The sequence below is a fragment of the Harpia harpyja genome, chromosome 11 (genome assembly GCF_026419915.1).
Source record: "Harpia harpyja isolate bHarHar1 chromosome 11, bHarHar1 primary haplotype, whole genome shotgun sequence".
NCBI classification, from domain to species: domain Eukaryota; kingdom Metazoa; phylum Chordata; class Aves; order Accipitriformes; family Accipitridae; genus Harpia; species Harpia harpyja.
In genome coordinates this window covers 36967430-37087487 of record NC_068950.1, presented here as the reverse complement: position 1 = coordinate 37087487, position 120058 = coordinate 36967430, and the positions used below count along the sequence as shown (strand labels likewise).

At 43.0% G+C, this 120058-nt stretch overlaps 2 protein-coding genes across 5 annotated transcripts; one reads left to right on the top strand and one right to left on the bottom strand.

Annotated features, from left to right (window-relative positions):
• Positions 1–23131: 23131 nt before the first annotated feature.
• On the top strand, positions 23132–69173 carry SPATA6 (spermatogenesis associated 6). 4 transcript variants are annotated; one of them, XM_052801312.1, is made up of 13 exons: positions 23133–23388; positions 29098–29235; positions 30780–30828; positions 31707–31748; positions 33124–33245; positions 37814–37894; positions 40518–40796; positions 42441–42528; positions 44269–44309; positions 45978–46153; positions 55409–55508; positions 59191–59279; positions 63096–69173. In XM_052801312.1, exons 1-13 carry the CDS (start codon positions 23341–23343, stop codon positions 63274–63276), a joined length of 1434 nt encoding a protein of 477 aa, XP_052657272.1. In that variant the 5' UTR covers positions 23133–23340; the 3' UTR covers positions 63277–69173. The 4 variants fall into 4 exon arrangements, with proteins under 4 accessions (XP_052657274.1, XP_052657272.1, XP_052657273.1 ...); XM_052801311.1 differs by having other exon boundaries at positions 23134–23388; positions 33121–33245; XM_052801314.1 differs by lacking the exon at positions 37814–37894 and having other exon boundaries at positions 23132–23388; positions 33121–33245.
• An 8976-nt stretch (positions 69174–78149) lies between these two features.
• SLC5A9 (solute carrier family 5 member 9) lies at positions 78150–102375 on the bottom strand. The gene is made up of 14 exons (XM_052801269.1): positions 102232–102375; positions 100742–100813; positions 98166–98270; positions 96165–96329; positions 93457–93562; positions 92803–92883; positions 91820–92025; positions 90889–91024; positions 89877–89984; positions 89538–89688; positions 88158–88326; positions 87346–87561; positions 80956–81103; positions 78150–78953 (listed from the first exon to the last, which is right to left on the bottom strand). Exons 1-14 carry the CDS (start codon positions 102358–102360, stop codon positions 78745–78747), a joined length of 2001 nt encoding a protein of 666 aa, XP_052657229.1. The 5' UTR covers positions 102361–102375; the 3' UTR covers positions 78150–78744.
• Between the last annotated feature and the right edge of the window lie 17683 nt (positions 102376–120058).

Below are 120058 nucleotides of genomic sequence, written 5' to 3'. Positions count from 1 at the left end.
TGCTGAGATATCCCAAGCTTTTAGTTGGATAGAAAGGACAGATTGGAGACAGTTACCCATATGGGAAATGATGACATCCCATTTGTCAACTCCTATGCTGGTAACCTTCTTCCCATCCTCTCCACCTGCCTAGCAATACCATAGCATCCAAACATAAGGTTATCTGCCAAGAGCATCTGCCTTGCTCCTCAGTTGGGCAGCACGCCTGTTCTGGAGCCCACCCTCCCCATTCTTGTTCCAGCTCGTGATGTTCAGACTCTTTGCTCTTGCCTCCCATTTCACTCCTGTCTCAGTTTGTCTCTGGCACCTTCTGATCCAGCCATAGTTGCCCCTACCCATTTTTTCCACCCTGAGATCCCGATCATGTCTCCTCTGAACCCTACAGGCAGAGTTGACTCCATAGTGCTTTCTTCAGAGACCCACCCCTGCTAGCGGGGTTCACCAATAAACCATGTTTCTTGAAAGCTCTCCCTGACGAGCTGGGGATGGGAGCCTGAGCCTTTCACTGTGGGGTCTTCACTAGCCTGCATGATGAGGGCTTACAGTTTGGTGTGGCAGAGCGTGCATCATGTGCACACGCCATTTTACAAATTCTTGGGGAGACTATCATGGTAGCTGAAAATATGAGACCTTTTGCTCCCAGTCTCTAGCTCACTTTCCTCTCGCATGAGTGCCGAAGTTCTTCTCCTCCACCTGAGCAGGCAGATCCTGCTTCAGAGCCTACTTCTGGCCTGCCATGAGCCTCTTCTTCCTGGTGAAGATAAGCTATGTCTCAGACGTCAGGAATGTACGTTGTACACGCAGCAGTAATTCTTTACTAGTCTCCTGTGTCAGGTCCAAGGTAAGGTAATGCCAGGGATTTTGAAAGGTTCGGAAGCCAATATGGGTCCAAAACTGGGCACGTGTTTATCTGAGCACAAGTGGAGGGTTCTTCTTGTGGGGAGACCTGAGCCCCATTGCATTGCCCTGCCTCTTTCCACTCTCTGCTTGGGCACCTGGAGGGCCCTGCCTTGGAGCAGTAGCAACTTATTTACCTCCCTTTGTACAGGACTGGGTGATGAATATTAAAATGCCGAAATTAACTTGTTTTCTGTGCATTCTGCTCTCCTGACAAGAAAATCCCACTACAAACCCCTGCACAGGCAGTCTAACTGTGCTGAATTGGACCCTCACTGTGAGGGGATTATATATTCTGATTGGGGCTGCGTTTGCAATTATTTTCTCTGCCACACCAAAGACCTTTACTGCAGAGCTGCAAACCAGTTATAGGAACATGAAATGCTTTGACTTCTTCACTAGGGAAACATTAATCCAATCACAGGTTATGTCCATTACAGACTATGGCAATATTGTATACAGGAATTCCCAGGAGAAGGTTCTACAAAAATTGGAATCTCTCTATAACCATGTTATGAGATTTACTGGTGTGGATAAAATGGGCAGAGTTAAAATTACCAGCCTGGCTATCTCTAAAAGACAGGTGAAGTCTGCTGGCTATCATTGCTTCATAATATTACAAATGGAAAAGCCCTGAAGTAATTGAATAACACATCTGCTGAAAAAACCTTGTGAACTGCTATAACCTAAAGATAGACTGCAAGGAAACAATGTATGTACAGCACTCAGTTAAAAGGAAAAAGATGCTTTCCTTACCTGGTGCAGGAAGATATCGCAAATGCAGATACAGATTCTGTCTTTGCCTCCTAGATTATATGTGTGTGTGTTTGTGTCTATCTATCTACCTCTTTTCATATAAAAATAAGTTAAACCAGTTTCCTCAGCAGCTGCAGGCATGCTGCTGGATGGTAACGATTCATAAGCAGAGCTCACTGCGTTTCCTTTTGTACTGGAGGTTGCTAAAAACATTTGACATGGCTTGCAAAGGAGCTGATTTCTGTCCCCTTAAAGTCTCTCTCTCCTTGTGCAGAAAAAAGATTTCAAAGCCCTCTGCAAGAGCTGATTAAGGTTTTCCCTGTGCTTAGTATTAGTATTTAGTGGTCCATAGCCACGGGTTAATAGCAGAGAGCAACTTCACTGGGTCGCTGCAAGCCCAGGGCTACAAGGAAGATGTGTAGTGATGTAGCTGCTGCAGCCACGGCCAGGAGCGGTCTGTCCGTGTAAGTAAGCGCACCCTGCACGCACCGTTCAGAGGGGGAGGATGGCCCACAGCTTGTCGACTGCCTCGGTATCGCCCTGTAATGCAACCAGGTCACCTCCAGGCATGGAAGAGCCAGGCTTCCTGGAGCCACACGCTCCAGACCCTGCAGAGCTGACCAACCATCACCTCATCCATTTTCTGGAGGTAAGCGCACTACGGATTGGACTTTTTGTGGTGCATGAGAGGAGATTTCAGATCAGATCAGACACAATACCTCCTGCTATGGTTCTGCCTGGGCATGGAGGAGCACCTCTCATTACTCATGTTCTTCCCCATCTGGTAGCGCTGAGCAGAGATCCAAGGGCACCTGACACGAACTGCATTGCAGCAGCATGGCTGTCAGGGGTTGTCATAGCTAGTCAATACAGGGAGGTGTGATTTATTTCACGTTTCATGCACCTCTCTGTGGCAGACTAGCACACGTGGAAGGAAGATATGCTTTCGAGAGAGCAAGTCTGGAGGAGTTTGCATCCTCCTGTGGAAGGAACATGGGAGGCTGAGAGCATCAGTACTGATGGGCACGGTATGTAAAAGAACTTTGAAATCAGAGTCTTTTTTTTTTTTCATGAATTTGTTCATTAAAGAAGTTCTTCATCATTGAAAATGTTTAAAAAAATCCAAGTTTATGAAATACGAAAATGCTGCTTTTCCAGTAAGGCTTGAAATTTACTGTCCGGAAGCAGTGGGAGCAGAAACTATCCAACTCTAACTTAAGCTGCAGTATCAATAGCCTGAGTATACAAAAGAAGATTTTTCTTACCAGCTAGTGTTTGGAAGAAAAAAGTACTAGAGCAAGTTATGCCATTGGGGATGAAGTCTTTCTCACAGTCATAAGGGAACCAATATCCTCCTGTGATCCCCCATTACATACACAAAATTATACTGAGTATAAAGAGTCCCCTGTTCATTTTGCACATTTAGGGCTGTTACCCCTGGTACTTTCAGCCAAAGCAGCCTGAACAAATGCTGAGGACTTGTACATTTCCCTTTGATGCTAGGTGAAGGTGGGGGATTTGGGGGGTTTTGCTCCCTGTGTGTACCACTAAGACTGTTCTGTAGCATTTATGTCCTATTTTAAAGCTGGATGAAGACATTTCCAGAGGTGTAACTTCTTTAGGTCCTAAATGTTACCCATGTTGTGCGATGCAGTTGCAAGATGCGCCTTTACAGAGCCGTGCTGCCATAAATGAGGAGGCCGCTTGCTGGTGTTTACAGTGCTGAATGCAGAGCGTAGTCCTGCAGGGAGACGGTGTGCTCTTGGCTGGGAAGTTGTTTTCTGGCAAATCCATGTTGTACTTAGCACTTCCATTTCTTTCTTCCCCAAGGCAGATTCCTTTTCCCTCTTGGTCCGTCACAGCCCTGTCACGCTCCCAAAGAGTTTGAGCAGCTGATCCTTAGCCACCAAGTGGAAAATACCTAGCATGCATGCAGAGGCTTGACTAAGAAGTAGGAGGAAGAGGGGAGAAAGAAAGATGGAGAAGCACGATTTAACTTTAGCTCAGGAAGCTGGTTAGAGCATAGAGATGCTCTTTAGCATGGGAGTGGCTCTTGCAGAGCTTGTGGTTCAGCACTGAGGGCTGGGTGAAACCTTTGGTCCTTTTAGGTGAAGAAGACTTTTGCTATTCTTCTAAATAAAGCCAGGACTTCACCCTGGAAATCTTGAGTGCAACTCTCAGCTCTTCTATGGATCGGATGTTGCAAGATTTAGGATAAGGTGAGGAATATTTATTTCTGTGATTCATCTCTACCATCCAAAACCCCATGATACTTCTACCTCACAGTAATTTTGCTTTATATACCTTTTTTCCATGTGAGGCAACGCTGATTTCTCACATGGTGGCCCAAGACTTAGGCAGCTGAAGTGAGCTGAAGCAGGAGAGAAGTGGGTCACAGAGCCAGCGAGGGAAGTGAATGAGACTCCATGGCTGAGCCACGGCAGCCAGCTGAGTGATGGCAGTGGGTCCTTGGCTAAATCATCACAGATGCTCCCAAGGCAGTGTTGGCAGAGAGTAAACAGTAATTAATAATGGCTGTTAAATGCAGATATTTCACACCTCTCAACCTTGAAAAAATGGGGAGAAGGATTTTTGCAAAATACTTCCTTTTCTGTCACTCTCACACTATGTGTTCGGTACACTCTCTTCCTGAACTGAGCTGTCGTTCAGCCATCCTGAGACTTCCCAAACCATTCATCTGGGGATTTCTGACTGAAACGGCTGTAAACATCACAGTCCTCAGGTTATTAGTTAGTTTCATGCCCATGATACGACTAGGGGATCTCTGAGATGACAGAGGTTGTGTGGAAAGCCACACAGAGAAGAACCCCAGAGACCCCCATGCCACTTGCTATAATCAGTGTAGGTGCCACCTTTTGGGGTTAATCTTGTTTGCCCAGGACAACCTCCAAATGTTTTTGATGACAAATCAAGATTTCCTAAGCTTCCTTGCTCAACTTCATCATAATTTCACACTTACTACATCCATGTAGCCCATAAACAAAAAGCTAAAAAAAGGTACTTCATTTAGGCATTGCAGATGATAGGTACAGACATGGTTAGCTGGAGTAGTCCTGCCATGAATGCCAACAGTTCTGCCTTCTGATACAGTGGGGGTGCAAGACATAGTAGGGACAGTATGATAGTGCAAAAAAAATGGTCACAGCCAAGTTTTCCCTTCAACCTGAGGCATGTGGCATTTGAATGAAACTGTTCCCTGGTGCCAATGCCATTTTTAAACAATTTAAACTATTAATTTCAAATCTGTAACTGATTTTAGAGCAGCCTGTGTATGGGTTGAAAAAAAAATTCTCTAATTTTCATTGATTTAGAAAAATGGTGGCAGTTTGCACAGCGTGCGGCCAGAGGTGGAAACCCAAGCCCTGTTTTGAGCTAGGGTGCCATGTAGCGTGGAACATGCCAGGTTAAAAAGAGGGCACATTCTGGGAAGGGGAACCTGTATTTGGAAATCGTCAAGGGCCATCAGAGCAACTACTGCTGTCCAGGGTAAATTTGCCTGAATTTTGCTCCAACCTCCTCACTATTTCAGTATCCAAATGCCTGCAGTTGGTATAAAAACATGTTTGTACTCCAGGCTGTAGGTTCAAAACATTGGACTTGACTGAAGGCACAACTGAGAGGGACAAAGAGATGCACATTGCTGCTTCTTTGACATGAGTTTATCAGCACGTTTGTGGTCAGTGTCCTGTCTGCATGTTTCCGTGATATGGAGGGTGTGCCTAAGGGTAGCAACAAGCCTCAGACATTTTTTTAATCCCTTACCCTTAAATGCGTGTTGGCCAAAGTCCTTTGTTATTGTCAGTCCTCTGGGTGAACAGCTATAGGTGAGTTAGTTAATACAAACAATAATAATGGTCACAAGCATATGTATCAGCAGTAGTACAGACTAGCCTTGTGTTTCTGTACTTGAGAAGGAGAAGCACATCCAACGTATTCAGTCCTTGGCTGCCCCAAAGCATTTTCTTGTGCTGTTGGGAAGATAGGAGTGCTGTGTGTTTCTGGAGAGGGGATTTACCAGTGGAGCTAAACACCACTAACCCCTTGTTACTGCCCACCACAAACCTAACCAAACCTAACAGAAAGAAGGAAGTGGTTCCCGGTGTAACCATGGATGGCAGTCTGGCATAACCCGCACGGACCACGCACCCAGGCAGGGACAGGGATGCTCACCATGAATCGGGTGCATCCCAATCCCATCTGGGCCAGTTTTGGCATCAGAAAAGCAGCTCAGTCCCAAACCAAGCCACGAGGCTAATCATTCATCAGCACAACTGCACCGATGCCAGTGCAGAATAGCAGGAAAGACTCTATCCCCATGTACTTTTAAATCATCAAGCTAATAAGTACCCTGGATGATAAGATGTAATCTTTTAAATGCAGTATGGATTTCTTCCCTGAATTATACATGATAACATCTTTAGGCATGAGCTTTATTTTTTTTGTACTGAAAGAGCTGTCTTTTGGTCATGGTGGCGGTAATCACTGTGTTTTACAATTCAGCAGGCTGGTCCAGGGAAGGCTCCCTATTGCTAGACAATCTCTGCTAACTTCCTAGGAGTGTTGGGCCCTAGGATGGTGCCAGAGCATCTCCAGGAGATGTGAGGCTGTTAACCCATTGGCTCAACAAGCTGATACTGGTCTCCAAGCAAAAGTAGCCAAATCTCACATTGAGAGAGATCAACAGGGGGAAAGGGAATGAATACTAGGATTTCAAAGGTGACCGAACAAATTCAGATCAAATCTGGTCACATGCAGTCCCCACCTGGGGCTCGCTGGTTGCTCAGGGGTGTATGGGTACCACACGTGGCACAAGAGGCAATGGAAACAAATACGTGAAATTCCATCTGAATACAAGAAAACACTTTTTAATTGTGAGGGTGGTCAAACAATGGAACAGGGTGCCCGGAGAGGCTGCGGAGTCTCCATCCCTGCAGATATTCAAAACCCAGCCGGACATAGCCCTGGGCAACCTGCTCTAGCTGACCCGGCCTGAGCAGAGGGGATGGACGAGGTGATCTCAAGATCCTTTCCAACATCATCCATCCTGTGATCCTGTCTCCTGTTTCTCCTACCCATTTCTGACAATTTTACTGGTCATTTTGCAGCAAGCAGTGTAATAATATAAAAATTTAGCTCTTTTGCAGCACTTTCTACTCCTTGGTCTGCAGTGCCTTTAATGAGGTTTGTAGTTCATCATCCCTTTTTAACAGCTGGGGGAACTGGGGCAGTCAGAAAACAAGTGATTTGCTTAAAGACAGTCAGGAAGATAGGGGCAGATGGACCAAATTTCCTGAGTGTCACCTCCTGTTCCTGGACCAGCACTGCAACTGCAACGCCTGTGCAAGTGGTATTTCAAGAGAGATGCCTGGTGTATCTAGCACCCGGTGACAGAAGAGGCCGAAGGCGCTGGATGCAGCACTCTATCCACAGATGCAGCCCTTGGACTGTAAATCACAGCAAAGGAGAAATGCTTCTGTGCTTTGCCAGGGAGACAATGGCACAGGCAGCTCTGCTCCGGTGAGCTCAGCTGAACCACAAACAGGCAAGCTGGTGCTTTAATGAAGGCGTATTCACAACTGGTAAAAACAGTCTTTACCCACCAGTGCTTCAAACTACAGGTCTAGTTCCTGTATATCACATGCTATTTATATTTTTCCAGTGCTTCTACTGCAGGTCTCAGATTTGGCCAAGTTGCAACGCATAACAACAGAAACATTCTTTCTTAATAGTACTACTATTACCAATCCTTAGAGATTGATGTTCGTAATACCATAAAAATTCCTTAACTAAAGCTCACACTGGTGTGATTTTGCATCTCAATGTATTTTGATCTATTGACAAGTACACCTTTATAAAAAAAAAATAACATTCTGATTTTTCTCATGAATATTGAAAATCAGACAGAAGAGCAGATGTGCGTGCATGTCTACAGACACACAACCACAAAGCCCCCCCTTTAAGTACTTGCTTAAATCCCAGATCCTGACAAGTAGGAATGATCTGCTCGTTACTCTTTTGGTGAGCTGAATAAATACGTGGACTGTGTTTGTATGGAATAGAGGAAGCAAGCAATGGCCATTTATGGACGATTAATCACAGCCATGTATTCTTTATTTCCTATTTATGGGTGATACAGTGGGCTGAATTTTAATCAGCTCTCACTATCGTGGGTTTTCATGTTTCTGCTTTCAGCAGTTAACACTTTCGAGATATCAGAAAATGAAATGAGTAGAATGGCTATGGATTGGGATCGCACTCTGGTTTTAGCGATGACTTTGCTTACCGCCTTCAGAGAAGGAAAAAAATAATGTCTCGTGAGTGTGGGCTTCTGAGAAGGCAACTTGGAAATGGGTGCAGTTAATGATAACATCACATAACGGTCAGTAGAACAGTGAGTCAAGTTCAAGTAAAACCAGCTCTGAACCGAGACTTCCGCTGTCTCTACCTAATACAGTTATTAGAACTAATGCAAAACAGGGAACAAAATGCTACCACTGGCACGCAGGGAACATTCCTATTTGGAGGTGCTTTACAGCTGTTCAAGTGGGATAGTTGTACGCAAGCGGAAAAGGGGGGCTCCAGCCTTGTGCCCCACTGAGTCAGTGATTCCTCCAACAGCAGGAATGTCTACAAATGAACGTGGGGCTTTAATGTTTCCTGAACTTGTTACTCAGTAGACGAAGCTGGCTTTTCTTAATGGTCAGAACTGGGAGCTACCGCTGCCTGGAGGGAGAAGGCTGCCCTCCCTGGCCTCTGACGCTGGTATAGTTGTAGCTCAAAAGATTGGCAGAGCAAGTGCTGTAAGATTTCAGGAAGAGCTCAGCAGCAAGGCTCATTTAAGGATTATTGCAGGAATGGCTCCTTCATTCTTTGTTTTTTAACTTAAATATGCAGTAAGGCAGAATGCTCTTCAGCAGAGACACAATCTTCATCCCTTTGTTCAAGGAGTGGAGAGAAGAATAATTAACAGAGCCCTTACCTCTTCTGCTTGGATGATGCTCCGTTTGACCTTTACAGTACTAAAGCAGTATTAAGATGAGAATCATGTACTGTATCCTGACCTCAGTTACACCATGGTACATCTGAATTTGGAGTCAGACCACTAAAGTAATTAGAATTGACTGGGACTAAGACTGGTGCACGTGGTATTTGATATTTCTGGCATTTATATTCAAGGCAGTCAGTGGGATCCATTACATCACCCCACACCTGCCCTATGCATGCCGCACACAATGTGTTTATTACGCATGGTACTAATCGCACAGCAGGCAATTAAAGTGGAGAGCATTTTAAAAGTCAAATTGGCCTTTTACATCACATAATTTGGGATGGGGGCCAGATTGCTCTGGATGATTTAGATACCTAACTCAATCAATGAGTATGAGACATTGAAATGCCGTTGGAAAAAACCCTGCAGTCCCTAATCTTTAAATTTCATCTTTAATTTTGGAGTGAAATTGGTGCTTAGAAAATATAGCTCAGGGAGGGCTGGGAAAGAAAAGTCCAGTGAGCAAAACTGAAATCTCGCTGAGCCAGGGACTGTTGTCAACTGAAGAGGAGATGGGAAATTAGCACACAGCTCAGGCTGGCTCGCTCGCAGGAATACATTGACAAAATCGATACAGGGAGATGACGCCATCCAGCCCCTAAAAACCTACAGTCCCTTAAAATGAGGGCCCTGGGTGACAGATACTTTTCCAGGCATTAAGACTCTGGCAGCCCAACCAAAGTACAAGATCAAGAAAGTAAATTTGAAGGAGTTACTTTATTACAGATAACACTGCCTTTTCCAGATAGCCACGCTTCAGTTAAACCCACTGAACCAAATGCCACGTTGCAATTCAGTCGGGAAAAGCAGCTTGCCCTAAGATATGATACAGGACAAGCAAAATTAATAATTTTGAGATGTATCATCATATGAGGAATGTGAGGAATTTTTTTTCTTCTTTTTATTGGGACTCTTGAGATTCTCCTCCTGGGCTACTATTTAAAGCCCAACTTTGTTTGTGCTGCTTGGATCCAGTTTTCATACCCCAGCATAAAAACGGACCTCTGGAAAGAAAGCAGCATTATATTCTGCCATACACAGTAGGCCAAGTGGAGAAGAGCCACTTCACCAATGGGTTTTACTCAGTGAAGGGAAGAATTTAAGTGATTTTCATGAAATGAGGATTTAGCCCACAAAGGGGCTTGGGGACATGGAGACTTTAGAGATTTGGAGGCAAAATGATAGAGCTTTGCTTTGAAGTCAGCCTGAGACTGCAGAAAACCACTCTGAAATCACCCGCTGGCTTCAGGTTATCCTCTGTGTTGGGAAGGGGATGCTTTTGCTGTCTTTTGTGGGGCTACTGAAAGATCTCAGTCTTCAGAGCTGCCAATATTCCAGCACTGGAGGTGTGCGTAAGTTGTGATAAATAAGACGGGATTTACAGAGAAAGAAGTGCTGTGCAAGTACAGTGATGGAGGTAATAGTTTGCTCCTGGACGCACAAACGCTTTTGAGGTTTCTCAGGGTCTTACTAGCCCAGTTTGAGAAGAAAAGAACGTTGCCCGTTTGGGCGCATATGTCTGAGTGTTCATGCAAGAGCACACATGTGTGTCCATGGGCAGTCTGGGGTTAACAACAGACTTCTGTGAATTCCCGAGCACGAACAGTTTGTCCTCTGCTACACCTAGAAAGTGTGAACAGCACGGAAATGAAGATCTACTCCTCATGAGTAATAATTTAGCTCTTTTATGGAACATGCTGTAATGAAGATTATTAAAGCTGCCTTCACAATTTCCAAGTCCAATTCTTTTTTATTTCATTAGGAATTAAACTTTCAGATCCCACATGTGGCTTTGAAAAATCTCAGTTTGCAGATCAGAAACACCACAGAGATTTTAACAACTTACTCCTTGCCATAGGCTTTGTCCCCAAACAGACACAGATCGATGGAGTGGGACTCAAACGATGGATGCAGGCCAATGACCAACACTTTGTACCTTCCAAGTCCTGGGACCACAATACAATGCATGTGGGAACCACAGCAGAGGATCCAGCTGGCAGAACATGCACAGGCCAGTCTTACTGCATGAAAACTTCATCCAGTTGCTCGTTACCCCCTGGCTTCATGGAATACAATGTTAGAGCAGTGATTTGATCTTCAAGGGTTGGACCATGCAAGATGCAAAGCAAGCCAGCACAATTCCTCTTCAACGCTTCAAGCTAATGAATATTAAATTCAGGTGTGTGTTTGATTGCCCAACATGGGGGGCAGAGGGCTCAGCAATGGGGGATGTTGGAGACAGCCATTACAGCATCAGCCTGGGTTGTGAGGATCCTTATACTAACTTCTTTCCCTGACCTCTAAAGTAAATCTTTTTTTTTTCTTTTTTTCAGTTTCCATCTAGATCAACATTCAAAGACACCAAAACTAATGAAGAATAGACTAAAATTTGAACTAGAGTCCGAGCCAACAGGTCAATGAAGACAGAGTTTAAGACGGCAGCATCATTCAGTCACCTGTGCCTACATGTCAGCTGAAAAGGAGTCAGAGAAGGATTGTGCCTTCAGTCTGCTGGTTTTTGTCCTCCATCAGGCCTTTGCAAGTCACGGCAGTAAGAGTGGTCCCCAAACCCCAGCAGTTTAGAAGAGAAAGCTATTCCCAGGGTGTCTTTTTGGAAACAGCAAAGTTGCAGCTTTAGATTGATGTTCATTTTTATTTTGTGATCATAGCTAATTAAAAGAAATTAATAGAAACATAGCCAGATCCAAAAGTTTATTAGAAAAGAAGCATTGTAGTTTAATTATGCCACTATGTTGTGTATGACACAAAGCCCACTGAAATCTGAATACTTGATGATCTCTGGAATTTGACTAAGAGCTCTTCGGCCTTAGGGAGAAACTTGACAATTACTAATCTACATATGCTGACAATCTCTACATATCAGGGGCCCCATGAGGGTCTTTAATTGCTCTGTAAACTTCAAACTGGAGTGTTCTTCAGTAGGAAAAAACAAGACGCTGCATTCAAGCTAAAGAAGAGTGGTAGTTGACATGTTTATTAAATACCCCCAGGCCCCAACGGACTGCAGGGTGGAAGGTTCTCTGGGTAGAAGAAGTTATAAATGCAGCATCAGATTTATTCAAGTCAGAACAATTATGCATGAACGCTCAGGTGCAACTACACCACGATGGATCCAGGAAAACTTTCTGCAAAAGCATTTCCGCAATTCCAAACCGCGTTTCTATTCTCTGTCCCTTTTTGCCACATTTGCTTGAGCTTTATGACTGCGCACACAAAATGTCTGCACGATTTGAATGGAAGTGGGCAGCAGATTTTACAAAGTGCTGACCTGAGCTTTTTCAAAAGCAAAATATGTGACATTTGCCTTACTGTTGCATAATTGTAGGCAGTGAGTTTTGTCCATGTATCTGGCAGGGGAGGGACTTCTATCCTCCAAGACACCTTCAATACAGGACCTGAATTTATGCCAGAAATTTTAGTAGGTCTGGCTCAAAATGTAGCTGCAGGAAAACTGATCATTTCATAGGAGAACTGATAGCTTCATATTCCTTCCCTTTAATTTACAGTTTGACACAAGCCCACACTTTGATGATTAAGGTTATTCGTGTGTTACGCAGAAGGTTATTCTGGCTCATTCTCCTGTTGCTGTATTGGCTTGATGATGTCGGGCTTTGATGTTTACCTTGTACGTTGTCAACATAATCACCAAGCAAATTCCGATTGCTTCATTTCTCGTTTTATTTCTTTGTATTTCAGGAATATCTAGTTATCCTCCTGCTGCCACGAGGCTTCACTACCCCTACTGAACTGGCCACAGTGCACGGAGAAAGAAATAACACTAACCCCTCCAGAAGCCATCCGACACAGCAGCATCGGTCTGGGCAGGGGGTTTTACAAAGTGCTTTATCATTTCTGGGGAGCAGAAGGAATAGACAGAGCTTGGACTGCACCCCAATGGGTTGTGCAGCACTCACCACTAGGGGAACACCTTGCCTTGCAATGAAGTTGATCAGGAAATAATTGGAATAAATCTGGAAACTCCCAGTGCCACCTTCGTTCTGGGCTCTAATGACATAATCCAAACCTTTGCATTTGAGGAGGGAGAGCGTTATCAACGCAACACGTTAAACAACCTTAACTCCAGTGAGCAATGGCACCACTATAACACTTGTTTATTAGCAAAATGCATCTGATCTCAAAGGCCTGCATGACAAGTTCATTACATATCAATTTAATTAGCTGATTTACATTTAATTTACATTTCAATTAATGTCTTTAGCAACAAAACGTTGCCTTAATAGGGTAATTGCCTGTTAGGCAATATGTAAAAGAATAAATAGTCACATTCTGAGGAAGAATTCCTATTTTCAATTTTTTATTACCATAAATAACCTAAATAATTATTGCTCTTAAGGGGCCACGTCCCAGTTCCCTTCTGGGCCTAATTATAAAGACTTAGTACCTCATTACGCAAAATGGTTTCAGAGTCACAGAAAAGCATTACTCTAATCGTGACTCATTAGTTTCAACAAAAGAGGGGAAAACTGCAAAAGTCGGCACATTTCACCATATTATTCTTGTGGTTCATAAGCAGCAGCACATTTGAGAAGTGGCTGTTACAGCTGTGTAGGCGTTTCTGTCACGAAGCCCTGTTTTCAGAGGGGGGGGTGCGCTGTGTAACTTTGGTCATTAAAAGAGAGTCGCATCCGACTGGAAAAGCTGGCACGTGCACCCCTGGCACGGAGCAAGAAGCTTGAGCAAACTTTTGGTTTTCTGTTCCCTGAGAGCTCATCTCTTCCCCATGCGGCCACACGCATGGTGGCTTGGTTTGAGGCTGTAATGTAGGATCCATCTTCTTCTACCATGCCAGAACGGTTGCTTTCATCACCATAATATATCCCAGTGCATAGAAAACAGACATGTCTTTTAGGATTTGTTTGAATTCAGTGACGCTTTATCACAGTGCTCCTTCCTTGTAACTAGAGAGCAAAAATTGACTGCAGGCTTGTGTGTGACCAGACTGCGACTTTAAGGCTCTTAGTGTTGGATCCAGACTACTGTGGCAATGTGATGTAAAACATTGATCTCATATACACTCACTCTGCTGGTTTAAATTTGTTCAAAAAACTGTGGAAGGTTTGGCATGGTGCTGGCAGGTTTTATGCTACATTAGGCATTGACTCTCTGTGCTAGTCTAACATTAGACTGGATCCAGCATCGTCTGTCCTTTGGCAGGCAGTGCAAAGCCAATGTTAAAGCATTAAGCTGGCACAAACTCTGTGTCAGGAGCTCTGGCTGATTCGATGTACATGTCTGCACTTTGTTTGGATGAAGTTTGTTCTGCTGGTGATCCAGTGGTGCAGAGATCTGGAACTGATGTCTGGAACTAAGGCATTGATTGCATTTGCTTAAAATGATGTCATGTAAGGAAATAAAAAGGGACTGATTAAGATTCTGTTTAGCAAATAATAAATCCATAATATTCTAGGAATATATAGAGCTTTTAAAAAGAAAGTGTTTAACTAATGAGAAAACAAGCTTTTCATATAGTGTTAGTTTCCTCATTAACCTTTAATGATGATTCATTTGTAAAAGAAACCCAAACTTAAACACCATGCTATACTTTCTTACATTGCAGATAAAGCCAAAGCTAGAAATAGTATTTTTTAATGACAGTATTGTGCAGCTTCTAAGAACAGATAATTGGTGGGGGTTTATCTTTTTTTTTTTCCCCTGGTTTTTTTTTCTCTTTTTTTAATCTTTTTTCTCCCCCCCCCCCCCCCCTTCTTTTAGTGACTAAGTGTTACTCTCCGCATTTCACAGGTAGTTAAATTGGCAGCATAGAAATGTTAAGTGACGTTTCATATCTCAGACCTGTAAGGAGAACCCCTACCCTCACACAGTCCAGCCATCCTGCTCTAATGTCTACTGAAGTCAACAACGGCTTTCGTGGATTTTGGAACTCATCTTCAATGCCAAGGTCTGCGGACAACTCAAGACTGTGACACAAACACTGCCCCATAATGTGCTAGATTCTTACCTGGTGTAACTCACCCAAGTCCAGAGGCAATTCATCTGGACTATGTGCCTGGGCAAATTTACTGCCAGAGGCTGGGCAAGTTCTAGTTCCTTAGTGCTTAATTTTCCTGTAACAGGGTGCTGTATGTATATACCATTAGGACAGTGAAAAAGCAATCAGGTGGGAGTCACTTTCTTCTAATACGAAATGCACCCTTTCACTGGGATAAGGAAAACCGTGCTGTCTTTGAAGAGAAAGAAAGAGAGAGAGAGAAGCTTCCACTTCCAAAAAAATGTCTTATTACCTTCAGAAGTTAATTGCTTCAGACTCAGATGTATCTCTTGGTATTCTGCATTTTATTTTTGCTCCTATACTTGATGGATCTGGAATTCTCTTCCAAGCTGCTAACTCAATTTTTGCTTTTTAAAGCTCATTTAAAACCTTTCCTACTTTCCTGTGTCTGTGATTAACACTAATCCACTCTACCCTTTCTTTTCCTATGGCTTCTTATATTCACTCCTTGCTGCAGCCTGCAAGAACTCTAATTGACATCTGCTTTTCTTTTTGGGTTTCCATTTTTTTCTTTCTTCCTGCTCCATTTTCTCTCTGTTGCTATCTGGGCTGCTCTATGCCATCCTGTTATACTTTCTAGCCCAGATCTGCCTAGTGCTGTGAAGGATTTGATGATTTTCTTTAGGAAGGATTCTAATAATAGCCACAATCCTGCCCATTTACAAATCTTCCTTACAATGAAAAAAAAAAAAAAAGTTCTGCCTTCCAGAGTGAATTCCACTGAAAACCAAAAGTTCTTGTTAAAAAAAAAAAAAAAAATCCCTCTCTGTTCCTGATGGATTGGAGAAATTTTAAAGGAGCAATGTTATAATTTATGGGGAATTTGAGCATAGATCTCAGAGCTCCCTATTAGACAGGGTAACTTCAGCTATTATTTAAAGAAAGTGTTTCAGTCTTCTTCTGTAATACAACAACAAGCTACAATTTATAACAGGAAAACAAGCCAGCCAGAAAGTCCTTGAGGTTGTCTAGTGACTTCGCTGTTGTCAATCAAATTAACATGGAAGATGCTCAAACACTGCTACTTCAATGGGCAGAGGGATAAAGCCCTTGACACACTGCAGAGACGCTTTTGAAAAACAAGCGACTAGATGCCATCTGAGCTGGATGAGGCTAACAGAAGCCGGAGCCTAGGACTATAATGGGATATGATGGACTTCAAGCTTTAACTGCCATTTCAGGTAGCCTACGCCAAAACCGTGATTTCTCAGCCCCCTATTCAGCTGCTGCCTCAGCCCGGCTGCCCAGAGGTGAAGTTTTCCCCCTGAAGACTGGTGTCTGACGCTCGCTTCCCGGCCATGCTCAGAAGTAGCTCAGTTAAGACAACTCTGACAAGCTTGGAGCCAGGTTTTGCCTGTGCCCTCAGGGCCTCAGAAGCCAGCGCTCCCTGCCACCCTCCCAGCATCTCCTTTGGCAATGCAGGTGCTGCAATGCATGAGCTCCAAAGCAAATTGTTCAGAGCCCTCTCCTCTGTTCTCTGCTCAGTAAGCAGTACTTTAGCATTTACTTTTTTAACATGCTTTACAGAGTCACAATGTTTACAGACAGAACATACCGTTAGACTGTTAGGGTAGCCTCCTGTACATCATGGACCATTAAATACTGTTGTCACTCTTCTTTTTGCTTGACTAAAATATGTTTTGTTTTGACAAAAGCATTTCTTTAGTCAGCTCCTCATTTTCCTTTGGCATTGTCAGAAAGTGAATTCACTTTCCCTTTGATAGCTTGTTCCAGTGGTTACTCACTTTCTCTGTTACGCTATAATGCCCAATACCTAATTCAAATTTTTCTAGCTTCAGCTTCTAGCAACTGCCTCTTGCTATGCTGTTCCCAGTTATATTAAAGATCCCTACAGTATCCTGCATTTTTCAACACAAAGGTAGCTTTTGGCTTTCTGCTCAGGCCACTGTGCTATCGCTGCTGCAGCTAGAGCCATGTGGTGGGTTGACCCTGGCTGGATGCCAGGTGCCCACCAAAGCTGTTCTATCACTCCCCCTCCTCAGCTGGACGGGGGAGAGAAAATATAACAAAGGGCTTGTGGGTCGAGATAAGGACAGGAGAGATCACTCACCAATTACCGTCATGGGCAAAACAGACTCAGCTTGGGGAAAATTAACTCAATTTATTACAAATCAACCAGAGTAGGGTAATGAGAAATAAAACCAAATCTCAGAACACCTTCCCTCCACCCCTCCCTTCTTCCCGGGCACAACTTCACTCCCAAATTCTCTACCAAGCCCCCCCAGCGGCACAGGGGAACGGGGATGGGGTTTACGGTCAGTTCATCACATGTTATTTTCTGCCGCTTCATCCTCCTCAGGGGGAGGACTCATCACACTCTCCCCCTGCTCCAGCGTGGGGTCCCTCCCACAGGAGACAGTCCTCCACGAACTTCTCCAACGTGGGTCCTTCCCATGGGCTGCAGTCCTTCAGGAGCACACTGCTCCAGTGTGGGTCCCCCGCGGGGTCACAAGTCCTGCCAGAAAACCTGCTCCAGCGTGGGTTCCTCTCTCCACAGATCCACAGGTCCTGCCAGCAGCCTGCTCCAGCACAGACTTCCCATGGGGTCACAGCCTCCTTCGGGAACCCACCTGCTCCGGCGTGGGGTCCTCCACAGGCTGCAGGTGGATATCTGCTCCACCGTGGACCTCCCTGGGCTGCAGGGGGACAGCCTGCCTCACCAGGGTCTTCCCCACGGGCCGCAGGGGAATCTCTGCTCCGGTGCCTGGAGCACCTCCTGCCCCTCCTTCTTCACTGACCTTGGTGTCCGCAGGGTTGTTTCTCTTACATGTTCTCACTCCTCTCTCCGGCTGCCGTTTCTGTCTGTCCCAACTTTTTTTTTCCTTCTTAAAAATGTTATCACAGAGGCATTACCACTATCGCTGATGGGCTCGGCCTTGGCCGGCGGCAGGTCCATCTCAGAGCCGGCTGGTATTGGCTCTGTCGGACACAGGGGAAGCTTCCAGCAGCTTCTTACAGAAGCCACCCCTGTAACCCCCCCTGCTACCAAAACCTTGCCACACAAAGCCAATACAAGCCATCACGGCTAATTTTCTGTGAGCAGTGGTTCTTCAATGCAGAATACAGGTGCCCTTTTGTACACTTCCAAGCCAACTGCTCTGAGTTACTGCAGGACCAGAGTCGTCGTCTCTGGCATAGCGGAAGAATGGACAAGAATAGGTGGTAATTTCTGCTTCCTCCATGACCATTGTCTTCAGTTGCTTTGCCAACCCAACAATGTTCTTTTCTTTGCTTTTTAAATACAAAGCTGTACATACATAAGGAATAAAAAGCTCTAATATATTCTGCAAAAGTGTTCATCAAGTGAGAGAAAGGACTCTGGGAAAAGATTAAGAGCTTACATTTTTCATTTGACTTATTTCACATAAAATTTCATAGAGGATAAAATGATGGGAGGCAAAGAAGCAATGATATTTCTGTTTTATCTCTGTCTAAGGACCATAAATCTTTCTGAAGTATCATTAATTACAGCAGCGCCATTCACAATGCTATTGTTAAGGGTCTATCAGCAGTCCCATTATAAACCCCTATATTCAGGGGTTTATAACTTGGTTAGAAGAATTTTGTTTCAAGCAAAAACTTCACTGGGGCAATATCTCCATCTAACACAATTTTTTTAAAAAATGTAAAACACTAAGGAAAGTGTTACCTCTTTGGAACTGAGTAAGGGAGAGCCCAGGAACTTTCTAGGGGTACAAAGCTAATGCTGTCTTGGCTGATGGTATCGGTACCGCTTGTGAATTCATAAGACTGTATTCATAGAAGTTATCTCTTAGATGAATTTAGATCATTCCTTTACAATGCAAGTTTCCAATTACTACAACTGAATTCAAGATCTGGAATATTCCTCTAGTGGCTGTAATGAAAACAGATTTGATTTCTTCTTTAGCCGCAGCCAGTTGAGAAAGATTTTAGCAGACCTGGAAAAGAGCCTACATGTTAAGAAAACTTCAGTGTCTTTAGGTAACTTGCCTTTTTTTTTTTGTGTGTTGCAGGCATGACATACATCAAGAATCAGTGAAGTTAATGGTCACATTCACCAAAGCAAGTATTGGCTTAGCAGCAACACAGAGGAATTGCTCTGTCATGGCTGAGCCACGGTGAAATGTTAGAGAGGCGTTGAGTTTCTCCAGGTGTGTAGTGAAAAATGCTCTTCAATAGGCTCTAGTGAGACTGGGAGGGCACAGGGAAGAAAGGTTGCTGCTTTGCCTACATAACAACACGACCAGGTAACCTTTTGCCTGTAGCAACTCGTAGGTTCATCAAGGAAGCCTGAGAGCTCTGCCCATTTGTGTTCTTGCACGTTAGAAAAGAGCAAGACGCTCAATAAGACAGGATCGACAAAATCATTGTGGCCTTTTTCTAAAGCAATAGATATTAATGAATGCTAACTTCTGGGCAACTTTTTTTCCTGCTTTAAAGTAGGAAGATTAGATGAAAATGTATTTTGCGAAGAGTGTGCTGACACCCTCAGGTAATCTCCATCCTCTGTCCTCATCAATAATCTAACACTCTACCTTCCCCGTTACATTACTGTCTGCAGTAATGCAATTCACTTTGGTCCCCTTAGATCCTATTAGAATTTCTCACATTACAAAATTCTTCCAGCTCTGCTCTATAGCGTGCTGGGATTGTTTAGTCTTAACTTCTGCTGGCTGTGCTCCTCAACTACAATTCTTTGCACAGGAATTGACTTTCGTGAACTGCACATTTAACCTAGCAGTAAGCGAGAAGATCAAAATAAGTAATGCATGTGGGTATTGTCCTATGGGGTCCCTAAAGAGCTCTGATTCTGCTTTGAACACTGTTGAATGTATCTTGTGATAATGAGTTCCACTATCTAAAGTATTTTCTTCTATCAGTTTTGATTGTGTTGTCTTTTAATTTCATTGCATGTGTCCTTTGAAAGGATAAATAGGCATGGGTAAATAGAAGCACACATTTCTACATATTATTCAATCCCTTATGTACCTCTTTTGTATTACATCTTATTTTTCTCCTCTCCAAAGTAAAACAGTCTTGTTTGTTTGCCTTTTCTAATATGGAAATCTTTCCGTATCTCATAATTTGTTGCTGTTATTTGAGCACGTCTTCCTGGAATTCTCCACAGTTATTAATGACGAGACAATCGTACTTGGTGATGATATCTAAATAAAGGGCTTGATGTGCAGTAAGACAGACGTCTCTTCTGGCTGCGCTGTCAACATCAGGGACTTAAAGTAGGCAGAAATGGCTGTCTGACGACACTCATAAGAACTGCAGTAGAGGGTGGAAAAATGTGGAAAGCTCCTTTATTTCCTTCGTTCTTATTGCCAGAATGACTGTGCAATGCCACTTTGCACACAGCATAATACTTCCTAAGTTTAAGGAGAAAGCCATTCTTGGCTTCTTAGCTGAAAGTGAATCTCTGACAAACTCAGTGATGTTAGATTTGCACTCTGATCTCCAGTCTTATCTGATCTAATTCTATCTAATCCACTGAACTTTAGAATATCCACTGTTTGCAAACCTGACTCTTCCCATTTTTTCCCACTTTACCTATTTTGTAGCATGTTTCAACACATTGAAACTCCCGAGGCCTGACCGTCATGAGCATTGCAACAATATGGTATAAATCTTATGATTAATTATCTTAAACCAGTGCAACCTCACTCTTTTGACAGTTACTCCTGGTTTGCAATGATAGAAATAAGAGCAGAATTGAATATTTTGATGACATCAGGGTTCTTTCATAGCAGGCACATCGGAGGGCCTGGAAGACAGAAAAAGATGAGGCTTTTAAATGGAGGAGGTTGCAAAAACCTTAACATAATGCAGAGCTGTCATCCAGGCTCTTTTATTACATGGAACTAAGTATAAGTAGCGTTTTAAGATGATTTACTTTTGTAAAAGCAAAGGAATTCATGTGCTTTCACAGCAGGGAAACTTTACAGCAGTTAAGACCTCGGGTCTATTAAAGTAGCATGCATTTGTGGTTTTTGCTTATCAGTTTTGCTTATTAGCAAATGCATTTGTGCTGAAAGTCAGGGTTTCCCCTTGTTGTCCCCCAAATTCCTGCATCATTGTTCCTGCAGTGCAAATGTAAGACTAAATCATGCATTTCACCATAATGAGAAGGTCCAGGTAGATCTCACACTGCTGCAGAAAGGGCTGGACAGGAAAAACACTGCAGCAGCAGCAGCCTTTCTTTCCAAGGCCCAGCAGGGCAAAGTGGCAGAAACTCTGCAGACCAGAGGGATGGAGAAGCATCTCTGTGCAGAGCGCACATCCCTCCAGTCTACCCCAGATTTTCCCTGGTTTACCAGGGGAAAAAACACTGAAATTCATTTTTGCCTTATCGCTTCGGAGAAGCTTTCTGTCCTGCCTTGTGCTCCTTTTTCAAGGGTTATAAAGTACTTCTGTTCCAGGGCACTGCACATGGATATTAAATTTTCATCACAAACATGATGCCGTTTTTGATTTCAGCATTTATCTATCTTCTGTTCTTATATGGCCACACTTACCATAATATCTCATACTTCACAATCTTTAACACATTATTTATCCCTTCAAAAAGCATGTATATGAAAGATACCTGAAAATAAGCAATAAACCATTTTAATACTGTTGCCTTCTGAGGTTATGGATCTTTGAGAATTTTCTTCTCATTAACTCTGGAATGCTATTCATAATCTTGAGACTGATAATACACAGAAAATGGTTTTATCCAAGTGTCAACCCCTCCTTAATATATGTATTAGAGGTCTGCAATTCAAAAATGAGTCTTTTCCAGGCCCTAAATACAGATTCCTGTCCTTTGCTCAGACAAAAAAAAAAAAAAAAAGACGTAGAGCTGTTACAGAAGTCACATTAATGAAAATAATGCCTGCATTTCCAGTCATTTATTTATTTTAAAAGATTGGTATCAAGTATTAGTAGTGATATTTAATCCAGCTACAGATTTCACTTTTGTCTGCAGTGACATATTATGTTCTTTGCACAGTTTCCTTTTAAACAAACAAACAAATACTTGGAGAATGCTATTTCTTTCCAGATCACTTAGCACTAGCTTGCTAGATCACTCAGCATGATTTTTCTTTGAAGTTGTAAAATTAAAATAAAGCAAGCCATGGGATGCATTTGAGCCACTGCTCTCTTTTGGAGGCAATTAAAATTGTCCACTGAGCTTCCTCCTCTCTCTACAGCTATACTTGTGAACTTGGAAACAATATTTAAAGGCTTAAACCTCCTCAGTCTGAATCGGCTGAAACAAATTGCAGTTGCCAAAACTGAAAGTCAGACTATTTTGGTGTTGTACATGACTGTAAATATGCTGAGAACAACTTAGCAGCAAAGACATTGGAGAATACCCTTGATGTGTTCATAATGGTGATGAAGATCAGTGGTGTGAATTTGAATGTCTAGTAATGAAAGCAGAAAGGTAGGCCTGAAAAGACAGTTTCAGATATGAGTGTGGAGACGAGTCCCTGAAGATGGGACCAGACCGAATATGCCACATCCACTCTGTGTCTCACTCACAGAGATCCTGAAGAGTCCTAAACCAGGATTCTGAAGAGTCAAAAGGGCCCAGGTGCCTAAAACAGGAAGTAGGTAAAATTCCAGTATGCATTGAAAGTAAAAAAAACCCCACCAAGTATGGAAAGTCACCACTTTTTAGCTATTCAGCGCTGGAGCTGTGTCAAACTTGGTTGGTGTCCCCCTCTTCTGAAGGGAAGGCTTTCTTGGCACCTTTCCACAGGAGGCCCAAGAAGCCAGAGGGATACAAACGTACCCGGAGCTTTGCGCTCCTTTCGGATGCCCTACAGCAGCGCTCCGCTCACGTGCGGCCTGCCTCGTTCCCTGCCCTGTGCTGGACGCTTTAGCTTTTGCACCAGCAATCCATCCCTCAACACAGCAGCCATAATTGGGACTGTCCATCCTGTGGGACGCCGAGGGGTTGGAAATCATTCCACTTCTCACACACGCCGGCAGCTCCCCCTCAGCACCAGAGGCGCCTGAGGGAAGGGCCAGCACAAGCCAGCCTGTGAGGCGCAGGAAGGGGGCGCCCGGGCAGGCTGTGTGGGAGAAGAAGGACGAGGACAGGGGGCCCTGCGGAGAGCAGAGCGAGGGCTGAGGGGCCGCAGAGGCGGGCCCGGGCAGCTGCCGGCGGGGCGGGGAAGGGCCGCAGGCAACCGCCCGCCATGGCGGGAGCGGGCAGCGGCCGTTGGCGCAGGGCACTGTGGGAAGGGCAGGCGCGGCAGCGCAGGGCGTTCCGGGAGCGACGGTGACCGTCAGCCCGCCGGAGAGCGCAGGGCGTTGTGGGAAGGAGGCGGAGCGGCGCCGGAGGCGGGAGCTGGCGCCGCCGGGGCAGTGCGGGGCGGCAGCCCCCGGGAGGCGAGCCCGGACCGGCCCCGCCGCGGCCCGCCCGCCCGGGATGGTGCGCATGCGCAGCGCGGCGGGGGCCGCAAGCGCCCCGGTTGCCGTGACGACGGCGTCGGCCCCGCGGCGCGGCTGAGCCGGAGCGGGCCGGCAGCCGCCGGGCCCCCGCCGCGGCCCGGCCCGGCCCATGCCGCGGAAAGCGCTGCTCTGCGTGCTGCAGCTGGACGTCCGCTCGGTGAGTGCCCGGGCCGCGGACCCCGCCGTCCTCAGCCGGGGCGCGGCGGGCCGCAGGCTGGAGGAGAAGCCGCGGTTTGCCCTTCCGGCGCCGCTTCCCGCCCCGCTTCCTTCTCTCAGCCGCCGCCCCGCTCTCCCGGCCCCGGGCGTCCTTCTGGGACGCTGGCCCGGGCCCTGTTTCCGAGCGGGGAGCCGCCCTCCGTCTGGAAGTGCGGCTCAGCTCTGGCTCTTGGGCAACCTCTGCCCCTTCTGTGTGCGCATCCTCCAGCAGCCGGTCCCTGTGCCCCCCCCCCGCCCCGTGGGTCTTAGCAGCAGCCGTGCTGCTTCACAGTTCTCGCTTTCCTGTGGAAAAGGTCGTTTTTAAGAGACACCGATTCTTAGGAAGCTTTGTGGTGTGGGAAAAGCACTCTTGGAAAAAAACAGAGCAAAAGAAATCCCAGGAGACAGCAGCTCGTACGTGGCGTATGCACCCCTGTGAGCGATGAGGTCCCTGTGAGGGGCAGGATGCGGCACTGGGCGGCTCTGAAGTACCGGGGTGGTGCGTGGCCGGCGCGGGGGTGAGGTCAATAGCTGTGGAAGGGCAAAGTTTTTACGTTAATCATGTCAAGACCGTTCCTGGTGCACTTCGCAAGGTTTTCTGCTTATATACAAGGTGGGAGTAAAGTGAGGGTCTGTATCATTCTCCTGATAGCTTTCAAGAAGTAGTTGGGTTAGATAGTGCTCTGTTACTCTGGAGTTGTTGGCTTCATATGCCCCGGTCGCTGTAATCCAGGGGTTAGGGGCCTCCTCACGGTGCAAGTGCTGCCAGAAAGGAAAACCTGAGGCGCCATCCAAAAAATTCCAGTGCAGATCCAGAAAGTATATACTGGGAAATGGACCCAGTATTCCTGACCGCTTAGCCACTTTTGTTCCCAAACTTCTGTGGCTGCCCTAAAACAGAGCTGTGAATTTCTTCACGTAGATGGTGAGGGTATCACCCTAATGGTGTTGCTCTGATGTCTCAACAGCTAGTGTTTGTCTTCATAATGCAAAGGCCTGCTTGGTTCCAGGAAAGGAGTGGATGTGCTTTTCTTTTCTGTTCCTACTGCTGTGAGCTATTCGTGTTTCAGGAGAGAGTACAGGGAAGGCATTCCTCCAGGGTCATGCTTCTTCAGTTGTGGGGTATTTGTTATTCACCCTGCTCTTAAGACTACAAATAATAGTGGAAAGGGGCAGAACAGGAAATCTACAACACAGATATGAGTGCCCCTTTCAGCACATGTGGGTCATTCAGTTATATCCCTGCTATGCTATATAATTTCCCTCAGATAACCCTTTTAATAAGTGTATTTACTCTGGTTTTGAACACTCAGTTTGCCTTTTTTCCCCACTAGAGCCTACTTCAGCATTTCAGTCTTGTGGTGGTTTGAAAACTTTCCAGCATAAATTTCCTTCTGGCTAGTTGATGCCCTGCTCTTACACAAATGTCAGCATGGGCCTTTCACTTAAATATTTTTTTTCCTTGCTTGGTGTTTGCTCTCTTGATGTATTTTTGGGGCAGCAATTCTGTCATTTCACAATTGATCCTTGTCAGCTAAAGAGACCTGGCTCTTTTGGTAGTATTTTGTGTGATAGGCTCACCAGTCTTCTGATCATCTTAGGGATGGGTGCTACTTTTCCACTTTGAATTTGCATTGATCAGGATTGGAATTGATTTCAGCATCCCAGATGGAGTCTCACTGTTGCCTTAGGTGATGTCAGGGAAAAAAAGTCTAACATTCATCCTATATGTCTTAATATTAGTCTCTTCACAGCTGCACTGCAGTTATGCTGTCATTTATTAACACACTCATCATCTTCCTCTCAGCCAGCTTTGAAGGTTAGCCCCTCCAGTGAAAGCAAAAACTGTTGTTAATACACAGTAGGTGCATCTCATCTCTATTACTGTGGTCCCGCAAACAGGGTTTTTTTATATCTTTTTGTTGATCTCTGATGATTTCTGAATTTTAGTTGGAAAAATTTCATGAAAACACTCTGACTTCTTGTGTCAGGCTCATTAAAAATATTAAAAGGCATGGATCCCAGGATACAGAGAGGAATGGTTTTAATAGTAACCCTCAGCTTGATGCCTCCCAGTTTTACACGTTATTGATGCTGTCCTTTGGCTACTTCTGTACCACCTTAGGACTTTCATACTAACTCCCATCTTCTGCATCATAAGTAATAATTTCTCATGTGGCACCATATGATATCCTTTGTCCAGACAACAGGTTTTCAAGAAAATGTCATGTTTTGCTTGATTGATCTATTTTTATGAAACGTGCTGCTGGGCTTTTTTCTAGTCATGTTTTCCTCCATATCTTTACTCTTTACTTTTGTGTATCTAAATATTCTGATTGATGGGGTTATAATTTTTCATATCTCTTTTTCAGCCTCACATAGGCCTTGCATTTGTTATTTTTCAGCAGATGGTTCTATCCTTGTTTTCATAACATGGGTTTTAATTATGTGTAAGTCCAGCAAGAAATATCACATTCTTTTAGAACCTGGGCTGAATATGATTCAGCCTCCCTGTGGCTCCTTGGTCCGGGCCTAGTGCATACTGGGTAACTTTTGTTTCCATCATTTCATTCTTTAAGTTGTTTTTTTGCTCCTGTATTAAGTATCATTAAAACCAAGGCAAAATATTCATTTGTGTTTGGGGCGTAGATGTGCTGCTTTTCACATCTCGGTTGATGTATGCTTGTGTCCACTTGTTTTCTCCTTGATTGTTTTGTGACTAAAGTCTTGTCCAAATTTCTGATTCCTTTTCCTGTTCTTTTACAATGCTCTGCGTATTTCTCAACCCTTGTTGAAACCTACCCCCTTGTGTCAGAAGTTCTGTCCTCTTTGTTTTTCCCATGCTTCAGGATACAGATGGGTTTTGCTCCTTTTGACTTAATGAAATTCTAAGATCTTTTCCGATCTGAATCCACCAGCTCTTTGGTTTATCTCACTGCTAGTTTTCTTCATTTCTGAAAGGCTGCTCTTCTAAAATGGAAGACTTTAGTTAAAGACCTTACTTGGTTTATCCTGCCATTAATTGAAATGGAATAATTCATGATTGCTCAGACTGAGATTTCATTGTTACTTGGTTTTTTGAGACTAATTTTGGTGCCTACCTCTGCTGCTGGCATTTAGATTGCTCATGTAGCAACAGAATGAAATTCACATTATTCTTCATGTCATTGCTACATGGAGAATTCACAAATGCAAATGCAGCAGTGAAGGTAGGTAAAGCTTTAAGCACTAAGGTGAATTAATAGCATTGTGGATTACTGCTAGGTAAGGAGACTAAAATGGCATCTCTTCACATTGAGAAGATTATTTTTGCAACTCTAAGTCCAAAATGCTATTCTATCTGGAAGCTTGCGCTCAGCAGAAGTTAATACTGTCCATTGCTCTTCATAGGGAACTCGTTTTGATGGTAATGGACAATTAAAGGGATTTTTCAAGGCCTGCCTTTTTCACTGGTTACCTATGCAGCTACAGTTATAGGACTGTGTGTACCAAATGCCATTGGGGGTTGTGGATCAGTAGAGTTCTGTTCCTTCCCATGAGATTAATTCAGTGATTTCTTTATGGCTATTTGTGATGTCCCAGCAACGGGGCTGGTACACATTTTCCATCCTCCTGGGAATTGCCGCAGAGAAGTCCAGGGTAACACTGTCCTAGATGTTTATCATAGTTCTCCTGATTGGTTGTAAGATCAGTTAATTGCAGCATTGCTATCCCTCTGCCTTAGCTGATCCATAGATAATACTATTACAGTTTATAAAATGGTCCCTCATCCTGCCTGAACAGTTTGCAGTCAGATACGAGCTTCAGTTTGTCTCCTCAGTGTTACACAGCTCCATGCATCACATATTACAACACAGATTTCATGAACTGCGGATATACATGTGTGATTCATTTTTTGAGCTGGTTTAAAAAGTTACATGAACATGCAGAATTGGTGTTCCAGCCCAGGCAATGAGTTGTGCAGTTTATCTTAAGGGTAGTAGAAGCACAAGTTTCCACATGTGCTGTCTTGCCCCACATGCTGATTTGTAAGAATTTATTTTCTTTTACAGGTTAGCCAGAATAAATAGCACCTGTTGTTTGCAGTTTTGCCCTCTCTGATGTCTTCAAAACTCTCACATTTCATCTCAATCAATAGGCAAATATTCGTTGCCTTCTCTAAGGTAAAAGGCACGAAACCCCAGCTAAAAATTACTGTAAATTCTACAAAAATGTCAAGAAGAAAAGCAAGAACTAAGCTAATATGACTTGTATGTAGTTTGGGGAATCTTGCCTTGTATGAATGAAAACTGTCTCTTTCACTCACTCCTATTCACACTTGCAACTGCATGAGTGTCATCCAAGCTGTTTAATGTTTGACAGTCTGTTTCAATTGGGATATCTATTATTCTGGCACTTTTCTTGCAGATTTGAAGGCCTTGTTTACATGGAGAAGAACCCCCTTTTTTTTTTTCCTCCTCAGATATTTATGAATAGAAGCACTTTTTTTTTAGCTTACACTGTATCTATAATAATCTATTACACATTGGTTTCTGTTATTTCTTTCACCTGAGGCTGTTTTTCTGCTGTTTATATAGTTTTCTTTTAAATCCAGTTAGGATTTCTCAAGTAAAACATTCATTTGGGAGTAGGAGACTGTAACCAAACCACTTATTTTAATTCCTGTCACTCTCCTTTGTCTTTCTACCTGGCAATTGAAAGTCTGAACGCTTTCTCCAGCAACCTTATGTTGGAAGAGACAACCTCATATTTATTATACTGCGATAAAAAGTGAGCAGTAGAACTGAAGTGAAAGGTGACTATTCTCTGGCTGGGTAATAGAATAAAACCATGTGGCTTGGAGAAAATAGCAAATAGTTTTGCAATGAGTTGTGTACATCCTTGCAGTGAAAACGCAAGTAAGAATGTCTGATGTTCATCAGAGCTTTAAAAACATACCAACTTCTTCTTACTTAAAGAATAAGAATTGTCCAGAGAAGGTTGAGAGATTAGCGGCCATATCTGGCAGGCTAATGAGGAGCCTTCCCTGCCTTGAGTACCCTCCGAGGTGGCCAAACTTCTCAGATAAAACTTTGTGTGCTGTGTGCCTGACAGTAACGGAACAACAGTTGCTTTTTCGCATTTACATATTAGAAGGCAAAGTTAATATAATATTTGTAAATAAACTTGCCCTTTTTGGTGGCTGGACAGACTATGGGTGTCTAAGCATGTACATTTCCCAGCTTCATTCTCTCTGTAGCTAGGCTAAAATTTGGATGGGTTTTTGTGTCTTGGCATCACGTAGACTTCATTCTACATGACTCTCTTCATATAGAACCTGATGTGACCTGTGATGATTAACTTATATAGTCAATGCATGCCTTTTAACTGTATTAACCTGGGATTGGGATACCAGGGTTCAGTTTTAGTTGAAGGCAATACAGTATCTTTACTTACAGTAAGAAGAATTTGGTCCTGATTATTTTAAAATAGTGACTATTTTTCCTGGTCAGTCTGTACCAACAGAATTGCTTTAGAAAAGAATTTTTTTCACTCTATCTAGTCTGTTACAATCTGACTCTCAGAAATCAACCATTTCAGCCTTGACCATTTCACTTTTATCTTGAAACCAGACATTACTTCTATAACTGAAGTTGAGTTTGTTTAATGAATGTGTTTGTTACTCTTACAGATAACTTGCCCCGGAGTGCTGCTGAAAGACAAAGAGGAACTTTATCTCAGTGTGTCTGTACTTGGGCAGTACAAAAAAACTCAATGCGTCCCTGCAGCATTTCCACTCTTCTTTCAAGAAAAACTAGTGTTTGAAAAGGTAAGATAATGTCAAGAGCTAATACGAGCCAAATAAAACCCATCCCAAACTCCACAAAAACTCACTGCAAAGCCCCTGAGCACAAGTAATCACACTAAGGATGGCATAGTATTATAACTCCTGCTTCTCTTCAGCACAGAGGAGGTGTGTGCCTATATTATCCACACGATGACTCAAGAATTATGCGTACTGAAGATTATAATGTATGATGAGACTTTTTAGGTGTTTGTTCATTCTTTTGTGAACTGTCCTTTTTCTGTGTCTGTTTTCCTGGCTTGGAAGGAACGGAATGTTGTTGTTCTAAGAATTATGGCAAGGTGAAGAACAAAGACTGTGCGATATAGGAGAGTCAACTTAATTTAGTAGAAAGATAGAATAGCAGCTCAAGCCTTTTTGGTGACATCTTTTTCCCTTTGAGATGCTTTTTTCATGGTTTGTCACCAGAATTCCCGGGTTGGTACTCTGGCCTTATAATTTATGGTTGTTTATCACATATTCTGAGTCCCTACTAGCTTCATTATTAGTACCACAGGGATAATGAAACACAGTATCTTACAGATATGATCTGGCTTCTTGACTACCTATGAATAATAATACTTTGCCCTTTCTAGTTCTTTTCCTTTAAGCATCCCCCAGCACTTTGAAAACCAGACTGAGTAAACATCAGTGATGCTCTGGTGATGTGAGTAAGATACAAACAGTGATAATTTCACCAGCTACTGAAGAGTAAAAAAGACTATAGTTCTTTAAAGGCAAACGTACCACAAACTACGTAAGGGAAATGTACTGAATACTGTTTTCATTGTAATTTAGGGGAACTCCAAGACACCAGGATCTATCTGCTTACAAAAGAGGTGAACAAGAAAGCTGAGAATAATATCTGTCTTCTTACAAATAGCTATTGAATAGGTGTAGATATTTGTGGAGCACCAGTATTTGGTGGTTTTTAGTGTTTGGTACCTTGAACAGTGAAGTGATCTATACCACTCTCCTGAGACTTTTGTATAGAGTTAGGGGGAAGCCTATTAGCCTCTGAATATCCACTGCAACATCCTCCCCTATTCCTTGCCATTTATTCACATGGGATTCAGGTTAAAAAAAACGCTGAACAGTACTCTGTACATGAATAGTCACTTCCATGAAAATGAAGCTTAAAGCATTACTAATATGTTGAAGAACATATTCTTCATCTATCAGAATTCTAGTATATTCAGCAATTTATCTTTGTCTCTTGAAACTTTCTCAGACAATACTTACCTCTACGTGTTCAACTCTTCACAATACCTCCTAATTTAAATATGGAGAGGTAACCCTGAATGGCTAGAAAGCATATGGCAAGAACTGCTAGCTTTCAATGAATTTGATCATGCGCCAAATGATAATTTCAGTTACCTTTATTTTTCCAGTAGGAATAGGACTCTTGGCAACCATCTGAAGCAAGGAAGAATATTGATATTTTTTTTTTTTTTTCCTTCTCTTTCCCCAGAGGTCCATCTGATGACTTCAACTGTGCCGTTATTATTATTTATTAATTTATTTTCCAGGCATTTGCTGATGTAGTTGATCCTGGAGACCTTGTGGAGTTACTGGAAAGTAGGTTCTGCTTTTTATGAATACTATGTTGTATGCATTAATGTCATGCATGTATGGGCTCTAAAGACTTTTTAGAGGTTTAAAGTATGTGATAATTTTTCTATCAAGAGCCTGTTCTCTGAAAAGCTAGTGGGTAACCAATGTAGTATATCATGTACTAAATAAGTGGGACCCTAGCACTAGTGGGTTTTCAGAATAGAAAATTTGTTGTCAGTGCAGGCAGAGGTTTTTTGCTATCTTTGGTTACTAGTAACTTACTGAAAATACTGTTAGCTAACAAAATGCCTCTAGAAGTGTATGCCATATGCTTTAGAACAGGAAAAGTGTAAAAAGTCATAATTAATGGAAAATCCATGTGGTTATCCAGATAGGTAATGGATCCTTTACCTGATCATTTGTTTCATTAATTTTCAAATAATAGAAGCATAAACTTTTGATTTTTGTATAATTATTCTTTTTATTTTTTAAGAGAATTACATGTCTTGCCACATGTGGAGCATAATGAATTGTAGTGAGACAACATTGACCCTGAACTCAAACTCCAGCAACTCATACTGGGAGTTAGTTACCTGAAAAAGTGGCAAAGCTTGCATTATCTTCTTTAAAAGAAGGACAAACTTGGCAGCAGATAGAACTTACCAAGTTCTAAGTCAAATTTAGAGTTGTCATTTGTACACTGCTAATGCCATTGTGTTCCTCTGTGGTATTTATGCAAGCTGTTCTTAATTTTTTCTTATTGTTGGTGTAGTGGAAATAGTGCAGCTATGTATAGTGCTATGAAGCTTAAATCAGTGAGCCGTTTTCTTGGGTTTTGACTATGAGAATTACTTTCCACTTCAGTTTTTTTTTAACTCATGAAAAAACTTTTTCCTTTCTAGTTGACACAGCAGTACTTGAACTAATACAGCTTGTTCCTCCAGGTATTGTATCAGTCTCTTCATAAATTATGCAGTTTAATAGGTGAATTTCCATGAGGACATTGCCCATTACAGCACAATCACTTTTTCCAACTCACAAACAACATAGAAAGCTCTTCAACAAATAGTCCTCTGAATATAAAATGTTAATAGATCAAGAGGATCTCATTCTTGAAAGAGAATAATAACTGAATATTGAAATGTATCATACTCAGGCTTAGGAAAGTGATAATATTTAAAAAATGGAAAATAAACTGAAATCATCTAGTGCACACTTATTAACTGCATCACAATTCACTTGCAAAGTGGCTGTCTGTGAAATTTCAGAGTGCATAATCTTGTTCTCAGAATGACACTTTTTTCCTTCCATTTTAATGGTGACCATTGGGAAAACTCTTATCCTCACTATAAGTATTATAGGTCTCTTGGGATATGTGAAGATAATAAATAGCGATTTGTCATACTTCTGTTATTGGTTTGTGTGATTATAAAAATCTATTTTAATGAAATTCAAGTGTTCCCATGAATAATGTAAATCTGCATTTTATTGGAAATAAAGTCAAGTTTTAAAGAGGACTCATTTGGAAACTGTGGTATTAAAAGCACTCTCTGTCACTTGTCCTTAGTACTTTCAAGGAAACGATTGCTTCTCTCAGGTAACTTACCAGACTGTTTACTTGAAGAAATGTACTGAATGTGGATTTTTGTTGTGGGAGGGTAAAAGATCTTGGGTAAGGAATTTAATTTTCAGGGGTCAGAGATAGGTGTGATACAGCCCAACATAAGCTTACAAGATGACTGCAATAGCACAATTTAAATTTTTTTATAATATACATTCAAGGTTTTCCCCTAAAGAAAATATGTTTTTTAAAAAGTAGCAAACCAGCATAGTGAGAAAATCTTGAGATAATGATTTTGATGTTGCTTGCGTTTCTTTTTTACTACTATGCCTACTATTACTACTACGCCTACTATTACTACTACTGTAATATGGAATGATAAAGTTTTTCATAAGGGATTGGCTGCCATTAAAAAAAATACTAGTTTCTTCTGTGGCATGGAAGGGAAAGAAAGAGGAGAACTACTGAAGAATTGCTTAGAGAAAAATTCTTATATGTCTCTTAAAGAAGATTGTGTTAACTGTTCTATAATTTTTTTACAATAACAGTAAAACATACTTTCAGAGTAGATTCTGCCCATTTCTGCTGATAATTTAACCTGATGAGGTTATTTCCTAGTGTGATACAAGTTTTAGAGCCATGTTGTTAATTTGTAAAGAACAAAATTTATCTTAGTTTCAATATGGTCTTGTGTGTGGTGTCTGTACTCTATGGCTTTATCTGTTTTCCAATTAAAGCATATATTTTCTTTTTAGTAGGAAAAGTTCTAGCTACGTATGAAGAAAATACAAGAGACTTCCTGTTCCCTGACCCTAAGCTTACCCACGGGCACCATGGTTTAGATCGTGAGATTTTAATGAAGAGGTCCTCTTCTTTTACAGTGAGTGAATATCTGTGGATTGTATTTATGATACAGTGTGTTTCACTGAAGAAACCCCTTGAACTACTTCAAATGAAAAGTGATTACTTCTGACAGATTTTGCCATTTCAGGTGTTGAATGTACAAATCTACAGTTGAACTTTGGCGAAGGTATAATCTTTTTTCAAAATGCTTCAAGAAATTATTTAATGTGAAAAATTTAGTTTGCACTTGGTTTGCAGTGTAGCACCGTGACATGTCTTGTGTTCAGTTTAATCTGTGGTGCAGTTGGTAGTTGAAGGGATGCAAGAGAAGAGGGAGATGTCCTATCAACTTCACGGTTCTTAACAGATAAACCGTGTAACCGTCCCTTCTCAGTCTGTCTTTGTAGCATTTTGTTTCAGACTACTTTTTGTACTGTTTAGGACAGTGACAGCCAGTACAAGCTTATAGTGCTATGCCATCTCACTTGTGGGCCTCCCTGTGGTGCAAGGTCACCACTAAAATAGTAAGTAACTGAAATATAGCTTAGTGCTGCATGATTGTTTTTCAGTTCCAAAGCCTGTTTCTTAAGGTCTGTTCAGGCCATTCACACTCATTTAGTAACTTGCTTTTTCTACAGTTTCAAAAAAGCTGTCATAAACGACAACAAATTGGCAGAACGAGTGCAATGAATTAATGTTAATTTTCTGGAGATAGGGGCTCAAATACATAGTAAATGAAAATGAATTCATCTCACACTGCCCTTTCATAGAGTTTGGCTGTTGAATCTTGGGTGTCAGTGGAATAACTCAGGAAGGCACTTTGAAGATTATGGTGATGATGTGGGAGATGTGTGTTTGGGGTTTGTTTTGTTTGTCTTATTTTGGTTAAGTTTTACTAGCAGATTGGCAGGACATTTGGATTGGGAAGATAGGGACTCAGTTGCCCTGTCCATTGTGATTGGATTAAAAACACATGGCAGGAGGGAAATGCTGGTTAAAGGTCATTGATATCTTTTAGCTGGTATAATCTTTCCCTGCAAGGGCAACCTGGAAATTGCCCGGTCACTTGCAATTAGAAGTGCTAATTTGGTGTCTAATGCTGTGTTACATTTGAATGAATTAAAGCTGTGATTTTGTGATACAAAATGTATAGTTCTGCGGCAGCTTAAACTGTCCCTGCAAAAATTATTTTAGCCATTATTTTTTGGCCATAGCATCTCTTTGATATGACTTATCCTATGCATGTTAGTGGTGACTCATGGGAGGGGGTAGGACTGTATTGCTTCCATATTACTTATAGAATAGGTACTTTCCTGGTGTTGAGAAAGAATAGATAGGGAGGTAGTAATAATACCACCTCATTTAGCAAACTGGTTTCAGATTTTTTATAAATGCAATTTAATGAATCTTTGTAGAAGCAGAGCCACTAGAGAAGTTTGTTGGACTGAGTTCTTTAATACAAAAATTATGTATTTTCTAGTAAAGAGAAGGTGCCATAATTTGTGAGCTGTGAGAAGATGTGATCAGAGTCATTTGGATGTGTAGCTGAATGATGACACTGTAGTAGCTTTAAAAAGTTGGCTGATATAAGACAGAAATATACTTCCATGTCCTTGGGAGCAGTGTAAATGAAATCCATCTCTGCCCTGGAACGAGGACTGCAGAAGCATCTGTTGCTCCGTTCCATCTCCATCTCAGAAAGAACAGTTTAAGAAAGGATTTTGGCATACTGACCCCGATTTCAGGAATAATAAAGAAGCTGTGTTTGATGGAATTGGAACGAGGCTCCCAAAAAGAACCTGAGGTTCCTCTCCTTGCTTGCCAAATGGGATACCTGTGAGAGGATTTTTACCTCCAGTAGAAATGCGGTCTCAAACGCCTCCATCTCCTAGTGGTCTCTAAGCTTTACTGGCAGGTATCTCCTGCTAACTCTCAGCACCAAGCACTGAATGTGAATGCTAAGCAAAAGGGAAAGTGTTAAAAAAGGTCGTGAGAACCCTTACATTATTCCCATGCTAGTCAAGCCATGTTCATCCCACATGAAAAGTTATTTATAGCTAGCTGAGATGTTGAGTATTGACTGACAGCTGTGCTTCACTGGCACTTTGATTCACAATAAATTTGTCTTTTATTAAAAAAAATAAAGGTAGCAACAGCAAGGTTACGGTTGTGGAGTTCAGATAGGCAGTGACAAGCAGTGTCTGATTAACACTGCTAATCTGCCAGTTGGAAGAAATCCCAAGTTGAGAGGATCAGAACTCCTCCAGAAATCTGGCACTTGGCTGATAATGTCTCTGGCTAAATGTCTTATGAGGCTTACAAACACAATACGCATACAAGATGTGCCTCAAGTTATCTCTCCTGGTCCAGTGTTGCCCAGCTGAGGCTTTTGCTGGCTCTTCTGTATTACTCTGCAACCCTTGCCTTTCAGAATATGTTTAAGCGTTGACTGGTGGTGACTTCTTACAGACATTCTTATCTCCATTCCCCACTCTCATGCAGTATTTGCCATGTTACTTAAAACAGTTTCTTTTTAGTTATGCTATCTTTCGTTAGCATACCAATACAAGACCTATTATATTCATATATACTTTTTTAAGCTACAGACTTGTACACATGCTCCTTACAGTCAAAACCACATATTAGACTTGTTTTCTAACTTGTGTTCTTCTAAATATGAACCACCTTTACGGTTTTTCTATGATCAAATTAATACTATGTCCATGTCACTTCAGTTTAATGACTGGTACGGGAGGACTGACAAGCCTGGTCAGGGCTGCAGATACCACTACGCGGGAGGCAGAAGAATAGATCCCAAAAACTTTCTGGCTGGATTTTCATTTACAGTTATGTTTGGGGCTATATGGCAGTCTTTACATAATACTATATTGAATATCCTTCAGCAATCCCTAGTTTGGGAACTGCAGAAAATAGCAGAACTCTGATTGCTTTTGGCCTGTAAGTTACTTTTGACATATCCATGCCTATGTATGTGAGTGTCATCCTGTATTCCCTCTCCACAAACCATTTCTCTAAAGAAACCATGGTTTTGTGTGATTTTTTAGCTATGAGCATTTAACAATTCAGTAATCATTCCCAGTCTCTGTAATAGCAGTAGGTGCTCTGTTGTTGCTTTTTATAGAAGACTTACTGATTCTGATGTGTCCTTTTTTAAATTGTTGATAGCACTTGACAATTCATTAGTAATAAAAATGAGTTGATTAAAGATGGTCAGCTTTAAAATCTCTTTTATATGCCATAACTTGACTTGATTGAATCCTGGACTCTGTTAATTGCTATGACTGAGCTTTCTTGGCATTTTTGTCATTTCATTTCCATAATCTAACCTGGCGCCAGATCATATTCCCTTATGGGAAATCAGTATGTGTTTAGGCAGGTGGTAGAGAATAGTTTGGTTAGCAGTAGACTTTCACTCATGAATTTCCTGCTAATTCTTAAGGATGTGGGGTAGAGTCACAAACAGACCAGCTTCTTTCCATTTCTCAGTGATTTTGTGTGTTCATGTGCACAAATGCCCAGGCACACAGATGCCTTGGGGCAGCAAACTCTGTCTGTGTTGAAAAAAGAGGGTAGAAAGTTCTAGGGACCCTTGATTCCTTCTTTGCTTCTGCAGAGCTGTGTAAGCTGCACATAGATCATTCCCACTTTTTTATAGTGTATGTGGCCTTTAGTTCTTTTATGCCTTTTTTAATGTTGCTGTTTTGGGAAATAACACTTGTATGTCATAATCTCTGCCATTTGCACCCAGGAAATTTTGTATAAATTGGCCAAATTTAGCTAAATCTAACAGGAAATAGAGCTCTGAGAGGTATTATGTTTCTAGACATGGCCGCAGTAAAAGAAGATGAGTTGAACAGAAACTGTTAGCCCTGTAAAGACTGAAGGACCTGCCAGCCATTAGTACATGTGTACTGGTTGACCAGGAGGCCCAGCTGGACGCCACTGATTCCAAATTGGTCAGGCTAGGGCTGCCTTTTGCCATCCACATGTGTAAGAGGGGATTGAGAGGAAGTGGAACATGATTATAGAATATGGGAGACAATCCACAGAAATCAGACTTTGCTCTAATAGTTATAGAATAAAGGGTATTCTTAATCATACTGTTACAAATGAGTAGTTATTTGCAGTGCAATTGACTAATTTTCAAAATGTTTTTACAAAAAAGATTGTACAATTGAGACTACTTAGAAATAAGTTTCCAAAGTTAGCGTTAATGAAACTTAGGCATTAACTCTAGCGTTCTAGAGCATGACTGGAATTTCTATTGATGCTATATAGCATGGCATGAAAAAATCTTTAAAAAGTACTTTTGACAAAGAAATGTATTGAAATAAAAGTCAGACCTTAATTGTTGTACAAAAGCAATATAATCATCTGTAATTGAATTGTCAGAAATGCAAATGTTAGCATCTTGACATTTACCGTTGCTGTTCTGTCTTTTCTAATTATCTTTATTAAAGGCTGAAATTAACAAAGGAAATGGCTGAAAATTAGGAATGGTTTGTTACATTAGGTGACATTTACTTCTTTGATACCCTTTATCTTGAGTTGGAGCTTGATGTTCAATTATTGTCTCTCTTCTAGGGAATTGCACCAAAATTGAGATTTTCTACAAGCTCCCTTATTACAGAAAGTCTGTTAAGCTCAGGAAGGAGTCATATACAGGTTAGCATAATTTAATTGTTTGCAATTTAATTTCTAGATTTAATATTGATAGCCTTGGTTCCAATTTTTACATATGCTGCTCACTTCAAACTTTTCTCATTCTTTTGTTGTGGTTAAAGCAGTTATCATGGGTGCTTGACAACTTGATTAAATTTTTAATCAAGTATGAGTAAAGAGTGGGTTTGGTGCATGACAGTAAATGCTGAGAGTTCCTTGAATCTGAAACAATTATCAGCTGCTATGTTCTGTGATCAGCTGAAGTGTCAATCCCTGGTGTATTTGTAGGTGGGAAGATGCCTTCTCACCACTTTTTACTGACACTTAAAATTAAGGACAATGAAAGCTAGGTGAAGTCAAGAGAAGGTACATTATCAAAAACAAACCAATTAATTTAATTGTTTTCCGTAATGATATCAGTAACAGTAATGAAGATTTTTGTTGCAAAGGCTGTCACCAATATTAATCTGGAAATGCTCCTTCTGCAATGAGCAAAGTTAAAGGTGAAGTAGCTGAAGAGACTGGGGAAAAAAAACCCCTCTCTGATGTGTTTGTTCATTTGGTAGCACGCTTCTCTGGTCTCATGGATTGGAATTTTTGTTGGGATTCCTGGCACAAGCTGTCACGTAAAGTTACTCTTACGTCCTCCTCTTTTTTGCTATGTTATTGAAAAATGGTGCAGGTTCATTAAAATGGAACGGTTGTCAGGAAGGCTTGTGTGCAAAGACGGTTACGTGACTTTGACCTCTTTGTGGCATTGGTAATTAGTTCACTGAGAAGTTTCTTCCAATTTTAGCAAACAAAATGTATTGAGACACTTAGATAAACAATAAAAAAAAATCAGTGAAAATTGTCATTGTCAGAAAACTAACTTCACTGAAGGTGACTTCAATAAGGGCAGTTTGATTTAAAATTTAAAATGTCCTTAAAAGTATTTAATGTGTTATGAATGGCATATCAAATTTGCATATGTTGCAGTGAAGGTCTAGTTTCACGATTGGTGTAAGCCAGAATTCACATTTCTGGTGAAATTGAAATTAATCTTAGAGAATTAGGTCTGGTTTTGTTTGGTCCAGTTCCATACTCTAGCTCACTACCAGCTGCACAAGTGCTAGTACAGGCGTGAGAAAGACAGTGGCATGAATAGTCTGTGTGATGCCAGATTCAAACTATGTTGATGCAAAACAAACACACAGCCTCAGCCTCATTCATTGTTGGGTGTAGAGGGAAAGGCTCGAAGGCAAGCTGGACATTTTATTTCTGGGTTCCTCTGAACTGAAGTAGTGCATGCAACATTCAGATTTAACACTAACATCAACTTCCTCAAGCTTGAAAAAGAATTTCTAACAGGAAGAAAAGTCTTGCTATACCATTATTTTGTATCTTTTATAACCTGTGATTTTGGGCCAAATTTGACCAAAACCGCTAATTATCCATACTGCGGTATTCAAAGTTAAAACATGCTGCTGACTAAGTAGCCTGATAAGAGTTGTATAATCTAGAGTGCCTTGACCTATAAAGTTTGTAGAGTAATTGAATGCTCATTTAATGCCAGGAATTACAAAGGAGTGATAATGTATTTCAAACAGAACTTCGATGTTGGAAACAGTTTCCCAGAATTTGAAATTGGTCACTGAAGAAGTTAATGGTTACTTGGAGGTGGTGTCAGTCCTGATTGTTAGGTAGCCTTTGCTGGTAATGACAACAACAAAAACTACAACAGCACCACCCCCATCCTATGTGCTGGGAAGGGAGGTGGTGAGGTTGGTTGTTCCTCCACTTTCCTTTTTTCTGCTGTCTGTAGGTGTTTTAAAAGCAGTGTCAACTCAGACATAGACTTTTAAGGCAATATGTGATAATGGTGGGATTTTTATAAATTTTAGCTACAGAAATCCATATTTTGGATGTCAAGTGCCGGTTGTACAAATAAACAGCTGCTTTGCCTCCTCCTTTGCAAAAGTATTCATGATTTGAGAGGATCTTTTGAAGATGGTCTTTAAAGGTTTTTTTGGGGGGGGAAGTGTTGGGTTTTTTTGCTAAACATAGCTTCTTGATTATAACTCTTTAAAGAACTAGTAAATTCACCATAATCCAAGAAAATATACATTTCAGAGAATGTAATTATGCTTCTTGTGAGGCTTTAGGCAACTCTAAATGTATATAATTGAAACTATTAAATAGGCTTCTATTTTAATCTATGTATTTTATTTTGAAGGGTAAGAAATTTAAAAGGTTAAAAAAAACTTTAAACAGATGAAAAAATGCTTCAAATCTCTGTATGTCCAATCCAGGTAAAGTTTATGTTAAATGAACTTGTGACAAAATTCAGTTTAATTTTTTTTTACAGTCTCTGTACACTAACTGTGTGAGAGAACTAATTGGGTAAGTATTAGATACTTAACATCTAACATGTAGTAATGTGTGTTTTAACCTTGTTCTGGTTTCAGAGAAAATGGTAAATCCATTGTTGTTTTTTAAATTGCTGTTTGATTATAGTTTTGTGAGGGGAGCTTCAGCTGACATGGCGTCTATTTCTGTTTAAATTATTAGTTCCCTGTTTGCATTATTTTCGGTGATCTTTGTTCTGCATGCTGTCAAACCAGATAACATCTCTTTTTCACTTTAGGGTGATTTGAATTGGGTACATCACTCAACCCCAAATGGAAAATTGGAAACACAGTTACCAAAGAAAAATTCTGTTTCACCTGAGAAAAGCAGGCACAACTTAGCAACAAAGAACTACGAGCAGCCTACAATAGCTTCTAAATCACGTTCTCCATCTCCATACACAAAAAGACGAATGTGTGAGCTATCAGAAGAAGCCAGGCAACGACTGGCCCATTTAAACCTTGGTCCTTATGAATTCAGAAGAGAAACCGATAAACCTCCATTTGTAGTTAGACGGGTTTGTATTCTTTCCAAAGTGCTTCCAGCTTAAGCTCAGATCAAATATTGTTCTTTCACTAAATACTGCTCCAGAAATTCATTCAGCTCTTAGTTTAGATGAATAATTTTTCTCTCCTTAACAGTCTGTCACATAGTGATTTAAATGTAAAATTAACTAAAATAAAATTTCTTTTATCCGCATTAGTAACAGACAAAGATCAAATTCTTTCATGAATATCTTGGTTAAATTCTCTGAGGCCCCATTTCTTTTCTTCCAGTGCACTAGACAGGATAATAGGTGTATAAATTCAGCTTGGAAGTAATTGATATTAGTATTAAAAATTCCTGAATAAGACTTTAAAGAAAGAGTGTCTAGTCACATTACGAACACTTACACTTCCTCTCTTTCAACTTTTTTTATGTTGGCATCCTGTGATCTTTGAAACAGTTCCTTTGCTCAGAGCTACATCTCTAATGCTTTGACTTAGAGTTCATAACCAACCTGACTTTAGCACCTTAGCACCCGCATAAGGACTTTTTGCTAACTGTACATCAAAAATTGTTCTGAAATTAGGTACTTATTTAAAGAAACTGTGTTTAAGTGCTCGAATACGAAGGGGCCACATTTCCCAGCCTCTTGGGGGATCATATTCTCATATTACTTTTTTTTTCTCTTCATTTTTCTTATGGTTGCAACAATCCTTTATTTTTAGAAAACTACTTTGAATGTGTAGGGGCACAAAAGGGATTGTTCTGATTCTGTGCTATGACATTATGATCTGTCTACAATTCTGGACACTTGTCACAGCCATTGAGATAATTTAGTGTTTAATTAGTTTGCTTCTCACTTTATTTAATTTTTTTCTAGTTTATGTACAAATGAATTAATGATAACTTGTCAAATTTTAGAATTATTTTCCAAGTTTTATTCTACGTATAGGTACCTTTTAGAGATTCAGATTAGCCTTAATAATCCATTAATCATTCATCAACCTACTGTTTCTCTCTCTCAGATATTTTTCTTTTAACTCCTTTTAATCAATTCTTCTGTTTTTTGATCTATAGGTGAAGTTCACAGTTTAATTATAGCATCTTTAAACACTGATTATTGATTTCGATTGCGTAGTTATGTTTGTACAAAAAAGAAAAAAGCTTGTCTCTTAGTGTACCATATCCTGACTCATGGCTTTTCTAGATTGAGAATGCTCCTTTTAGGGCATCTTTACTGCTGAGAACTCTTTTGGCCTGGAGATTTTGCGTTACATGAAGATTAAAATTAGATTATGCTAAATGTAACTTTTTTAATCAGGAAGAGATTCAGATCTCTTGGTAAGATCTGAACTATCTGGAATAAATATGAGATACCAAGAATTGTTGGAAAAGACTGCAGACATTATAGATGAAGGAGAAACTATCTGCATTTTTTTTTTCTTTGAACAGTATGATATTCAGAGTTTTCTAGACCTTTCTAGCACTGTTTTTGTTTATGCACAGTAATGCTAATAATACACATGAGCAAAGTGTTGTGAAAATAGTTTTAAATAGTATTTAAATAAGAATAAAATATTTCAGAAAGGACTAGATGTGATCTTACGAACGAAAACAGATAAAAATAGGAATTGATACATCTGATACTGAGCATTTTAACGTATTTTTGCTTCAGGTTGAACAAACAAGTCCTGGTATTAAACTTCATACCTGGTGTCCCATGCAAGAAAGCGCAGCGGAAGCCTGGAACAAGGTAGACCATGGTCAGTATTTTCTACTATATATCTCATTAATGCTTTTGTTTTCTGCAGTAGTTTAGTGAGGTCATTTTGTTTGGGGGTTTTTGTTTTGTTTTGTTTTTTATTTATTATAAAAATGTCAGTCTATAATGGAGAAAAAGCTGTTCTTTCTTCCTAAGAATAGGAAGAATACTGAATAAGCTACTGCTGCAGAAGGTGGTTTTGAATAGTTCTTCACCTCATGGAACTTGGAACATAGTTCTACATGATACGAAAGTAGGAGTAGAAAATACCAAAGTCAAAGCGAGTGCTCTGTTTCACTCCATTTGTTTTGATGAGCTGGATAGTGGAGCAGATCTACACCACAGTCTGTGGGTGTGTTGGTCAGGCTTGGAGTATTGATCGTTTTGAAGTTCAAGGGCTCTGTTGCTGAATAATGTTTATTTCAGCAGTATTTGTGAGTAGTGGATCAGTGACTTACCATTATTAATGAGCAGCCAGGATGTGCTCCAATACCTGCTTCAGCATTCATTGGTGTCAGTAAGTGAGGGTTTAATAAAAGGTGTGGGACCAGAAATTTAAGGAAGTACCCTAAAACTTGATTTTATTGCATGCATCTGGCAATATGAGGATTTTGATAAGTCTCATCAGTATTAGTTTGTTATGTGTGCTCTGCCTCATTTTTATTGTGCCTCCTCACCAATTATAAACTGTTACATAGCAAATCATTATGAACTTGTTATTTTACATTTGTTGTTTGTAGTAGCACTGGGTGCAGGATTTTAAAGGTTTCACATTCCCTTTGTGTTCATACTTACCAATCTGTAGTAGCTGGATAATGTAACAGACTTATTATCACCTGATACCATTGCATACTTACGAAATGAGTTGGTGGTTTCTGGCCAGTGGTTAGGAGACCGAAACCTACCTCACTATTAATATCCAGAGGATTCACTGGTCACTTGCCTGTGTCTCGAGGCTTAACTGTTAACTTCTGAAAAAAACAGATTCCTAGGATTAGAAATCTTAATACTGACAGTAGAGTTTAGTCCTTTCTTGTTTTTGTGCAGGTAGCTAGTAGAGGGGTGTCTTTACATTGCTGTACAGCATAGAAGTACCTCTTTGGGCTTGGGTCACAGTGTGTGGGTTGTTCAGTACAGACTGCTATAACTGATCAAGAAGGCAGACATAATTTAATGTCAGTCCCTCAGGGATGAGGTGTGTATTGACATTGGTGAAACATCTGAACCCCATATGGACCTAATAGTTTCCCCACGTATGTTTCCATGTGCTTCATACTCATGTTTGTGGGTCAGTGGTGAAGGAAGGAATGAAGAGGTGACAGGAGGAGGGAGAGGTGGTCATAGGGAAGCTTGTTCAGAGAAGATTAGCAAAGTAGTGTAATGTACATGAGAATTTTGGGGAGTGGTACAGCTTGATTTTATACTGATTTAGGCAATTAATAGCTTAACAAAATGTGCCACTTCTGTCTATGCAGAAGACGGTGCGTACACTGATTCATTATTATAAACATTGTATTCCATTAAATGTGAAGTCATTGTTTTCAGCTAAAGAAAGTGATTTCCTGAAATATACTGAGGAGACTGCTTAGAATTTCACAATGTATAATGATAATAGTAATAAATTGCTTTAGTACTGTTTGGGAGGAGTGGTAAGCTGTTTTGTAAAAGATTACATGTAATTTAGGATATTTGGATTTTCTTTTGAATTTCTTCTGGGATGCACCTGTTTTTCTTTCTCCAGATCCTTCTCTTCTTGGTAGCTACAGACCCAAGAAAGCCAAAGTGAGTACTCCGAAGTGCTATTGTTTACACATTGTTTTTTGGGAAGGTCTGATTAAGAAGAATTGTCTTGCATAGGTATTTTTGAAATTTTATCTACCGTAGCATAAAAGCAAGAAAAGGGATGTTTTAAATCTGATCTAACCCAGTTTAGGCCTGCTGACAGATTATTTACAAATAGAAATGTGAAACTTAACACTCTATAAGATATTCATGTCTGTAGGTACAGAACTTGCTTCTCCTTAGCATTAACGCTTGTGACAAGGCTGTAGAAGAGCCTTTAAAGGCAGTTTGCATTTGCCTTCCCAGTTATTCTGAGAGCACACTTCATTCTGGAATTGTACCGAAAGGTAGCGCTGGTACAACTGGCAAGCCACTGTTCTGTTATTTTGCATCCTTCCTTTTTCAGATTTTACCTGCTTTGTGTAGTAAATGGATCTGAAGATTAATGTCAGGGTTCCTTTGGGTTTCGGTGTTTTTATTCTTTCCATCCTCATTTAGTTGTTTTTGCCTGAAGTACTGTAGAAATTGTGGGTTTAAGCACTTAATTATGTATGCCCTCTTAGATTTCCTAATGGCTAGGAAAAGTGATGATAACAGGGAGGAGGAAAGAAGGGGAATTATAAGGATAAACCTTGATATATGTTAAGCGCACTTTTGTCAGAGTCTAAACTTTTGTTACCAAGGATTGCAGTTTTGCGTACCATGTAAGTTTAACATATTTTGCCACTTCGGGTTTGTTCCACGGCTTTAAATGAGAAACTGAAAAGAAAATAGAGAATTTCTGCTAAGTATGCTAAATACATCTTTTTTTGTTGTGTTTTTTTTTTTAAATGATGGCTATTTTAAGGTCGTGTGATCTCCCCCATCCCTCTGCCCACCCCCAACAGGAAAGTAGATTTTAGGAGCAGTCATTGGAGAATGCAGATAGCTGAGCTACAGGTTAATTCATCATGTTCTTGATGACACTAATCACTTGTGATTCTCACAAAATTAGGGCTGAAGAGAATGTATCTTTTTCTTGCCAGAAATATTATATAGCTTTGTTTAAGAGGAGCTGTTTCCCAAAGCTGAGGAAAAAACCCTGCAACCTGATTATTGTTGGTCTGGTTTTGTTGTGGGTTTTGGTTTTTTCCCTCAGCTTTGAGAAACAGCTCCCATAACAATCCCCATGCCAGGTAAAAGTGGGTAACCCGTGGAGACGTTTTAGTGGTATGTTTCAGGTTAATAGGAACTACGGAAGGAGTAACTGGTATAGTGAAGAGTGAGCAGAAGATGAGTAGATGGGCCTGAGTTTTCCCTTGAGGAACAACAAATCATGAGGAAAAAAAAATCTAAGGTTTGTGTTGTTTAGACTCAGGCATCATTCTGAATCTGTGAGATTCCTGGGAAGGGTGAGCCTTGCAGTCAGAAAAGGTGATAGAAGGACTGTTACAGTAGACTTTGCCATAAGGTAATGTGTTAGATACCAGCACAGTCCTCTGACACTTGATTTAATTTAGACCAGGGCTCTTTCTATGAAATGAGGGTCCTTGTTCTTTCCCCAGCAGGCAGATACTCTTGCATGTATGTGCAACCTTTAACCTTTTGGTTTGAAAAATAAAAACATAAAAACTGTACATCTTGATATTCATAATAAAATGTAGCAAGGTTTGGTGGGGTTTTTTACAGGCAAAATCTACTCATGGAAAAGACTTTGACAGTTCTGATGTTTGCAATGAGGATGGCATCTCAGATCCACTCAACAGACAGTCCCATTCTGCTGCTTCATTAGAGCATTCAGCACCTCCAGCATTTCAGAAGCATTCTCTAAGTTCTGTGCTAAATCGATCTTCTCTAAGGGAAAGGTAATGACTTGGTTTTGTTTGTGAAATTCTGGAATTATTAACATGAGCAGATGCTAACAGTACTTGCATGACTATAGTTTGCGTGTTTGGAGGTATGCAGGCTGAAGAGACTGAAAAATCTTTCCCCAACAACTATGTTGTCATTTGACTTTTCCTCAGGTGCTGTGTTTGCCATCACCTCTCTGCTTAATGAATACAATCCTAACAATATGGCAATGAAAAGGATCTTTGACATCTTTGTTGCTAACCTTCTCTGAAACAATGAAGCCCCAGATTTCAGGCTGCCAATGTCCATCTAAAACAGAGAATACTTAAATAAATAAATAATCACTGTTTCAGAGGCGATTAGAATCTCAGGAACGTAAATATAGATACATGTCAAGTGGGCTTTATGGCAGGTACCTGGAAACCTTTATTCCTTCTGACTCTTGACTAGTATTTGTAAGCGCATACTTGTCACTGTGGTGTAGTCACATGTGAGACTAGTGTGTGTAACATGCTGGGGCTAGCTTTAATCTAGTCAGTGTATTATTTTCCAATCTTTCTGCTTTATTGACATCCTGAGATTTTTGTTGTGTTTGAGTTGAAGTGTGGGCCTCTGCAGCAATTGTAAGTATATTACTTGCTGTGTTTAAGTTAGTTTTCTTAGTAAGTCTCCACTGACCATGACGGGGTTGGGGTGGAGACAGTTTCTAATATCCCTTAGTTCAGTAGATTTCAATCCCTGGGTTAATTTTTGGGCAAACCTCACAGCTTGTGTGTCTCCTGAGGGTGGGATGGAAGAAATGTCAAAAAGCAACAGATATTTTTCATGCTTAAGTTCTCCAGTCCTTCAAGGAGAGCATTCCCTACATCCTGCTGAGTACAACATGTACTTGGTGCGCAATGCTTCTACTGTACATTCAGTTTAGTAAGTTACTAGATGGCTTTCTGGGAGCAGAAAAACAGTATACAAAGCTGGGCCTGAATAAGCAAATAACATAAAATAATTGGGAGAAGCTGAGAATCAAACTGATGTCCTGTCCTAAATGCTGAAGTGTTTACTGAGGCCCTGCTTGGAGGTGTACTTTGGTGGCTAGTTCACACTTGTTCCAGGTTGTTTCATCCTTGTTACCATTGGTACCTCAGTTGGTCAATGCTCACAGGGTGCGTTTTACAGCCTACACACAGTGTAATGCTTTTTTTCAAAATAGAAAAATTGTCTGTTTTTTTCTTTAAAAAGAAAAATGACAGATGGTGGGTGGGGATTGGATTTTTAATACTCATAAAGATCAAATTGGTGTTTTAACATCTTCCTCTGCTTGAAAACTTGCTTGTTTGTTGGTCTGTGTAATAGTATTTCTTGAGAACTGTTACACAGAGATGAGGATGTATCTGGGGTTTGGAGGGTGTTTCTTTGTCATCTTCTCTACCTCCCCACTCTCTTACTCTCTTCTGACAATGTTTGTGCATTAGTTACCCATGTCTGGGGAAGAGCTATTGTAATGGTGACTTTTAAATCTTTTTTTCAGCTGGATTCCTTTTGGGGAGGAGGGGGTAAATTTTAAAATGCCTTATATTTAAAGCTGACAGCGTCCCTTGTATTGATAGCAGGAAAGTCTTGTATGTTGTGAGCTGCTGTTACATGCATAGTAATTTAGTCATCTGCCAGTTAATCTTGAGCTTGTCTGAATGTTCTTGCTTTTTCTCTTTATGGGCCCCTCTGCAGAAGAGATTTGTGATCTTGTGAAATTATGTTTTTTCTTCCTATTAGAACAAATGTTCTCAGCTCTTTAGAGATGTTACATCTCTTTATGTTAAAGATGTAAACATTTACTTTTGTCATCAGAAAAAATTCAAAATGAGAAGGTAAAGGGCATAGTCTAAAAAATTTGATCTCTGTTTCATGCTGCTGAGATAACAATGGTTTTAGCTGACTGTAGACTGAGTTATACTTGGAATGACAAACATGGATCAGAGGTCAATGTTTGGAAATGCATGCAAACGCAGATTCATAGAATTCTCAGATCATAGAAATACAGAGAAAATCAGTACTACTGAAAGTAAATCAGTGTTAGTGTATTTGCAAGAATACAGAGTCTTATCTCACAGTATTTGGTGTTTATTTCCTCAATTTTATTTTGAATTACAAAGACAAAGAGCTTGGCATATCCAGGCTGGTTTTTTTAATGCTAGTCTATCCAGAGTCAATATGAAACTTGACTCCCCACTTCAACCTTTAGTTTCCTTTTTTCCCCCTTTTTTTTTTAAAGAAAAAAAAAGTAGTGTAGAGTGAATGTCTGCCTTCTTGAGAGTACTTCCTAGAGCTCTGCTGAATAGTTGTTAAGCCACTGCAGTACTTTTCAGTGATACAGAAATTGGAGTCTTGCATAAGGTCCTCTGAGCCCTTTTGTATCCTTTCTAGCAGTTTCCAGTCCCTTTCTGTAAGCCTGCTAGAGAGACTGCAAATCAATCCTCTCCCCTTTTCCAATGGGTTTGAGCCAGAAGCAGAACTGTAAATAGAGTTACTGTTGAACAAGGCAGCAAAGTTTTGAATATTTATTTTTCATACTTTATTTTTACATTTCTCATTATTTAGGTCACCTAAGGAAAGCATTTGCTGGTGTTGCAAACTGATAGTCAGCAGAGTGACATGGCCGTACAACTCCACTTCCCATTTTGATTCTAGCTCCTGTGCAGACCAATGGTACATACACACTCTTTAGTTCCTGCCTATGATGTGTGGCCAGCAGTGTGTCAATGCAGTTGACTTGCCCCCACAGTCTGTTTTTTTGTGCATAGATAAGTATCCTTTTGTGCATAGATAAGTATCCTGTGTGCTTTGTGAAAGAGCATTAGCACTATATTCTCTCAATGATGCTGCAGGAAAGCAAAATTCAAGTCCAGTCCTTGCTTTCATGATGCATATACATCCTCATGTACTCCTAGAAGATGGTGTTTTTCTTGGGGACTTAGAAGCTAAGCCTTCCTTGCAGCACTGAAACCTGTAGCAAAGTACCTTTCGTAAAGAAAAGGAGAAATAGTGAGATGGATTCTTAAGGTAATGGTGGAAGTCCTCTGAATGGAGCTATGTGCTGGCACAAGAGAAATCCTTTTCTCAAGAGACTACAGCAATCGCAGGAGTATTTGACTATTTCTGTTGTGTTGAGAGGCAAAGCTACTTCTCATGCATTTGGGATCAAAGAATTATTTTTCCTACTCTGGAAATGGCAGGCTTTTGCTTTTGTTTCCAGAGTGAAGTGCAACTCGATGTCTTTTTTTATGTTCTCCTAGTTATACTGCTGATATGTGATCTTCCCTACTATAAAATTTAACAAAAAATGAAGTTGTGTTTGAAGTAAGGCAGAGGTGAACTGTCTGGATCAGATGCCCTTCTGTAATATTCCTCTATTGGTTTACTACCATCTTTTTATATTAACTTTTTCCAAGTACTAGGGAAATACCAGCATTATATTACTAATGATAGATACAATGACAGATACTAATAGTTAGATATTAATGGAATACTAGATCCTACATGAAGTTCTTGAAAATTCCAGTTACCAGAAGCTTTGTCTTCAGTGATCTTGAAATGTGTCATCCCAGGATCTTGGGTACTAGTTTTGTTGCATAGCCAAATCCAGACACAGGTAGTTCACATAATATTTTAGAGAGTGGCATGCATCCGAAGACGGGGTTTACTTCTGTGAGAGTGTATGTTTAAGTTCTGAGAACTTTCTACTACAAAGTGGAACACTGAAAAATTTAGCAGACTTTTTAGAAAAAATGCTTGCTCTAGGGAGAGGCTGCGACTAGGTTTCCTGTCTATTTCTAGCCATTTAAAAGTCATTATTTCTGATTTTTTGGAATTTAGTTTGGTAGTAAGGTTGTTCTTGAATCTTTTGGGTTTATCAGTCTCACTTCTTGGGGAAGTTTACTTATTTTGCATTCTTTAAGTTAACTTCTGGAATCGCTCTTGAAGATCAGTTATTTCATACTATATTCTGCAAAACTGAGCAGTACCTAGACCTTGTTTCATGTTTTTGACCAACATCCGTGCTATTTGTCATCTTCAGTGGTTGATTTTGCCACAGCGGTAAGTGAATTTGAAATTGATTGCTGTCAAAGCCGTTTTGTGTATAAATTGATAAATTCAGAGAGGATAGAAGGTAATGGAAAAGCTTCCAAAGAGAATAAGGAAGTGCAGCCCGTTTATGAGATACTAATTATTTAGTACCAGAATGACTTCAACCTTTTGGAGGCAACTGCTCAGCTAGAGTATTGGCCTTCCTTGAAATCTCAGAAGCTGTCTGCCGCTTAAGTTTCACTTTTTACATGAGGATGATGCATCTTGCCACAGTTTTAAGGGCTAGATATGAAACTTAGGAGGGAAAAGAAACCATTTACTAATTTAAAAACTCAGCACTGAATGTATCTCTAGTGCTTCAAGGCCTAACTGTAAACAGGGCTTTTGAAAGTAAGAGAAACTATGTAGAAAGGATGAAAAATTTTTACTTTTTTTTTCATTTCTTACTGAGGAGGGAGAGCAAATGGATACATAGCTAAGCTGTCAGCTTCTGCTTCCAAATATTTAGGCTTCTGTGCTTTGATTTAAGGCCTTCTCTGTGTAATTGTTTCTGCTTCATAGTAGTATCCTGGCATTGTGAAAGCAGCCTGCTTCCTCCATTTCAAATATTGTGAGAATGTAAGAATTTTTATGTTGGTGTATTTTCGTAACAATTTAGGAACTGGTATGTACCAATATAGTCTCTAGAACACTTTTGCACAGCATCTACACTAAGGTTCGTAGCCATCAGTCATTTTAAGAAAAAGCAAACCAAAATTGTATCCTTTACTAAGTAGACCAGTAAAACTGTGAAGCGTAGCCTAGCCTTTCTATTGTGCCTCCATACAGACTAGTATACACGGAGAACCAAGTTCATCGTACTGAATTACCATTCATGTCCTCTTACATGAGAATAAAGCAACTTCTCCACTTACTGTGAATGCTGCATTAATGCCTACTTAGATATAAAATCTGTGAGATTTTTTTCTATTCCAGAATGAAATGTATTTGTTTTTCTTGAAAAATCTCTCGTTCCATGTATAAGTTCTTGCAGATTGTGGTTTTTTTCAGATTATACTTAGCTTTAAGAGTTCTTTCTCCCTCTTCTCCCAATTACAGTAGCGTTCTGTCCAATTGTGAATCTGGTACTACAGGACTTCATTGATTTCTGTCCTCTGATAGTTTGTCCTTGTGTGTGGTTTTGCTCAGCATGAAGTCTGTGTCTTTGAAGCTGATGAATTCTTCATGGAGGCCACATGCACTGAGTTGTTCACAAGGCTAGGAGGTGTGATGGTGGGGGAAGGGGTCATGATAGGCATTGCAAATATCCTGCAGTAGGCTTTTGCATTAATTCTACTGATATGAAATGTATTAGTATCTCCTGCTGAAATGTGATATTAACATTTTTGCTATGTGCAAGTAGATGATTGGATTGTCTGACATTTGAAAATTCCTATTTATTACAGCTCTCAAGTTTGCAAGCTGCTGTTTGACTAGAGTACATGGGTGGATGTATCCTGTTTGTATTTCTAATGGAGTATTTCATCCTAATAGATAAAATTATACATGAAAATAACTTTAATCTTTAGCACAAGATCTAGACTGCCTGCTTGGCTGCTTTTTTTTTTTTTTATATATCAAGGTAGATATTGTCTGTATGACCTTAAAAAAATCCTTATCTCATAAAAGAAAATAAATGCCTTTAGTCACATTACAAGGGAAAATGGTTCTGTTTCCTTGATCGGACTCGACACAACATCTTTGAAATTAATCTTGAGAAGTTCTCTGATTGATCTGGCTTTTTCTAGGTCACTGAGCTATATTTCCAAAGTGTTTATACAATCTATTGGAATCAATAAACAATTTAAACTGATGTAACTGCAGAATGTTTGCAAGTCCCAGGGAAAATTGGAAGTATGACAAAGAATACAGCTGTAGAAGTTTATTTCATTTATCAGGACAAACAGTCATTGAAATGAAATGACTTTCCTTTCAACATTGCAATATGATAGTGACACCTTAATCACATAAATAAGTAGCTAGTCATTTTACAAACTCGTTATTGGTGATTTTGTGCAAATGGAATCCCTTTATTTATACTCTAAGAAGCTGTGCTATAAAGCCAGTATTATAAAACATTTCCAATAGGAGAGTTAGAATATTATAAAAAGGTTTCACTTCAGATTATGGTTGTCACATTTCAGGCATGATTTTATTTTGAGTTTTGGTTGATGTAAATATTAACATTATGACTTTAAATGTGGATTAGACTCTATAGTTATTACTAAAATTAGACAATAACAATACTAGAAAAGCTAATTAAAAAGAAGCTGATACTGTTTTTAATCATACTTAAGATTTTTTTTTCCGGTAAATTAAGTTTGGGATATGTGTGAGTGGCTAACGTTTCTTATACCACAGCGCACACTAGTGGATTGATCAATAAAATCACCTGAAGAAAGAAATTTAATAGTTCTTGAATTAGGTACTTAAATCTTCTTCTTCTTCTTGCAGACATAGCCACGTATTTTCTAAATGAATACAGTAGCAAGCTGGGTTTTCTTTTTACCAAAAGCAAATACATTTATCTCCAAGGATATTTGTAAATTTAAGATTAATAACAATGATCTGAAATCTTACATACGAATTTCATAAAATTTATTTCCCAAAGGCAATCTATTCCAACTTCTCTTCTCAGTGCCAGCAACCTGGATGTTGGAAGAACAGCAGCTGCTGTATAAATAAGAGAAAATGCCATGACTTCATGGGTCTATCTTTTATTTGTCAAATGGGAAATGACTCACTCTTACTGCATCTAGGATGCAGATTTTTAAACATGCATTTCGGAGGTTCTTTAATATTAGTAAATGTTTGTAAATGCTAATGGGAAGTCATAAGATGATAGCACCACTCCAGCCCCTTTCCTTTACCTCTCTTCTTTAAAAAAAACAAACAAAACAAAAAAAAACAACCTTCCCCCCCCCCCCCCCCCCCCCCCAAAAACACTGCTAGTGACAGAGCACATGCATTGTAATGCAGAACATCAAATGGGATTTGACTGTTAGGGAAATGAATGTTTCTACCTGCTTAAGGGACTTAGACTTCTATTCCTTTAAAGGCAAAGCTTTCCTCCCCTAACAAAATTCACAAACCGTTTTGCTTTCTTTTAGAAAAAGTTATGTGAGAACTTTTAGTGCAACAGATCGTTAGATTCTAGTATGCAAAAGAATTGAACAGTATGGATTTGCCATATATGCTGTTGGGTTTGAAATTAATTGTAAATGTTCAGGATGCTAATACGAATGTTATAGCCAGCTTTGTGAAAATTCTTGCCTGTAATGATCCAAAGATAAACAATGCTAAATGTCATTAGAAATATGGAAAATACATCCCCCTGTAGATTATATGATTCATCCTTCTTATATTGTGTCATTTCTTGGCACCCTTTCTTGAAGAAAAATAGCAGCATTCAGAAATATGATGGTTTGATTTAAGGAAACTCATAAATAGGCTGAAAATATTGGGGATGCTTAGAACAGAGAGAGATATTTTGGAAAGGTAAGCAATAATAAGTGAGTCCAAATAAGTTGATTAGATACAAGAAAATAGAAGAAAGTTACTCAAAAGCAGAGAGCTGGTCACTTTCTACTTGTATTTCTCTCTCTGGTAGTAGATCCAAAAGATTGCAAAGTGCTCCCAGCCCTGCCTGTAACCTTCAAGGCAGCCTGGCATTTCCCTGGATCCTGCTTCCATTAATTTTAACATTGTCAAGCTACTTGTTTTGGGCTGAAGCTTTCTATGTGTACTTGGTTTCTTCTTTTTGGAAGGAGCTGCACAGTTCTTTAGCTGTATTGAAATTTCCGGAAGTTTGGTGCAGGTAAACTAATCCAGGCACGATCCAATTGGGGATTTCAGAGTGATAGACTGGATAACGCCCGGAACATGATAAATTGGAGAGAAGAGGGAAAGAAGGGCTTGCAGTCCCAGTTGCACAAACCCATCCAGAGCCCACTGTAGAATCTCAGGGTTCAGAGTCGTGATGTTTCTCCGCTGCATCAACTTTGCGAAGCCAACTATCAGAGCATGTCACTGTTTCTTGTGCTCCTAATCCACCAGAATATGGACGCCCAGTACTGCTGTTGGCAGTTGTTCCATTAGCTCAAATTGCAGTGGTATGGCTTGCCAGCTCGCAGTTTGCCTGGCGACCCGTATTAATATTAGGATGATACCGCATCATGAGGTTTTTATTCTCTTGGTGCAAAGTCAGGCTCTCAGAGGTTAGGAAACATTGAAATGAAGATGCACAATCTTGACTTGGTGCCCTGTTCCTATCCACTGTGATGAGATTGTGTCAGTAAACATTTCATAACTTTTCCCCAATAATTGTTTCCTTATGTTGATCTTTTTTTTTTTTTTTTTTAAATAATACATTTTTGAGTGTACTAACATGTGGAGCTTGGTGTGTAAATGATCCTATTCTTAAAATCTTAGTTGCTTCCCTTAACAGTCTAAGAATAACTATTGATATGAAATTTCTGTCAGCTTCTGATCTTGCTGAGAAGCATGAGGAGAGAGGGGTTTTTTGTCTCCCCAGTGGAAAAAAAAGTGCTGCAAAACATAAAAGGGTAAAATCCAAAAGTAGCTGTTGGTTTTAAGTCACTCATATCAAGCAAGCTACCTAGTTTTTAATGTAAAAAAGCAACTTAAAATGCAGTGCCGTCTTGTGAAATAAAGATTGTGAATTTGCAGGTTTTTAACTCCATGGGCTTTCCAATTTGCACACATTGGGGTTATCCTCCTGTTGATTTATTCCAGTGAAAAGAATTTCATGTGTGTAATACTTCCTTTAAAAAGAGCAAAATGATACCTGATCACTGGGAATAGAATAACTGTATAGCTTTTCTATTCTGTAGGGACAATACAAACATTACAGAAATATTACTCAAGCTACAAAATCATCCAACATTTTCTATGTTTTGCATCTTCTGTTGGTATCATGGATGCATATCGTTTACACGCTGCTTTGAAATGTTTCTTTACTCGTACCCCAGAGGAGAAAAAGAATAAAATCTGAACACTGTGTATGTTCCAAATAGAAGGAAGTAATGCATGCTTCATAATCTAAAAAAAAAAAAAAATCTGAGTCAAAAGCATGTTTGAGCTTTTCAAGAAAATATTTCTTCTGTTTGTTTTTCTTCTTCCTCTTGCAGATTTAGCTCTGGTTGGCCTTCACCAGCAAATGGAGATGAGATCCATAAAAGAGTGAAAAATATTTTAAGGACACACAGTGCTAGACAGCGTCTAATGTTTGTAAGTTTGACTGCAAACTAAATCCTTTCTTTTCTCCAAGATGGCTGAGGAAGAGAACTGTGCCTACAGTCTTGGATTTATTATAATGTTGTTCTTTGAGGCAACCCTGATTGTAGAAATATGGATTCAGTATATAAGCTGAACTGTTTCACACTGATTTCAGTAGCCTCCATTGTGTAGCCTTTACCTGGTATAGGTAACCCTCTCACGGGTTATTGAGGACAATTAAAGTTTTTTTTATACCTGGTTCTCCATTTCCAATTTGGGAAAAAAATATGCTACAGATCTGTAGAACATCAAGGCTTAACATGTTGTGCAGCTGCACATCAGCAGCTGCTTGTGTCCAGCTGTTTGTAGAGCTAATATTATTCTTCAGATGTGTGCTTTTTTCCCTTAATTACCTGGCTTTCAATGAACAGAGCCCTTTAATGAGATTATGCCCAGGATCAGAATATTTTGTCCTTGAGTCTGATGGAATTTTGAAGTATGGTTTTAGACAGATAAAAATTTTTCCTATTGTGATTTTCAGAAACCCAGTTGTGGCACAGGATCTCCCTGGCCAAAGCATTGTACAAACTGAATAACAAGGTTCTTCATCTGCAAAGAACCTAGGGTCTTAAGTGTGAGGTGAGGTAAAAGAAAGGTAAGATAAGAGGATATAAGGATGAAAGGTAGGTAAGATTAAGATTAGGAGCTCTGATGAAATTATTATTTTTGTCTGACAGTCTAACACACAAATGTCATTGATTGGTTAGAAGAGACATGAGTCCCTCAAAATGGAGAAAGACATCTTTTTTCCTTCAGTTTCTTCTCTTAGAAAAAGGAGTGTTGACAGAAATCTGCTTTTGAATGTTGCTGCAATTTTAAGTTACTACTGTCCCCAACCGTCTACCTTTCCCCTCTGATGTAATTTACTGTATCAGTGGAAAGTGTGATAAAGAGTGTGAGACCCCTGGCCTCCCCACCTCATACTTCAGCACGGGAATGGCAGGCGTAACACCACTGCTGCAAGATGTACTGAAGAACATCTGTCTTAGCTCTGAAGTATTTATTTATTTATTTATTTATTTATTTATTTATCTCCCCAAATTTAGCCATCCTGGGCAGCTCCTTGTGTTGCCTGCATGCTCTCTTAATCTGATTATTTTCTCATTTCTGTTCAATCTTCATTTTTGGTTTAGTTGTGCTGCTTTTTATTTTAAATTCCGAAAAACCTTTTCTTGTGTATACTAAGACCGTTTGATCTAGTTCATGCTGTACCTCCCTGAGTCTGTGTACAAACATTATGATCTTGTGAACTGCTGCCTCTCAAACAGAAGATGCCCATCGCATTTTTCTGTGTTTCAGCCACTCCAAAAGAGGTACAAATCATGTCAAATGCCTCTTTGATGTTTCAATGAACTTAAGATAACAAATTGGATTTCATGACGGTCCAGCACCTACATGTAATGAAAGTTTGCACATCCTGAACTATCTCCAGTGTTCCTTGACTACTTTCCTCGAACAGTAGACCATGACTTCACAATAAAAGACATACTAGTTTGTTAGGAGAGCTGAATGGCTGGTTACATGGTCTCTCCATAGAGTTGTAAAGACTATTAAATATAATAATGGGTAAAGGAGAATTTGATAATTTTCTTCCTATTTACTTATTTTACTTACATAATTTAAAACATTCTGCTCTAGAATGACTGACACATATGCTAGTATTCACTTGTTACTGCAGTGTTGCACAAATGCCCATGAATTTGCAAGCATGGTGTTAGATTCTTGAAGCATGGTGCTTTCTGTTAGCACACCTTGCCACCTCCAGTATCAAACACTTGCTGAATACTCACAGGGGATTAATCATCAGAGATGATGCTTTAATCTTTCCTCTCCTGTTGGAAAACCTCATGTTTCTGCCCTAAAAAATCTAGATATCAGGGTATTGGGTAAGATTTTTGAGTCTTTAATTACCAACCTGGTCAGAACAATGCTGGAAAAGGACCATTCTTCTCACTCCGTTTTCTTCCACTGAGCAAAAGGAATGGGAGGATGTTACAGAGAAGTCTCGTGGTTTGTTAATTGTGTACAGCTAACTTGTGAAAGCTGTGCTAACAGCAGCTGACCTGCTTAAAAAAAAAATAAAATCATCAGGTCTGCTTGCAGTTAGTACTGTAAAATACACCAGGATTGGTTGTGGTTCCTCAGATGGCCCCAAATCTAGGCTGTGTTGTTACGCAGTGGATGGATGAGGTAAATGGGTCATCCTGAAAGTGAGGGAATAGTAAAGCAAGTGCACTGGCAATGTGGTGAGTAGATTTTGGCTCGTCTGGATCCTCTTCCGAACTTTGAAAGGTTAAAAACTATCTCTTATTCTGTTTCATTCCAAAGAGCCTAATGGTAAATAACCGTTCCCAGAAGCATCCAGCTGTGTTTTCCAAAATTTCATTTCCATAGTGCTCTGTAAAAATAGTGTGACTGGAGCTCTCCTGCAGATTCCTTAGGGTGTCCACTGTAGCTTTCTGCTGAGACATTCTGACAGTATCATAATGTTTCCATCTTTTTTGGCTTTCCAGAACATAATTTGCCTCTGGCAAATGCTGCAGAGTTTTATTTACCACTGTACCCCCATTTCCTCTTCAGTGCTTTGTAGTCTGTGACTGCTGAAGGAAGAGAGTTTTCCTGTTTACAAACACATTTATTACCTTCTGTTTCACCACAATAGATTGTGTTGGGTTTTTCCTCATCCATATGCCTACTGTTCAGCTTGCTCTGCATCTTATTTCCATCTACCACTATATTTATTGTCTTTTCTCCCAGTTTTGTGTTACCAGCAAGTGTGATGATTATTTTTACTGCACAGTCTTTTTTTCCAGTTACTTCTTCTATAGCATGAAAAATGATTTTGTTTACTAATCCTTACAACAATTGGCTTCTGCTGAAAGATCACTTAGTATCACCTCTTAAGTAGTGTCTTTGCTCTTCAGAGTAGAGTGAACGTGACTGTGTGTGGTGGAATTCCTAGCATCCTGTCTCAGGTGAGCAACTGGCTCCCTTCACATGAGGTGTTTTGTTTCTTACTTACCTAAGAGGGCAAATATGGGTTAATTAATGTCTAGGTGGCATTTGGAAGGTCAGACTGCTTTCTAGCAACTCTTAAGAATACCACTGAAGGGTCATTAAGTCTATCATAGATACATTTTAAAGTTGGGTAAGCATGTTCTCAGCCCTGTATATGGAATCAAAGTATTCAGATGTGTAGAATGCTTCTGTCTGGCAAAATGCATTAAATGGATAACAATAGCTCATTATAAAAACTAATAAATAATAAGTTTTAGGTTCTTTTCCCCTCTTCTGCAAGAAACAAAAATAAGGCAGTGATCAGTAGGTTTCATAGTGTTTCACCAACGTGTTTGTTGGGGATTATTGAAGCTTGTGCTGTCTGCATAGTTCTCTAGATCTACACTGTCTAGAAATTCTTTCCAGTTTATTACCTGAAAATTATTAGCTGAATTGTACTGAACTTAATTAAAAGTGTTCATAAATGGCATTTGGCTCATTACACTTTGTCCCTTTCTCCCCCAAGACATGTAAGCACTTTAATAGTCTTCTGCTAAATGGAAAGAATGTATTTTTGAAATGAGATCGTTGTAATCAGAAACCAAGGTAATGAGAATCTGATTTCTGTTTTTTTTAGGATGAGAGTAACTCATCAAAAGGAGACTTGACTAAGACAAGAGAATCTTCGCATAGATCGCTCTTATCCATGAGTGAACTGCAGAGCAGGTATGGAGTTTTTCTCTGACCAAGACAGAACAGTCAAACTCATGATATTGCCCTTTAAATTTAGCTAAAAAATTCTCTTCCTATTTTAAGCTATGTAATATATTACACTGGGAAAAGGCTTCTGTAGGAGTTAGTCCTACCAAGGTTTTTCACCTAAAAGCAAAATACAGTTAACTACAATTGTGCCTTTCATGCTATTTGGCACTGTGTCAGTATAGTCTTCATAAAACACTGATTTTGAAACTGGACCTGGTCATGAAAATGATCCTTGGGCAGTAGTTTTTGGATTTCATCAACCAGAGAGCAAACGTCACTTTAAAAATAACCAATTGGTTATTTTTTCTTAAAAGTATGGAAGTGCAAAAATAAATTGAAGTTTATTTAGTAATATGGTTTGTGGCTCTTTTGTTGTTTTGTTCTTTGTTTTCCAAAACACATATTTGGAAAAGAGAAGCATCTTCAAAAAACAAAGCAAATGTATAGACTATGGTTTAGTGATTCAGCATGCTGTATTTCAGAAGACATCTTGAAAACCTGGTTTATGTAGGTTAATTATTCTGTGTATTCCTCACATATATGACTAGGGTTTCATTTGAATATTTTACTTAAAAGACACCAATTGAATTGATTTTGACAACGTCTGTAGTAGAAGTTACCGATACTGATGTTCTCTGTGTATGTGCACGGTATTTTGTACAACGTTTTGGGTACTTGTTGGAGGAAAGGTACTAAGTAATGTAAAATGTTTTTTGGGTTGTACAGCTTTTCTGTTTTTCTTTATATTAAGAGAGAAGTCCTAGAACTGTGGTGCTAAATTTGAGAGGTCTTGACATTAGGAAAAAAAGGTTTTATTTTGATAATTAAATGTGATGCAATATTTTGTAACAAAGGCTTCCCGAATCACCACTGTATACCACAGAAAGAAGGGTAATTCAATATGGGTATCATAGTGAAATTCTACTTGCAATTTGTAAGCTCTAAAAAGTTCTAAAATTTATGATTTGTTGGCTTTTTTTAAAATTCCTGTAATTTGTAGTCACCTCTGTGCAAGGGTTCTAGTTAGTCAGATTTTCACATGTATGTGAAGTTGCTACTCTGAAGCTGTTAATATTTCTATACCTGTGCTCACTCTTGTATTCTGCATGTAGCCTTTTTGCTCCCTTATCCTTTGTCCTGACAGCTGCTGCAATTAAATTGTGTGGGATGTGTTTGTGAGAGAAAGTGCAAGTTTTTGTTTTGAGGCAGCTTTGGGACTTTGAGATTGATGCTGAAACTGCAGACCATGAAAAAAGAAAAAACAAACCCTAATACTACAGAATCATGAAGTGATGGGATATGAAATGCGGCACTCAAGTTGGGAGAGGACTGCTCCTTGGATTTAGAGGCCGGCAGTACTAGTCCCATTCACTGAAGGGCGAGACATAAAAGGACTCGAGGACAGTCTGATTGCTGAGTGTTTGCCACAGTGCTCATAAACAGGATACAAGGACAGAGACAGAGTTCATAGAAGGACATGGTACTGTCAACCGAATGTTGGCAGTAAAGTAGATAGATGATTGAAAACCACTGGGAGTAAGGAAAAGGTCTGTGTTTTGTGAAATATTTAGTATATGATTCACTCAGAAAAGAACTTCTGGGACTCTTAAAGGAGATGTATGAGGGAACAAAAGCATATGACAGGTATTTCAGAGCAGGGAGTTGCGTGCAGAAATCCTGCTGTTAATATGATTTGTGAGTGTAATTCCCAGATTGCTTAGCTCAGGTTGTCAGCTGGTTTCCAGTTGAGACAGGAGAGGGACTCTTCCCTAGCTTGGCTGTATCTTTGTCCACACCAGTGCTAAGTATCTCATGTGCAAGGATTGGCTAATGGAAATACATAGACACACACACCCCCTCCAAAAAGAGAAGGGAAAATGAAGCTTATGTCTTTTTTCAAGTCTTTGTCAGTACTAGAATAAGGAACTTGTGAAAGTTACTATTGTTTTTTGAGTCTTTCCTTTACTGCAGTTAAAGTGGTTGGATTTTGAGTGTCTCTATGTAGATTAAGCTTTTAGTAGAAGAAAAGGCAAGCACAAGGCTGACTGCAGGAGATGGATTCCAAGGAAAAGAGTGGCAGAGCTGTTTGTTGTATCATTACAAGTGCCGCTCCTAGTGCCGTGCTTATTTGTTGGCCTGAGAATGCTCCATCAGAAGTGAGGTAAAACAAACTGCAGAAAGGAGGAGGTAAAACTTTAGTTGTTGATGGGTCCCCAGGGTATTGACTTGTCTACATTTAACACAGGCCTGTACAACTTTTCTATTGATTCTGCTGTTTGGTAGGTTGGTTTCTTTGTGTCCAAACTGTGAAGCACAGTCCTCCCTCTCCAGGATGATAAACAGGTTTAAATTTGCTTCATGCTGCTGACTGACTTTAAATGTTGGAGCTTTTTTGAAAAAGTGTCAGTGGCCTTCCTCCCTTTTTAATATTGGAGCCACATAGAGATCTTCGTGTTGTTGTTTTATGTGGTATAGGTTGGCATCACCCTAATATTTGAATGTAAGAAATCTAAAAGCAAAAGCTATTCGTTCTTTTGTTTTCCGTGGGACAGTGGAAGCTTAGAAATGCGAATTTAGAAAGCTGATCCTACACCTTCATCTTCTTCCCTCACCATTTTCCTTTCTTAAAGTGAAAACCTTGTGTTTTGATGCAGCTAGCTAGAAGTATATTTGTGAGTCCTTTGACATAAGGTTTCGTTCAGTTTTGTCACGTGTGTTTACTGATACTAACTTGAGGACAAAGTTTTAAGTACTGATTTGGCCATAGATTAATAAATGATATGTATTAATAAATGATATGTATATAAGAAAATGTAAACCTTCCCTGTGAAATGTAATCCATTTCCTAAGTGATGGTCATTGTAAGCTTCACATTTCCAGTTTCATTTCCCAGACTGAGAACATTCACGAAAGGCTGAAGATAACTCAGTCCTAATTTTTAAGCGTCTTAAGTGCCTAAATCTCTGAGCAGATGTGAAAAATGTCACCACAATAGTAATTTTTTCTTACGATTTTTGAGCTACTTGTTTCATGCTTTATTACAGGAAAATGGCTCATTTCATTATATGACACAAGCCTTTGTTTTCAGAGTTTCAAGAGAAAGCAAATAGTCATGAAGTTTAGATATACATACTTCAGATTTGTCAGTGTTTTGTAATGATTTTCAGAGAATAAATTTCACTTCATAGATCTAGGAAATAATTTCTCAAAGCAACTGAAATATGAGACTGTATTTGTGTTTAGTATTAAAACAGTGACACAGAAGATGGGGTGGGGAAGGAACACTTGATTGCCACTATATCATAATGTATTTGGTAGAATACTTAATCCAAGATGCTTCTGATAGAGCACTTTACAGCTGCAACCACAGTAATTTAATATACCTCTGATAGATTGTCTTCATATTGAAATAGCTGCTTGTGGTTACGTTTTGACCTTCAAAGGACAGAAAAATCCTACTGTGTTGCTCTTGCATAGGCTTAGTGCCTAGTCACACTGCCTATCAAAATACAGTAAAATTACTGCATGCTCTTTGAAAATTAATTCTCTATGTGGGAGGTATTATCAAGTGCACTCAGATAAGTGGGGGAGCATTTGTGTGAATGAATAACGTGGGGCTCCCATTTCTTAGAAGGAGCTGCAGTGCAGTTTTTTTATCAATTTGTGAAAGGTAATCTGTGATTAGCAGCTCTACCTTTGGATTTCTGCTGGTTTTGTGGTTCTGATTCCTCTTCCTTATCTTGATTTAATCATTATTTCTTATCTTTTTTCTGTTGACAGTTCACCGGTGCAGCAGAACACTACTGTTCACTTGGATAATGGTGAATACTGCTCTAGTCGTGCAGCTGTGTACAAAGGGAAGCCTCACAGAGCAATCTTTGAAGAGAGTCTCGAGAAAATATATAGAAACATGTATCGAAAAGCTTCTGGCACTGTTTCAGACCAAAAAACACACTCCTGATAGCAATTCACCTGGAAATGCACAGTACACAGTGGTCATATTTGTAATGAAACCTATTTTTATGTAACAAATATTTGTACTCTATTTTTAAGGTGTAATTATGGTTAGGCAGGGTTTTGGAGAAACGGGGTTTTGGCCTGCCTTGCCAAAAGGAAACTATTAATATCCCACTGCTCTCCCCCGCCCCCCCCCCCAAAAAAAAACCAAACCGAAAAAACCAGCAACTTCACAATTAAGCAAGATGGTGTTGCTCCTTTGAGACTACGAAAAGATAGTCATTTGAAGACTAATAGGTCCGCTGGACATTCGTGTCTGACGTCAACTCAGGTTTCAGCTGCAGCCAATTTTCATTAAATAATTAAAGCTATTTAGTAACATAAACAGAATTGGTTGAAGAAGCAGTATGTCCTAGTGTTCAGAGGGGGGGGTCTAAAGAGGAAGGTGAATGTGAATGTTGATTTAAAAGTGTCCCATCAGGGTCAAAGGGAATTGTTTTCTAGAAAATTGCCTTGGATTGTTTATTTTTGAGACAGGCAGAAACTCTGATACTGACCTATAGACATGCTTTCGAAGTGGTTTCAAGCACCTTCAGTCACAAATTTTCTGATTTTAAAAGAAACGCACCCATCCCAGCAGCCTCTATATCAGAAGAAAGGTTATCTTTGCACACCCTGTGCATTTGAAAATTTCCAGGTTCTCTTGAATGCAACCATGACATTTGCCAATATATTTGTAATTTTAAAAAATATGAATAAGAAAGGAGTGCAGAGGGGGAAAGACTGGAGCTAGTCAGCAAGCTCTTCATATATCCCGTACAGGCCTTCTGAAGTTCCTGCATCACAATCCCACCTAATTTGGAGCCTGTCCTTCCCAGTCTGCTGGGATCCTGTTGGCAGAAATCATACCGTTTTTGCTAAAGGCCACCAAATGTTCATCAGCAGTTCGATGCTTTCCCTGGGGATGGAACCTTTTCAGCCTTGCATTGAACAGATCCCACATTAGCAGACCGGGGCAAATTGCCCATCTATTGAAAAGCGGAATGTTTTAAAAGGGCAAGAGTGTCCATCTCCTGCTTCCTTTCAGAATGGGGGAAAAACCAAATGCCTGTTCTGGCTCCTTCCCTGACTGAACGAACAGATTCAGTTACACCAATGCCATTTTACCTGTTATGATTGGATAAAGGATAAAGCTAGCAGTACAGATGGCAGAACATATGACTGTAACCTGCCAGCATGCCTAGATAAACAAAAAGTTGGTCTACTCTGCCTTCCATCCTTTAATGCTGAGACAACATAATTGATTTGAGAAAGCAGTTGGTGAGCAATTATGCTAGTGGGAAAGCACGCTGAAAGGCTGTGTGCTTCTGTTTCAGGAAAGGGGACTCTCAGAGGAAGTGTCTTGCATATAGACATTTCTATTCCTTGTAACTGTTAAACCAGTTGAAGTGGATTAACACTGATAACTTCCTATCCTTGATGCCATTTAGCATATTAGTACTTTCAAAGGGCATTACTTGCACAGTCTAATGCGGTGGGTAAGTGTTGAGTCACTCTATGAAGTAGTAGTACATTTTTTTTTGCAGAAGTGAAAAGTAAAACTTACCCAAGTTGTGCCACTGAAGGCATGGTGGCCGTGGAGTATTGTGCTACTGTTACCTGGTATTGATTCATTAGCCTGTTCCTGTGACCCCATATTAGTCCATAAAGGGATGGTTTCTTTCTCCTTGCTGTTCAGGAAAGTAGGTGTATTCAAATGGATCCTAGATAGGCAGGGCACATTCTGAGAGATACTTTCCAAGCTTTTGGTTTAAAATGAATCTACTGAAATCTGAAGGTTGCTGCAGTTTCCTGTAGGTGTTTGAGCTGTAAGATTTAGTGTTCTTCTCATGGTATCCCACAGTTTTCATTCAATATTCTGTGTGTTTTCCCTCCCCAGTGTCATAGCTTAGTAAAAGTTACAGTCTTCTGAAGATTGGCTGCTCCCCCTTGGCCTAATCTGGTTCTGTGACACAGAAGTACTGTTCGATTTTTCCCTCCCCAGCTATCCAGCAGATTTTAGTCCCGGTTTGTTCAGTGTGTAAGAAGGCCTGAATGCTGAGGCTTTGGGGTTTTTGTATGTATGAGTAAGGATACAAGTTGCCATGAATTCAAGACACAAGGAGGGGCTGAGGGAGGTTAGAGGCCACTGTGAAAAAACAGGGTAATGTTTGCGAGGGGTCTAGAGGAATGGCTGGGGTATATCTGTTTAATTACCCTAGCTAAAGAAAGGAAGCATATGGTGATATGGCAACCTTCAGTTTTTCATCAAAGATGAAAATTTTTCATCAAAGGTGAAAACTGCATGGGAGAAAAAAAAAAGTCATATATTGAATTTTGACTGGTATGAATATTCTCACTGTAGCCTTCGTATGCAGCATAACAACAAGTGAAGCAGATAGACTATGAGTGTCTTTGGCCCTGCTCCAGCTATGAGGGGAGATGGTGTGTATTATGTCTTTCTGAATCAGCTGCTGCAGGAGATGTGTTTCTCTCTTGGGTCAGAGTCGTTCCACAGCTTATATGCTGTGATACAACAGTGTTCTCTTCCAAGCACTGGGCTGGAAATCGGGTCTGGTTAATGGAAAACTTTTCTCTGAAATGTGACTTAAGACCCAAATTACTCCGATCTGTCCATAAAATCTGCAAGCCACTTTGTTTTCAAAAGCATTTGGCCCCTTCCCTGTTTGCTCAGCTAACCCTCCTATTAATATGCATACAGCTCAAGTGCACTGAGCACTGCTGCTCCTTTGCTACTGCAGGATGTGATAAGTATAGGTTCAGGCAGTGAACCAACATAGTAATAAACTGTAATTGTTTAGTGCACCTTGCCTTCTAATACAATTTAAATCCCTTCTATCAAATGCAAATTTCTAGGTTCCTGAGTGGAGCTTTAAATAGCATTTTCTATGCTCATTCCTTATCTTTTGCCATCCACAAAGTGGTCTGTTAGTGACAGTGGGACGGCATAATTTGACCCCCATCATTTTACCTCCTAAAGGAAATCTAGAAATAATGGGCTAGATTAAGAAGGAATTAGTGTTTTTCTGTAGAGTCTCTCTCTTTCTCTTGCCCTCCCCAAGTTATTATATGAGTATTCTCACCAAATGCTATTCAGCATGCAGTGTTGCTTGCAGTATGCAATCAGTATTTTAATCACTTTCATTTTAATAAGTCAGAGTCTGCTTCCTACTTGCTCCCTTCCCTCTTTCCTCCAAATAACTTGGTATAGTTTAGAATCTTGGGGTGGCTTTAGACAAACTACCTGCCTGCGTTCAGTAGAAATGCAAATCCTTTGCTGAGTAGTAGTTGCTTTGGAAATCAGTCATTGACCTGTTGTGGATTAAAGGCAAAAATGTCAAACTCTTTAATGATTTGCCTTATCTAAGTTTTCAACTAGAAGAAGGGAAGCTTAAATTGGTCCACTGGGGACAAGAGGCATAGGGATGGCTAGAGTAATGGGAACAGGTAGGAGCAGCTTTGTAAGATAGATGGGCAGCAGTGTTTATATTCCAAATCTGAGCAGCTTGGAAGATGATGAGGGCTGTTCTTTAGATTGTGCATCACATGTTTGAATCTTATTATTACTTCAGAGACTACCAAAACAGTGAGGGGAGAAAGAAATCTACCTATAGGTGTTGGGAGTCTATTTTTTGGGTAAAATAACAGAACATTTAGCTCTGCTCAGTATTAAATAGTCTTTTCCAAATTCCTCCTCATTGTTACCTCAGCTGTAAAATGGGGAGTTTGTGCTCTGCTGAAGCTTAATTAAATGACTGTGAAGTGCTTTGGGATCCTGAGGTGAATGTTACAGAAATTATTTTGTGGAAGCCTGGCTGGAAAGTCCCATCTCATCTCCAGTTACTAAAAAGGCTTTATTTTAATTTTCCCAGGTTTATTATGTTTTAACCAGACAATTATTAAGCAAGTCTTAATCTTACCAAGATAGAAATCTATTAAATCTAAGAGACAGCTGAAAAAGATAATGAACTGCTTTACTACATGTGCTTTTAGGACCTAATCTTTACAGTTGGTATGCTACTTCATTTCTGCCTCCTGCATGATCTGGGTTCATCATACTCATACTGATTGCTCTCATGATATCTTTTTTTTTTTAATACAAATTACTTTTTTGTCATCCTGATGTCTTAGTGCTGTCTGCTATGTGTACTAATCAGCACGATTAACATCTATCACATCATTTGTTCTCATCTTCTCCCCAGGAGCAAGGGGTGCAATGGTGTGTGCAACTTGACAGTGGAAGAGTTTGTGTGGTGTGCCATAGGTTTGTCAGAGAAAGTAAGTTAGAAGGAATCTCTGCCTTTTCAGTCCGTGTGCAAGGAATAGCTTATTACATAATTCTGCTCTTCCTAATTTTTAAGCTTGAAAGTGTTTTCTGAAACACTGAACTATGCAACAAAATTCTTAGCCTTTTAGCAGTGGTCACATAACTGTATAAATCTTGTTGTGGAATCTCTGGGTCATAGGAGAGCCTGCCATGGTGTTGATAACTTCAGCGGTTATGGAGTGATCATTATCAGGATGCTGAGAGTATCTCAAGAGATTTGTTTAGTAGTCAAGGAGTTTGGGGAAACTTTCAAATCAATGAAACTTAGCTTCCTGGTTCCAGTGAAAACAATTGAAGCTAAGAGAGATCAGCACTTCTGTGGGTGATCTTAATGAGCTACCTCACTGACAGAAATGGTGTCTGGTTTAGGTGATGGTCTCTGGTAGCAGCAGAGAACCAGTCTTTGCCCGGTTCCTTTCAGTTTCAACAAATAAACCAGTGTTGTGGGAAGTGATCAAGAACACCTAATATTCCTGTTTCTATTACACAGTGAAACATTAAGCACGAGCCCCATTGATTGCATTGGTTTCTGCTGCTTTCTCCATGGAATTCAAAACATCATCAACCAAAGCCCTTAAAAGATGAGGCTGTAGCTCCTTTTGTTATCAGTGTTGACTTGCCAAAGACATGCAGTTTGTTCCCTGTTTGTCTTCAGTGAGAAATTCTCTGAGGTGCAGTGATAATTTGTCTGGATGGCAACATAAAGGAACTGTAATCTTTCTTTTTGCTTGATCAATGTGGAGATTGTGCTTTTTCTTCATATGTATTTCCATTCAATTCTGGGTGATTTCTTCTGACCTAGCAAAGAACTCTCAGCAACTTCTCTGAGAAGTGGTGATCTGAGCCGCCTTCTCACCTCTTCAGGGAAAGGAGTTTGCTGTTGCAAAACAACATCCCTCTTGGTTCATAAGAATTTACTGATCCTGAGGATACAGCACAAAAATTTTTTTCTGTGGTCAGGTATTTGCGTAACCCTGTAGAGCTGATGCCATTGAATGAACAGAACTTCACACAAAGTGGGGGTGGGAGGCTGAAAGCAGGGGCAGACTTTGAGAGTGGTTTGATGCATGGCGTGCCATGGATTATGTATTTGTATCCCATGAATTATCAGTGTATAAAATAACCAGTGAAACTTTTAACAAAAGCACCATTTACATCGCCGAACAGTGGTGAATTCTAATGCTTATATTTGTATTGTTACACTGACTTGAATTTTTGAATGTTTAGCTAATTGTGTTGTTACTAAGACTATAGTTGTATGAACTGTTTCATTCAGTACTCCAGTAGTAAACATTTGCTAAGAGGTTGCTTTCCCTGCCTGCCTTGTTTTCACCACAGTCATCTAGTGTTTACATACATTTTAGCCTCTGTGCCATTTTTGAAGGCTTTATTTGTCTCATTTACGTTTTTGGTTTGGATAATACTTAAATATGAAATCCATCTGGGAAACATATTGTATATTCACGTTGAGGGGTAAAACCAGTTTTTAATTAAAATTTTATACAGCACTTGTATTTCACTTTGTCCTGTTTTATTATGAAACACTTCAATCTTCTTCCTAAAACACATATGTCTTCTGTGTTTCAAGATGTTCCTTGTTGCTCATGCAGAACCAGTTTCTGAGCTCTGTCAGCAGAGTGCCATATGTTCTGGGGTTCATTTAGCTTCTCTGGCGTTTGTGTAGGCAGCATATTGGATGTAATGCAGCTAAGCTCTGCTCCATTCTTTTCTTTGTAAACTTGTCAAGAGATGAAAAAAGCGGGGAGAAGAACACACTGAATAATACTCGTGATTTGAATTATCAGGGAGTTATGGTAACTTGGCCAATCAAAATTGAGGTTTCTCGTGTACTTGAGGATTTTCCTTAATTGCGGCTTATGCATAGCCTATAAAGTGATGCATCCCTCAGTGCTACCTGGTATTACACCCAAAATGAGTGCTGAAGATTGAGATATAACCCAAGCCATTTGGAAATGACAAGCATTAAGTGCTTTTAATTTTACATTGATCTGCTATTTTAAATTAAAAAAAAAAAAAGTGAGTAATAGAAGATGGGCATGTGAAGGGATTGTACTCCTCTTTGTTGTCATCTTCTGGCTTTGTGGAAAATAACTCTCCGCTGTTTAAATGCCTGGTACTGAAAAGAGAAATCTGAAGACTGATGGTGCCCTCCCGTTTAAAACAAAAAAAAAAAAAAAAACCAAGTCATTTTTCTTACCAATTCATTCCTGTTTCTTCCCTGCCCCCCGTAATCTTGACCATGAACCAGTAGGTGCTATCAGTCTTTAATATACTGCTAGTATGTAGGAACACAGCCCTGGCTGTTTATTGATAGTAGCTATATATTGTCAGATACTGATCTTATCTGCCGAAACCTTTTCAGAACCGTCTCGGTGACTGTGACAGAGAACCAAAGTATTTCTGTGGTTCTGTAACTAAAGCTTAGAAAGAAAAAAAAAAAGAAAAGAAGGAATAAGAAACTAGCAAAAAAGGAATACATATTAAACTGTTTGCCCTTTGCTGAGGTATGAGGCCGGAGGGAAGGGCTTGAGTGGCTGCTTGATACAAGTGCATGAAGGAGTGGGGAGGGAAACTTTGGCAGTTCTGACCTAAGGTCGGTCAGAAATAACCAGCTGGAGTGACATGAGTATAAACCTGGTTGAAGTGACAGGCAGCTCAGCTCCTGGGTCTCTATTTACATATGTTTAAAACAAACAAAAAAAGCTGCCTTTGTTCCCCAGGAAAATCTATTTACTTGGCATTCAGCCCATGTATAAGCTGGAACTTCTTTCACAGAAGATGTAGAAACAAAGCAACTGACATTTCTGCTTTGGTGTGAGGCTGAAGCTAAGATTTGATTTTGAAATATGAAAGTAAACTGAAACTACCTCCAATTTAAAGGTGGGGTTTTTTAATGACCTTAAAAGTTTTGAGAAGTTTTTTTTCCCTCCCCTTAGGGACCAGAAGAAATTATAACAGTAATCTTACTTAGAGCTGTAAGTCTACAGAGACAGTGGCTGTAGGTTAATGAAAAATTGACACTGCTACTTGCCTGTGCTTCCAGCAGAATTTTTTTTCTTCAAACTGATGTGAACTATTGCACTGCGTGAGTTGGTTATGAGTCTCACATATTAAATTGAATGCTGCTTTTGTGGAAGCTACAGGAGCAAGTCACAGCTGAATGTTTTGAACAACGTTCCTGTTTCGAATAAATGCAACAAAAATTATGGGTTTCTTAAAATGGTTACCCTGGTCCTTCCCCCCCACCCCACCACACACACACACACTCAGAAATAAAGCTTGCTGTGTTAGTCTAAACCAGAAAGTGGGCGGAGGAATTGTCCCCGATGCTCTGCATCCCAGTACAGAATCCGGAGTGCTGCCAACCCAATCTGACAATAGTCTGGTAGAGAAATCACACCACAGAGCAGTAACTGAGCGTTGCAAGTGCGGTTGCTCTTGCGTTTTGCATAGACGTGTGTGCTGTTAGGCACTCTTACGCGCGCTCCCGCTTGTGTGGCACTCGTGCTCCTCGAGGGACACCCTGTGCCTCGCAGAGCATCGTTCAAAAAGTGCCCTCTCCAGGAGCATTTCTGCAGTATCGTTTGGGACAGCTCGTTTCTCGTTCCTGGGAATCGTGCACAGAAATGGCATGAACTCAACGGCTCAGGCTGACTTTGGTTCGTACTCTGACAATATCTATTTGTTGTCCTCGGCATGGCGGTGCCATCTGGTCTTGCTTGGACAGCTGTCCTGGTTTCAGCTGGGATAGAGTTAACTGTCTTCCTAGTAGCTGGTACAGTGCTGTGTTTTGAGTTCAGAGCGAAGAATGTTGATAACACTGATGTTTTCAGTTGTTGCTCAGTAGTGTTTAGACTAATGTCAAGGATTTTTCAGCTTTTCATGCCCAGCCACTGAGAAAGCTGGAGGGGCACAAGAAGTTGGCACAGGACACAGCCAGGGCAGCTGACCCAAACTGGCCAACGGGGTATTCCATACCATGTGACATCCCATCCAGTATAGGAACGGGGAAGTGGGGGGCAGGGATTCACCGCTCGGGGACTGGCTGGGTGTCGGTCGGCGGGTGGTGAGCAATTGCACTGCGCATCATTTGTACATTCCAATCCTTTCATTATTGCTGTTGTCATTTTATTAGTGTTATCATTATCATTATTAGTTTCTTCTTTTCTGTTCTATTAAACTGTTCTTATCTCAACCCACGGGTTTTGCTTCTTTTCCTGATTTTCTCCCCCATCCCACTGGGTGGGGGGGAGTGAGTGAGCGGCTGCGTGGTGTTTAGTTGCTGGCTGGGGTTAAACCACGACAACAGCTTAGCTGTAATACTGCACTGCATGATATTTCAGTTTTTGCTTATGAAATCTTGGGCTGTGCTTGAATAGCACACCAATACCTTGATGCCAGCCTTTGACCAGATGGTACTTGCTTAAGTAATAGCCCCCCATGTACTGTGACAGAGATGGATACACAGAGGTGTTGGAAATTGCATTGGAGACAAGGGGAAGGCAGGCATGAAGATGGCTTCAGGTGTTGTTATATGGGCTCTCAGGTCAGGAATTAAAGTGCCATTGGATGTCCACAGACTTCTCTGCTCCCCTTGAAGGACTTTAAACCTATAACAGACTCTGAAGACTGGCCAGTACCTGGCGTGAGGCAGCCTGGGCAGTTCTGGGGCAGAAGCATTCTCAGGCTCTCCTGTAGGAGTTTTAAGACTCATTGGGTCACAGAAAGGTGGAGAAAAGGCATGACTCTGAGGATCAGGGTACACTTGGGAAAAGACAGCGTTGTGCGCAGTGGGGCAATGATGGGCAACACCAACAAAGACCCCTCCTTGAGCATTTCTCCAACAAGGACATCTGTATTTTGGAGTTCCCAGTGGATTTGCTGTCTCCACCGGGGAGAAGGTTACGTTTGGGTGATGAGGGGGAAGCCGTCGTCTTTCACTTCTCTGAAGAACAGGCAGTGACTTTTCCTTGCAACCTTTCGCAGCCTAGAAGGGAGCCTTCATCACCATTGTAGCAACACTGTGTTGGGGCGGCAGCTCAGCAATTGGCTTCTTCACTCACGTTCACCTGCTTCAGAGGAGGTTGTACAAAAATCTCAAATTGTGACACCAACACTTTACCTATGCTAAAAAAAATCACTTTCATCTATTGCTTCTTAAGTTGCATTCACAACACTGTATGTCTCTCTTACTGCTGAAGGCAAACAAACTAAAAACTGTTCATACCTGTCTTTGGGGAATCACCAAGGTTGGATGACACCTCCCACATTACGCTAGTATTAGTCTGAAATGGGGAAAATAAACGTACCCCATTAAATGTATATACAGGACTGTGAGATGAGAGGCTTGAATTTGGTTTTTTTCATCCACTACGTTTTGTCCTTTGCCACTTCCTTTTAGCTTTATCCCTTTTTTTGCCTTTCCATGGTTACAAAGCCCTCTTTCTCTGCATGCGCTATCTATGATTTTTATTTATGTGGTGTAAGTTCATAACAGACAACTGCTTAATGTAACAGAAGAGGCTTGATGAAATCCAGCAGTTGAAAGCTGGAGCGAGATGAAGTCACACTAGAAAGAAGGTGCAGCTCTTTTTTTTTTTTTTTAATAATGTAGTGAGTATTTAGCTTTTAGACCACCTTAGCCAGAAACTGGTTTCTTAGCTGGCAGTCTTTATGACAGGATTGACAATTATGCTAAAATAAACATGGCTAAGCTGGCAGTTTGATAAAGAAATGGGCAGGGATGTTCTGCCATAGGCATTGTGGTTATTGCTGAGTCAAAGATCACAAATTCTACCAGTAAATGCTAGGTCACTGTAGCAGATTAGACCTTTTAGAAGCTTGGAGTCTGGTCCTACTTCAGTATGTATGGCCTGGACATGTGCAGCCTGAGCTCTTGCCACTTTATCAAACTACAGAGTGTCCCCAAAGTAACTGGAGAGACAGCTCCAGCTTAAACAGAGGGCCAACTTGCGTCTTATTAATTCATTGCCTTTTAATCTGCAGACGAGCCAAACCCTGCTTTGGGGTATATTGAGGCTTTTCTTATTTGTTATAAATTTTTCAAGACCTATGCTATGTTGATGACTTTTTAATTAAAAAAAAAAAAAATCCAGAAGACACTGTTATGTAGCAGTAAAATGTACAGTTAAATACCAGCCAATTTAGCGAGTGTGCTTTTGCTGCTCCATAGAGATATACAAATGCACACTTGGAAATCCTCTTGCTGATATGTCAGCATTTTGAAACTGCTACAGCTTGAGGTTAGCCGGGTTATTTTCTTTTGTCTGGGGTTTAAAACATTGCTCCCAACCTGGTATCTGGGTAAGATAAGATGAATCCACTGAAGGTAAGAAGTTGACTTTATTATCTGTAGGGGAGACACTTCTTGACTACATAATTCAAAATTGTTTTAAGCAACCTTCTCCTCTCCACCCCCCCCAGCAAGGGAGTAATTTGCTGGTGTTGGAAGCACTGGGTGCTGAGAAATAGATAAGTGAGCTGGAGTATTGGGGAGGGGGGGAACACCTTCCAGGCAGGCACAAGGCTGTGGAGGGGAGAGGTTGGGGTCCCATTGCTGGAGATGTCACAGCCCAGAGCCAGAGACATGGGGATAGTCCTGCGGAGAGACAGTGGTGGGCACCTGCACAAAAACGGGGCTCAAAAAATAAAAAGTTCATGGGTATAAACAAAGCAATGCAAAAGCAAAGCTGGTATTAAGTTTTTGCATTACTATTTGCAGTAAAAGTAAGAGGGGGGTTCTAATATGGTCTTTGGTGGCTATTTATTGATTATTTTTATGTTACTCGAAGGGAAGGGAAAGTAAGAAGAGAGTGCAGAAGAAAGGAAACTAAACCATGTAAATTTACTGAGTTTGTTTCTTTTCCTCACAGGGACCAAAAGTGCAGAAAGGTGCCAGGACTCTGCCAGCCCACACGTGCCCTCCTCTCCCTCAGATCTCCACGAGCTTTACCCTGGTGAAGTTTCCCTCTATAGGAATGCAGGGAGGGCAGCTCTCCCTGCAGGGATGAGACCTTGTGATCCCGGGTAGGATCTATTTTAACCCAGAAACAGTGACTTCCAGCTACGATTCACCTGGGCAGGTGCCCATCTGTGCACACCGAGAAGTCTGTGAGTGCTGCTGCCTCCTTGTCCCAGAAAATGAGCGCAAGGAACCAGAGAAAACATGGTGCCCTGTTTGCTAACTTACTCTCCACCCTGCTAAAATGCATGTGGTTTCATTTCTTTCCTTTGTAATAAACTCTGCCCACCATAGCGTATATTCTTTTAAATAACATTTTAAAATATTTTCCGGTAAATTAAAGTGATGACATGTTTGTAGGGTTCATTGTTAATTTCATTTCCTTTGGCTCAGCCAGCCAGATAAAATGCAATGTTATTAATCTTTGTTTAAAAGAAGATCCTTTGCCGAACAGTAATAAATGATCTTGATAGATTTGTCAGGAAAATGAATGATAATCATTTGCAGATAGACACAAGCCTAGTATGGAAGATTAATAAGAAAATATGTATTGGCATCATTAATAACATCTGCTGCCAATGGACTTGTATATTGGTTACAGCTCTGAAAGCGATGTGTTCTTGTTAGGATATTGCAATTCATCACGTGCTGCGAGGAGCGAGGCTGTACAGTGCTTCTGGGGCGATGACAAGCTACTCCTCAGGAAAGGCTTGCGAGGAGCTCAACGCCAAGGCCGTGCCGCAGCCTGCCGCATCCGCCGTCGGCTGAGCCTGTCATCGCCGAAGCCCCAGTTCTGCTGGGCTCTGACTTCCCACGTGCGTTTCCCCGTGTCACTGCTAAAAACTCTTCCGGACCCCATGAATTTGCTCATTCCTTGCTTTTGGGGCTCTGGCTGGCTGGATTCGCAGATAAGCCTTGTTCCCCCGGGAGCTCTGCCCTCATGGCGTGGGCTGAGCAATGTTGGTGGAGAAGCTGCTCCTGGCACGGAGCAGCTCGGGCTGCAGCAGCTGCAGCACCTGGGGTTTGACATACGCTTTCACTCAGGGTCTGCGCTCGTTCCCACCTCATGTAGCTCTAAAAAGGTTCCTCCAGAGCCTGCCACAGGCATTTAAGAGCTTGTGTGTCTTCAACTGACACAGCTTTGGAAAGTACCCCCGCTTCACTGGATGCACAACACGTTAGGACATAAAGCTCTTCACAGGTGCTGCATGTGACTGTCATGGGCCTTGGTTTTTCAGCCTTGATCATCCGTGTTAGGAAAAGAGCATTCTATTTTGGGCTTATAAGATCTGCAGAGCCTCTGTTGGGCTTTCCCTCTTAACAGCCCCAGAGCATATCTAAGATGGTGCAAAGAGCTGCATGCTCATAGCAGCAATCTCTGCCACAGCATCACCCCTGCAGTGGCAGGGAGCTGAGAATTATCCCATCCCGTCCCATCCCATCCCATCCCGTCCCCCTCCTTGTCCCTATCCCCGTCCCCGCGGCTCCTTGGCACGCAGGGGTGAGGCTGATGGGGAGCTGCTGGGGTGAGCAGGGTCCCACTTGCTGCAGGGAGGGAGTGGGAGCTGGGGCTGGAGGGACTCCACGTGTTCAAGTGCAATGCATGGGGAAATGTAGCATAAAATGGAAATTATCAAGGCTAGGAAGGGGGCTGGGAGATGTAGGGGGGAAGAGCTGCACGTGGGTATAGGCAGAGGGAATGGGTGTGGGAGATGAGAAGGAAGGAGCAGAGGGACTGAAACGAGGAATAACATGAAACAGAAACTCCCCCCCATCCCCAACCTTCAATGAGGAGGAAAAATATAATCTCTTTTTGGTTTGGTTTTAATTTTTTTCAACTAAATATGTATTTTCTTAGAAAATACAAGGAAAGGTCAAGATGTTTTGAGATTACTTCGGTTTATTCCAATAAAACATTTCAGACTCCCCCTCCCCAATGATTATTTTTTCTTTTGTTTCACTTTAGTGGTTCAAAGTAAGTAGCAAGTCAAATAAATTTACCATTGAAATGTGTTCCTCCTGCGGGGCGCACAGCTGGCTGCATCTGGCAGTGCGGATGTCTCCATTCCTTCTGTGGGCCAAGCTCAGAGATGCAGTCACATCTCTCAAAGCTCATTACTTTTTGTTTAACTGACACAGACATCATCCTTTTAAAGGAAACACCATCTTCCAGGGTCCATGGGGTGAGATGGGGAGGGGAAGAGGGCAGCATCATATAGCCAAAGATCAAAACTATTTGTTCATTTAAAAAAAAAAAAAAGGCTTAGAAAATTTCACTTCTACTCTCTGCAAAACTGAAATTTTCTTAGCAGAAAAGAATAATCTCAAACATTTCAAAAACTGCCCCAGTATTCCTCATCCTGCTCCGTCTTGCTTTCCCCCTGGCTTTAGCAGATGTGTAGTCAAAATAAGCCAATAAAGCCATTGAGCTAAGTGCTGCTGAGGGGCTCTGTGGCTCAGGAGCACTCAGCACCTCACTGCTTTAGGCAAGGAGGCGAGAGCCCTGGTATTTCTAAAAGCATTAGAAAGGTGTTCGTTATTATTAGACATTTAACAGCTATTAATCACAGCTGGTAACTTGATTTCCTCTAAATGTTTTGAGGCACCCTCTGATCTGGGCACCACCTGCTTGAAATTGAATAGTGGAAAGGCAAGGCAAGCTCTGCATCGTATGCCTCTTCCCATGGGGATGGCTGGATGGGCGACTGATGGGGCTGCGATCTCCCTTTTTCAAAGGAAATCTACTTTTTCCTCTTAGAAAAAGCAAATGCTTGTACTGACCTGCATGAGCAGAGCGCCCACCCCATCCTGCATGGCCAATTCAGTCTCCTCCATCCAAACTGAGGATGAGCGGGGGAACCATGACCTGGGCTCCCTGTGCCAGGTGGGCACAGAGCTTTGTTTCTCCTCTCCTTGCTGGATCATGACTCATTTTCTTCACCTTCATGGCATTGGCCTTCACCGCATGCCCTCACCTCTCTGCGCAGCCCACGCCTGGTGGCTTGAACATGCCCCTTGGATGCTGGAGTGGAGGGTCACATCTCCGTGGGCATTTTTAGCTTTCTTCCAGATGAGCATCCTAACCACCAGACAAAGATACTAACAACAGTGGGTACTGCCGTCTCTTCCTCTGGAGGTGCTTTAAAAGGTTATGGCCATGCCACATCATATGATGGTACCACAATGGGCCAGACAAGCACAGACTTGCTCAAGAAAGCAAGGTCCAGCCTTGGACCTGGCCCAAGGAGGGATATTTATTATTTTCCCTACCACAGCCGGGTCACCATGGTCCCAGGGAGACCTTTGTGCGTCAGTGCAGGATATATAAACACAATAACCCAAAGTCAGAATTGGCTTTGTTACTAAGGCACCTTTATTGCTGGTAATGCTGTTAAGGGGCAGGATTGGCCCAAGGAGTAAACAGGCTCAGGCGGTTGTAAGCCCCACCATCATGCAGCAGGGGGGGCAGGCTGGGGGGGCTCGGGGAAGGCAGGGAAGTCCCTGTCCCCACTTCCAATGCCAACGGAGGGGGTGGTGGGGTGGAGGGGGTCCAACACAGGTCCTGGGGTGGCTGTGGGAGCCAAGGCTGTCACTGCTGAGCTAATCCAGTGGTCCTACACTAACCCCATCTGAATTTTGGACATATAAAAATCTTCAGGTAGTGCTTAAGTCTCCTTGCCCACTCCAGTGTAAACCAGAAGTCCTTCCGCTAAGAGCAGCAGTGTGAAGCCCCAAGCATGAGGGGAGCAAGGACCCAGCTTTCCAAAGCCTTTGCTCCTTGCTGGGCTGAGCTCTGCACCTTTAAAATTGACCCCAGGTCTCCTGACTTGATCCACATGATGTCCACATCCCCTGTATCCTGGATGTGACCAGTGTTGAGGCTTGGTCACACCTTATCTTATGGAGAAACTGTGCCCCGCAGCCATTTCCAGCAAGCAGTGCCTCCGGGGAAGGGCTGCGCCAACGTGTGCCGGCACCTCCGGGGACCATCACGAGGGTCTCTGTCACCTGATGCTTCCAGTTTAGACATGAAGATGAGGACCGCTGAGAGAAACCAAAGCCACATGCTGCCTGACCCCACCTCAGCCAAAATATGCCCACAGAAAGACATTAATGGTCAGCAGGAGAACAGCATTAACGTTGCAAACAGTCTTCCACAGGGGTTTTTCCTCGATGCTGGTGAGTCTCCTCTCCAGGGCAGCTCTCTCCTCCTGGGACACGGTGGGTGTGGGGCCGGTGGACAGACCGCAGAACCACAAGTACAGCATTTTCCAGCAGGGAGGCTTGGCTGCTGCGAGAGATGGACCAAAAAAATGGGTGTTATCATCTAGGTGGGACTCTTCCCTCCCTCCTTCTGCTGGTTTGGAGGTGAATTGAGCAATCTGGAGTGGGGGTCGAGATGCACCTTGGGTGGGATATGCAAGATAAGATGGGATGGGATGGGATGGGATGGGATGGGAAGGGAAGGGAAGGGAAAAGAGAAAGCTCTGCCTCAACCATGTACAGCACAGCCTGATTACAGTTGGTTGATTGCAACACCAATAGTTAATTAGTTAATTAACAGACCTTTTCCCCCTCCTCCCTGACCCAGCTTCCATCCACTTTCACAAATTCGTGACAGCATGATGGTCCATTTAGAGATAGCCTGGCTTATTTATTACACGTGACATGCCGGATGAAGCATGCGTTTTAATTGTCAGGCATGTGCCGTGTGTATTTTGCTGGCTGTTCTTTCCAAATATAACCTTTTATTGAAATGCAGAATGTCATAAGGCCTTGAAAAAGGTGTTACCTGAAAAAAAAAAACTCATTAAACTGTCAACTGCTGTGTTTCGCATTTCCTTTCCCATCATTACTAATTACCAAAATACCAAGACATTTGTTTATAAAAATCTGAGCTAGTTAAGTGAACTAGAAATTGATAAGAAATAGTAAAACATGCTGAATGGCTGCATTCAACTTAAACCAAAACTTACTCTATTGGTGGAAAAAAATATTAAGAGATTTCTTTAGCTGTTCACTTCAGTTTAGCTTGGCTGTAATTGGTACCAGTGTCCTTTGGACTGACCAGGAACAGGAAGGAGTGAAGAAATCCTGTGTATGTGCCTTTCTTCTGAGAGTTCTGCTCTGTAACCTTGGAAGGTTGAGCTCAAAACCATAAAGCTGCATTTTTTAAATGGATTTGCAGAATAAACCTCTGTCTGCTCTGAAAAGAACTTGCCTATCTTCTGCTACTGTTCTGTCTCCTGACAACTTTTTAACTTCATTTGACTCTTTGCCTTCCTTCTTATTAAATACCCTTAGTAGGACACACAGCTCTTTAAGCAATTTGGGTCTGAGTTTTAACTATGGCTTATATAGGATATAAGGGAAGATGAAAGATACTATTGGCATAGCATAAATGAGAAAACTGAGGCTTGTAGATTTATCCTAGGACATCCATGAAGTGCACATGTCTGCCTCCAGTGTCTCATGGTCCCATCAGACCATGATGCTATTTTGATACAGTATGTTAAACCATCACTGGGTGACTTTGGCCAGCAGAGCCCACACAGGGGTAAGGAGGAGGCATTTCTAGCACATACACAAGGGGTTTATCTCCTAGCAATGATGAAGACAGGAAAGGATGCCACTTTTATGTGCTGAAAGTTGAAATTAAAGAGCCTGCCATGACTTTCATAGCACTAGTGGTAGATGCTGCTTTGGTTATGCCTGCAGTAGTGCTGTGGAGCTCCTCAAGAGCATCTTGGTGAGATAGTCAAATAGATGCAGTGTCATGGCACAAAGCCCCAGTGTCAATGGGGCAAGGAGCAGTGTCCCAGCAGCACAGACCTCCATCCTTCCAAGGGATGTTTGTAAAAGTGGCCGTTGACTCCCATCTAAGGAGTCCAGCACACCATTAAGTGTCCACACCTGAAATGCTAAAATAACACTGTGACTTGGGCAGAACTGGACTGGGGTAGTTTGCATGGGTAAATAACTTGTTCTAGGGAGGAGAAAGAAAAAACATTTTACTGAATGATGGGTTTTCTTTTTTTTCAGGAATGGCAGCTCTTCTGAGCCATTCAGAGGACTGTGACATGAAGGTAAATGCTAGAAGATATGTTGGGAGGACCAAGAACCACAACACTTTCATTTGTCACATCATTATAACTGGTATACCCATAAATACAAGCCCCAACTCCAGTGAATGCAACAAATGACCTCTCATGAGCTTTAGAGGGACTTGCATGAGATCTTGACTGTGCACTCGCATGCACACGAGCATGCTTGTTCACAAACAGCCACCCTACCTGCCTGCTCCTTATTGCCTGAATCTGCACTTTCGACCAAGTCATTCTGTCCGTTGGCTGGATTGATCTGTGCTGCTTCGCTCTTATAATTTTTCAGGTCAATGGCAGTTGCTTTTCTGTGTCTTGTCCACCACGTCAGGCAAGCAAGCTGCAAAGTGGGACAGAGAACAAATAGGTTATTGCCTGTCAGTGCCACACTGGCATGCCAGTCATCTCCCTCTTTGGGGGGGCACAGATCCAAGACAGTGCTGAGAGACCTGTTCTGGGGCGATGCCTGTTCCTCCACTCCTCCACTTTCTCTCACCTCCCTTCTGTATAGGTGCCCACACCCTCCAGTTAGTTGGAGCTGAAAAAAAGTGTGAATTAATCTAGTTTCTTTCCTTCTATTTTTAATAATCAACCTGTTCCATCCCTGTCTCTACCAGGAGTAACCTTTTAGCAGACATTGAAGAAGCAGCTTCCTATTTGCTAGGCTCACTTGATTGACATGAAATAATGATAATCTGCATCCAGAATGGCAGCCCTCAAACAGGGAAGGGTAATAAAGTAAATTAAAAAAAGAAAAAAAGAAGCCAAGATAACCCTCTCTGGATACAGTCAATCACGGACAGCAGTTGTATCCTCAGCAGAGAAAGATCAGTCGGGTGTTGGCATGCAGATATATGGCCATAAGGGCACGACGCAGATATATGGCCATGGGAACACTGGTATTTGAGCAGCTCCTTCTCTGGGACATGGGGAGGCACTGGAGGATCTTCTGTCTCATCTCAGTTGTCATTTTACAAGAAAAGAAAACCCAATGTGAACACTAAACCCCACAGTTGGGACAAGCTCACATCAAAGGAGCAACCTGCACTTCCAGATGAGCTTATCTGAAGGCTCGTAGCGGGAAAAGTAGCAGTATTGTGTCTCTGCAAGTGCAAGTATGTGTTCAAGAAGTGCAACTATGTGGGTAGACAGAGCCATGACAGCGAATATCAAGTCACAATTTGCAGGGAGGATTGTACCATACATTAGACCAACAGGTGTAGTTCTAAGTAGGAAAAAATGAGCTCTGGGCACAAGCTGTAAGACTTGCCTGTCCAAATGCCTTTTTTTTTTTTTTTTGCTTGTTTGTTGGTTTGGCTTTTTTTTCTTTGTTTTTTTAATTCCAGTTTTCTCTACCGGGCCAATAGAAAACATTACCTCTCTCTGCAGTCTTTCAGTGAACAAACCACTGAAAGCCATGAAAGATGATCAGTCCTGGATAAGCTGCTGCGGCTGCAATCCGCTCTGCTTTACAAAAGCAGGAGGTCTGAAACTCTTACCCTAGCACAAGTCTGAAAGTCTTCTCCTCCCTGGGACACAGGGAGTGAGTGCACAGGAGGTATTAATCTTGCAAACCTCACAGTGGTCCTTTTGCAGCTGCGGGGTGGGGTTAACCATCCCAGGGGCTCAGGTCTTTGAATTTAAGCCAGGCCTGCTGCGTCTTTGGCTGACCACGGCCCACCAAGCAGCTTGGTGGCATTGACACTTCCTAACCTCTGCGGGCTCTGGCCAAGCCAGGCAGCAAGGGCCACGTTCATCAATCCCACTCAAATGCAGCTGCCCAAGTCCATGGGCTGTCCTCCCGCCCCAGCCTGGCGGCTGCCTTGCAGAGGAGCCGCAGGATGGGACCAGGGCAGCGAAGCTGCAGTGGTGACAACAGGTCAGGCAAAGTCACACATTTGCCTGACGAGCGGCTGCCTCCCTGCTCTGCCCATATGGAAATGAACGTCTCAAATGGGTCACTTACAAAGTAACGTGAGTTTAATTTGTGAATTTTACACACACAAATCTAGGCAGGAGTTTCCAGCTGACACAAAATGTTGCATAATTTCCAGAAGATTTATAGCTTTATTTAAATCATTTTCAACCAAGATGAGCATTGGGCAGGGCTAATCTTTCTTGTCACGATGTGCTAAATTGCTTTGATTTGATGATCCTCATCTTTCTCAGGGATTCTTTTTTTTTAATCACTTAGGAAATGTCACTGGAACATAGCAAAGTTTCAGGGTACTAAAAGATTTCCAAAACTTTTTTTCTTTTCCCTCCTCTTCCCACGTGTCACTGAATGACTGTCTCTTCACATTGCAGCAAAATCTGCAAGGGCTAGAGTTTACCTGGGGCTCAGACTCTGCCAGAAGGAAGCGATCCCCAGTTGAAAGCAGCATAGACACACAGGTTACCTCATCGCATATCATCCCACTGACCCACCCAGGACCTGGTGCTTTGGCCATGGCCAAATAAAGCAAACCATCACCCTAGAGGGCTCCTCAGTGAAGCATCACACCAGCGCTCCGGCTTCAAGCTCCCCTGCAGAGGTTTTGGCTGGCTGAATTCCTTGAGGAATTCCTTTCTCCTCTTTGCCATCGCCAGGAGGACACATGCCGGGGCAGACCGGCAGCACTGTGTGACCATGGAGGCCACCACGGGGCTGGCTGGCACAGACTCACAAAAGGATGGGGATGGGGAGGCAGATGATGGCACGTATTTTGCATGCCTGGAGAAAGCAAGCAAATAAATAAATAAGAACTGCTGACAGGGGAGCTGCTTTAGCATAATCAACTTGGACCTTGGAACTGCTGCCCGAGGCCGCCATGCCCAAGGGCAGAGGAGTGGGGGGTAGCCACTTGGTGGGTCCCGGGGAGCCCTGTGGCTCGGCTCCCCACTGCAGAGCCATGCGTGGGCACTGCTCAGGGAGCCTGTGTCCCCCCTCAGTTTGCTCCTCCATCAGTGCCTGGTTCCCACAGGAGCTGAGCATGCTTTGCTCTCAGTGGCACTAAATGATGCTGTGGGAGCTTCAGTTGCACCTCGGAGTGCACAGTGTGGGCTCAGGCCAGCCAAAGCGGGCTTGGTGCTCCTCCTAGGCTATGCACCTAAAGGAGCCACTCAAGCCAGACCTCAAGACGCAGGGAAAACATCCCTGACCCCAGAGCACATCAGGTGGAATTGCCAATCCATCAGCCTGTCTGGGTGAGCCCTGACCCCCAGGGAGGTGACCTGCTCGTGTAGCATTCATGCTTTGTGGGCTGTTCCTCTCCCTTTTCACCCTCATATTCTCCTTGGACAAAGGAGTTTGCAAGAACTCAGCAAAGTTTTTCTTTTGTTGTTTGTAAACTAGAATAAATCCTTCTGTTCCAAAATGCCATCTGGCACCTGACAGTTGTGTTTCAGCTTCACAGTCTCAAATTTAATTGTAAGCTCTTTTGCAGGGTTTTCAAGGACGGCGTGACACAATATGGACTACCTACAATGAAGACATATGAACTCTGGAGCATACCAAACAAATTCCTTGCATACTTGTTTTCCAGCACAGCATCAATCACCACAGGGATGGGAGAGTGTCCAAAACAGCGGGAGAAAATGCTACAGCTTGCAGTTCTTGGACTGTAATTCATTTAAAGCCAGGCACATTAGCTGTAACACTCTTAACATGAGATACAAATCTCTTTTCTCCTTTTGCCTATTTACTATCTCAAAAGCATTGAGATTCAATATTTAAAGTTGTCCAGTGTAGATCCTCAGGTGGTGTAAAGCGGCATAACTGTGCTCAACAGCTGTTCCTGGTCTTTGAAGGCAATGGAGCTATGCTGATTTACATCTGCTGAAGTATGATCTATCACTATATTTCCTTGGTTGTTTCTTTGGTGGCTTGTTTTTCTTTTCCTTTTGCTTGACAAAATAAATGGTGTAATTCCTAGCTCTTATATGGTGTCTTTCATCATTACATCTCAAATGCTAGCAGAACTAGCCCCATGCGATTTTTATGGGGGAAATATCTGAAGCTCATAAAGTGAATTGACCAACACATGGGGCTGGGAAGCACCAGAGCTTCAGATATCCTCGGCCAGGACACCCAGCCTCCCCCTCTCAGCCACTACCATGGAGACATACACCACAGGTTTGCCCACTTGCATGCCAAACCCCAGCAACTTGAGGTCGCTAATGGCCACACACAAAGTTCAGGTGCCAGTTTCTACCCCGAGGGTTAGAGCCTGACATGTCCATCCTGATTTCTACCTCCTGTCCTTCCTTCCCAAAGCCCTTCTGTCCTTGAGCCATCTCAGCACAGCCACAGACTAACTTAAGATGAGGAGACAAGCCCTGCTTGCAGGATACCATGAGAAACCATGCCACCAGGAGTGACAGTCCAAACCTACACCTGCGCTCATGTCTAGGACAAAAGCTGGGGTCAGTCTGGCTGAGAGAAAATGAAAAATGTTGGGTTTAATGCTGCCCACTCAGATTCGTGCCAGACAGGCAGCAACCCAGCAATGTTGGCACCTACCTTGGCTTAAAACCCATGCCTTCACTTTGGCTATTCTCTGAGGAACAAGGGCAGACCTTTCCTGTTGAAATTGGGGATAAATAGTAGAAAGTGAATGAAAATCAGACTAAAACCAAGTAGGGGCAGGATCTCCCATTCCTACTGAGCTATGGAAAGAGGGAATTAGCTACCACTTGGTGGCACAAATTGCCTGGCAGCCCATCTCATTTTCCTTGTGGTGGGAAGATACTGGCGGAGGCGGGGGGGGGGGAAGAGGGCACACAGGACATGGATGGTCATCACCGTCATCAGATGATTGATCTGGGTCTCTGTGTCCAGCCTCTCACTACCACAGACAATATCATTAATTCTTATTAATTTTCTTCAACAGAATCTCTTACACAGAGGTCAAGCACTGAGCTCAGCACTATGTGGGGTCCATAGCCTACCAAAAGATTATCCTAAACATCCCTCTTTAGAACACTTCCACAGAAAAGCCCAGCCTATATTTGTTCATGGCCAGCACTGCCCTTTACCAAGCTCTCCTCCCTCCCTGGCTCTCCAGATGTACCTGGGGGGCCAGCCACCACCCCCTCGTCCTTTGTTCCTCTGGAATAACTGCACGCAGCTGTTTCACACAAAATCCTATCCTCCCTGAACATCCCATTGGCTTTCTTCCCTGGACCCCTTCCAGTCCGAATCCACCTTTTCTGAGCATTGGCTCTTCGAAGAATATGTCAAATAAGGTCCCTTAAGTCTAGCACCTACAGAATCCCCTATTATTTCTACTGAAAATCTCCTCTAAGGAATCTCTTATGATCATAACTTCTCTTTCCCTGATGCTATTATAGTAGGTCTCCACCCTGAACCCCACCTCTTAAAACGTGCTTTAAATGTTTTTATACCTGCGAGGTCAGGCTAAAAAGCCTGCAGGTGCTATGGCCAGTTTCTTCATTTTCTGGACTGTTGGTATGATGTTCACTATTTACCAGTGCTATGTTAATGCATCTTATCTTGCTTATTGCTGTGGGCAGGGAGCACTGCACATGTTTAGTTATCACAGGTCAGATGATGAGTGGGAACTCATTAAACCACAGTAATTAATTGCTGGCAACCATCTGGCCACCCCTGAGCAGTAGTGAACAATGTAAGCAGCAGAACTAATGGTGCCTCCTTGCCAGTATTTCTCTCTCCCATGTGGATCCTCTGATAGCTAATAAAAGCTGAGACTTTATCTCAAAGCAGACGCGAAGACAGTGTCTCTCTCCCCCTCTCCTCTATCTGAGCACTTGCTTTCATGTAATCTTTAGGAGCTGGGTATCTTTGACACCACTAACATTCAATCAAACATTGATGGAACTGGTTAATGCTTTACAAGTTATGAGGAAGCAACAGATAGAAAATGCTGTGATGGCATCACCCTCATTTCCTCATGCAGTTAGACAGGAAAAAAATAGGTCTTTTAAATCTATCCAGTAACCTTTGTTTGGAGGTAGATGGCAGTTTTGTTATATTGACAGCTGCTTTAAAACTCTGGGAAGAGTTGTTTTAAGGTTTTATTATATAAAGCCTCCCAACTCTGCACCATTTTAATGTGTTAAGTAAAAGAAAGTTGTGCCTGACTCAAAGTTATTAAACGTAATTGAGATCACATTGGGACAAAATGTTATTTTCCTAAATGCCCATGTTGCAAAAGATATTAATCTTGTTTGCCTGCAAGATTGATGCTGGCTCTGCTGAAACAGGGTAGATGCTACAATTAGATATATTTAATTCCTCCTCAGCAGTGCTCTGTAATATGATTTAATCTCCTTCCCCTTCTTCTTTTCTTTCTATTCCAGTTATGATGGGCTGTGGTGTCTGCCCAACTCCAGGCACAGCATGGGAACTCACACTCAATTTGAAGCACTCAGTGCCTCAGGAAGCATTAACACTATGCGACCTGGGGAATAGAAAGCTGAGGAGCAAGGGCTTCTTTGCAGCATATGCATTACACACCATCTCTTAGCCATGGGAGGAAAAGAAAAGGACAGATTTCAGAGATTTTTGGAAACCAAACGGGCACTCTAAGAAAAGGGTGCCACTGCAAGTCACTTACTTACCTTTTCTTCAGGGATCGGTGGGGTGCAGAGACTAATAAGGACAATGACAACTGCAGTGAGGACACAGAGGATGAGGGCAAAGTAGAGGTAGTGCAAGTCCTTTAGCACAGCTGGTCTTCTGTCCTCCTCACCGCAAGACGGTGTGCTATAAATAAACTCGATGATCATCCGAACAAGACCAACAGCTAGCCCAACCATGAGGCCCCAGAAAGCACCCTGAGAAAAGGCAAGCATAAAGAAAAGGTCACTGCATGTTACCTTTGGTTGAAGGTTTCTCATTTCTTTTTTCTTTTTTCTTTTCTTTTCTTTTCTCTTCTTTTCTGCTCTTTTCTGCTCTTTTTTCTGCCCTTTCTTAGACCAAGACCTTTTATGCCTGATGGAAACCCACACTGACATGCATCAAAGGAGGATGTTTTCAGTTAAAAATCCTCATTTTCTCTTTCTGCCCTTGAACATGGAACAGACAGAGCACAGACAATGCAAGAGTCTCCTTCTAACAACATGCCTCCAACTAGACTTTGATACATCATCCCTAAAGTGCGGAACAACTTTTTGCCTTTCATGCTTTCAAATGGGACTGCCAAGGAGTACCACTTGCAGTGCCTTCTTGGAAGCAAACACACATACACTAGAGACTGGGCTAAGATCCACTAATGAATGCCAGGGAAAGGCTGTCTAATTGTCACACTTTAGCTGGACTGGCTTTTGAGTTTAAAGAGTCTCAAAGGCTAGGTACTGAGGGGAGAGTTATTTATTTATTTATTGCATCAAATTAAATATGTATATCAATTGGTTGTTGACACTCCACTTACAGACTCATTAATCCTCTTGCAGAAGATTGCCAAGATGAAGAGAGCTGTGATCGGTGGGGCTAGATAGCTGGTTATGGACTGAATGTAGTCAAAGAGCTTGCCACTGTTGGCTGATTGAATGATCGGGATCCAGAGAATACTGATGACTACAAGGATGAGGATAAAGACCCTGGAAGATGAGGATAAAATTGTATTAGTTCTGTAGGTGGTGGAGTCCACCTGAAAATGAAGTTCTGCAGCAAAAGACACTTCCAGTTGCTCTCAGAATTTCCTAAGAAAAAATCTACAGATCACTCTCAAGAAGAACCTTTCCCTGTGTACACAGGAAAAGAGAAAATTGTTCTCTTCTAGAAAGTCAATTCAACCAACTCCCAAGGCTAACTTCACAGATTTCAGAGTAAGCTCGGCTAGAACTTGCCAGTCAACACACATGAGAGATCCACAAGGGCATGGTGGCTCCCACCATGAGCTGGATCAGTGCAAGCCCTTCAACCTGGTGTGTCCTAGAGAGTGACATGTTCTTTGAAGGACTAGCTCTCGGATGCGACAGAGAGAGGGAGCTGGAAGTTTGTGGAAGCAATCTTTCTGCCACCTTTCCAAGCAGATAACATGCTCAGTCTAGTGCCTTTTTGCCAAATTCCAACTCATTTGCTGCTTATTAAAATTACTTCTGAGGTCTCAGGTGCATACTATAACCCTCCTTCATCTTTGCACTGTATGTTATAGAGGTTTCTCCATATTGCTGAGCAAGAGGTACTTCCCCTCTCACTACTCTACAGTGGTAGAGTATGAGATTGCCTGCAGCCTTCAACCACCCCACAGCAAAGTTTAGAACTTAATGCTCATGACTGGAGAAGAAAAGCACCACAAACATGCAGAAAGCAGCTTAAATTCCGCTATCAGGAGAAGAACCTTATATGCCCCTGATATAATGTAGTACCAAAGCTTGTTCGCAAAGGGTACTATAACTTATCACAGAGACAGAGAGCTGGGAGGCCCAGCTCTCTGCACTTTTCCTTGAAAAAAGGAGTATTCGCAATGTATCTCTCCTGTCTGATGCAAAAATAACACGTTCTTAAAGACCTCCAGTGACAGTGACTCCAGAGCATCTTTGGCTTTTCTAAAAGTTACATTTAAGGCACTATTTATGTTAAGTTTAGCGAAGAGAGAGGCAATGATCTGCCTAGCCCGGTGGTACACTCAGTGTTTCTCTTTGACCAGGTCTATCTGAGATGAAGCTGTAAAATGTAATGCTCTTTCCCAGGCTGCATTCCTGCTCTATATTTTAGGCACCAGATTATTTTCAGTGAGTCCAGACTGAAGAATGTAAATGCTGTACTCAAAATGGATGATGAGAGCAACAAGAAATAATGTAAGGACCTGCCCACAATCATCAGCTCCTGCTCTGAAGCCTGTCTGCGGATCCGCTGCCAGATGTCTATAACGAACAGAGTGCTGCTGCTGTTGAAAATGGAGGTGAGGGAACTCATCAAGGCTGCCATCATCACAGCAATCATCAAACCCCGGAGCCCTGGGGGAGCAAAATAGGGAAGAAAAATCAGGAGTAGACCTTTGGCCTCTCACTACTGTTTTTTCATCCCGATGTCTGGTAACAGCACTAAGATTTCCTCATCCTTAGGATGGATAAGGGCAGTCTGATCCCCCCCCCCATGCAGAGCATGGCTCAAGGCCACCTACACAACTGTAAAGGTTTCTCACCATTGGGCATGAGTTCTATCACGAGTTTGGGGTAGGCAATGTTGGAACAACCCACTGCAGCTCCACAGACCCTTCTACAGATGTCTGGGTCCACGCAGCCCACTTCATCTGTAGAAGACAGGAAAATAACAAGAAGTCAGTGTAAACCCCACTGAGCTATGGTTGTTTAATTCAAGGGAACAAATCTTGATGCCTTGTGCGTTTTCATATAAATTCACAGATGCAGCTGGAATACAGCTAGAATGAGTGGAGCTGAAGAACATTTTACATCGTAAAATAAAGGTGAAACTTCAAGATGACATTTTGCAATTCTGTTCAGGGTACAGATATAACTCTCCTGGATGTTGCGTAATTGTAATCCTTGACAATTTGTCGTTTGTGGGAACTGGACTGTTTCCATGAACCTGTCAGCTGGGTTACCAAGGATGTTGCAGGCTGACTTAGTCCAATTTGAGGAAATCTGGGAGAGAGGCACTTTCCTCCAGGAGTGGTCCTCCGAACCAGGGTATTCTTCCCAGGAAGTGGCATGCTCTGGAGAAACCAGCAACGAGAGCTCCTTGGGAGACAACAGGAGGGAAATGCTTGCTCTTTCACGAAAGAAGGCTGTTTTGCATAATCCACCAGGAACTGATTGAATCTGTGTGGTAGATTGCTAAAACTGTCACCAAATATCTAATGAAAGCCATAGGATCTGAAGGACAACCTCAGTGCCCCATGTATTTCATCTCACTGACTTCCTCCAGATAGACAGATGCATGCAATGTCCACAGCATGCAGCTATATGCCCCTGATGGCAAAATATGCCCCATATGGCCACTCCCAGTGACTTCTGCCACTGTGGAAGCACTGGAGGTGAAGGAAGGGCATGGGAACACCATTGCACAACAGGAATCTATATGAGTATGCCTGCAGGACAGCAGTTTCTGAGGTGTAAAAGTGCTGGCAGACCTGTGTGGGATTAGTGGTCATGGCAGGTATAAAGCCCTGTGGCAAAGAACATGGGAAGGCTTACCTGGGTAAAGAGCTCTGCTGATCATTCCTGGCATGACAATGAAAAACATAGGGAAGATTTTCAGATATCCTCCCAGCACAGATCCACCTTTGGCATGGGAGAGGTTCTTGGCAGAGAGAGACCTCTGGACTATCACCTGCAATCAGTGCAGAAATGGAGCAGAGAGTAAAACAGAAGCACTACAGAGAGAACAGGATACATCCTCTCTCTGTCTCTCATTCTCATGGATGACTTTCATCCAGCAGGATCCCAGAGTGTTTTGCATGCCAATGGCAACTTTCCCATCTCAGTTGACTGCAGCCTGCTGCCACTGCTCAGAGCTCAGTGCACAGGCTATAGGAGAGGGCAGCGTGGAAATTTCCTTTACAGGAATCATTTCGCCCTTGACTGAAATGAAGCCACCTTGAGGACTGGAGACAGCAGCTGTACAGCAGCAAGAGACAGAGAATGAAGCAGACTGTAGGTGTTTTGGTATAAGTTCAGTGGTGTTTTTTCATAATTATCCCATCTTAAAGCACAGAAGCACCATGTCTTGAGAAAAAAATACAGTTTTCCTTCTTTCTAACTTGGAAAGGAATAAGAAACATGAGAACTCTGGGCATACGAATGGCTTCTCTCGAGGTCTACACAACGTCACTGCAAAGCCAGCTCCAGATCCACATTTTCATATCCTTGTCACACTAACTGAATGAAGACAGCCAGTACTAACCAGTCCACAGTGGGTTAAAGGGAAGAAAATAACCTGCTCACTCTGCACTAAGAAGTGCACAAAATTAGCAGCTTGCTGAGAAGGTGGAAGGAGTGAAATATTCTGGTCTAGACCAGTAAAATGGTAGTAACAACTCCTGCATAGTGAGACACAGTCAGTTTTCAGCTCACAGGTCTACAAACTGAGTGGTGGTTTGCCTTGAGAGGGAAAGACTTTCTTTACCTGGTCAGTGCACCAGCACCAAAGAGCCAGCACAGAGAGGCCAAATATAAGGCCAGGCCAAGGAATGTCTCCTGTGACTGGATCCCTGAACAAATGAAAGGCATCTGCACGTGGGAGGTGACAGGTCGTGTTTGGGACTATGATCTTCGGTATTGCTGTGCTGTATTTCTCCTGAAGTCCTTCATACCAGCCAACTTTTTCAAATCCTGAAAAGAAAATGCCAGTGATTTAAGGTCTGGTGCTCCCTGCAAAGTTATTTCTTTATCTGAGTCACATGATTACTTTTCTCCTGCCTTCCTCTCATCTCCTTTCTTTTCATTCCACCCTCGCTTTTGGCATCCAAGATTTTTACAGGAGTCAGTTGGATTTTGCCCAGAGTCCTTATGGTTTTAACAGTGCACCCTGGAAGGGGATCAATGCAGGAAAATCTCCATGATCCTAATCCCCACAATGTCCTCAGCATCTAGTCTTTGTTCACACACCCTCCAAGAGCTGGAGCAGGATGGTATGACATGAAACAAGATATACTTATATTTCTGTTTGCCAAGGAGGCTTAAAGCAAAGACTAATGATGGTCAGTTCCTTGTTGCTTTTTTGTTTTTTTATAATGCTCAGTTACACCCAGATGAATGCACAGTAACTCCGAAAGTCAACAGGCAAAGTCACCAGAATTACTCTGAATTTACATAAGCATAGTGAGAGTTGAATGTGGCTCTGGCAATGCAGTGTTGCAAGCTCTTTGGCAACTCCCAGTAAACCCAAACTGGTGAGGTGATGTTATCCAAAACCTCACCTCCATACAGTTAGTGCAAAGGATGAAGCAAGTCTGACGGCTTGGCGAATGACAGTTGTGCTGGCACCACTTCTGTGAGTGCTTAAAACTCATTTCTGCACCATACATGAAAAGGTGAGGTACCCTGCTAAGGTCTAATGACCTTAGGACCATTAAACTAGTGTATAATGCCACTGCAGGTTCCCCTTACCTATGAACATGAGGACCAAAGCTCCCAGCACCATGATCAGAGTCTGCAGCGCGTCTGTGTATATCACAGCTGTTAAACCACCTGTCAGGACAACCAGAGACAACAGGCAGAATGCATCACCACGTACAATAAAACAAATACGTCACCTGGAAAAAGGTTTTCCTTGGCCCCAGCCCTGTGATTTCAGGACAGACCCCCTGGGAGAAGCTGGCACTGAGCTGATCCCCAGGAGCCTATAGTTGTCACAAGCCCTTCCATGAGGAATGGCCTGAAGGGCTTGTCCGCATTCATGAGAGGACTTGGAGGCAGTTCAGCATCTTAATACCTAAAGATGTTAATGTTACAAAAAGAGAAAAAAAGAGCAAATATGGGCAGTGGTAGCTATTTGCAGAGAGGGAGCCAGGAGCCTTCTGTAGTGTTAGAAAATTCTCTAGAAAACAGTGATGTTCCCCCCATACCAGTTTCCCTTGGGCCAGGAGGGGAGAGGGGAATAGCCAGAGGTCTCCAACAGCTGGGAGTGACAGGGCAGGTACCAAGCAACTGGGGGAATTTCTCGCTCAGACCAGGACCTGAATACTTTCCCCTATATAGGAAAGGGGAAACTTATATCCTAGGTTTCACTTTATAATGTTTCTTTTTAAATCAGCTTTTTACCAGCTATGGTGTAGACAGCAGTCACTGCTAGCAAGACCACAGTAGACAAGTAGAGGTTCCAGCCCAAAGAGATTTGGATGAACAACGCTCCAGAAAAAATGTCTGTCTGGAATAAAAAAAACCAAGGGCAGTCTGGTGTTAGTAGTGCTCCGTGCAAGTGAAATCTAATAAAGCAGCCTGCAGCCCTCTGCGGCTGAAAGCATTGACGAGGGAGGACACCACGAAGGTGAAGTGGAAGAGGAGGAGAGAGCATGGGGCTGTTGGCTGTGAACCTTCTTGTTCTCAATGTAAGGAAAATCTTTCCTCCAGGTCAGAGCTCTCAGCATCTGGGAGCTGGGGCAGCAGAAGGATGAAAATCAAGGTCCCACACCAAGGGACTACAAAGCAGTCAAAAGACTGTCTTACAGGCAGCATTTGTGGCATGTAATCCTGACTGGCACAGACAGGTATCGGTGGAAAATGCCACTCCTTTTGCTGACTGTGAAGACATCTGTGGGAAGCAGGAGCCCATGTATGCACAGGCAGACACAGGAGGGAAAGGGGGGCAAATAGCAGAGACCAGGTTCCACCCAAGACTACATCTTAGTGGCCTCATGGCCAGGAGAGACACTCTAGCTTGAAAGACCCCTAAAGAATCACTGATGTCTTGTGCCATGATTTATTTATCTGAAAAGGTCGACAGCTCACTTTTCTATCCATGCAGTTCAGCATACTAGAATGACTCCCGAAAAACGAGTTATACCTGCTGAGGACCTCACCAGAAATACAGAAACCCCCATCGGCTTTGTTTTGTTTGGACCTACTGGCAGAGAGGGTGAAACCAGAAACTGGGTGAAACCTGGAATTATACAGATAACATCATTCAGATGCAGAAGGTAATATGGGAGATGTGTATGTTGGGAAATCAGTCTGAAGGACACCTGCAAATCTGGTATGGGTTGAGATACAGATGAAGACACTTGCCAAGGGAGACAGAAGGGATGAGGCAAGATTTATATTTGCTGTGCCTGAAATAAGCACCTTAAAAGTAAGCGCTCAGTGCAACTCCTGACCTCTGCAACCCTGAGACAGGACAACCGCTGTCAGGACACCACAGGAGCCACCGTGTCTTCTGGTTTTTCAATTCCCAGCAGGAAATAGAAACACCTCTGTAGCCATGCAGGATCAGTCCTTTGACAACACTGTTTATTGAGATCTCTGATTTTCTTTGCAAGCAGGGAAGACTCTGCAATGCCCTAGTTGCTAACCTATGCTTGGGTAAAAAGCATAGGGAGAAAAATCCTTCTTGTAACCAACTGCCTGCTGTCCAGCCAGCCGCTAAATGAGCTCTCTACAAACAATAGCACTGCTTAATAGAAAGCACCTGTCATGCCCATAAACTCCACCAGCCACATCCGTCAGCCACGCGTGAATTAGCTGCACAGAGGAGAAACCACTGAGATGAAACAGCAATGACTGAGGCCAGGGTCCTGCTCTGAACGGCATTGGAAAATACTGTTCTGCTGAAGGTCATTTTGGAAGACTGGTCTGTTTTCGTCACATATATTGATTGTGTAGCTGTGCACATTGTGGTGCTGTTGCAGGAGAGATCTTCCTTTTACCCCTCATGGGTAAAGAGGCTTCAAATGCCTCTTTGCAAGACCCCATCTTGCAATGCTTCAGTCCCACAGAGCAACGCTCCTGGAGGCAACGGTGACAGCGATGGGTGACATGACCAAGAGCTGGCCATTAGAGGAGGAAATCTATCTCATACTCCCCACCTGGAACTCCTCTTAATGCACCTCCCAGGACCTGAGACATAATAAGCTTGGGGAAGGACCCAGAAGCCAGCTGCAAAAGGCACATGGGTGCCTCATCTCCAGTTAATGTCTTCCAAGGCAATTTGACATGTAAATACTTCAGTAGGGTCTAGTGAAAACTGACTTGTACTGGCCATGGGACAATCAGCTGGAGACAAAGGACTGATGTTTTCAGTCCCTGTAATGGACTCTGAAATACAGTCCTTTCCCTCCAAGGGCACAGGTGGTTCTTAGCAAATCTCTGAGCCTAAGTTCTGCCTCTTTATTAATGGCATTTAAATGAAGGAAAATACCCAGTAGCTTACATTAGGTTTTGGCTATCGGCAGGATACCGTGCTACAAGCATCCAGGAAAGATGCTGAGTTTTGTCTTAAGCCAGAACCTACCCCCCTTTCACCATACCCTTTTTATACAACACAAGTGCCAGAAAGAGAGAGGAATAAACATAACATACCTAATGCTGAAAACTCAGCTACAAGAACAACAGCAGATTTATGATAATTTAAGAGAATTTCACATCTACAAGATGCAGCCAGCCAGATCCTCAGATGGGGTAATGCTGCAGTTCCCCTGTCTATATTAGCTAAGGTTTGATCTGATAGAAGAGGAAAAACAGGCAGACAGCTTATGGTACTTACACAGTTTAGTAATTAGCTGCCATATCCCTGTAAAGTTCTCGCTGTGCATTGCTGTTTAATGAGGGCTCTCTCTTTTAGGATAAGTCTCCATGATCAATACAGAGGCAGGTATTTACTTGAGCAAAGCAGCACAGTAACAGACTGCTGCTGTTTCTTGCAGCTGAGCTGGTCCTTTCAAGGACATCTGAGTTATCTCTGAGCAGCCCTGCATTGTACCAGGATGACCTACCCCTGCCCTAGACACAAGGGTTGTGTTCAGTTGGATACATACGGATATCTTGGTGAATATGTAGAGAATGAGGGACAGTACGGACATATAGATTTGTATCCTCTGCCCTCCAAATCTCTTCTGCAGGTACTCAGGCATGGTGACCACTCCTGCTGCGATGTAAACAGGCACAAAGATCCAGCCGAGAGCTAGAAGTGCCCAGGTAGCCTGTTAAGGAGACAGAGAAAATAAAGGCACATGATTCAACACATGGAAATGTCCTTCTCTGTTCTTTCAGTGAACATCCTAAGAAAACAGAAAGGTACAGTACCATGCAATAGATCTGGGAAGCAGTCTGACTTTTTCTCCCTGCTCAGAAGATGAGATGACAAATGGAGGAATTATTGCAATACAGTTAGAAGCTTTTGAAATTATCCTTCTAAGCTCTGTGTCTCTCTGTCACGAGTGGCACACCCTGTTCCATCTCCTAGTCTTTTGGGCAAGATGGTGTATTCTGTTACTCTGGATCTCTGAAAGATGGTGTTGTATTTGGTGGCCTTTGAAACCACTGATGTTGTGTCAGTGAAGAGTTAAGTGATTCAGAGAAGGATGGGAGCATCTGTTTGTTGCTTGATTAGCAAGTGATGAGGCTGAGGCAGCAGACGGTCCCTGCGGAGCATAAAAATAAGCAACAGCAAGACTCTGCTGCGATGTTCTCCTTGCAGGCTGACGCAGATGTGCTTCTGTCACTGATAGATAAAGGAGCAGTTCAATTGCTTTGCCACAGGTGAAGGGTCCTTTGGAAGGTGTAAAGGCATCATGTATTTCTTCTCTGAAACCCAGCAAAAGCCCGAACAGGAGATCTCGAACATGAAAGCCATTGGATTATCAAACTTCACCTCCTGGTTGTCTCAGGCCATTACCTTTCATCCAATTACCTTACATTAGCCCAGATTTTACTTTGATCAGTTATTTAAGTTATCAGAAATTAAACCGATCCCTGTAAGCAGAGATTGTGAGTGATCGAGGAGAACAGCCATGGCCCCTGCAGTGGCAGAGACTGGCTTAGGTAAAAGATGCTCATACAATCCCTGCAGCTGAGTGATGTCCCATGACAAAGGGAGAGAATAATGGCATATCTAAGGTCCCTTTCCAATCTGAAAGAAATGAATCTAAACTCATGAAGTTAGATTTGCCCTGACATACAATCTTGTCTTCATGGGTTTCTAAAATGACCTTGAATAGATTTACTTAAAGTACAGCGATATAGGTATGTCCTACATGCACCAGGGTGAACACAGGCTCTGGTTTCTTCACAAAGGACTTAAAAGTGATCTTAATGGTTTAGAAAAAAAAACCAGTGCAGTGAATAGATATACCAGGAAAGAGCTTTTGGTGGGCCCTGCCTGTGCTTGGCAAGTATCCGGCACTATTAGCAGTCTCTGCTGATATGGACAAGAGATTTAGAGTTAGGTGAGTGATGTTTATTGTGAGGCTGGCACTAATCTCATTCCTCATCACTGCAGCTGAGAAATTTCATTAGTATCACACACCAAGGGCCTGGTTTTCATGCTCTGTGTGGTGTCAGTGGCAATTTTCCAGGCCACTTCAATAGGGCAGAATGAGACCTGCTTTCACACCCAGATGTTCACCCCAGAGACATCACTGACAGATGAATGCAGTGTTGCCGATTCTCATGGTTTTACATTGAATTTAGGAGCACATGCTGTTTTTTTCAAACTCCCTGTACCCAGAATCCTGTGATTATCCAAGTACCTTTTCAGCATTCATTATCTTTTATTTTAATCTTCATGAGTGCAGAATAAAGCTTAAAAATATGGCCATGTGCTTCTGGGAAGGTCAAAGAGCTAATAATTTTAGTGGATTCCACTTAAACTAAAATAAAGATCTCATGTTTTTAAGGCTGTCTGAATGTCTGGAGGCTTCTTTCCTGAGGCTGGAGAACTTGTAGTTGCCGATACTGTTAGCACCTGATTTTGGAGACAAACCCCCAATCCCTTTGTAAACAGTGACAGCTTAGTTGACAACATAAGTGACGCTTACATTCCACTCAAAGCCCCCAACAGCAAGGCCCCCAGCTGCTCCAGTGCCCGCCAGGCCAATGAATAAGCCACTGCCCACATTGCTTGACATCAGGGATGCTCCAATCTGAAACACATAGCACAGGCATAAACCCCATAAAGTCACCTTGCGGAACTTCTGTATAAGCCCAAGCATTTTCCCCAGGCACTCTCTTTCCCCCGGGCCCCATCTCCTTGTAGGTAGGTAGCTGAGTGCTAATGGAGAGTTGTGGTTTTGTTCTCCTTTTAAAGAAAACCACATTTTTATATCTTAAAGTAGGTGTGTCTACTCCCTTCCACTGCCCCGACTCCAATGCAAAGCTTAATCTCAGAATCGGGGTTCACTTTGTCAGTGGTTCTCCTGAGATATACACCTGTTATGGGGAGAACAGCGTGGTGAGGGAAGTCTGGTGGCAGTAACAGATACCTCAATGTCCATGAAACATGATAGATTTCTCCATTCCCTTGTTAGTCATCCAGCAACATGCCCTCTCCAACCTTGCTGACCCTTGGTCTACCTTTCCACGTCTTGCTGACAGCCCAGCCTCTTTCAAGTCTTGCACTGAACACGCATGTGGTGGGTTACACAGCCATGGGGACAGGAGTGCTCTCTTGGAGCTCCTCCTAAGGGAGAAGATTCCTGAACCGTAGCAGGGACAATATGAGAAACATGCAGGCCTTTTGTGTTTAATGTCTACACATAGGTTCAAAGTTACACAGCTCTGCAGTAGGCTGGAAAATGCTAATTCCTCAGGTTAACTTTAACTGTAGCTGTGGGCACAGTAGGCTGTCCCTACCATGGCTCATTGACACCCTAATTGGACGAATGCAAGCTCCAAGGTGCTTTAAACAGGGCAAAGACCTCCTTTCTGTATGTCAACATCAAATCTCTCTCGGGGTCAAATGAGAATTTACCCAAAGGACAAGTCTAACCCTTTTGTCTCTAGAGAAAGTTCGCTTTTAGCCACATTGCCTACGAGGAGTTTTTTCTCTCCATAGTACTGCTACATGTGAAACAAGGAATGATGGAATTTGATCTGCTTCTCACCTTTGAGCAAGGTAAAACATTAATATGTCATCAACACCCACACTGATTCCTGCCAAGAGCTCTGCCTGCTTGTCTGTCTAAGAAAACTCTTGATTAGAGAGCTGGCTGCTGCAACATGAATTGGCAACTGAGGTGGGGATGCTCTCAAGAAATGTAAACAGTTTTCCTGATATCTATATCAGACACAGAAATACAGAAGATACATTGCACAGGAGCAGCAATGTAATATCAGGGTTTAGTTGAGGCTGTCTGGCACCCAGCAGAAATCTGTCACACCCGTAAAAAAAAAAAACAAACCACGCAAGCCAGTCTTATATTCAAGGTGAAGGCCACAAGGAGCTGAGCCTGCAGGAATGCTGTAGAGGTGGAATCAGCTCTCTGACAAACAAAACTGAAAAGCAAACAGCATTATAGGTTGCTTTGAACCTATAAATTAGGAGAGCCAAGAGCCAACCTGTACCCAACAGACTCTGTGGCCACCTGTGGCTGGAGCCAAAGCAATGAGAATGCTTTGGGGTTTGGGTTGTTTAGTGGGGGCTTTTTTTAAGAAAAAAAGAATGATGTTGGGGAAAAAATGTTCCATTTTAGTATCTTTTAATTTTCCCCCTCCTAATTAGAGAAAACCATCAAGCTAAGCTTTTCCATTAAATGTCACTTGGCCGAGACAGAAGTATAAAGAACATTTAAGAAATAACAGATTTTTAGAGAGGTGTATGTGTCTCTGATGGAAGAGTTTGAAAATCTAGCCTAGTGAATTTATGGGCAATGTAAATCGAAAGGAAAAATAGAAAAAAATACAGTGTTTTGGTTGAGAAGTGCATTTCGTTACCCACGACTCACTGGAGAGATATATGGTGCTAGTCTGGCATTGGCTGAGAAGGATCTTTATTCCTGTGGCATTTTTATTCCTTTCAAACTTTAAATTATCTTTATATGTACCTTTCACTCCCAAGAAAAGGCGCCTTCAATAGATTTTTTTCTTCATAGTGAAGATTTATACTTTGGTGGTTTGAAGTTTATATCCTTTACATTGTTAGTCAATAATCTCAACTTTACTCTAAATAGCAAGGGCTCAGAAAGTCCTGGGCTTTGAGATGATTTTTTCTTCAGTCTCTAAATGCTATTTTACTGGATAGCACATTCCTAGATCACCTAATGCTCTCTTAGCTTGGGGACAAAGGTATCTTTGGTGAGTTGGGGCCAAAGATTTTCAAACCCAGCTAGGCAGTCAGTGCTCCCTCACTTTCATCAATGTGAACATTTTTATCACTGAGTTTAGCAGAGAAATTCAGAGTTGAAAAAAACCTGAAGATGCTGAACTACCCTTTTGGCCCAGGAGCTCCATGCTGGAGCCCATTAGCAAAGCTGCATGGCATGATTCCTGGTGGATCCTCTTCATCTCAAGACTACAGTCAAAACATGTATGGACAGGGTCCCCTCGCTAGACTTGCCGTCCTTACATCTGGAATTGCTTTTGAACCATGAGGAACAGAGGGATGCATTTCACTCACAGGCCACCAAGTCATGGATCGTCCAGCTAGGAAATAGCCTCCAATGGTCCCCCGGCTTGCTCGTATCGATGACTGGAAGCACAGGAAAAAGAAAAGTGTTTTCCTCCATTCACCCACCCTCAAGTCAGACCCAATGCCCATCCCAGTAGCCTTGATACATCCCATCAGCAATCTCTTGCACCACCCTAGTCCTGCTTCCTTGGGTGTCACTGCAGTTAACTGGCTCACCCTACTCAAAGCAGCACAGACGGGTAGTGCGTGGCTCCGATGCAGGCTGAAGCAGGGCCCCTGTGAAAGGCATCTAATTTTGAGAAATCAAGAGGTTTGTCAGCTCTCAGCCATGTGAAGATACATGTTTGCAGCTCCAAGAAAGGCTGCCCACCTTCTGACAATGGTATGCATTAAGAGGAAGCATTTCCCTCCTCACTGGCTAGCACCCCTAGCAAATGCCTTCAGAGCCAAATAAGGGAGAACGTGGCACGGGTGAGAATCCGAGGACAACCCTGTATCCCATGGGATGCCATCAAGGACTGCATTTGGGCATGACATGCACTCCAGGATGGTTAGCAATGTCCCGCTGCAGCTCCTGCTGCCTTGCTTCTTCCCACTGCTGTGGATTCAGGGTTTCCAGCAGCCCCACACTTGTATGGCCAAATCACGCAGCCCCGTCTAGGAACTGCATGAGAACTGCAGGGATTTCAAGAGCAATAGGATGTCTATAGGCCAGCAAGTCCCTCCAATGTGACTGAGGCTGACTGTGCTTGCTGTCTGCAGCAACCAGGAACTTGCGGTCGGGCACCATAATAAAATGGTTTGCTGCAAAACGCCTGTGCACATGGCAGCATCCAGACTGGTGAGCAGCACTGCCACCAAGCCAGGAGGAGCCTGAATGCCTGGTCTCAGCATCAGCTCCAAAATTATTACCGTGTATCTGTTAAGTATACCAGTGTTCACCCATTGCTTCTGCCTCTCTTTGTGCAGGTTTCTGATAGTCCAGCTTTGGAAAGAAGCTGCTTGTACCTTTAATGACTTCTCCTTGAATGTACCAATTGGGAAAGAAAAAATGCTTCAGCCAGCCAGAACACTACAGGTCTCTATGAAAGAGGTCTTCGCAAAGCAACATGAACAAATAATTAGCAACAATCTTTCCAAAGCTTTTTAAAGTCCCGTTTCAGTCTTCTCCACCCCAACCCTGGCTTTTCTTTTGCCCCCTGCCTGCCCACACCCTGGTGTGAGACTACTTTGCAGTACGAGAGGTACACATCATCCCCAGAACAACCTCCAGGGAATGACCCCTTGGTTATGCCCGTGTGGGGGTGGGGGTGAGGGCTCACTGCAAGGTCATGTCACCCCTCAGTAGACCCTGGAATAACGGTGTGTGCAGAGGATGCCCTTTGCAGACAAACACCTTTGTACCCATGAAGGGTCCAGGGAGGATCAAAGGCTCTCTGCCTCAGGTGGACCTAAACCCAGTCACCTCAGGGACTCACCCATATCCCGACGGCGAGGACAAAGGCAAAGTAAAAAACCACGACGATTATGTCTTCCACCTCAAAGGCCACTCTCGTGTCCCCCGGCAGCGCGGGCAGCTCTGAGGCAGCTGGGGTTGGCTGGATCATGGCTGAGAATGAACTGCTGATTTTCTCTCTCACACTGGACTTTGGTGCACGTTGGCCTTCATCGCTTCCCTTGTAATAATTAACAGGGTGGAGAAGGTGTGAGTGAGGAGTGGGAGCCAGGCAGGACTGTATCTAATGTTTTCCCAGCAGGGCCCAGCAGGAGCTTTGGCTCCATGGTTCATCAGTGAGGACCTTTCCATAGCTCTGTGGTGTGAGCATCCCTCCCAGATGCTCCTGTGTCCTTTTACCAGCAGTCCCCTCTCCTGCTCATTTACCTGTTGGTGTCAGCCACTGGGATGGCAAATGGATAAGTGTCACATTGTCTTGTCCCCTGCCCCTCTTTCATATCACTTTCTCTACAGCACCCTATAGGGGAAAGTTCCCCCTTAAAGGAGCTGCCATAGAGGGGAGTTGGTCTTTCTTCCTGGTGCAGGTGGTAAGGATACTGATCTGTGCAGGATGGGTGCAGCACCTGCACCCACCCCCCAGGGGCAGGACCAGCCGCAGGTGAGGACACCGGTGCCCTTTTCCTCACTCGGTCCAGCTGCCTCCTTCCCCATCCTGTGCTGCAGCTCAGGGATACTCCGTGCTGCAGAGAGACCCACAGCCCCGGCGGATGGTCAGCAGACAGGGAGCACGTGTTACACTGCACATTCACTTTGCAGACAGCAACAGGGGAAAGTGCAGGGAGGAGACAGCTCAGTTTTCTTGGCAGGCTCTCCAGCAAGCACGTGGCCAGCAGCGAAGTAGTTAAGCTGCTTGCGTGACAAGCAGAGCCAATGCTGGGTCACCTACATGAGTCGGGAAAGCTGCAGTGGCAGCAGGAGCAGTAGCTGTCTTGGGGCATGGGCAGGTAGGAGGGGGCTGTCCCCTACCACAGCAGCAAACTGCGAGTCGCAGGTCCTCCTCCCCATCCCTCCAGCTGCCTGGTACAGCAGAGTCATTTCTCAGCTGCCTGGGATGTCTCGCCCGTCTCCACCTCTTAATGCTGGGGCCAGGCAGGACCTAAGCCTCCACCTCCCTCTGTACCAGGGCCCCGCTCAGAGGTGCTGGGAGGAGTCCAGGACGGTCCCTGTGGGTGCTTCAGTTGATGGTCATAACCCAAGAGCCTGAGACAGGCGGACAGGCACAGGCCTGGCTTCTCAGTGCGGTTCCTAATGATGCTAATAGACATTCACCTCCCACAGGTTTTGGGTCCTGACGCTACCCTCAAAGCCATGAGGGCTTGTGGCATCCATTTCCTCTTTAACTGATAAATACAAACATCTCCAGACCACGGCTGGCCTAAGTCACCCTCCGGAGATCTCTCTCCTCTCTCTCCACCAGCTGAGGAAGAGCTACTTTTCTCCTTTCTGCTGAGTGCCCACGGTGCTGTGAATGCCCCTCCAAGACAGTGTCACTTTCCCCTGCCTCACTTTCCCCACCCGCAGTAGCACCAGGGGAATCACAAGTATGCTGGAGGCGTTTTCTGAGAGCTCCTATGGAGGGGATGCTGCTGTAGGAGAAGACAGGGCAGGGGGTTGGGCTAGCAGGCAAAAAGGCAGGGGCTATGATGGATGTCCTTGGGAGAGTTTTGGTTTGGGGCTGCCACCCTGGCAGGCTCAGCAGGGCTTACCCTGAGTCCTGTGAGAAAAGAAATCATAAAGGGCTCTAGCTGGATGCTAAAAGAAAGAGGAGAACACTTGGGACACCCATGGTTCTGACTGTGACACCAGCTACCAAGACTCAAGCTCCAACATGGCCACAAAGGTCCCTCCGTTACCTCTGTCTGCAGCTATCTCATACCTGCCAATGGGGGACAGGACATCTCAGCTGAGGGCACCAGCCTGGTTTGGAGACAAGGTGAGGACCCTCCAGCACCAGCCCCGCTCTACTTGACACCACCAGCCCTCACCACCCACCCTCACAGGGTGTGGATCACACAGCCCCCCTGCTCCTTTGGTGGGACAGCTTTGGGAGGATTGCCCAAGGCTCCTACCGCGATTTGCAGAGCTGTTACAGAGCTGGCTGCAGGGCACAAGCCTTCTCCAGGCAGTTCCCCGCTCCTCAAGGCACAACCATCTCCTACCTCCCCCACCCTCCGCCATCCGTGGTCCCTCACCCCATGACATACCAGGTGGGACATTTTAAACTTAGGTGAGCTTTGCTTGTTCTTGGTTTCAAAGGAGGCAACAAAACCTCTCGCTCATTTTGTTTTATCCCCCTCTTCCCCGAGCATTTTCTTGCAAATGCTGGCTACCTACTTGCTCATTAATTGCACTGCTAAAGCAAGGCCCCCGTCCACCCTGCTCCCTCGCCTGAGGCTCTCTGGGAGCAGCACCTCCCCATAGTGTCATTACCCACAAGAGGCTTTTCAAGACTGAAATGTTTCAACAAGCTGAAGTACAGTTACCAGAAATTAAATACGTGGAAGCCTAAATCCCCTGGTGTAAACAGGCAGCTCTCCCTGTGCAGAGCTGATTTTCACTCACTCGCACACTTTTCCTTCTTAACACCGCAGCACCCGAAAGCAAAAAGACAGTCGCCTAATCTTGAAATGCATTCAATTCCTGCACAAGAAGCAAACAGAGCCAGTATCTCCAGGCTTCCTAGACCAGGAATCCTGCTCCCCATGGGGAGCCCAATCTGAAGCATTTGCCGAGCCCAGCCCTTCACCCCACCTTCCCAAGACGCTGTACCAGCAGCAATTAACACTTGCAAATACTTGAAAGCTTGCACCCCTGAAAAGTAAATACATCTAATAAGCCATTCCCAGCAGCTGTGAGCTATCACGAGTCCGTTGGACCCCCTAGAAAGATATTGCCTTACGCTGGCAGGACCCTGTCGAGTGTTGTACACCGACTAGATCATCCCAAGGCGTAGTGGCCAACCCCGTTGCTGCTGCAGTTGGGTAGGATTGCAGCAGCTGCACCTTGAACGCGGACGATACCTCGAGTGCGTCCGCAGCAGTCCCCTTCTTAGCTGCTTGGCGGTCTCGTGGCCCTCCTGCCCTCGGTCCTGTTCAGCAGGAGTTGCTCTGCTCACCACTCGTCGGGGCCGGCCGCAGAGGTGCGCTCCTCCCGCGCTCCCCCCGGGACGTGGCCGCCGTCCCTGCCCGCAGCCGAGGGGATGACGCATGCCGGTGTTGCGTGACGCTCGCCCTGACTCCTGGCCCCGCGGCAGGAGCCCCCGGCGAGAAGCGCGGTGTACGGTGCGAGGTGCACGGCTCCGCCAGGCCCCCGCAGCGGGGCAGCGCTTATCTCCTGCTCCACGCGCTCTTAAGTCAACATTGGCGGCTATCCACCCCCAGGAGACGTGGCACTCCTTGCCCTGGGAACGGATGGGGGAATTCACGTGCCCAGGAAACAATAAAACTCAACACAGCTGACAAACAAGCAAGGGGCCATTGGAGTGAAAGGTATTACAGCAACATAAGCGCAGCAGGTGCAAGCAGGCAGATTCTGGGGGAGGCACACTCTTTTGCTGCCGCTTATCTCCAGGGGACCTGGCAAGGCACCTCGAATGCTCTGGTTAAGTGCTACAGCAAACCCATCTTCTCCAGCAGGCAGAGCACCTCAAAGCCTCTCAGTCATGTAGGCAAAGCTAAATTTTGCTTCCCCAAAGCTAAGGGACAGGTTGGCTTACATTGTCTGTGTTGGTGGGAGAGGTGGCGGTGGCCGAGGAAGTGCTGGGCATGGTGGGGAGGGGTAAGCCGGTGAGCACAGGGGACAAAGCTGTTGTGGGGTGTCACCCGTGGCACGAACAGGGGCTGGTGGAGGTGTTGGCTGTACTCGTGGGGGTAATGGGCACAGAGGGCTGAGCTGAGGAATACAGATCTCCATCCTCTCCCCATTCCCCTCCTGAGACACCGCTCCTCTACCTCCCAAAACACCTTTCCTCATCCCTCCAGGACTCACTCCATGGTGCATGCCTGGCTTCACACAGTCTTTCTTTCCTCTTCGTGAGGGCTGAGAGCAGGGCTAGCAAATGGGGGGCAGAAGACAGCCTCTGGAGCTCAGCTGGTGGGGCTGGGGCTACTTCATGTGTCCCAACTACTTGGCCAGAGATGGGCTCATTGGCACTGAGCCCTGCAGCCACGGCTTCTCCCAGCCCTGCCATGCTGCCCGGCAGAGGTGTGGGGCAGGCTGCAGAGGAGCAGCAGCCCTGTAAAACCGCAGAGTTTAAGCAGTATCTCAGAGCTGCAACCCGCCTGCCCGAGGCCTCCTGCAGCACAGTTAATACACTCTCCTCTCCCTGCAGCAAAAGTGACAGGACGTTTAGTGTCCTCTTGTGGAGTGTGCTCCCTCACTCATGTCACAGCAGCTGAGAATGAGCCCTTCAGGGACTGGAAATTATAAGTGGCATTTCAAAGTGTGCAGCTCAAAAAAAAAAAAAAAAGTGCTGAAGAGCAAGTGTTTCTGGGGCAAAGGATGTTCAGTTAAGTGACAGGCAATTATTTTCGCAAATGTTAACGAATAAATGGACTTCCTCTTCATTATGAAGCTACTTCACAGTCATCAGCAAACAGCTCCAATGACAATTAGTGAATTTCTAAATGGATTGAGAAATTGGCTTATATACAGATAACAATGCAATGAGGCAAGGCGATAGCCAAGCCTCACTTCTCACCTTACCTCCTGGGGGGATTTTTTTCTGCGTGCTGGATGGGTGAGGTATTCAGCTAACCATTATATTCTTCTCAGCCCTTTCTCAGGGGGAACGACTCTTGAATGAAATTCAGCAGTTTAATTTTGGTTTGATATGAATGGGCTTTAAATGTATTTAATGTTTAAAGGCAAGCTATTCAGCTCAGAGCCTGCTCCGGAGGAACAGCGTGGTGGGAAGCAGGCAGTGGCAGCGGGAAGCAGCAGACCCCCGGGAAGCCACAGCAGTGCTACCACGGCTCTTTTCTTCCCTCTGCAGGCCACACTCTGATTTTCACTCCTGGACTGTCCCATAAACCTGGAGCAAGTCCATCGCTTCAAGTCACCTTGCATTATTTTGTTTGTTTGTTTAACCCTGGGGTGTGTCAGGGGTACCTGTGCTGAAGACAGCGGTATAAGCGCCGTGCAGAAGAGCCAGGGAAGGTGCTGGTTTCGGTGGGAACCTCGGTACCTTGGCAGGCTCCTTCGTGCGCCCATCACACCGGGGGGAAAGCTCCCAGCTCCGTGCACTGGAGACTGCTCCTGGGGAGGGAGAGAGGTCCGCGGCCCATGCGTTTGCTCAGTTGCAGGCATGCAATGCTGGTGCAGAGGCAGGTGGGCTCGCATGGGATGTGCTTCGTTTGGGCTTTCCTCTTAGCAGGGAGCTTACCCCTTCCTCAGTCTATCCTGAAGATCATCTGTAGCTCCTGCCTGAGCACTGTGGACCCGTGACCCCATCACCTGTGTGTAGATTAAGGATAGCCTTGACATACAGGGCAGTTTTAAGTTAGCATATAGCTTTTGCTGCACTTAATTGGGACAGTTCCGTGAGTTAAGTGAAAGGAGATGCCTTGCGCTAAGCATGGTGTTACCAACCAGTCAGTCTAGGCTGAAGCGAACGTTACTGAGAGTGGAGTCTCATCCCATCTGCCTTTATCCAGACGACTCCTCTGCCACCCCAAACAAGGGTTTGTGCCTCCCCGTTCAGCTGAGCTGCCACAACTCCTCTGGTCGCCCCTTCCATCCTCATGCACCCAGCTAGGAAACTAAGGTAAGAAGCCACAGGAGGAGTTTCAAGTCGCACTTCCAAGCCGTGACTGCCTAGAAAAATCATTCTAGGACCAAGTAGATTTAGGCTGGATAAAATATGTCACATTTACTGAGTGACTTTTCTGACTAACAGCCAGACTTTGAAAGATATTAGCAAGGGTAAAACATTAAGTGACAGAACAAGGACACTTTAGATGAAGGATGTTGTTCTCCCTTTAATTTACTCCCCTGTACAGCCTTGCAAAGATCTCAGCAGAGTAAGTGTCCTTATTGATGGATACGCTATCCTTGTTAAGATGGGGCAATATACTTATTTACAGCTTTCATCATTGTCACGAAGGCACAAAGCAAACAGATATAACTAATGAAGATTTAGTTATTACATGATGCCTTTGCCAACTCCATGCAGAAGGCTGGGTAAAAGCCCTGGGAATAAATCTTTTTATAAGAACATTTTTAATGAATTTAAGACATGAAGAGATCTACTTGTAGTTTGTATTAGGACTCTGGGTATTGCTTTTCTGGAAAGACGGCTTAGGTTTGGAGTACAAATGAAATGATGGTCCGAGAAACACCAAGGAAGTGAAAGCCATATAAGCTCTACGATCTGAGCTGTGAATTAGTGTGTTCATGGTGATGCTCCACACCGAGGCTGTCGTGAGCTGTGACCATTAGTTACCACCAGCAAGATGAAGATTCAGTAATAATAAATCAACACGCAAGAGAGATGGAGAAGTTGCAGTATGAACGTATCCACCTCGTTTTATCCTCTCCAGGCACCTCAGAAGATGACAGTCAGCCAAGGGGGAGGGCAGGAGGAGGCAAGTCATGCTGCCTGGGACAGTAATGCTCCACAGTAAAGCAGGTAAGGTAACGCTTCACAGCCGCTACAAAGGGCATGTTTGGTAGGTACTACAGGAACAACTGGTTTCCTTTGATGTTCTCCTGCAATCCATTGTCTGAAAATCACGAGGAACTTAGGCCAAGACTGGTAAAACTGGAAGTGGTGCACGATCACCTGGAAAGCTCCTGTGGGGCAGGTAATAGGATACCTATCTCTGTTTCATGGTATGACCTTGCACAACCCTTTTACAGATCACACAGTGGGGAAGAAAACAGTCTTTGCTGTGTGATTTTGATATGTGGTCTGTGAAAAAAAAAGCACTCCCTACACACAACTAAAAAGTGATCCAATGCATTTAATTTTTCACTGTGTGGCCTATTTCAAGAGAAAATGCCCCATGACAAAACCACAGATGTGAACAGCCTGGACCTTTTGGAACTGTAGATTCAGAGAGGTATCAGCAGCTTGATCCATCTCCGCTTGGCAACTATTTAGAAAAACCTCCTTCTTCATGTCAGGGAAAAAATAGCAAGGAAGAATTAGATCCTTCATTTTAGAGTTAGGAGGCAGGATAAGGACATTCTCCCTTGTGACAGATTAGTCAATGTTTGGGGGTTTGGCGGTTGTTCTCAACAGGAGGTGAAGTCTGGTACAAACCTGCTTGTTTAGAAATATTGAAGTCCAACAGAAGGAATCAAGGAAAGGTTTCTTCCCAGCTGGCACTTTGTTCCAGAGCTCTGCAGGGCTTTTATTAAAGTTACAAGGCCTTGTGCATGATCCTCTGCGCTCCTTCTTTCCCTCCCTCATATGCAGCTCCCTCACTCAGTGTCTGATCCCCTTGACTGCATCACAGCCCCACGGAAAGCATCTCTGCCAGGATGATTTGGCTGCTGACCATCCCTTGAATGCAGCCTGGAGAGTCTGGGGCAGCAGCTCCTCTTGCTCCAGTGAGCGGTCTATGAACATGCCTAATTTCTTTTCACATCCAGGCTCAATGAAAGACAACCGTATTTCATTGTCACTTCCCTGTAGTCACTATGTTACGGACTCATGGAACTGGAAATGAAATCCATGTCTTTTGAGTCAAACCCTATAGCTGCAAGACCCTCTTCTTAGCTTCAGCAAGAGCTTTCTGCAAAGCCTGTTGATCCATTTCTAGTTGGAACATTTTTCAAAGCAAACAGGACAGATAAGATACAACTTTTTTTTTTTTTTGTAGAAAGGAGAATTTTTGAAGGATGCTGCATTTCCTTTGACTAGTTGATAAAATAGATGTCGAAAAGCTCTGAGGATGAAGGATATATATGAACTAAGTACAGTCTTCAGAGTTGCTATCTTTAAGGAAAAGAACCAGAAAGGAAGGCTGAGCCAAAATGGTTGCTGAAAGAACAAAGGCGGGGAGGGGGAAGGAATCAAACTTAATGGTTTGTTACAGTTTGTGGGGACTGAGGAAACAAAGTCTGGAACTGAATGAGTTGTCAGGCAGTGAGATAGGGTTACACTTCCTCCACACAGAGCCTGCAGTGTTGGCTTGATTAGGCGAAAGAACTTGGGATCGCTACAGAGAAAGCCGCCTTGCTCCCTGTCAACTTGCAAAAGCTAATCAGCATCCCAAAATGACAGCTCCCTCCAGGGCTGAGATTTCTTAAAACAAAACTAAAATAAAAATAAAAAGTCTCTTTGGTCCAGTTTCAAAGCTAGCTGCACTACAAAAAAAAAAATTAGAATGAGATAGAAAGACTATGACATTCTCCAGCAACACCCCCAATGCTAATCTTCACCGTGATAATAATAATAATAATAATAATAATAATAATAATAACAACTTATATGACTCCTATACCTTAGTCAAGCAGCTTGTATCCTCAGGAATACATCAGATGTGATAAACTACTGCCATCAACTTGCACAGTGTGATGAGGCTTAGTGTGGGAGGATGCTGCTGTTTTGAGATGCCCCAGAGAAGCTGAGGACAAAACGTGATAAAGAGCCCCATGCAGAGCTGGATTTCCAGGGGATGGTTTTGAGTACATGGAAAGGGAATCATCCAGTTTGGGACACTGGCCAGGACACAAGAAATAATGCCCTTATTCTTGGCCAAAGCATCAGTGGAGTTTCCTTACTGCCAACTCTAAGCCTTAAAAATTCTTGAGTTGGGGGCCACAGCTGAACAATATTGGCTTAGATATCATGAAGATTTTTTTTCTTTTTTAACAGTGAAGCTTTTTTGTTCCTTCTGGTTTCTGTTCCCAGAAGGTGCATTTTTATACTTTTCTCCACCACAAGGAGTTCTAGCAGCAAGTCTCATATTTGCATGAAATTTGGGATGTTTACTGCAATCCCATGACTCCTGAAACTGGGACTTTAGGGAAAACAATAAACCTCACCAGTTCCACAGGAGAATTGCCAACACTGGTGCTCAGCTGAGGCCCTGCTCTTACACTCCCCCACTCTCCTAGCACAGTCTCTGCTCTTCAATGTGCAGCCTTTCAAGCTGCAGCTCCAAGGGCAGGTCTCCAAGAAGACCCCAAGAAACAAGCTCTTCTGTGAGCAATTAAACTGATGAAATCTGCTTTCCTTTGGATGTACGTCCTAGGATAGGTGGCTCTGGTCAGAGGGAGGTGTGAGGTCTCACACATCCATTCTAGTGGTCAGAGTACACGGCTGCTGTGGATTCTCTCCTGACTAATGAGGGTTAAAGCTCACACTTTAATTTTTCCTTTGCTGGCAGGACTAATAGGGTCTTTCTCCTCTGCTCCATAATTTATTTTCATGAACGTTGTAAGGACTTCACATATTCAAAACTATTAGTTCTCTGCCACATTTAGTTGGTGTTAACCATTGCATCCACTAGGATGTGATGCTCACAAGGACCAATGGAACCTTGCCACCTCCCCCCTGTGATCACCCCAGGAAATCCCCCTTCCAAATGTGGGGAAATAAATTCCTCAGACCACTTCTGGCAGTATCTGTGGCTTTTCGCCTCCCACCTACAACAGTCCTGCATGCAGGGGAGGCAAGAACGGCGTCACAGGGCCTGGCGCTGTCTGGGACATTTGCATACCTATTAGCTTTATACTATAACCCAAAGCAGAAGGGGTGATGTGTTGGGCTGCATGCAGAGGGGACGGATGCCTGCTGGCAGGTCACACAACAGGCCATGCCTGGCCACTGTGTTACGTGACATACCTGACAAGGTCCGAGATAAGAGGGGCAGTTGCAGTGCAGGGCAGCGAGCAGGGAAAGGGTTTTTCCGGCTCAGCCAGGGGTGCAAACAGCACCATGAACCTACCGTTGACACTGAGAGGGACAGTTAGTATTCACGCAATAGACCTGGGACCCATCTGACTCGTATCTTCTCTGGCAAATATGCAGCAGAACAGCCCTGAAGTTGCACAATTCAATTAAAGACAAACAAACAAAAAAACCAAACCCCACTAGTCAAAGACCCAAGCTCTTAATTACCACTTCACTTTTTGCTAACTTGCTTTTCTGTGCCTAAGTGACCAGAAAGCAGCAAAAACATGTTTTAACAGATTGTTTCCCACCTCTTCCCCGCCTCCCCAAGGCGGGTTTAATATCTCTCCAGAAAAAAATTAGTCTCCAATAAAAATCAAGTTTACTGCAGCGCTTAAACCCTGCTTGTCCTTCAGTGCTCTGCTGTAACGGGATTGATTCACCCACACGCACCTTGAAACAAGGTTCCTTTCGTTCAGGTAGCTCTTTGCCATCTCTCACGCACTGCTTTGCCCCGAGTGGCGTGGGAAGCCGGCAGCTCCTGCTCTACATCCCTAGTCCCCCCAAGGATGCCCAGCCTTTGCACCAGGCAGGGCAAGGTCCAGAAGAGAAGCGTTGGCTGTCCCGCTCCGGCACGGCGCAGTTACCAGCAGATGGCAGCTGGAGATCGCTGAGGTGCCGCTCCACTGCGGCACGGAGGGAAATTTGGGTTTTCTCTGGCCTTACGAGTGCAGCTTGCAAATACTGGGTGACCTTGGCACAGGCATGGTCTCACCACCGAGCAGGGATGTGACCTTCCCGCTTTTCATCCCAAGTAGGGGGTGAATGCATTAGGAGCCCCAGCAAGGACAGAGAGAAGAGGCTGGGAAGGGCACAGTGCTTATCTTTCCATGCATAGGAAAAAAAGGAAAAAAAAAAAAAAAAAAAAAGAAATCAACCAATTCATAGGCCACATCTCTCCTCCCTCCACCCCAAGCTCAACCTCTCAAACCACAGAGTCATTTAGATCTCATTTTCTAACCTGATCCCACCTCAGACTTGCTCATGCAGGTCTCAGCCAGTCCCCAAATGCATTTTGGGCAGAGTAGCTCAGAGTACAGGAGCAATCCCTGCTCCCCTTCTGCACCAAAGCCTCACCCACAACACATCGCACTGCTGGGCTGCAGCAGTTCTCCACAGCACCAGGCTCAGAAGCGAGCATTAGCCTGTTACTACCACTTGCTCCTTTTGTCTTCGGGCTCCACTGCTCAGAAAGGTGCCTCCCTCCATCCCAGTCAATCCTGCAACAGGAGCATCTCACTGGGCCATGCCACGAGCCCTGCTCCAGCTCCAATCCTCTTCTGAGACATCCTTGTTCTTTTCTATCTTCTTCCTCCTCCTTCTCCCAGCTGATGGCCTGGGTGAGCTGTCTCACAGAAGGGAGAAATACAAATCCCAGCTCACACAGGGCAGCTGTGGGAAGTGATCAGCCCCACCTGCTCACCCTGAGGAGCCTTCTTTGAGGAGCTGGAGAAGTGAGAGGATCCACCCATTCCCTGATGGGTTGACTGAATAATTATTGATTATTCTTGATCCTCTGTCAAGAGGCCATGATGGGCTCTGCTAATGCAACTACTTGCATTATGCTCTCAGGCCAGGCAATAGGAACACTCCATATTAAAATATATAAAATTCCCAGAGATACCCCATCAGCTTAAAAAAGTCCCCTGTTGCCTGAGGGCCAGATCCACACCTGATCCCAGGGTGTAAGGAAGCACTGTGCATCAACTGGGCCCCTGCACAAACATGTAAGACAAAGAGTAGGTGGTATGTCCCACCGGGGTGACTTCTGGGGAGCCTGCAGCACAGCTGAACCTGGGTCCACTGTCCCCCTGAGCAGTGTTTTACCCCCAGGGCGATACTTTCTGTCCTGGCTCCTTGCAGCCTTCCATGGGCAGCACAGAGATGACTCACGCGCAGAAGCTTTTCTTGGCAAGGACAAAAAATGGAAATACCGTTTTTCCTCCCCCACCTCCCTCCACCCCCAACGCTTCAGTCCTGCAGAAACCGATGGAGCCAAAAAAGGGACTAGACAACACATCAAGAACTACCAGTTTAATCCAACCCCAGTTCCTCATTTACCAACGTCAGCCTCCTATCCAAGCTTTCTTTGGCTTTCATCTCTTCTTTTATCTCTGTGCTGTCTCTGGTTTGCCCCTTCTGGTTGCTACTGCTTTGATCTCTTGAACCTCTGTCTGGAATCCAGAGCCGAATCCATGATAGCTTACGCTGAAGAGTTCACATGTTTTTCCTGTTGTTACACTCTTTAAATTCTTTCTTTTTTTCTCCCCTGAAACTTCAGGCAGATTCCTTCTGTGCAGCAAATGGGCATTTTAGATGTCCAGCCTTGGCAAGTGAGCCTTTTACGGTTCCCCAGACCCTTGGACCTTTGCATCCCTGTGCTGCTGGATTTTTGGTTTCTTCCACCACTACACAGTAGCACTTCCCACTGTGCAGGCTAAGGTCTGCAAGAGCCCCAGGATTAATCATAGAGGTTTGCCTATGCCATGTTATCTGGTCCCTAAGTGGCACAGAGAGTGTCTACTGTTCCATGAATAGTTTCATCAGACAAGCATGGGAGACACAGCGGGACCTCAGTCTGTGAGCTAACTCATTTGATTTCAGCTATTTTCTTATCCAAAGGCGGGTGGTGATTCTTTATTTCACCATGAGTAGAGTGAGAAGAGGAAAAAAGACAACAGCAGAAGGATGAACAGGAGCTTTCAAGAAAGTTTCGCTATACCCAGGTAGGGATGTAGCCATCAAGCAGTTATGGGAGCACTCGTCTTTCCCATCCTGGAGAGTGCAGGAGCACTACAGTAGAGCCAGAGCACTGCACCATGTGGATTCCATGTGAATGGTACTCTTAGCTTGCTTGCTCAAAAAGCAGCCCCTCATGTTGTTCACCAGTAGTTTTAGAATAGCTATGTGCAAAGAAAGTGCCCTCATGTTTAATTAAAAATGTGGGAGAAGGAAAACATGAGAAAACATGGTTGTGCCTTGAACTTCCTAGCTCTTCACCATAAGGGACAGTGTCAGGGCAGAGACTGTCCAAAGCTCTCCCTTGTAGCCTCTGGTTGATACGGACTCAGTCAAAAAGGAGCAGTGAGTCACTGCACTGAACTTTCCGCTCCAGTTTTCAGTGGTTCAGACCTATCCGAGACCAGCCATTTCCCCTCATCCCCAGAGCCACTGCAGTGGGGGGGCCCTTCTGCCCCAGGTCCCCCCACTGCTGCAGGGGTGCAAAGTGCCGCTCGGCTCCGTCTCAGCATCGGGGGGTGGCAGCTGATGCAGCAAGACCTGCCTCTCCCTTACAACCAGCCCTCCCGACCTAAGGGCCCTGCTGCCTCTCCTCAGGCTGATTCCTTTTGAAAGCAAAGCACATAACATCAGGCCTGTGTTTATTTTCTCCTTAAATTAGGGTGGCTTGATTTTAATTGAGAGATCTGCTGGACTAAGGCACGTTTGTGCAGCTGTCATCAGAAATGCATACTTGCTTGGGGGGGTGTCCCTTTTTCTTTTTTCCTTCTTTTTCCTTCTTTTTCTTTTTCTTTTTCTTTTTTCTTTTTCTTTTTTCTTTTTTCTTTTTTCTTTTTTCTTTTTCTCTTTCTTTTTCTCTTTCTTTTTCTTTTTTCTTTTTCTTTTTTCTTTTTCTATTTTCTTTTTCTTTTTTCTTTTTCTTTCTCTTTTTTCTTTTTCTTTCTCTTTCTTTTTCTCTTTTTATTTTTCTTTTTTCTTTTTCTTTTTTCTTTCTCCTACATTTTTTCTTTCTTTCTGCCTTCATTCCTTCCTTTCTCACTTCCCTTCCTCCCTTCTTTCCTTCATATATCAGCTTGTTTGATGCAACCCTTTCCAGGCTAAGCTACCCCACTTACGGACAAGAAACAGGACAAAAGGGGAATAATTCCCAGGTGATCCCTGGGAGACCCAGCTGAAGTAGAAGTGTCACCTTCCTCTGAGGCCAACCCTGTCCCCCAAATCTGATGTGCGAAAAGGATGCTGTGCTTCACCTGCCCCTATTCATGGTGATCTGGCGCATCTGTGCTCATACACTGGGTTGTACACTGGTGGGGCTGGGCAACCTGTGCGTAGTACCCTCCAGAGAGAGGGCTGCAGGGGACAGTCTGACACAACTCATGTCTCACAAGGAGCTTTCCACTGCTGTGGCCCAGACTTCCCTATAGTACATGGAGTTTGGGAAGCCAGATGCTGAAGGAAGGCTCCAGGCCCATATAATTCCCAGACCCAGAGATGAACAGCACAGCTCTGTTTCAGGACTCTGACAGACAGTGATCCTGGATATATGACAGTGGGAATGGCTCTGAAAAGAGCAGTTGCCCAACAGGGAGAGGGGTCTTGCTGGTGTCCTCTATAGCATCGCCACCCCAGCATCCTCCAACCTCTCTAACCCCTTGCTTTATATCAAAGAAGTCTACTTTACGTTGTGGAAAGCAACCAGGGAGATACAGCCCTGCCTGATCCTTTTTCTCATCTGGAACAGCTGGAAAAAGACAGTAGCCTGAGAAATTGGCTGACCTTCTTGATGCATTCAGCTGTCTAGCCTTATATTTGTCCTTTAAATAACTTGCCAAAAAACAAACAAGCTCAAAACAACCAATCAGCGGGGAAAAAAGAGCTCAAACAAAACAAGAGAGACTTCCTTTTCCAGCCTTGCCCTTCTGCAGTGGCTGGTCTGAAGTAGTTTAATCTAAACCAGGCTTTGGCAATTGCTGGAGAAAGCAATGTCCGTGGTGGGTATTTAGAGACTGGGGCTCGCCTGCCGTACACTATCCAGGGGTTTATTACCTGCTGAAAAAGCTTAATGTGCTTCAGGTGCTACGTGATGTCCAGATGTCGTGGCAGAAGCAGCTTGGAGAGTGCTAGTGATAGAAATGCTGCTGGGTGAATGCAGAGACATTAGTGCCAAATGTGATATTCAGTCCCAGCTCATCTATTAGTACAAAAACACAGGAATGGCCAAACTGGTTAGGACCAAAGATCCATCCAGCCCAATGGGTAGCCAGCCGTAGTAGGTACTTAAGGGAGGATATCAGAACAGGGCATGCAGATCATGGCTCAGGGCCAGTGATTTGTGGTGCTGGGACTTCCGGAGCCAGACATAGTGTCTTTGTATTTAATAGCCCCTGGTGAATTTTGCTTCCAGGAATTTATCCAGCTAATTCTAAATCTCTTTGTATCCACAGTTTCCTGTGGCAAGCAGTTTCACAGCTTAACAACACGTATTGTGTAGTGTTGTCCATTTTTTCATGCCCTGAAGCTGGGTGAGTTTTCTCTGTTGGATGCCACTCAAGATCAGCCCTGGGTTCAGCTCACACATGAGAAATGGATGGATGGGTGGATGGAGTCTGAAACAATGTGGCTGTTGTGATGAGATGTGCAATTATCAGTAGGCCACAAGCAGGGTGTGTTTTAGAAGCCAAGACACAGCTCCCCACCTGCCTGGTTGTTAACAGGTCACATAGAATCATAGAATGATTTGGGTTGGAAGGGACCTTAAAGATTATCTAGTTCCAACCCCCCTGCCACAGGCAGGGACACCTTCCACCAGACCAGGTTACTCAAAGCCCCATCCAACCTGGCCTTGGACACTTCCAGGGATGGGGCATCCACAGCCTCTCTGGGCAACCTGGTCCAGTGCCTCACCACCCTCACAGTGAAGAACTTCCTCCTTACATCTAATCTAAATCTATCCTCCTTCAGTTTAAAAGGCATTACCCCTTGTCCTGTCACTACATGGCCTTGTGCAAAGTCCCTCTCCAGCTTTCCTGTAGGCCCCCTTTAGGTACTGGCAGGCTGCTATAAGGTCTCCGCAGAGCCTTCTCTTCTCCAGGCTGAACAACCCCAACTCTCTCAGCCTGTCTTCATAGGAGAGGTGCTCCAGCTCTCTGTTCATGTTTGTGGTCCTCCTCTGGACTCACTCCAACAGGTCTGCGTCATTCTTACGTTGGGGGCCCCAGAGCTGAACACAGTACTCCAGGTGGGGTCTCATGAGAGTAGAGTAGAGGGGGAGAATCACCTCCCTTGACCTCCTGGTCATGCTTCTTTTGATGCAGCCCAGGAGGCGGTTGGATTTCTGGGCTGCAAGCACACGTTGCTGGGTCATGTTGAGCTTCTTGTCAACCAACACCCCTAAGTCCTTCTCCTCAGGGCTGCTCTCAATCCACTCTTTGCCCAGCCTGTATTTGTGCTTGGGATTGCCCCGACCCACGTGCAGGACCTTGCACTTGGCCTTGTTGCACTTCATGAGGTTCGCACGGGCCCACCTCTCAAGCCTGTCAAGGTCCCTCTGGGTGGCATCCCTTCCCTCTTCAGCATGTCAACCGCACCACATGGCTTCATGTCATCAGCAAACTTGCTGAGGGTGCATTCAATCCCGCTGTCCATGTCACCGACAAAGATGTTAAACAGCACTGGTCCCAATACTGACCCCTGAGGACAACCACTCGTCACTGGTCTCCACTTGGACATCGAGTTGTTGACTGTGCAACACTTTGAGTGCGACCATCCAGCCAATTCCTTATCCACCAAGTGGTCCATCCACCAAATCTGTGTCTCTCCAATTTAGAGACAAGGATGTTGTGCGGGGGACTGTCAAATGCTTTGCACAAGTCCAGGTAGATACATCAGTTGCTTTTCCCTTATTCACCTTGTCCAAGGACTATTTATGGATGCAGAGCCTGTTTAACAGCTGCATGGTTGACCTCAGGCACACGATAGATGGTCAGCACATTTTTCTGGCAAAAAGTGGAGTGCAATTCAAGATTTCTTGTAACTTTTTTTGTTCAGCTGACACACGCGCTCCAAAGACAGTGAAAGATGAGAAAATAATATAGGCTTGATAAATGACCAAAAGAAAGTTTCCGATCTGTAACAGTTCCCATTATTCTTCTTATTCTTGGCATCAGCAGAGTTATGGCAATCTTCACCCTGCCCCCCTCCCCAAGCTCTACTCCCCCTTAACAATTATTTTTTTTCCCTGTCAAATTCACAAGAGTGGCACCTGGGAGCATTTTGACCAAAGGGAAATTGACTGAGCAAAGTTGCCTCTTTTCAAATACATTTTCTTAAGGGACTGGAATGAATGAGAATCATAGTCATAACATGGCTAAACAGTCTTTGTTTAACTTAATGCAATATAATAACCTAAGTGTTGCAACACAGCTCCTTGCTGTGACATCCTTTTTCCATTTGCTTAATTTTCACCCCAAACACACGCTGTTAATAAGCTGCTGAGAAAATACAGCTCTTGTGACAAAATCCAGAAACTGAGACCCTGTATGGTGTGTTAGATACACAACTCTTATTTGGACTGGCAAGTGGCACTGAAATTGGTATTGCAAAATAGATCCATTTTTCTTGCTGCCAAATGCGATGGACAGATGAAAAGGGAGGGTTGGAGAAGTGGATGGCAGTAAGTAGAGAACAAATAAAATAAAATCCCTGACAGAAAGTAACATATGAGTTAGAATAGACATGTGATTGCCAGCAGGGAAATGCAGGATGCAGGGTGCTTTGTCAACAGCTGAAGTTAAAATAAATGTCACACTGGCACTGAAAACTGCAAGATTAAACTTCTCCTGGTGATTTATAATTTAAGAGAGAAAAAGGCAGACAGACACCCAGTGACCGGGCTCAAAAGAAAAACTCTGATTGACTTTAGTGGGTTTTGGAGCAGGTCCAGCGCAGTAAAGGTTCAAATCTGATCTCTGGAGTCATGAAAATGTTTGGCCACTGATTTTAATCAGCAGAATCAGGCTCTTAATCAAAGTTTGGTTTATATTTCATGCTTTTTTACTCACTTTGTAGCAAATCTGGAAGTCATACTTGTTTTGGGGGGGCTAAGTGAAAGTAAATAAAGACTGTCATAAAATTTGTGACATCTTTA

What these genes read in the sequence shown, in the direction of transcription:
- SPATA6 (XM_052801311.1), top strand. Translation starts at nt 23,341, where the DNA reads ATGCCGCGGAAAGCGCTGCTCTGCGTGCTGCAGCTGGACGTCCGCTCG. An exon ending in CTGGAACAAGGTAGACCATG is followed by an intron (nt 42,529 to 44,268) that starts GTCAGTATTTTC and finishes TTCTTTCTCCAG; the next exon opens with ATCCTTCTCTTCTTGGTAGC. An exon ending in ACAGACCCAAGAAAGCCAAA is followed by an intron (nt 44,310 to 45,977) that starts GTGAGTACTCCG and finishes GGTTTTTTACAG; the next exon opens with GCAAAATCTACTCATGGAAA.
- SLC5A9 (XM_052801269.1), bottom strand. Translation starts at nt 102,360, where the DNA reads ATGATCCAGCCAACCCCAGCTGCCTCAGAGCTGCCCGCGCTGCCGGGG. An exon ending in CAGCAGAGCTCTTTACCCAG is followed by an intron (nt 89,985 to 90,888) that starts GTAAGCCTTCCC and finishes TGTCTTCTACAG; the next exon opens with ATGAAGTGGGCTGCGTGGAC. An exon ending in AGGCAATAAGGAGCAGGCAG is followed by an intron (nt 78,954 to 80,955) that starts GTAGGGTGGCTG and finishes CATCTCTCGCAG; the next exon opens with CAGCCAAGCCTCCCTGCTGG.